Genomic DNA, 132,604 nt, shown 5'->3' with positions numbered 1-132,604 from the left:
TAATTATAGAGAAGGCATCAGAAAATTTCCAACATAAGAAATATTCCGCCTGCCTAAACTCTCTTGTAATGTTTTCTATTAACAAAGTTTGAATAAAATCATGTAAGTTGTTTTAATAGTTTTTCTATTTAATCTTCTCTCATATTTCATCAACCCTTTAAGATCCTTCTATTAAAATGCTGGACATTTTGAGCTAATGGTACCCATGTTTGCTTTTGTTGATTAATTTTCAAATCGAACACATGCCTCCTTCTCCTCCATATTTTTTTTAGTCATATATCTGAAATTGGGAAAGCTATTAACTGAAGAATGGTATGGGGGCTTTTCTATGGAAAATTCGCATGATTGAGAGCCCTATGAACGGTGTAGAGTTTTGGATTGTGAACACTGGTATTCAACCTCCATTGATGGAGGTTAAGCTTGAAGAATGGTTGGGTGAGGAAGATAAAGTCAAAGTACTTTTGTAATTATTTGGTCAAAAGCCACGTGTCATCAATTCATTGGATACCTTGTAATGTATTTTGGTCTTCTCTTTTTAAAAAAAAAATTGCGGATGCATATAATGATGTGGCAATTTAAAATGAGTTGGCGCAAATTAATTGGTCATTTAATCCATGTCAAAAGCAAGTGCAATTCACGAGCTAGAGCTGATGCAAAAAAGTGTCAAAATAACACACTTTGTAGCTGGTTTGGATGCTTAAAATGAACGATGTCCACTTGAGGTGCTAAAGTGAAAGATGGTGCCAAGTTGAGGGGCCTGGCGATGTATTCTGCCTTCTTAGAAACAGTGCAAATTTGTTCTCTAAAATATTTAATGAAAATGTGAGGTACATGCATAGTTCTCTAAAATATTTCATGAATATGTGAATTACTAGACAAAATAAAAAGATTCCTAGTGCTTAAATATATGCAATGCAAGATATACTGAAATTTGCAATTGTTAAATTAAGCTTCAGTTCTGTTATCACTACATTTCACACACTTTCACGATTTCAAAGCATGCTTCATTTAAATCCCTCATAGAATTAAATCCACTTAGGGTGTGTTTGGTATGAAGGAAAACATTTTTCAAAAAATGTTTTCCAGTTTTCTTATGTTTGGTAGGCTTATATGTTTAGGAAAATGTTTTCCAAACCAACTTATTTTCTTTAAATCTAAGGAAAATGACTTCCCTTCTAAAAATAAGGAAAACATTTTCCAAAACTCTCTTTAAACCTCACTTTAAAGTTGAAATGTTCATATAATTCTCAAAATCATCTACTCGCCCCCAATACCCTATCACCCCTACCCCTACCCCTACCCCCACCCCACCCCCAAAATTCAATTGTTTTAAAAAGTATTTCAAAAATTTTTCTTAATCCACCACCCCTACCAACCCCTTTCCAAAAACAATATATACATTTTATTAAAAAATTCAAACTTTTCTCTTACCCTACACCCCCCCCCCCCCCCCCCCCCCCCCCCCCCCCCCCCTCCCCCCCCCCCCCCCCCCCCCCCCCCCCCCAACAACATAAATTATTAAACTTTTCAATTTTCTTCCCCCTCACTCCCCTACCCTGACCCCCAGCTCCTACTAACCCCCTTACCAATTTTTAAATTTTTTTTTAACAAAAAAATTCAAAACTTTTTCTCACCCCACCCCTACTACCTATTCTGACACCCTCACCCACCCATCTACCAACCCCCTTCCCAAAAAAGGATTTAATTTTTTTAATTTATTTTTTAAAAAGGATTCTAAAATGTATTTTTACACTTTAGCTAAACACTAAAAGGTATTTTTTGAAAAATATTTTTTCATTCACCAACCAAATATTAGAAAATATTTTCCGGAAAATATTTTCCATCCACTAATCAAACATAAGAAAACAAGTAAGAACTCAACTTGTTTTCCAAGGAAAACATTTTCTAGGAAAATATTCCTTCATACCAAACACACCCTTAATTCTATTTAATTATCTTAGTGAAGATAAAGAAAAATAGAACAAGACTTTTGTGAAAAATTATGTTGGACTCTCTGGGTATACAATAGTATGTCCATTATCCTTTAATCAAACACACCTATAAAATTTATGTACCAAAATATAAATACTTATTCTAAGAAATGCTATAATTAGATAGGTATTATCCGAATATCCATAGTTCTTATACTTTTTAACTCAAATATCAAATTCTAGAAATACTTTCCAAATGACATTTCACAATTGCACGTCAGTTATACATACTTAAATAATATTTATATAATCTTTTTAAGTTTTATACTTATCTAAAATCGATACTTCCTCTGTCCCAATTTAAGTTTATATGTTTGACTGGGCACGGAATTTAAGAAATAAAAGGAGATTGAATCTTGTGGTAGTAAATTAAAAATGTGTATTGCCCTTAGATCTTGTGGTCTTAAACTTGCCATATAAAACGTTGGCATAGGAAAACTTACTAAATATAAAAAGAGTCACTCTTTTTGGGATTGACCAAAAAGGAAAGTAAGACAAATTGGGATAGAGGGAGTATATGACAAGAAGGGAAGAGAAAATTTGATGGCAATACATCACATTAAGAATTATGTGATTGCGACATCAGTTACCATAATAAATCAAATCAACCAAGAGGTGAAAATGGCAAAGAGAAAATACCCCTTCTCATATAATAGAGGATTGTCATATATTCCTTCACAAGGGTCAAGATGCATCCATCTGCACTATTTGGCCCAGTCACTTCGTGTTCTGGATCATTGCAACAAATTTATTGAGCAAGCCCTGAGAAAAGATATTACCTTCCCAGAGAGGGTGAAAAGCACTCTGTCCAGACATGATCAGTGAAGTCCAAAATCTGGAAAGTGAAACAACAGGACGAGAAATAAGCCAAACATTAATCTATAAAACAGCTGATTTCCTCCCAAAATGTTGGAGGCCTACTACATATGTCAAATCCAATAGCAATACAAGCCCCTGAACATATTCATGATTAAGTCAACAAACTTGACAATTTGGACGGCAGTCAAAGGTAGAGGTTCCTTAAAGTTGTGTTCACCATCAGAAGTTAATTTTTAGCACATAGATTTTTACCTTAGTAAACACAACAAAGAAAGCACCATAAGGGAAGACATGCCGATGTGGCCATGGAAGATTGTTTCTTTCTAAAAGCAACATAATACAGTGATGCCTAATAGACATAAGCTTGCAGAGAAACCTGAGAAGGATACAAAACTTGGCACAAAATAATTCAGACTGAATTATTTAGCAATTAAGTCTGAACCAAATTGCACTGATTTTCAGGTAAGTGAACATCTTCAACGTTTCAGGTTAGGCCATTGACCAGGGTAGTCACTCCTTGCACTCTTCTACTACATTTCTAAGGGAGTTTGTTACACATTTTATTTGTTTATCATTCACGTTCGTAAAATTGATTGCATCTTTCCTATCGATCATCTGCTTCTAATTTGGATTTCTGAACAGAAAAAAAGGGAAAGATCAGATTCAGCCAGACCCATATAAAGAACAGATAGCACTCCAACCTCATTCTCGACTTACTATCTCTTTTGCAAAACTTCTCACACCAGTTCAAAAAGGTTAAAAACAAAAAATTCCAGGCATTTATTTTCTGAAGACCAATACTCAATGGGTGGAAAGAGCTATGGGGTACTCTAAGGCGCTTCAAACAAATATTCAGCCATACGTGAATACTTCTTTGACTTATAGAAGTTGGTCTTCTGGTCGATCAATTTAAAATAGCATTTTCTTGCTGCAGCCTGCAGGTTCTTCAATGTTTTTATTTTCATATATGTCAATTTCCTAATTTATCATATGTACAAGGAGAAATTCATCAGTCACTAGAGCTTCCAGCGAAGAATAATTACAAAGGATTTATGAAAATTGAATCCACCATACAGTGCAATAGAGCGAAATGGCAATCACCTATCAAGGTTGGCATCAAAATATGTTTTCTTGGAGAAAAAACTTACCAAGCGAGAATCATAACCAAAAGCCCTACAATAGTGTGTGAAGCAGTTGGCCCACTCCCCGCACCGCCCCTTTCTCGTCTCTAGAAGCTGCAGAAATGTCAGTCAGAAATTGTGAATGAAATCTTCCAGTGGCAGATGTATCCAATACCTTTAATGGATCGTTGTATCTTGGGAAACGGGTGATATTTGAACACGAATTGCACCTGTGGACATTAGAGATAAATGTTATAAGACAACTGTGCTATATTTCCTGTAGAAAGAGATAGAGAGAAGAAGGAAGCTCATATGCTTTCAGAGAAGATTTCATAGCTTAAAGGATGTCAGAAATTGAAAAGCAGCTCCAACATATCCCCCACATGTGAAAAATGATGGGGTGATCGAAAAGACAAAAACTAAAGCCGAGCTAGTAATGCTTCTTCACTTACAATTGACAACCCAAATGATGTCTCCACTGAACGAAACTCACATCCGACAACTGGTTAAAAAAATTGCAAGACACATGCTATTTGTGGACTTCTTGGTATAATTTTGGGTGCCCTAAGAGAGAGAATTTTTTCTTTCCTTATAGCACACTGGTGTGCATTACCAAAATATAGAATAGGCAATGATTCTTAAATTTACCCCTCCAGTTGTGTAGAGCCAGCAATGGCCTCGAAATTTCAACTGAGAAAAAACCAGCATAGAACTCTGAGAAACTATACTATATCACAGGAAATACACTTTGAGCAATAACTTTTCAAAAGAGCATGCTGTCAGTAGAGGTTGATAAGGATTCCTGGAAGAAACTCACTGGCATTAATGTAGAAGATTGTTACAGAAGTATACTTTTCTGTTTAGAGCCACCAATTAGTTCTTAGAAACCAGGAAAATTGATGGATAATCTCCGTTAGAACCTATCTAACACCACATAGAATGTAGAAGGTAACTATCTTTTTGAAACATACCAATAAAGTTCAACTCGAGAAGCACCATAAAGTGTTTCAGAAGGATTTGCAACCCCCATGCCCTGATTTCTGGTTTCATTACCACAACTATCACAAGGAGGAGCATTTACCCACCTACAATGGCAGCAAAAAAAGAAAATGAGAATATTGTCATTAAGAGAGTAATCACTGGGCCACTAAGGCCCAACATATCCTACGATGAATGTCATTGAAATGCGGATACTAAAATCGATGTACAATCATACAGTTTGGATAAGATTACTGCATCCAACAAAGGGTGCAAATAACACAGGCATAGGATACAATGAGAGGTGGTCTGAGATGGTTTGACAAGATCCTACATAAATCTCCATATGCTGGATGCAGTACCACGACAATTTGAGGTTATAAAAGGGGGGTAACCCAAAATCACATGGAATAAAGTGGTCTAGAAAAGATTTACAAGATCTTTGAATCAATACAAACTTAACTAGGTAGATCATAATACCTGCAAAGGGTCCATAAAGGTGACACTAACTAATTGCAAGTTAGGTTTGGGTGTTGTTACGCTTAAATTAGTACAATTTGTCGGGCTTAGAGACTTTTATGCCTATGTAAAGATAAGATCTTGATTTACAAAGAACCGAATTTGTCCTAAAATCCTGTATTTAGTGTTGGGATGAAATTGTCTTGATAGAGAGAATGGATATAGAGAATCCATATAGTTGACACCAACTAGTTTGGGATTGACACTTAATTGAATGGTTGATTCTTATTTAAAACGACCCCATTAGTTACAAACATATGTATCAAAAGCCATCTTAATAAAAGCAGTTCATTAGTTAGGCAGGGAGAAAGAGAGAAGACTACTATAGAAATTTAAGGTAAGTTATGTGACGCAGAAACTGTGACTTTCAAGAAAACAGCCGGGCTTAATTAGCTGATTTCTCTAGAAGCAATGTTGGCAAGGAAAGAAATAGTCTCTCAAACCAAGATTTTTATTGGAAACCGAGGAATCCACGCTTTTACCTGGAAGGAAGTTTGAAACCGTGACTAGTGCCTAACCCACACATTGTGTGTTGCGCTCTTACCATTAAACGCAAGCTCTAGGGGCCATCAAGTGAAATATTTACGGTCAAGAGTCTACAGACAATAGTCAAGACTCAAGTTATTTGGGTGAAGTAGGTCAAAAACAGCCCGTCAGCAAGGAGATATGATGGCACTGGCTGCCTATGTTACTCGGACTCTTCAAAAATGTCAACGCGTGCATGTCGGATCCTCCAAATATAATGTATTTTTGAAGGATCCGACACGGGTGCGGCAACATTTTTGGAGAGTCGGATCAAATTAGCTGGCTGCAGCCATGAATAAGGTTATGGTCCTCGGCCAGCTACATACTCAAGCAACAAAGTGAAGATATTATTAAAAATATATATTTAAATGATTTCCCTCTAAAACAACTACGAACATCTTAGATGAGGTGAATTGGTGGTCATTTAGTTTCACACCGAATTGTGAAGTCAAGGTCACAGTAAAAGGTTCATCATAGACTTTGTCTATGGAAGAAAAAAAAAAAAAAAAGAGACCAAAAACCACATGCAAATCAGATGTGTTGAAAGAACACTTCGCCTAAAACATAAGATTTAGATGATTTAGGGTCTCATAATGTACGAACCCTTATTAGTTCCAGCACTGCATTTTCAGCATTTTAGATACACATAACGATGTCATTGCATTGGAGTAGAATGAAGTGAGAATTTAATTAGTCCCTTAGTGGTGAAAATTTGAATTAGCAGCAAAGGCAAGAAATTACCGAAATGACTGCTTAAACCAGAATAGCAGCTGTAATAGGAAAGCATTATCTTGTTCAACTTTTGTTGGTTTGTAGTTTCCTTCCTAAGCATATACAGTACAGATGTCAGAAATGCTGGTTGATGTCAACCCACAAATTCTCATATTCAGACCAAAACTAAGCTCCCAATCGCAGCCCTTGCTTACAAGCTGCGCCAAGTAAAAAGTGTAGAACATTTAGTGTTGATTTAAGATTTGTAAAAATGTAGCTTGTTCTGGTTGCTAATGCTACTAGATATTTTTTCTTAATTCAATTTTAATAAATCTAATATATTCAGTAAAGCTATATATGGTGTGACGCCCCTAATAACACATTCACACTGATTTCACAATCATCTTCTTATCAATAGCAAAATTTAGATGCAAAGAAATATTTCCTGCCAATGTTGACTCAATTTTTTTGGGGGGGAAGGAAAGTAAGAACATAATCTCAATAATCTTCAGCGGACAGGACAAGAGAAAGGAAGCCAAAATATAAAAGATACACATGCAACAGTTCATCAAAGTTTATCAAAGATAATAGATCAAGTAACATTGGTTTCTCACAAATTTTATCTCTTAAACACCAGAAGAGATAGTAATATCTATGTTTCCACTCTTGAAAAGGTTTTATGAACTGAGAGAAAGAAAAGGAAGTAAATTTTATTCCATGATGAATAAATTCTCAACATCTCAATCTGTTTCCAAAAAACCTCATTCTAGACTTGTTCAAGGTTAAATATTATATTTGTTGCACACAGTTACCAATCTGTGCACAATAAATAAACAGGAATATGATAGTACTAACTCTTCCCAAAGAAATCAAGGCTTTCTCCTCAAGCTTGTCCACAGGCACCGTCTTCCGAGCCATCTCTTGCCGATGCGGATCTTCATACTACAAATGAGGAAAGATACTTATTATCTATCAACAGAAATATTCTCATTCATTCCACCTTCTATTGCATTTTATCTTTTCAAACTATAAAGTCAATGATGAAGTACTCAATCCATCTCATGAACATTATTAAGAGAAAGTGATATTAAGGATATGGCATAATTTACATACTTAACTCATATTGGGAGAAAACAATTACCTAATTGATTAGAGGATTTTATGCGCACAGTTGGTATTGTAAAAGGAAATCAAGAAGCATACAAAAGTTGAATCAAAAAAGAAACTTGAATTCTTGAAACATCGAAGAACTGCTGATTGTATTTAATATGTATGGTATATCCAAACTTTTAAAAAATAATTTATGAAATACGTCATATTATGTTGGCTTTTGAAGTAGAATACCTAAAGAACATCTCTTACTCCATCTAAAGGGGGAGAAACAACTGTGGAACACAAGTTAAGATGGACCAAAAGAACAGAAACGACAAGATATACCATTTGAACTTGATTAACATATGGCCGTATCCGCTGCTCAACTTGCTCCTTGTTTTCACTAGAAACAAAATGCTGCATCATAAGAGCTTCTTCTTCTGCCTAGATGCACAATCACATAACAATAAGCAAGTGTTATCACCATAAAATGATAATAACAAGTTAGATCTCGTAGTGTAATGGTAAAGCAAATGCAAAAGGAAAGGATTTCTTTAAACTCCAACTAAATTAGTCTAAAATCAAAAAAAAGGAAGAGTCGATTTTACCATTTCCACCCACAAAAGCTCCTAATTTCCATTGATAAGCATGTTAGTTAAATATCACTATAGAAAATAAAATTAACCTAATTTAAGGAAAAAAGAATGTAAATTCTTTAGCTTTCTTTTATTCCTAGCCTTAAATTAAGTTAGTTTTTGTTTACTATATTCCAAAAAGTCTCATCTTGATAATTAAAACAGAACTCCATACTTCGTTTAATTAATTGTTTTATACTGCTCACTGTGAAGTTCTCCAAAAATTGGGATTTGCATTGTAATTTGATAAACCAAAGGATTCAAGACAGTAAGATTTACAACATACCCAGTGTGATCCCAACCGGAAGTCCAAATCTTAGTTGTTGCAAGGAAATTACTTCAAACTTTTTTAAGCTCAGTTGATTATAGCTCACACTTTTACGTCTCTTTTGCTTTCGTCGAGCGTCCCACTACCATCATCACTTACATTTTTGTTATATTTATTCAAAGTGAAAAACACAGTTCAACACAACTTCTATTGCAATTACATTGGCAGTTCAAGAAAAACATCCGACATAAAATAACACAAATGTTTCGCAACTTAAACCATAATTCAATGCAGAACCTGAAGCAGGCGAGCAAACTCTTCATCTGACATTGCCAATATTTCTGACTTCCCTTTCTCCTCAACTGCTATTGCCTCTTCAACTCCATCAATTGATACCAACCGAAGCTTGTCCGATATTGAAGCGAGATCAGACTCGTCGGATACAATTTGATCATCTCTTCCCAATATCTTATCATCAATTGGATTTTCAACAAATAAAATGCTCAAATTCACAATCATTTCATTTTAAGAAAAATCAAATACTCAAATTCAAGTCATGTGGATATATTCACCTCACTGCACCTCTTCAATTCAATTTTGTATCAAGTTCATCAAAAAACCGACTTGAGATCATAATTTATAACGGCACAATACAATCTTATCATCTCTCCTCTAAATATTCTCACATTTCAATTTTTTATAAATAACAAAAATTGAACTTTGATATTCACAGGCAATACGTACTTCTCTTTGAAATTTAATTAATAAAAAGCTCATTTTCCATAATTGACTTGAGATTAGCGTTATCAATAGGATCTGATTGTTGTTCCTCCCAATATCTTCTCATCAATTCAATTTTAACAAATCAAATGCTCAAATTCACAATCACTTCATTTTCAACAAATCAAAATACTCAAATTTGAAGATGATATGGACACATTCATCTCACTGCACCTCTTCAATTCAATCTTTTTAATAAAGTTTATCAGAAAAAAAAAAAAATTAGGACTGGAGATCAGAATGGTACAGTAGAATCTTATCATCTCTCCTCTGAATATCTTCATAGTTCCATTTTTTTAATAACAAAATTCGAATTTGAGCACCCAAGGGTGTCGCCTAGTGGTCAATGAAGTGACTGAGAACCATGAGGTCACGGGTTCAAACAAAAAACACTAAGTGATTTCGTCTCATCTGTCCTAGCCTTGGTGGACAGAGTTACCTGTCAGCAGCAGCAGCTGGTGGGAGGTGGCTGGTATCCTCTAGAATTAGTCAAGGTCCCGGACACCACGGTGATCAAAAGAAATAAAAATTCACTCTTGATATTCACAGGCATTACATGCTTCTCTCTGACGTAAAAGTCAATTTATATAAAGAATTGATCCACAATTGACTGGACGATTAGAATTATCAACAAGATCTTATCGTTGCTTCTCCCAAATATCTTGTCATCATTTTAAATTTTAGCAAATCAAACACTTAAACATACACATAACATAACAAGAGATCACGATCGGCACCTTCCAATATCTTCGTCGAAGTCCAATTTACATAAAATCAAGGTTAAAATCCACAAGCAAATGCCAAATATCTTGTCCTCATCATTTTCAGTATCAGCAAATCAAACACTTAAATACAATTGTATGAGAATTATTATACCTTTTGTTGATCGGGAGGAACGGAAGTGAGAGAGAAGAGCTGGTACTTGAGAACTTCGAAGCCATCGTCAGTATCGTAGTCTACGTCGAACGTGGAGGAGTTGTGGCTCACGGCGAATTTTCGAGCCACCATTTTGGGGAATTTGCTTTCTTCCCTGCTTTTCGAATTTCGGTGAGGCTGATGAATAATTAATTAGTAAAATTTAATTTGTGGAGTGCCCCAACTCCAGTCGCCCATGTGTAATGTGCTATCAAAAAATCATGTAACTAACTTCTTTTACTTCATCTTAATTTTACTTTTTGATGCTCGACTTTGACGCACACACCTTAAATACTAATCACTCTGTTCAAATGACTTCCACACACATATTTTTATAAAAATAAATTAAATAAAAAAATTTAATATAGTGGATAAATATTATTTAAAAAAAATAGTAGTAAATAATAAAATAATTTTAGTATACCATCTTTTGAAAATAATAAATTACTATTTAGTCAATAGTTAAAATTATGCAAGAGGACATGAATTAGCTACGAGAGAATTTATATATATTATTTTATGAAAAAATTAGTTAGGCAATGTTTAATTACTCATGTATTAGTAATGTAAGTTTTTGAGTGTCAAGTCAAACCACATATTAATTTTATATATATAGTTCTAATCAACTATCAAATATGATACTACTTATACTTCATCTCATGCATGAATAATGTTTTCCTTGTACGGCTAACAAATGATTTCTTAATATTTGAAAAATGTATTAAATGATAATAGTATTTAATATCAAGTGTAAAATAGAATAAATAAATAAATAAATTATTTATTAATTTTTCAAACTGGACATCTATTTTTAGTATATTGAATAAATAAAGATGATTAAAAAAAATAATGTCTTATTTCGTCTTAAAAATCAAATGTTTATTCTAAGTTGGGGAAAGGGGGTAAATATACACTCAATTTTGTGATTTGGAGGAAATATATCTTTTGTTAAAATAAATAGTATATATATTCCTATTTTATAGTAATAGTGCATAGTTTTCCTTTTCGTTAACAAATTTGTATTTATTGAATTAAGAAATAGTCCTCAAAATTGATTTTTTTTCAATTCAAAAAGTACTATGTGACTTTAAAAAATTACTTCAAACTTTTAATTTTGATATCCATTTACTTCTAATTGTCAAACTTAATTAGGTTAAATTAATTACTATATTGTAGTATATCTATGTGTTAGTGGCAAAAGTTATGCTGAATGAATATCGGCTTACTCTAAATTATACTGTATAATTTAATCCTACTGATGATTGATGTATTTAATTTGTAGCCCGTTATAAATTTAGTTTTAATTTTATATTTTTTTCCAAGTGATCTCAAAATAACATTTCAAATTGTAAATGATTCAACTGACTCATTAGAGAAATCTGCTATTCTAGTATTATTTGTTTATCATATACTTTATTATAATATTGTTCAACAATTGTGTTCTTGGCTAATCGAATGAATCATACTACATAGTATTTAGTGGCAGATGCAGTAATTTGAGACATGCTCTTCAGCAATATGGAAAAGGTCCAAAATATTTTTAAGCAATTAATATATTCCCTTAGATGAAAAAATTAAAATACATTTCTAGACAACTAAAAATATACAAATATACTCCTGCCTGGCTTCAATTGTTAATGTAAGAGGCATATCTGAGATGGAAAATAATGATAAATGTATATTTAAGTTGACATGGGTAAAATAAACTACTCAAAGTCAAAAATCTTGTTTTTTTTTTTTTTTTTCAGACAATACTCCGAATGCAAAAAAGAGTTTTGCTTGTAGCAATCTAAACTTTACTGAGGGCCAATCGTTTGGAAAAAATACCACGCCTAGCGGTTTGGAAAGGCAAATTCGTCTCATTAGCTGGAAAGGCTACACTTATAGAGTCTACCCTTAATAGCCTTCCAAATCACATCATGCAACTTATTAAATTTCTCACCTATGTCGTCAAAGAACTCCAACGCCATGAGCGTAATTTTCTTTGGGGCTTTACACCAGCCCGCAGGAAGGTACACCTTCTCAAGTGATCAGAGGTTACAAAACCCAAGGATGAAGGCGGGTTAGGAGTTTAAGACAGTCTCTAAAAATAAGACATTGCAAGCATTTTCAGCTTGGCGATGCTTTTATTCAAACAACACAGAAAAAATGCTAAGCAACGTTTTAAAGCACTGAGAGTCTAGGTCAAGAGTGGACAATATCACTAGTGGACTGAGTTAAGGTGTTTCTTGGCCTTTATGGATATTGGGTATATAAGTAAGCAAACCTTACTCCTTAGTGACGTGTGCGGGTCTAGACCCAAAGCGAACAATATCATTAGTGGGTTCGGAATGACCCCTTCACAATGGTTTCACAGGTTCATTAAGCTTAAAGTTCCCGCTATTCCCGATACATTAGGACTTATTCCTTCAACGGTTTTCCTATATTTTTGTCTTTGGACTATTTGGCTTGCGCGTAACAAGTCCATTTTTGACGTAATTGCTTTCATGCCTTCTTTAGATCATATCTCTCACCTTGTAGCTGAATTTGGGTTTTTCACAGGATCCACAGAAACCGAAAAATGCACTCTCCCTATATACATTAAGTGGAAGCCCCCTGACCAGGCCAATATCACGCTAAACACAGATTGCACAACCCACACTTTGCTGCCCGATCACTATGCTTTAGGAGGTGTCTTTAGAAATAGCTCAGGTGATTAGCTCCTAGGTTTTCAAGGGACATACTTTTGCAAGGAAACCTTAGAAGGGGAAGCCCATGCTTTAATATTAGGTCTCCAGTTAGCGTATCAATATATCCGCTTGCCACTAGAAATTAGTACCGACTCACAACAGCTAGCAAACTTATTAATGAACGAAACATGCTCCAACTTGAATGTCATCTCTGACTGCAGGTACCTCCTCCGCGGGCTGGGTATTTCTAAGGTGCGTCATGTCTACAGAGAGCAGAAAAAGTTAGCAGATGTAATAGCTAGGAATGTTGATGGTTTAAATAATAGTCTCTTCTATTGTACTGTTTTGGAAACCTCCACCATCACTTTCAGTGATTTTGTGTGCGGACAAGAATGGAGTTTCCAACTGTTAGGAGGGTGACGCAGCCCCTCTCTCACCCATATTATATTAGTTCTGGTAGAGATGCTCAGGTTGTACAACATGTAGTGGTACAACCATAATTTCTATCTTTGTAATCTTTGTAATATAAATAAAAGCCGTTTCTAACAAAAAAAAAAAAAAAAAAAAAAAACAGAAGTTGATATAGTGGCATATACTACAACACAAATTACACATTTTTAGGAGTATATTTGAACCTTTTTTCCATTTGATACTACAAGACACAAGCTAAAATGTTACTCTTTTGTACTTCTTTTCATTAAATTCAATTGTTTTAGTTCCTTTGCAACGCTCTTTCTGTTTATTTTCCTGTGTTGATGGTACTCGCTTGTTTGGTGGGATACGAATAACAATCTTGAAATAAAATACAAATTATTTTGTTTCGTATTTAATAACGGATATTAATTAGTGTCGTGAATTATTTTATATTAAAATGAAAAAATTAGTTATTCATTATCTATCCCATTTCCGTGACCAAACGACCCAAAAACATGGTCACCCGTAAACATCATTGGTTCCCTGCACATAAATATAATAAACTCTTACTGCATAAACAAGAAAACTTCCCAGTCTTTACTACATGTACTAAAAACAAACAAGAAGATATTTGTCTCGATAACCATCAACAACAAAAAAAAAATGTATACCGAAATGATCAAAGCAAATCAACGACAAAACCAAAGTGAAAAAAGAACATAGTCCAAAAAAGAGAAAAAAGAAACATTCAACTTTGTATAATAATACCAACTAAAGTTCCAATTTCTTTTTGTTTTGCCCGTCCCATATTTTGTCCAATTTCTCTCGTCCCCTACCTATAAAAGAGAAGGGGAAAAATAAGTGTCCCTTCAGAAAACAAGAAAATGGCTAAGTATAAGCGGCCAGACACCAACAGGAGCTTAGAGAGCTTGTTGGATTTGGACAAATCTGCACAGTTGAGTAAGATTAATGGTATTAATTTGGCGAAGCAGCCAACGCGCAAGCTAATTCCAGGACATGGTCTAGAGTTCAATAATCTGTCTTATAGTGTCACAAAAAAAGTAAAGAAAGATGGTGTTTGGATCAATAGAGAAGTTTATCTTCTTAATGATATATCAGGACAAGCCTTACGAGGCGAAATCATGGCCATCATGGGGCCTAGTGGTGCTGGAAAATCAACTTTTCTTGATGCCATTGCTGGACGAATTGCGCGTGGTAGTCTTGAAGGAACTGTTAGAATTGATGGCAAACCAGTTAAGTCTCTCTGTTGACCATGTGAAGTTTTTTATTTGAGAGATTTTAGAAGATTATGGTAATTCCTTCTGAGTATGTACTAAAGGCTAGCTATGATGTGCAGGTGACAACAAGTTACATGAAGATGATCTCCTCTTATGTAATGCAAGATGATCAGCTCTTTCCTATGTTGACAGTTTACGAGACGTTTATGTTTGCAGCTGAGGTCAGGCTACCACCATCAATATCGAGAGCAGAGAAGAAAAAAAGGGTTCATGAACTTCTAGAGCAATTAGGTTTAACGGTATGTCAAGACTCGCTATCAACAGAAGGATTGTGAACCGTTTACTTATCGTTATTTTTAGGTAATTTGATAGTGCAAAGTTTATGTGCCTATACAGAGTGCAACACACACGTACATAGGAGATGAAGGAAGAAGAGGAGTGTCAGGGGGAGAACGTCGGAGAGTCTCAATTGGGATTGACATAATCCATAAGCCATCTCTGCTGTTTCTCGACGAACCTACATCTGGTCTTGATTCTACAAGTGCTTTTAGTGTTGTTGAAAAAGTGAAAGACATAGCTAAAAGTGGTAGCATAGTACTCATGACCATCCACCAGCCTTCTTTCAGAATCCAAATGCTCCTCGATAGCATCACAGTCCTTGCAAGGTACTGTTTAGTTCTGTCCCTCCTTAATCGACATGTCTTAAACATTAAACTTCTCATATACCCTTAATGGGATATTGTTGTAACCATAGAAATGATGCAAACAACCAACCATACAAAATGAAACATGGATAGTATTTGAGATGAGTTGGTGCACAAAGTTGTAGCTGATTTTGTAAGACATGCATATTTGGTAAATTTTGATGTAAAGTAGTGTTGCACTATGAATAATGCAGGGGAAGACTTGTATATTTGGGAAGTCCAACAGGTGTAGCAGCTTTCCTTGCTGGTTTTGCAAGACCAGTTCCAGATGGTGAAAACAGCTTAGAGTACCTCTTAGATGTGATCAAAGAGTATGATGAATCAACTGTGGGACTTGATCCCCTTGTCTTGTATCAAAGGGATGGCATTAAACCTGATCAAGCAGCTAAAACCCCTCTCCGAAAACCACCAAAAACACCAAGAGCTCCTCGAACTCCGTATGCAAAGTCACCCTGGACCAAACATATTAGCCTCCGCAGCTCTCATTTTTCCTCTGGAAACATGAATTCCCAGAGAGATCCTAAAGATCAGTCCGAATCTAATGTTAATAGTTTTGGTTATTATGATGAGGATGATGATGAGGATTTTGATAACTCGTTGGAACGGAAGGTTCCTCAAACGCCCATGAGTATGCAGAGCGGGATTCATCCACGTTTGGCTTCACATTTCTACAAAGATTTCTCCGTTTGGCTATACAATGGTGTTAAAGGGACTCCTCGCATTCCGCCAACATGGAACTCTGGAATAAAAACATCAATTTCTGGTTTAAAATCAAACATATCTTCAGGTCAACTCCCAATGTCTCAACAAACACCTTCACGTGTTATAACTCCAGTAGCATCAGCAATTTTCACCCCGGGACGAGAAGGAATAGAGTACTCATCATATAATCCATCGTATGAAGAAGTATTTGAAGTCGAAGAGGTGCTGGATGAGCCAATTCACAGGCACAAATTCGCGAATCCATGGCTTAGAGAAGTTGCAGTCCTCTGTTGGCGTACTACATTGAACGTAATTCGCACCCCTGAACTCTTCCTCTCTCGTGAAATCGTCTTAACCGTCATGGGACTAGTCCTGTCTTCCTTCTTCCGAAAGCTAAATCATTACGACTTCAAAACAATCAACCACCTCCTCAACTTCTACATCTTCACAATCTGCCTAGTCTTTTTCTCCTCGAACGATGCTGTTCCAACTTTCATTCAAGAACGATTCATCTTCATTCGCGAGACATCTCACAACGCTTATAGAGCATCTTCTTATGTCATTTCTTCCCTTATTGTATACCTCCCCTTCTTCGCGATCCAAGGCTTCACATTCGCAGCCATAACTCAATACATACTTCGCATAAACAGCAGCATTCTTAGCTTCTGGCTGATCCTGTATTCCTCACTCATTACTAGCAACGCTTACGTGATGCTGGTCAGTGCACTTGTACCAAGTTACATCACGGGGTACGCGATCGTCATAGCAACCACGGCTCTATTCTTCCTAACATGTGGATTCTTCTTAAAGAGGACTCAAATTCCTCTTGTTTGGAGATGGCTACATTACATATCAGCAATTAAATATCCATTTGAAGCATTGTTGATTAATGAATTTAAAGGCACAAGACATTGTTATGATGGCGACCTTGCTGATCTTTCACCTGGTCCTTTAGGAGATGTGAAGATTAGTCAATTGCATAAGGATGCTGTTGCTAGAGGTGATGTTTCACAAAATTGCACATTGGTTGGTGAAGATGTTTTGTTTTCTATGGACATTACAAAGGAGAATATATGGTTGGATATTGTTATTTTGTTGGCTTGGGGAGTTCTTTATCGTCTTTTCTTCTATGTAGTTCTTAGATTTTACTCGAAGAATGAAAGGAAATGATGTATGTCCTTGATTAAAAGTTTGTATTATAAATATTTTTTTCACCTTCAATTCCAAAGTTTTGTATGGATTGATTCATTGCTAAAGGGTGTAATAGTCACGACAATTCCATTTTGGGTATAAACGATGCAATCAACAAGTTATGTTACTCCATCCTTTTCATCTTAATTGAAAGCAATTTAACTTAGATTCATCTATTTTACGCTTATTGTCATGTCAGACAAATAGATTAAAACAATGGGAATACTTTTTAAAAAGGATTTGTTTCTTGGAAACAACTATACACAACTATATATTAATACAAATTACAACTTGTATTAAACTAGGAGAACAAACTATTTCCTATCCTTGGGATTACTAGTTAATTATCAGGTTCTATGTTTTTGATATTTTTGCATACTGCCTTGTATCTTAAGCCGGGAGTCTATTGGAAACAGTCTCTCTACCTCTTTAGGGGTAGTGGTATGGACGACGTACACTCTATCCTCCCTAAACCCCACTTTGTGAAAATATACTGGGTTGTTGTTGTTGTTGAGATTACTAGTTAAGCTCCCCAAACCCCACTTTGTAGAAATATACTGGGTTGTTGTTGTTGTTGAGATTACTAGTTAAGCTGGGACGTAGTCAATGTGATGAATGATGAAAAACCTTCATGCACAAAATATTGGATCGAAGTTGGGTAAAGTACTCCCTTTCTTCTCTTTTAATTGTCATGTTTGTTTTTCAAGAGTTAATTTGACTAATTTTCAAAACTAAATTAGATTAGATTGATTTAATATTTTAAAATTAAATTTTATATATTCAAAAATTATATGAAAAATAATATAAATTATAATTTTTCTTTTTTTAAATAATTAAAAAGTATATCTTAAAATATTGAACAAATATATATGATTTTGACTCTAATTGTGAGCAATGTTCTACTTAAGCATAATATAATCTTTAGAGCATATTTTCAATCGTATTTAAATACTTTCTCTGTTTCGTTTTAGTTGGCCATCTTTCTAAAAATATTTGTTTCAAGTTAGTTGTCCGAGATCAAGAGTATTTATTATGTTCTTCCAATACTACCCTGAATATTAAATGACTAAACAAAGTGTATTTACTCAAATTTATATTTTCAAAACATAATTAATAAAACTAATTTGATAAAATAAACCTCAAATGTGAAATTCATTAGATTTAAGTGTGAAATCCGTTTCCGACAAATGGTGCTATTTACTCTTTCAAACTATTTTGATCCATCTTAAGTGAACTCATATCACCCTATTTGTCAGTACCCTAAGCTTGAAATATTCTACACCACATTATAGTAGGCAACTGTATATACTACTAAATATTGTCAATGTGCATGTATAACTTAAATCAAAATTCTTGCTTCTTCACTATCTTGAACGACAAATATATTTACGGTAAACACTTAGACGTTTATACCAAGTCAACAAATACATGACATATCTCTAAATCATAGTACTAACTAATTAATATAAAGGTATTCCTTAGTTTAAGGAAATAGGATTGCATGGAATATGCAGTTATATATCTAGCTCATGATTGATTTGAGGGAAGAGCGCATATCACGTAATAAACAACTACAGATTCATTAGAAAGCGTGGAATAAGCATCTGGAAATTGCATGGAACTTTCTTCTTTCCCTAGGTTATTTTTATATTTATATGTATATGCATCTACATCTAATTTCACATACTAAATGCAAGTTACAAAAAATCAATAGTTAATAGCAGTAAAAAAGAAACAGAAAGCACAACTGTTTTTTTTTTTTGAAAAGAAATCCCTAATGGATAAACACACGTCCAAGTACAGTAATACCATAACGTTATTAAACAATGGAAGGGACAGTTCCCAGGGAAGACCTCATAAGAGGTTGCAGTTGTTTTTCAGAGTAGTATATTTTTTGACTTCCATCGGTAGAAACAGCAATGGAAGGGACAGTTCCCATGGAAAACCTCATAAGAGGTTGCAATTGGTTTTTAGAGCAGTATATTTTTTGACTTCCATCGGTCGAAACACACTAGTCCTTTCCCGTTGGTTGCATGATCCGTCCTATGTTATCGAAATTGGAAGCATCCATGATCATAATGATGAGAAACGTCAACCGTTTCATGGCATCGACAAAGAAGCACTGGCCAAGTTGGTTAGAGAGAAAGACTTGAATAGCCTTCTGATACACTTTGGAGGAGTGCAACGAGTCGTAGAAATTCTTGAATCAGACCAGGAAGCAGGTTTAACAGTAATGCATGATGAGAAGGAACTAACACAAAGAAAGGAAACTTTCGGTACCAACATTTACGACAGGCCAAAAACCAAGAGTTTCTTGAGTTTTATGGCTGAATCTTTCAAAGACACCGCCATTATCATCCTTCTGGTATGTTCTGTTTTGTCCCTTGGCTTTGGGATTAAACGGTACGGTCCAAAGGAAGGGTGGTATGCTGGCGGAAGTATCATCGTTGCAGTTGCTCTTGTCCTTGCAGTCTCTTCTATCTGTAACTTCAAAAAAAGCAGACAGGTTCTCAAGCTTTCGGAAGAGAGCAAGGATATAAAAGTGACAGTAGTAAGAGACGAACGTAGACAGGAAGTATCCATCTTTGATATTGTTGTGGGTGATATTGTTTATCTCAAAATTGGCGATAAGATCCCAGCAGATGGACTCTTCTTGGATGGCCTCTCGTTGCAAGTAGATGAGTCCAGCATGACAGGTAAATAGAGACAGGCCTAGTGTGTGTTAGGCTATGCTGCTCGAACTCTTCAAAAATGTCATGGGGGAACGTATACTTCAAAAGTAATACATTTTTGAAGGATCCAAAACTGGTACGACAACGTTTTTGGAAAGTCCGATCAACTTAATTAGGTGTTTGGTACGAAGAAAATTTTTTTCCTAGAAAATACTTTTTGGGAAAATAAGTAGTTTTCTTATTTATTTTGTGGTGTCTCCTTGGTAAAAAGAAATAGTCCCAAGAGCAAGACCAGACACCCGACTCGGGAACCGACCCCGACAACCAACCCCGACCCGCGACCCAGGACCTGACACCTACTCTCGACCCGGGACCAATCACGACACTCGACCTCGACTCCCAACCCAGGACCTGACCCCGACACCTGACCCCAACCCAACTCCTGACCCGAGTCCTAACACAGGACCCGAACCCGAACTAATTATCGACGAGGGACCCGATCCCGATCCCGACTACCAACCTAGACACCCGACCCGAGACCCTACCCTGACTCAACATAACTAATGTAACCACAACAACTAATACCAACATTATATTACTAATGTACGCAATACTAATACATCATAATTCATATTTAGCTACCAGTGTCCCTTGATGTATATTTTGGATCTACTTATGCAGGTGAAAGTGACAACGTTCAAATTAACGAGACACAAAACCCATTTTTGGTCTGCGGAACAAAGGTGATGGATGGATATGGACATATGCTTGTTACATCGGTAGGTAAAAACAATGCATGGGGTCAGATAATGTGCACAATAACAGATGACAAGAACAATGAGCAAACGCCACTGATGCATCGGTTTAATAAGCTTACCAAATGGATCGGGGACGCTGGTCTGTTAGTGGCTTTTCTTGTTCTAGTCACCTTAATGATCAGTTACTTCATGGGACATACTGAAAATGACAACGGACAGAAGGAGTTCATAGGTAGCAAAACCAAAGCAGATGATATAATGAATTCCTTGGTTGATATAATCGCAGCAGCAGTAACTGTCATGGTGGTTGCAATACCAGAAGGTTTGCCATTGGCTGTCACTCTAAGAAAAATGATGCTGGATCGTGCAATGGTCCGCAAGCTATCTGCCTGTGAGACTATGGGCTCAGCAACCACAATCTGCACAGACAAAACTGGCATTCTCACCTTAAATCAGATGCAGGTACGTAACTTTAGGCGATTGCAGCCGTGTTTAATGAGTTCAACTGAACCAACTAGTTTCCCCATGGAGCAAAAATATATGAAAAATTAGTAACTTCCAACAAATATTAAATTCTAAACTCGAATTTTAAAATTGCAATAAATTTAACTGTATGAACTTAAGTGTTGAACTCATCAAATTTAAATTTTGAATTCATCTTTGAAGGTAACCGAATTTCTGTTGGGAACAGAAATGATTACGATGACATCACAAATAGCACCTGAAGTTCTTGAATTGCTACAAGAGGCTGCTGGCTTGAATACTACTGGTGATGTTTATACAACACCTTTTGGTCCTCCAGAGATCTGTGGATGCCCAACTGAGAAAGCAATTCTATCATGGGCCATGACCAGTTTACTAGGGAACTCTAATAGAATAAAGCAAGAGTATCGAATCCTCGATGTCAAAGTTTTCAATTCACAAAAGAAGAGAAGTGGGGTACTGGTAACAAAAAATAGTACCGGAAAATTTCATACACATTGGAAAGGTGCTGCTGAGATGATTCTAGCTATGTGCTCCAGCTATTACGTCAAAAGTGGAAAAATTGCACCTATAAATCAAGAAGAAAGAAAAGAACTTGAACTGAAAATTAAATATATGGCAAGCAAGAGCTTGCGATGTATTGCATTTGCTTACAAAGAAAGCAATGCAAAAACTCAAAATCTTGAAGAAACTGAACTAACCTTGCTGGGTCTGGTGGGTCTAAAGGACCCATGTAGGCCAGGTGTTAAAGAGGCAGTAGAATCTTGCAGGGATGCTGGTGTTGGCATCAAAATGATTACTGGAGACAATGTGTTTACAGCCAAATCAATAGCTTTTGAATGTGGAATACTCCAACCAGGTGAAGACTTGAACATTGCAGTTATTGAAGGACCAGCATTCAGGAATTATTCAAAAGAAGAGAGAATGAAGATTGTCGAAAAAATAAGAGTGATGGCAAGGTCTTCACCGTTTGACAAGCTATTGTTGGTGAAATGTTTGAAGCAGAAGGGCCATGTTGTAGCAGTAACAGGCGATGGAACAAATGATGCTCCAGCACTAAAAGCAGCAGATGTTGGACTTTCCATGGGTATCCATGGAACAGAAGTGGCAAAGGAGAGCTCCGATGTAGTTATCTTGGACGACAGTTTCAAAACCGTGGTCACAGTGTTGAAGTGGGGTAGGTACTTGTATCATAACATTCAAAAGTTTCTTCAGTTTCAACTCACAGTAAATGTTGCTGCCATTGTTTTCAACTTTGTTGCTGCTGCTGCATCCGGAGAAGTCCCTCTGACAGCTGTCCAGCTTCTGTGGGTGAATCTTACAATGAATACTCTTGGGGCCTTAGCTTTGGCAACTGAGCCACCCAGTAATGATCTAATGAACAAGAAACCAATTGGACTAACTGAACCTCTGTTAACTCGGTCGATGTGGAGGGATCTCCTTGCTCAAGCCTTCTATCAGATAACACTGCTATTGATCCTGGAGTTCAAAGGAGGTGCCATATTTCATGTGGATAACAAGGTAAAAGACACCTTGATGTTCAATACTTTCGTCCTCTGTCAAGTCTTCAACGAGTTCAACGCAAGGAATTTGGATAAGAAGAACATATTCCATGGAATACTTAAGAACAGACTGTTTGTTGGGATAGTGGGATTGACAATACTACTGCAGGTACTTATGGCTGACTTCCTGAGGGGATTTGCTAATACTGAAAGGCTTAACTTGATACAGTGGGCTGCATGCATAGGGGTTTCATCATTGTCATGGCCTATCGGTTGGATTACAAAGTGCATTCCCGTATTCAACAAATAAAAATTTCGACCATTAAAGCTGCAGCAAAAGACACTAGAATATTCAAGTAGTTAATATGAGATATATACAACACAAACACATCATTTTTTCAAATGTGGCAGTACAAAAAAGGAATTAGGAATCATATGGCAATGGATTTAAAAGGGAAAAAGAGAAACAATAAGCTGCTCAAGCCTGCATTTGCGATAGCGTACAGCATTGATCCATCCATCAGTTGTTTATATTCAAAGACTCTGAGTACTCTCCAAATGGTATGAAAGTGCTCTCTATGGCTAGGTTGCACTATATACTCTGCTGCTAGCCAGTGTAAAACTTCTCTGACGTCATTAGCCTGAAGTGTGTGTAAATAAAGTCTGGCTCTTCTGAGGAGAAAGAAGAGATTCAACTATTTACTATTCGGTTGAACTACATATTTAAGATTGATATCTTGATATTTTCATATTATATATGTGCGTTTTAGCTTCGGACTAACTAGTAAAGTTGATGTTAGGTCGCCTATTCATAGTAAAGTTGATGTTAGGTCACCTATTCAAGGTAGGACTGAGTACAATAAATCACTGTGTGGTTCGATCGGCCCTTCCCCGGACCCTGCACATAGCAGGAGCTTTAATATACCAGACTCCCTTTGTATGTGCAATTTGAATTTTAACTTAGATATTGGATCCTAAGTTAGATTTGACAATTTTCAATTGCAAATTCGTATATTGAAAGTGCGAAAATTTTATAGAAAAGATGTGAAATCATCGGGAATTTGCAAGTCGTGGCTATCTTAAGGTGATTTACAGAATATGTATATTGAACAAGTTATAACAGCTCTTTCCATAAACTTAATAAAATAATCTTGTTTCGAATTTACTAGTTGATAGAGTACGCCACCAACTAGTTTACTTATTTTAGCTTACCTGTAAGTAAATGAGTCAAGGATTGGAAAACACTTGGCTCAAAAAGCTGGTGTGTGATCCCAAGTCTTCAAGTTCCTCGACTTGAAGACAATAATCTTAATTCAATTTATAGTTCACTTTAACTAAAATTACAACTAAGACACCTTAAGTCAATTTTTTTTTTTTTTCAATCACTAGCCCAAAATATAATACCCAAGTCGTCAACAAAAATCAAAATTGTAGCAGTTGCCCTACCAAAGCTAGTACAAGTATAAATTGAACAATAAGATCAACCTAAACAAAGTTCCGGCAATGAAAAGAAATGTAGATAGGAAATTGATGTAGTCCATCACATTGTAGCAGAAGTACACAGCTCGTAAACGTCAAATTGCACAACATCAACCTACAACAAAGTTGATTAGTCCACCAATGCAAAATCTCTTTTCCAAGCATAGACGACCCTTTATCCTTCCAAATAGTCATCCCATGCATCTAAGAGGTTGACATTCACGAATGAGGTTTCAACAGTAATATATTGGGATGATTTCAAGGACGCATGTAGAGAGCCTGATGAGTCTGAGAAGTCTCTCTTAACTGCAATGTTTGATTATCTTGGTAAAACAAGAATGCCATGGTATGACGATCGTCGATATGTGGCCAATCTTGTTGTGCTTGAAGACCTGTTGGATTGAAACCATTTTTATTTTCTGACGATAATCATATCATCATTGTTGAGTGGCATACCACTGGCCTCGTCTGAGTGATAACAGACCACCATAGAAATTCAAGATAGCAACATCCGTAAAGCCCATTATTCATAAGTTCAAATTCCACGCTGCTAAGATGTCGGCAGATAAAAAAAGACAAATCTTCTTCAAAACCATCATCCATCTTTGGGCAGGCATTTCCATGTTTTGGAGTCCAGATGATAATATTCACCCAGACGTGTCCAATCGGTGTCCTGGTCACACTCGTAGAGGTTGGGTGGAAGCTTCCGGCTACCAACAACACAGATCATCTTCCTACCAAGGGCAAACACAAGCGGTTCGTCCCAGCGAAGATTCCAGAGAACCAGAACTAGTTGTAACCAACTATGAACTTGCATTTCTTCTTTGGATTAACCTTCAATCCTTCGATGGCGTAGATGCATTCATCAATAACGGTCCACCCTGAAGATTCAAATTGGCTAATCGGAACAAGTAAGCAATCTAAATCAATACGGTAATATTCATGTAACACACTCCTGAAATAGATCACTGCGCCGATTTTCTTTTCCGTTGCAAATTGGCCCAAGGGTTTCGTTGCCGTGTTGTGTTGTGTTGTGTTGACACACAAGAGAGAGACGAGAAACAAATTTATACATGTCGCTGCCAAAATTACATCCTTTTTATTTATAAATAAATAACTTGTACGGTACCCGCGAATTGTATACATAACTTAATAACTTAAGACCCATTTGAATTGACTTATTTTAAGTGCTTTTAAATTTTAAAATAATTTTTAAGCACTTTAAAGTCTTTGTGCAAAATTAAAAAGTGCTTATAAAAATTTATTTTTAAGCTAAAAAAATAAAAATAATTAGATAACAATAAAATAAGTACACAAGTTTTAAGTCCGTCTAAACATCAACTTAGACTCTGTCTTTTATAATCTATATGAGCTTCTTTTATCTTTAAGTTTACATTTTTTTTGCTTATGTTCTAATTATATGTAACCTAAATATATGAAAACATATTCTTTTTAAAAGTCATGCTCTATTCATTCTCAATATATGTTAGTACCTTGTAATCAAAATATTGAGAATAGTTTTTTTTTTCAGACATGCCTAACAAACCATAGCAAATACAGAAGTAATAAATTATAATTGATACTACTTCAAATGTCACCTTTAAATTGTCATCAATTAGTTTCCGACACAATATTTAAAAGAAATAAAGAAAAAATTACCTAAACATGATATAAAGAATCATTAACAAAATAATTTTTTAAGAGAAAGCATAGAAGGCAGAATGTGTTGATGGTGTTGACAAATAGAAATTCATATTTTCTAATAATGAATTGGATCAAAAAGACACAATACAATATATCGTCACAGGTATCTGCTATCCAAAAGTTATAGTTCACACTTACTCATAGTTGTATAAGGAACAACAAATATTTCGTGTTAAGAGTTTTCCTCCTAAGAAGGAAAATTTAGATATACACCTTCTCACCAAGTCACTACAATGTTTGTGAGCTAGTGAATTGAGATCATTATCAACTTCCTTCACATATGATATGTATCCAAATCCAAATCTACTTTTCTTGTCAAGGTCTCTTTAGAAGGAGGGATCATGCCATTATCAACCGTGAAATCCTATAAAATGAAAATAGGAAGTTTGTGAAAATGAATAGTGCGCTCTTTATATGTGCCCAAGCATTGTGGTGATGAGATTTTTCGTAAAGACAAATAAAATAATAATTGAAGAAATTAACTTAAAACATTTAAAAGAGTGGGTCGAAATAAATTACCATGAAAATTGGCAAACAACAATATCAATATGCTATAAGATATGAAATTAAAACAACAGACATTTAATGTACCTTTGAATGGAGAAATATAATTGCATTATAATATCCTCATCATTGCTATCTATATAAACATCAGCAACCGCCTCAACATTGAAGAAATTAACTACCACTTTAAACATGACTATTCTATCAAGAATAGTATTCATCTCCATGAATACGCACAATTATTATCTCTGACAATTCAAGCTTATACTTTAGCATTAGAAAGTACTTATAATAAAAAAAGATCATTGAAAAAATAACATAGTGTACTTGATATTTTGATCAAATAACACATCTAATATCTTCAAATAATTGGAGTATCTTATTATTCTCGTGCGAAGGAAGTAAATTTTCTTTCATAGTGCTATTGCAATTTTTATCCAATGTCCATGTAAGATGCTTGAATTGAATTTGCTTCTACAAAATCAAGTATTTGCCAAAAGTATTGAATAACAATTCAGAAACCCTCAAATACTACATGACTTATTATATTACAAACATCTGCTAGTATTTCTAGGTGAAGATAAGGGTCAATGGAGGATTAAAAAATTTTACTATCTATTTTACATGCTATCTAATTGAAAAATAATGTGAAAATCGATAGTGTGAAAGTTTAGAGAGATTATTCATCATGAAATTAGGAGAGAAGTGCAAAACAATACTACACGAAAGTAATATTTCAGGAGAACATCTAATTAAAATTTTGGGATTTAAGCCTTTCACTCGAATTAATAACTTTCTTGAGAAGCTCTATAATAAGTCGAGGCATATATACCTAAAATGAATGCACTATTATACTTATTATTTAAAGTTAGCACATGAGTTCAAAATATGTTGACAATGGTTAGAGAAAACAAACAAAAAAGGGAAAAGAAATATAACAACAATTACCACAAAACAAAATAGAGATCCGACATTTTTCAGGCAAAGATGTGTAATAAGATCGATGCCTTCAAAAGACAGTAAGATATCATTGAAACTTAATGAAAGAAATATTTCTTGCACCAAGAGCACAATGTATAAGATTGATTCTGTTGAAAGATTATTAGAATGAGAGATGTTTCATACATCTACCAAGGTGACTGGATAAAACTATAACAAAGTTGTCATAGCATATGCTATTACGATGGGAACATTCACCAATCGAGCCAAAATTCACATGGCATTCTCAACATTACAATATTAAGTTATCCACATATCAATACACTTTGACACTATGAAGCAGATATAAACATTAACTTAAAACTACTGTAACTTCATTATATCTCATCAAAGGATACATTGTTATTTCAAAAAAGGACATTTTCAAATAAAATCTTTATCCTCTTTGAAAGTAAAATGTTTTTAGATTTCACCACAAATGGATAGTATCTATGAAAGCCAACATATTAACGTGATTAATGAACAAAGATCCATTCTTATTTCTTACGGATTTTCTAAGCAAATACATAATAAAATATGTCTTTGGATGAGACAATGCTCAGAAAAGCACTACAAATGTGACATTTTTTATGTGTCACTACATAAAAAAATATTGACTTCTATTTTCACTAATTTTTTGAGAGTTTGATATCCATTGGAATTAATCATAACATACTCAGATATTAATATTGCTAAAATCTCTTCACAGATGCATGTATACTGCTGCTATGTTGATGAACCCTCTAATATAAGACCAAATGCAATTGTTCTATAATATTTCTTTCAGGGGAATTTGAAAAATATATATTTTTTAATATTGAAAAAAATTCTTCACAGATGCATGTTTACTACTGCTATGAGGCTAGCTACAATATATACTACATGATAATAATACCCACAACAACCATTATCCGACATGCACATCTTAGTATTGAGATGTGTAATCAAGATGCCTTAATCTTAATGAAAACAAATGAGATCTAACTTCCACATATGATTATTGAATGGTAAAAAATCCACCGAGTATTTTGAACACGACAGATAACGCACAAAATTGGATGAAACTTTTTTTTGTTTGTTGTACCAATCTACCATATTGATATGGATATACTAAAAGTCAATTCAAGTTTCAATCACAAGTGAAATAAATATGAAAAGGAAGAGCAAAGAACCTAATATCTATATATTTGAAAAAAGTTAAATTTTGTGCGTACAACCACAAATAGGGTCATCTTCTTATGCAATCTGTCATCAGCATCGTTGATTCTTCATTGTGGTCATTACTTGTACAACTATCATTCCATTAGTATAAGGCAAGCAATATAAAAATATATGGTAAGTCGATATGACCATCACTTGGCCATCAATGATTCCAATAATCTGCAATTATCAAAGAAAATTTATTGCTTTTCAAAGTGATTTTTCCTACAAAAAGAGAGAGCTAAAGAAAAAAAAAAGTGTAAGGGATATTAGATTCCAAAATTTTGTAAGTAATAAACGTTGTAGTTCATGATTGTTTGAATCCAAATCATAGGTGCTACAGTTTTGGCAGTGACTTGGTGAATGACTGGCGGTTAGCCCATCCATGAGAAAGAAGGCAACAGATTAGATGAGAATCTTTCATGCTATTAGACAGGGGAAAGGGTAGAGTTGTTTATCAATATCTTTTGGAGTTGTTGGAATCTGCAGTTAAAACTACAATGAGCAATTTCGAAATTGAGATAGGAGTTTTTTCTTTTTCTTTTTTTCTCCTAGAGTTTATATGACTTTTGAAGTCCGCAGTTAAGGCTTATCATTTTTCATTTATCCTTTTAATAATAATCCTTTTAATAATAATGGGGTAAATTAAAATCAAGGAATAAAATGTTCAAAAATTTATTGTAGCGACGGTTTTTTCTGTCCTAATGGAATTGAAAATTCTATTTGCTAATTTAAATAAGACACTTGGATTTACAGTTGTTGTATAATAACTAACAACTAAACTAACTGATTTATAGTGCTAAGATGCCAAATGGTTTATTAATAGGATGCCACTTGGCTTAATATGGAGGCTTTACCCTCTCCTATTAATATATATAGATAAATTACTTTTTTTATTTTTACTGGATTTTTTTTCTATAGTTTTAGGGTCGTTTGGTAGAATGTATAAGAACAATGCATAATATCGTGTATTAGTTATGTATATATTATTTCTTACAGGCTTAAGTCATCACCAGACACCTAAATTTGCCCCGACCTCAACTACTAAAATTGATACCTATCAGGCACAAAATGTCTCTCCTTGGGCGTGTGAATCGGAGAAATATTTTACTTTTTTTAAATTAAAAAACTTATAGTTAAATTATTTTATTAATATAATTTTTAATTACTATAACTTATTAATTTAACCCCCCCCCCCCCCCCCCCCCCCGCGAGTCTTCACAACACCCCACCCCACCTCCGCCCTAGTTCATTGTCTTCAACCCCCCACCTCCATAGCTATGAAACTGAGATTCAGTTCATTGGAAACCAAACAAACCCTCAAAATTGAAGTATTATCTTCTTCTTGTACACTTCAACAACTCAAACTTCTCATATCTCAAGCCTTTTTTCCATCTTCATCATCATCAACAACAACAGCTTCTATTCATCTTTCACTTAATAGAAAAGATAAAGTTTATCAAAATTTTGAAGAAGAAGAAGATACGCTTCAATCTATTGGTATTTCATCAGGTGATCTAGTATACTTTACTCGTAATCCCAATTTTCACTTAATAGAAAAGATGAAAAGGTGAAAAATTTGGAACCCTAAATTGTTCAAAAAGTGGATAAAATGGACAATAAAATTGTTCAAGAAGTTGAATTGGTGTTGGTTGCAGTGGAATTTATCATCTCCATCTACTTCTCCATTGAAGAAAATCTACTGTTTTTCTTTCACGTTCACGGTGTGTGTGTGTGTGTTTTCCCCGTATGTGTGTATTCCATGGTGTGTAAGTGTGTGCGTTATTGTGTAGATGAAGAAAAATGGAGATGATGATGTGGGTTGAGAAAATTAGGTGGAAGGTGACAAAAAAGTCTATAAATTAAAAATTGTGACAACTTTGACCAGCTAAGGTCAAAAATTTATTTAAATTGTGATTAAGTTAATTGGATGTAAAGTGTAGTTTTTAAAAACTTTTTAATTTTTCGTAAGTCCTCCAACTCTAACTTTCAAATTTTAGAATTTCCCCTTTTTTTCTGATCTTTCAATCTTTTTTTTTTCTCTCTCCAAATTTTTTTCTCCCCATCTTCTTCTTCTTCTTCTTCTTCTTCTTCTTCTTCTTCTCTCTCTAGATTTTCCTCTTCTTTCATCTTCTATTCTTTTTTTCTTCACTTCTTCTTTTTCTTTCTCTTTTTATTTCGTTCTTCTTCCTTTTTAAATTTTGTTGGGCTATCTTTTTAAAAAAAATTGAAAAGTTTGAAAAGAAAATTTTTTATTTCTTTTAAAAGTGATGAAGAAATAATTCAGCAACTATGAGAGTTGTTTCATCAACTATGGTAATTGCTGCAAGAACTACAATTAGTTGTAGTGTTATAATAATTATCGAAGTTGCTGCAGCAACTTCGACACTTACTTAATTTCTGAAAAAAATCTAATTGGAGGAGGAGCTCACAAAAAATTGATATTTATGGTAAAAATGGAGGTGTTGGTGTTGGTGTTGGTGGTGACGTCGAATGAGAAAATGACATTTGTTGTGGTGTTGATAACGTTGGTGGTGGAGGAGAAAGAAGAAAAATAGGCGATAATTATGTAGAGGGAGGAAATAATGGTGAATCTGAAAAGTGTGACAATGGTAGTGATGGTGATAATGGAGGAAGAGGAGGTGGCGGCGGCAGCAAGAAATAGAGTGTGAAGGAAGAGTGGGGCTGATAGTGTAGGGATCTTTGTGTAAATATGGTGTAGAAATCTTTGTGCAAATAATAAAACTTGAGAGTTTTAAAATTAGTGTCAGTAACACTAATCTTAAAATTATCATCTCTACTCAATATTTAAGACTTGTGTCACTCTTTTTTAGTTTTGAAACATTTTTGTCACCCTTAATTCTGGAGAGTAAATTGGGGGGAGTCTGTATATGTGGAGAAGAAGGGTTCAGCGTTTAAAAAAAAATGTTTAATCCACGTGAAAAATACTTAATGGACTAATTATCCATGTAAGCGCGCTTAGTAACACGCGCTGATAATGTGATAAAATATGAGAAAAAAAGGCCCGATTGGATCAAAATTTGGGTGGGTTAGGGGCCTGATAGGTACAGGCCTTAATTTAGGGGTCTAAGTGAATTTTTAGGACAAATTTAAGTGTTGGCGATGACTTAAGCCTTTCTTATACATTGTTTGGTTTGGTGTATTAAAAATAATATATCTTTTATAATTTTTATAAAAAAAGTATTTGTTTACAAAAATATATACCCTTCTTTGACTTTGTACGCTTTTCTTGCAACAAAACTCTTTTACTATCTCAAACATAATTAGTATTGTTGAACTAATATATAGAGATTTAGGATTAATTGTAAGACGTTAGTCTTTACGCATGAAATGTTACGCCGACGGATTAACATAGTTGAAAAAATATATAATACACAATTTTAAATTAAGAAATAGTCTCAAGAAGTTTTTTTTAATCTTTTTAAAGACCCTCGAAACAAAGCAAAAATATGATGCGGTTATTTAAATCAACTATTTATTGTTGTAAATTAAAATGGTAGGAAAATAAATTGTGAAATGTTTTGAGAAAATTCAATGTCGAAAATTAAAATGGCGGGAAAAGAAATTTTGAAATATTTTGAGAGAAAAATTGAGGGATATTACGATCATTTAACAAGTTAATGCATGTGTTAAAAGTCTTTGTATTACTAACACGTAGGAAATGGAGTGTATTACTAATACACACTTCAATACATAATAGAGTGTTTAACTAATGCTTGCATTAGTTATATTTAGGCAAAAAGACGTACCAAACAGGGTACTAGTAGTACACATTAACTAATGCATGCATTCTATTTTCCAATACACTCTACCAAACGACTCCTTAATTTCTTCTTATAAAAAATTTCAACTTTGCATTTATTGACTCGAGATTGATTTCCCAAGTCAATTTGTCAGTTGTTTTTTCTTTGTAAATGTGTTTGAGTGACTGTGTAGATCACTCCTCTATTTAACCACAACTCTCCAAAGGGACGAGACTTCTTTCTTCGGTGAAACTCCCAACTAACTTTCCAGAGTTGCTAGAATACCTTGTTCAAGTACAACTCCTTCTCTATTCAAGTGTTGTATTCAAGCTCAACTTGATCATCTTCACAACTTTGTCTTCAGGGCGGACCTACGTTGTATTTTGGGATGCTTCGATACCCACTAAACTCGACGCGAAATAGGTATAATTACAAAGAAAATATATGAAAATAGGTATAAAATATATAAAAGCACCCATTATAACAAAAAGTTGATTGGGTGCATTGTCATTTGGGTTGATTTTAAGGTGCTTCATTGGATGGAAAAAGGTCCTAGGTTCAAACCTCATTGAAGCGATTTTCTTTTTTAAATTTTTTAAGCACTCACTATCATTAAATTCTGGATCTTCCACTGTTTATCTTCATGTACCGACTTGATTATGTACATTGATGGACCAGCTTGATCAACATGTTTCATTCACTTTCAAAACTTGATTAATCCTAACACTAATACTAATTAATAACCCAAATTGTGTTGCATCACCAAAATTAAATCATAGAATTAGGAGTATATAAAGTTAAGACAAAGAAAAATTAAACCAACAAATCCAATCAAAGAATGGATCCCATGGATTAGTCAATTGAATCACTTCTGAGATATCAACTAACGATCATCAAATCAATATATACATATATATATATATATATATATATAAGAGATCAATAGTGAATCCTATGTGGCATGTCTTACAGGCCTCTAATGTCATTTATCTATTTTATGTTTGTTTTTTTGAATTATTCTCCTATTTTTAGCTTAACAAATTATTTAAAATTAATAAAAATCATCCACTAATGTCTATATATATATGAGATCAATAGTCAATCCTATGTGGCATGTCTTACAGGCCTCTAATGTCATTTATCTATTTTGTGGTTTTTTTGAATTATTTTCTCCTATTTTTAGCTTAACAAATTATTTAAAATTAATAAAAATCATCCATTAATGTCTATATTATTAGAAATTAAATACAATGTGTTTAATATACAACATGATTATTGTCTAATGCTATTAAACTCTTCCACTTTCTCACCTTATTTATCACACTTTTTATTATTTAATTTATCTATTCTTCCTCTTGAAAAAAAATAATTCATCCCACTTCCCAGATTTAAAAATACTTTTATGACAATCTCTCTCTCTCTCTCTCTCTCTATATATATATATATATATTTATATATATATATATATATATATATTCTTAATTTTTTGAGCTTTTTCTTATTCTTTTTAATTTATATAATATGTTAAAAACCCAAAAATCATCTAAAAGTTGAAACTCCCATTTTAACTAAATTTTTAAGAGAATTAAACATGACAATTATGGCTTACTATTATTATTATTATCCATTCTACTCTATCTTCTCATGCCCTTTGTTATTCAAAATATAAGTTCTATAAATTTAAACATTTGAATAAGCATTTCTCAGTGCACTTTTCAGAATTAAGCATTGGGTCAATATTGGTTGTAATTTTCTTCTAATATTATTTTTTTGTTTACAGATTTATGCTTCTTCATCACTCTAAAAGCAATTATCAAGGTAAACAAATATACTTTATTTTTCTTGTGTGTGTTAGTAGCTGAAAGTTTGTAAGAATGCATCATAAAATTTTAAATACATATTTTTTTATCGTTTAAAATTTTTTTGCTGATGATATTTTATAAACTGAAGAAAAATATTCATATAGATCAAATACTAATTATGAATATTAGACCCTTCTTCTAATTTTCAATGTTTGATTCTAATAGCCAATTTAATTTTTATTTGTAGAATTAAACTTGATTCTTGAGGAATATTAATTTATCATAAATTTCGTGAATAATGTTTCTATTCACCTTTTCTATTAATTTGTTCTTTATACATGTTCTGTTTACTTTCTTATGTTAATTTGCTCTTTATGATGGATAATTAAGGCATATTCTATTGTTTCTGCGGTTTGAATTCAAGGAGTAACTCTTTCATTATTATTATTTTTGAAAGAAAAGCTACTAAATTCAAATGTTAATTTATTATAAAAATGCATTTACCATTTTTATTGTTATGTTTTCGGTGCTTATTATATTTTTATTTTTCTAATGATTAAGTTCGTAAACTTATGCCCCACTAGACATGCATAAGTTCAACTACTTAGGATTAAAATTAAAGGTCAATCCATTTTAATGATTAATTAAAATTATTTTTCCTTATCAACTTCTACATCCCTGACTCCTCATAAACTGAAAGCTAAATTTGTTTGCTAGAAAAATGAAAGGTTCCCTCTTCAATTTAGAAAACATACGTAGTACGATGGCGTTGTCGTTGAACTATTCATCAATTTATAAAATGTGAATTGACACAATCAAAGATTGTGGTGGGATGGTAGGGTTCGATCTATAGGATTAAGTTACCTTTGATAAGAAACGGAGCGTTTCATTCTTAAATGAAATTCGTCTGTGTGAATCTTGATATCGCCGATATCAATCCTAATTAATTGACTCAAAATAGATATTCCAGCTATAATTTTATTATACTAAAAGAAGACTTGACTTAACATTTGGACTGGTACGTGACGATACATGTTAGCATCGTACTATATGCATCAGCTTACATTTTCTCAAAGTGACGTTTTAATGGTGGAAATTGGAATTAAGAAAGGGACATATTTTTTTTCCATATGACTGAATATGTCAAACAATAAGGCAAATTTTCATTTCTTGAAGTGTGTACGTTGGTTTATTAGAAATAAAATCAAACAAACAATCAATTCAAAATTTAAAGTTTATATATTTTTACATCAACCTCAAGTTAGAATGATAATACTCCCTTCGTTTTAAAAAAATGATCAATTTTCCTTTCTAATCCGTTTAAAAAATAATGACTCCTTTTCCTTTTTAGCAATACTTTAATTTCAACTTTCCACATGACATGTTTAGGACCACAAGATTAAAGGGTATTTTGATACATTTGACACAACTTTAATTTCAAAAGTCTTTTTTATTTTCTTAAATTTTACGTCAAGTCAAAATAGCTCAGGGAGTAATAATTTAACTCATAGTTAAATACTTCCATCCAAAGTTTGGTACTATTTATGCAAGAAAAGGACATATACTTTTCTTAAGATAATGATAATAACGTCTAACCAAAGAAGAAGACGTTTCTCCGAAGACCTAAAGTAGCTAGAGGCAAAGACTCTATTTGTATTATTCTAAAAAACAAGTCAAGACTTTTCGCAATGGAATTTAACAAATGAGTAAATGCACAAAGTCAGCAAAACAGTATTTTATAAATCAAAAAATAAATTAAATTCGTTATTACAGCGAATACCAGCGATTTATTTTTTTTCACTTTTTCCCGAAATATTATTCACTATTCAGGCCCATTTAACCATGGATAATTTTCACTTTTTCGAAATATTATTCCGGAGCTATTTGGACATAGAACTATGACAGTTTTCCGAAATTCAACTTCAACTAATATTCACATTCAAACGCAACTCGATTTCCAACTATCGTTTTCAGCTCAAAAACAACTGTACTACTACTTTTCAAAATTTCACAATTCTTTACGTCCAAAATACCGAAAGAAGCGACTTCTTTTATGTAGTTTTTCTGCGAAATCTACGTTAACATTTTTCTCGTATCCCCGCAACAATTAAAGGTAGGAATATTATTTATTTATTGAACCAACAAACTTCGATTCTAGTTTTACGTTAAAGTTGTAGAAAAGCTAGCTACTACTCCATATCACAAACACGAGAATAATACCTACAAAGTTTCCCAGAAAAAAAATATTTAAATAAAGGGATAATACTCACAAAAATATCTTAACTTTGATTGGATTTTCAGTTAAGTATACTGAACTTTGCGGGTCTCCTATTATCCCTAGACTTTTTAAAGTGAATTTAATTCCCCCGAAACTCTATACCCAGATTCGACGCTGGCGCGTGTAATACACACGCCAAATCTCGTTTTTACATGTGTATTACACGCGCCACTTCATATAATGAAGAAGGTTAAAAAATCCTAAAATTTTACTTAATCATCAATCACAATCAAAACAAGAAAATGCAGAAGTAGAAAAATTGCACATATTTTTCTAGTAAAATTTAATCAAATAACTACTTAAATAAAATTGTAGATTTTCTTTTTATAAATAAGATAAAATTCTAATTGAGTTAGAAGTGTTAAATATTATGATTTCTCACCTAAATAAAATATATTTTTTTCCATGCATTTGTTTTTTTCAAAAATATATATATTTTGATTCCTAAAATTCTTTCCTTAAAATGTTGAGTAGGAATCTTTGTCCTTTCCATGCGTTTTTTTTAACTATCAATTTGATGCTTAATTTTTTTTTCTTTTTATGGATAGTTTCTTTCTTTCCATGCCTATGTTTTCTTTTAAAATAAAAAATATTTTGATTCCTGAAATTCTTTCCTTAAAAAGTTGAGTAGGAATCTTTTTTCTTTTTCCATTCGTTTCATTTTAGTATCAATTTGGTTCTTAATTTTTTTTCCTTTTTATGGATAGTTTTTTTCCTTAAAATTTGCATAAGATTCCTAATAAAAAATTTGGCACATTAGATTAATTCCTTCTAGGTATGAAATTCTTTCCCTTATTTTCTGTATTTTAAATATTTAAATAATAATTTAACGATAATTATTTTAAAAAAAAAAGTGAAAAAATAATTTACACCCGAAATGTAAGTCGTGTATAATTGGTAAACTGCATCGCAGAAGGATACATTTACGTGAGTTTCCCTAAAACTTTTATGCATTGACGATGTAAATAACACTTGTATAATGGAGTTATTTATTAAGCAATTACCATTAATACTTAAGAAGAACCCCAGTAACGATAATTGAGAAGAAATACTTACCCCCACACACTCAATGCTTACATCAAACCGATAAATACATAATAATATACATCTTAACTTATACTCTTATTATAAAACCATATTAATTACTATACACGCAGGTTGAGGCACATGTTTTCGGAAAAAAAGAAAAATGATGCTTTCTGTAGTGAAGAGCAAGCAGTGAATATTGCATGGAATATGTGAATGAATTTCTTCCTGTTTTACTTATCCTTATCTTTGGCATTGATGTTAGGAATAACACGCATATATCACCTAATAAAGTACTTGTAAATTCCTGGAAATTGCATGGAAATTTCTTTTGCTAGGTTATGTATCTATCTACAAATACAAAAGCACACTGCCTGCCAGTAGTAGACAGTTCAAAATATTTACCAGCAGTAACAATTAACTATATTGTTTTTGTGCAAAAAAAATTCTAATAATGGCTATGCACCCATCCAAACACAGTGATAGCATCATGTTTTTAAGCAATGAAAAGGACAGTCCCTTGGGAAAACCTCACAAAAGGTTGCAGTTGGTGTTTAGAGCCATATGTTTTGTGAGTTTCTTGACAAAGAAAAGGATTGACAGAAACACATTAGTCTTTTCCCGGTTGTTGCGTGATCCATCCTATGTCATCAACATTGAAAGCATCAATGATCATGAGAAACAACTTTTTCATGGCATCAACAAAGAAGCACTTGCCAAGTTGGTCAGAGAGAAAGACTTCAATGGACTACTCCAATTTGGAGGAGTGAGACGAGTCGGAGAAATTCTTGGATCACATCTTAAAGCAGGTATAACAATGCACGAGAATGAACTAAGACAAAGAAAGGATACTTTTGGTTCCAATATTTATGACAAGCCACCAGCCAAGAGTTTCCTGAGTTTCGTCGTTGAAGCTTTCAAAGACACCACCATTATCGTCCTTCTTGTGTGCGCTGTTTTATCCCTTGGCTTTGGGATTAAACAACACGGGCCAAAGGAAGGGTGGTATGATGGCGGAAGTATCATCGTTGCAGTTGTTCTTGTCCTTGCAGTCTCTTCTATCAGTAACTTCAAACAAAGCAGACAGTTTCTGAAGCTTTCGGATGAGAGCAAGGATATAAAAGTAGAAGTAATGAGAGACGGACGTAGACAGGAAGTATCTATCTATGATATTGTTGTGGGTGATGTTGTCTGTCTCAAAATCGGCGATCAGATCCCAGCAGATGGACTCTTCTTGGATGGCCATTCGCTGCAAGTAGACGAGTCCTGCATGACAGGTGAATATAGGCAGACCTAGTCTAGGGAATGAATATAATTGAAAATGTCACTCTCAGTATAAACAATAGATATTAATGTAAAAAAAAAAAAAAAGTAAGATAAATATTAAGTATTGAACCTATATAATAAAGAACACAGAAGGCGCATACGGCACATTAGTAATGCTATTATGGGTTATGCTGAGGTTATTTCTTATGCAGAGTTTGATTTGGTCTATTAAAAATAATGTGTTGCATAATTTCCAAAAACAAATTATTTGTTTACAAAAATATCCACCACAAATACGGTGGAAAGGACTTGGAAAAGGTTTTGAGGGTCAATTGCATCTTTAAACATGCTAATGCATATTAGAACCCTTTGCGTTGCTAATAACATGATTTTCCATGTATATATTATAGTTATACATAGGTTGAGTAATCGTACCAAACAAGGTATTAGTAATACATAAAGCTAATGTGTGCATTATTTTAACTAATGCACTCTACCAAAGGACCCCCTAAATGTATATTTTGGATTTACTTCTGCAGGTGAAAGTGACCATGTTCAAATTAACGAGACACAAAACCCCTTTTTGGTGGGTGGAACAAAGGTAATGGACGGATATGGACACATGCTTGTCACGTCGGTAGGTATAAACAATGCATGGGGTCAGATAATGTGCACAATAACAGATGACAAGAATGAGCAAACGCCACTACAGCATCGGTTAAATAAGCTTACCAAATATATCGGGAACGTAGGTCTGTTAGTGGCTTTTCTTGTTCTAGTCACCTTAATGATCCGTTACTTCACGGGACATACTGAAAATGACAATGGACAGAAGGAGTTCATAGGTAGCAAAACCAAAGCAGATGATATAATGAATTCCTTGATTCGTATAATTGCAGCAGCAGTAACCATCATAGTGGTTGCAATCCCAGAAGGTTTGCCATTGGCCGTCACCCTAACATTGGCATACTCTATGAGAAGAATGATGCTCGATCATGCGATGGTCCGCAAGCTATCTGCCTGTGAGACTATGGGCTCAGCAACCACAATCTGCACAGACAAAACTGGCACTCTCACCTTAAACCAGATGCAGGTACGTAACTTGAGGTGAATGCACCCTTGTTTAATTGGTTCAATGAACCCGCTAGTTTCACTACGAAGCATAAATATATGTTGAAAATTAGTAAACTTTCAACAAATATTAAATTCTAAACTAATAATTTGAAATTGCAAGGAATTTAACAGTAAGAACATGAACATAGAACTCATTACATTTAAATTATGAATTCATCTTTGCAGGTAACTGAGTTTTTGTTAGGTACAGAAATAATTATGATGACATCACAAATAGCACCTGAAGTTCTTGAATTGCTACAAGAGGCTGCTGGCTTGAATACTACTGGTGATGTTTACACAACACCTTCTGGTCCTCCAGAGATCTGTGGAAGCCCAACTGAGAAAGCAATTCTATCATGGGCCATGACCAGTTTACTAGTGAACTTTAATGAAATAAAGCAAGAGTATCAAATCCTTCATGTTGAAGTTTTCAATTCACAAAAGAAGAGAAGTGGGGTACTGGTAACAAAAACTAGTACGGGAAAAGTTCACACACATTGGAAAGGTGCTGCTGAGATGATTCTAGCTATGTGCTCCACTTATTACGTCAAAAGTGGATTAGTTGCACCTATAGATCATGAAGAAAGAGAAGAACTTGAATTGAAAATTAAATATATGGCAAGCAAGAGCTTGCGATGTATTGCATTTGCTTACAAAGAAAGCAATGCAGAAAGTCAAATTCTTGAAGAATCTAAACTAACCTTACTGGGTCTGGTGGGTCTAAAGGACCCATGTAGGCCAGGTGTAAAAGAAGCAGTAGAATCTTGCAGGGCTGCTGGTGTTAGCATCAAAATGATTACTGGGGACAATGTGTTTACAGCCAAATCAATAGCTTTTGAATGTGGAATACTCCAACCAGGTGAAGACTTGAACATTGCAGTTATTGAAGGACCAGCATTCAGGAATTATTCGAAAGAAGAAAGAATGGAGGTAGTCGAAAAAATACGAGTGATGGCAAGGTCTTCACCGTTTGACAAGCTTTTGATGGTGGAATGTTTGAAGCAGAAAGGTCATGTTGTAGCAGTAACAGGCGATGGAACAAATGATGCTCCAGCACTAAAAGCAGCAGATATTGGACTTTCCATGGGGATCCAAGGCACAGAAGTCGCAAAGGAGAGCTCCGATATAATTATCTTGGACGACAATTTCAATACAGTGGTTACAGTCTTGAAGTGGGGTAGGTGTGTGTTTAATAACATTCAAAAGTTTATCCAGTTTCAACTCACAGTAAATGTTGCTGCCCTTGTTATCAACTTTGTTGCTGCTGCTTCATCTGGAGAAGTCCCTCTGACAGCAGTCCAACTTCTGTGGGTGAATCTCATAATGGATACTCTGGGGGCCTTAGCGTTGGCAACTGAGCGACCCAGTAGTGATCTAATGAGCAAGAAACCAGTTGGACGAACTGAACCTCTGATAACTGGTGTGATGTGGAGGAACCTCATTGCTCAAGCGTTGTATCAGGTAACTGTACTATTAATCCTGCAGTTCAAAGGAAGTGCCATCTTTCATGTGAATAAGAAGGTAAAAGACACCTTGATCTTCAATACTTTCGTCCTCTGTCAAATCTTCAACGAGTTCAATGCAAGGAATTTGGAGAAGAAAAACATATTCCGTGGGATATTGAAGAACAGACTGTTTATTGGGATAGTGGGAGTGACACTACTTCTCCAGGTAATTATGGTTGAATTCCTGAGGAGATTTGCTAATACTGAAAGGCTGAACTGGATGCAATGGGCTGCATGCATAGGGATTTCGTCATTGTCATGGCCTATCGGTTGGATTATAAAGTGCATTCCAATATCCAACAAATGAAAATTTCAACCACTAAAGGTGGACCATAAAGACGCAAGAACATTCAAGTAGATGCTTTTTTTTTCTTGTTTCTAGTTCAATCTTCACATTGCAATAAGTTAAATAGCCTGCCCTCTTTTTAGCTTTTTAATTTAAGCTTTTCTTTCATTTCTAATTTTACTTCGTTGCGACTCAAATTTATCCACATAACGAGTTTCGGTAAAAGTTAAAAAGACAGAAACTGTTGGTAAACTTTCCAAATCTTCTCTCAAAAATAAGACTAATGATAACAGCAATTATTAGTCCAATTAACAAATGGCTCTAGGGTCTACAATGTAAACTTTCCTAGGCTGACAACAGATATACCATGGATATAATATACTAGGACCCAGAAAACTCTTGCAACCCAAAAGTTGACAAGAGTTCCTCAAAGTCAAAAACAACAAAGATATGCTAATGCTTGTGAAGCATTGATTTTCCGCAGGAGACTTTAGCTTAAAAATGAGATATCACAGTAGTTGCTTCCTTAACTTTATGTATGAAAATTAAAAGCAGCGAAAGGCAGTCAGCAACCAAAGAAATCCTAGAAATGGAAAGAAAGTTCCATTGGATTTCGGAAGATATATTAATAAATCATTAAGGAAGTTTGCAGTGATATATGAAAATGTAACAGATTGAATTATAGGTATCCTATGGCATAGTGTTGTCATCATCCTTCTTTATTTTATTTTTTACTTTAGATTTTTTTTTTTAAGGAGGATGACTCATGAGATGGAGGTGCTACGAGGATACTATGAGATAAAATACCAATGCACACGATTTTGGACAAGTGGAGTCAGCGTACTATCACAACTCAGCTTGTAAGTGGGTTTGGGTGGACTGTTCTATTACTAATTGTCTCAAATTGATGTTTTTATTTTATTTTTCAAGCGGTGCCAGCTTATAACATACACACAGGTACACAAAGAGACATTATTTTTAAAAAAAAAGCTATTTGCATATATACTTATTTAGTTATTTGTGATTTTTTTCGACTAAGCGTTGTTGCATGATACCTCTAGTAGAAGCTAGTGTGTCTTTGCATGGTCTATCAAGTGAAAAAATGAGTTCTATAAAATGGTTATGATATCAGCGATGCCATCTAAAAATAAATGTCAGACCTCTAAGGCCCAACATATTCACAATACAAATCAAATAAAATGCAAATGTTAAGATGGAAGTGTAAACCTAAGAAGTTGAACAATAATAAGAAAATCATCATATCTGCCCAAAGGTATTTGTAGCACACGTGGATGGTTAAAGATAAAGAGAAAATGGCCTAAGATGATTGTGTCACATCAGACATATACTTCTTGTTGGGTGTATACTATGATGATAGAAGTTGCTAAAACAAGACAAGGTAGACTAGAATTCGCACAGAGTAAAACTTCTTGACCAACAATTTATAGAAAGCCACTTCTTTCTCATATATCCCTTTTCGCACAATCGAATGAGGAGCCAGAGGAGGAATGGAAAAGGAGGACGGTGAAAGTGATGGGTGCCATTTCAACCTTGCACACACTGAATCCAGTAAGGGAGTTTTCTTTCTATCCACTAAATCTCAATGTTATTCCCACGTGCACAGTGTAACTGGGCATTCAACTTAATACATTTTTTGATAGCCGGACACTAAACTTATACATATATGTTATATTTATTACCCTCTTGCAAATGGAAACTTTAAGAAGTACCAACAAAGCCATAGAAACACCTTTCTTTTTACTACTTTCATCACAAATTATAAGACATGGTTTCATTTTTGAAGTCTTAAAGTGTTTGACACTATTTCATTTAGTTACAACTTTCAACAAATCAACAACAACCCAGTATATTCCCACAAAGTGGGGTCTGAGGAGGGTAGAGTATACACAGTCCATACCACTACCCCTAAAGAGGTAGAGATGCTGTTTCCGATAGACTCCCGGCTCAAGATACAAGGCAGTATACAAATCAACAAATCAAAATTTAAAATTCGATGTGCTCATTTTCTTTGTTAAACTAAGTTTTCAAGCATTACTTTTTACATTTTCCACCACTATCACTAATATAATAAAAATGAGTGAAATACTTTTTTTGTGATAACCGTGGTATCCAGGACAGCTGATGCGCACCTTGACTAATTCTACGGGATACCTGCTAACCCACACAAGCAACGGCCATCACATAACTCTGTCTATCAAGTATGATAGATGAAGAAAAATGTGTTTGTCTCTGTTGGGATTTGAACCTGAGATATCATGATCTCAACCCAGCTCATTGACCACTATGTCACACTCTTATGATTTTTAAATTAATAATCTATACATATCAATGATTTTTTAAGAAAAATACCAACTTTGAACTAAAGCTACTAGGATCGGCCGAACCCGTAGCCAACACTCACCCTCCACCCTTAAATTTTTGGCTACACCACATAGAGAAAGGCTTCATAATCCATATATATAATTTCAAATCAGTACATGCAAACTGCGAATAGTTCCAGTATTACCTTTTTTTATGAGCAAAATTGGTATAAAAAGAGGAACGTTAGTAGCTTTGGAGTTCATGTCAAGGGGTTCAAGGAGAAACTTTGGCTATTAAGCCTCTTCAAGTTTCCAATTAGCAAAATGACCTAATGAGAAAATTAGTCTATTAAGCCTCTTCAAGTTTCCAATTAGCAAAATGGCCTACTTCTATTTTCTCATTGGTCGGATTGATAATCGATGTGTCCATATATAGGTCAGACGGTAGAACTGATAATCGATCTCAGAAGACTTGAAAAGAGCATTTAACAAAAGATCACGGGTTCAAGTCGTGGAATGCAAGGTATAGTCGAGTACAATAGATCCTTGCACTTCCCTGAACCCCACACATCGCGAGAGCTTCAGTAGCATGTAATTTGATTTTATGTTATTTGCGACTATAAGGGGGAAATCACAAGGAAAACAGACCATGTAATTCTATCTTATTCTTTTGCCAACTTCAGTAGCCCTAGATTAGAAAATGTTCAGTTTCCTATAAAATTACATTCACATAAAAGAAATGGCAGAGTATACTACAGCTACAACCAGTGGCGGATCTACATAGGGTCCAGGGGTTCATCCGACCCCCTTCGTCGGAAAATTATACTATTTTTACATGATGAAAAAAAATTGATGTATAAACAGTAGAGGTTGAACCCCTTCGACTAGTCCGTATATGTATTGTTGAACCCTCACTGAAAATCCTGGCTACTACAGTCAAAATACTAGTACATAGGAAGTAAAAAACTATGTTGAATAAGTGGTTGGCAAGAATTTGAAACAGCAGTCAAAATACTAGTACATAGGAAGAAAAAAACTACTATGTTGAATAAGTGATTGGCCAGAATTTTGTACCTGGGGTTTCAAAATGGGACAATAACATAATATATGACCCCATGATGCTTGCTCCAAGGATTGTGGGGACAAAGGAATAGAAAAATGTTTGAATAGGGTTTCTTTGATAAAAGAGGGGGAACCTTGTTTGTACGGAGTGTACTTTGATTGAGATTTAACAATGGAGTACTGTCGGTGGTTTAATTGCAGAAATCTCCATTTCTCCCCACTACTATGTACGAAGGACTACCAAGTCATATCTGTTTTATCCACAAAAATATACTACTCCTACTACTTATTTTCTATGGACTATAAACTATTGTATTTGTATGTGTTTATATTCTAGATGTTTTATTTATTATTGTCATTCGAATTAAAATTAAAATTAAAAAAATTGTAAGCAAAAGAATTTAAAATATAAATAGTGAGAACTCAATAAATTATATCTAGTATGTTATATAATATTTTACTCACTTAGTATTAAATTGCTAAGATAAAATTTCTAATCATAAATATAAAAACTGCACCCATTATGAAATATTCACACACTTGTTGCAGCTACTCGAAGTCGATTGCACAACATTATCCAAATTTAAAACAATAATATATTTAAGTGAATTTAAATACTATTAATTTTTTATATATAACTTTTTGATATTGCTCAACTTATTAAATTTGCTTATAAATTTGGTTGAAGATGATGTTAATTAAGATAATTTAATCAACGAATTTAAATGTGCTTGATGATGTGTTGTGATGAAAATGTTATAAATCACCGTAGAATTATGTATTTTATGTAATAATATGTTAGAAAATTAAAGGGATTGTGATATCTATTAATTCAAATATAGTTTGAAAAAAAAATTTAATAAAAAAATCGATAAAAATGCAGGGCTAATCAACCCCACCCCGTAATCATTAGGAAAAATTTCATAAGTAGTAAATTTAAACTCATAATTAGGAGTTTTATAGCAACTGTTTCATAATTACTTGAAATAACAACTTGTATTTTGTATTTTATAAAAGTGTTGTTCCTAAAATACATATACAACAACATTTACGGGCCCTGGTTTACTCAACTCAGTTTAGTTAAATAAAGAATAATTATCTCATGTATTTAAAGTAGTAGATTTCTTTCCCATAAATTACTCTTATTTGAATTAACAAATTTACTCAATTCAGTTTAGTTAAATAAGAAATAATTATCTCGTGTATTTAAAGCAGTGAATTTCTTTTTCATAAATTGCTCTTATTTAAATTAATAGATTTTTTTTTTCAAATCAAACTCAAATGCGAAGATTATTAGATGTTTGAAATTTCAAAATATCACTATCTTATATCCGTAACTTTTTTTCTTGTTAGTTTTTTCATCTTTTTTATTTAAGCGTTTTATTTTTTTATTTTTAATTTTTGTTTTTTTTTTCATTTTTTCTTACCACTTTATTTTCTCTCTTTTACTTCTCTTCTTTTTTTTCTTTTTCGTTTTTTTCCTTTTTTCTTTTTTTTCTTATATTTTTTACTCTTCTCATATTTTTTTTTTATTTCTTCTCCTTTTTTTCTTTTATTTCTTTATTTTTTTTGCTTTTATTTTTACGTTTTTATTTCTAATTTCTATTTCTCTTTCCTCTTCTTTTTTCCTTTTTCACTTCTTTTTTTTTCAGATTTTTATTTTTCGTTTTTGCCTTTTTCTAATTTTTTTTTATTTTTTACTCTTATATCTTTATCTTTTATTTTTAAAAGACAAATATCTATGTCACATATACATATCTAAAAAATATACAACATTAATACACATACAAATCTGCATATGTATTTACGATAAAAAGACATACATATATATCTGCATATGTATTTACAGAAATATATAGCTAACTCACATGTATATATAAATATATAGGACACAAAATCTCTATAACAAAAAGGACAACTATATACATATACATATAGGTAATAACACGAAATACATAGTATGCATATGTTTTCTTTTACATAATACATATATATCTGCATACACATATCTTAAATAGTAACAAAAACAATTATATACATATACATATAGTTAATCAACAAAACACAGAATATATATATATATATATATATATATATATATAGAGAGAGAGAGAGAGATATACAAATGAAAACCCATAAGTTAATATCAACTTTATCTTCTTCCGAATCATATTCAGAAGAGTATTCAATATCAGGATTTGAAATTTTGCTTGATTATTCGATTTTTTTCTTCTTCAGATATTTGTATTTTTGAGAATTTTGGAGATGAAGTTTTTAAAAATTCTTTTTGTTTCATAATTTTGGCCATCTTATCTGAATCATTACGATGGTTCGACCTCACACATTAGAGCGGACCTCCATAATCATACAATAAAAAAATTCTCAAAAACAAAAAAAATAATAATAATAAAACGACAAGAACAATGGAGAACAAAAAAATATAAAAATATAAAATATATAGAATATATGAAAGAAATAACATGCAATAATTGTAAATTGATACTTGCCTTATTTTATGGAGCACAATATCTATTTACAATGTGAGAAAAAATATGAGAAAAAGGTAAAAAAGTGGGAATGAAAATCTGTAAAATATGTGTTATTTAAAAAAAAAAAAAAAGAGATAAAGTAAGATAGGAAAGAGATAAAGTATTGGAGTGAAAATAGGAGAAAAAAAGGGTAAAAAATTGGAATGAAAATCTTCAAAATATGCGCTATTTGAAAAATAAATAAATAAAAGGTAAAGTAAGATAGGAAAGAGGTAAAGTGTTGGAGTCAAAGTGGGAGGAGTTACAAAGAAACAAGGGTGTGTGCAGTGTCCCACCAAAATAATGTTACGTTTATTATAAACTGTAATTTTGACAAAGTATTACTATTTATTGTAATTATAGTTTTAAGTATGTTACTTTCTGTAATTTTTTCTAATCATTTTAGGGTTGGATTGGGCCATACATTTTAAGGTCCTATAAAATCAAGGGTCGGCCCATCCTAACCCATCAAATTCTTTAGCCCATGAAACTTGGGTTGGGTTGAACCAACCCATCTTGATAGCTCTAATTAGGGATGTTTATCGGTTGGATAATTATGTTTAGCGGTTCAACTTATTGATTATCGGTTTTTAAATATACTAATCCGCTAGCCACCCAATAAGATAACAGTTGGTTCGGTATCGGATAAGCAATTAATGGACAATTATCGGATGGTATAACGGATAAATTTAAGAGAGAATGAAATATCGAGTGATTATTGATAGTTCCTCCGTTTCTTCACCGATTAAGTTGTTTGTATACTATGATTGATCTATTTATCAATCTTTTAGACTTCTTGAGTTTTGTTCGTGTAGTTATTTAATAAGTTAAAACATCGAATCAAATAAATTTTTTCTGCTAGACCTAAAATGTATGTAGATATATTTTTTAATTACTGGATTGACAAAAAAATTTAAATTTTAATATTATTTAAATTTTTATATTTTATATCAAACTTTGAGAAGGACACATTTGGGTTGTTTCATTTTTATTGTAGTCCTTTGTGTTGTCAAGAATAATTTATGTTTTAGTTTAATAATTAATTTTAGATTTTCTTTACAGTTTAGGGAATCTGACTGCACTTTATGGTTAGATGTCACAAGAAATGACATGTTATTTTTTAATGGCTTATAATTATAATAATTTTTAATGGGTTAACGGTTTATCCGATAAGAAAATTGAGTAATTCGTCTCCGCACCAATAAGCCATTAATTATAAAATTTTGATTCGTTCTCCAACCATTAATTCGATAACCCATTAACAATTAGCCAACAAACTAATTTTGCGATTGGGTTAACGGTTACGGTTCGATTTTGAACAACCCTAACTCTAATCTCTAACCACGTCTTTATATTTATCTAAAAAAATAATATTTTTATCCTCTATTTTCTTTTAAAAAAATTAATTTTATATGAAAAATATTAAAAATGGATAAAATAATATTTTACAAATATTTTTTCATTTTTCTTTCCCTCTGGTCTTTTTTGACAACCTTCACTTCAGTACAATGAGATGGTCGAAAATTCTTAACTAGATTCTTCAGAAATTTGTGCATCCCCAAAATCTTATTAAAAATATTTTTCTAATGAACTTTAATGAGATGGCCGAAAAAATCTAATGAAATATTTTTAGGAATCGTAATTAGATGACTAGAAAAAAATGCAAATAGTCAGAAAATGAAGATGATGGAAAACTATTACAACAATCATCGACTTACTACATTAATTTCACAACTTTATCCCCTGGGTGCTTCAACGTTACAATTTAAATTTTACTGAAATATAGATTCGAACAGATACTATCTTTGTCGGAGGAGATTCAATAACAATACTGCATCATTGCATCAACGACGAAAATGTCGAAGCAACTCCAAAAAGGTGTAAACACGATCAGATCTGAGATATACAGTGGTGACCATCATTTTTCTAGCGAAATCCGTCATTTTGAAATAATTGAAATAGTTTTTTTATTTAAGATTTTTGTATATAAATATGGGCCAAATTTAATTGCGTTATTAACTTTTTGTAATTACTTTCTTTGTTTTGTTGTTGCTACCTAGAGAAAGATTTTCTAATGATAAATTATAAAATTGGGATAGAATGAATGGCGTGGTCGAGAAGAACTAGGTTGGGGTGGGAGAAAGGAGTTTTTTTGTTAATTAATATATTTATTTTAACCATTTTTAATTAAAAGAGTTCATTTTTTTGCACTTAAAACACTTGAAATTACTCATTTGCTCTACCTCAATCATTGAGTTGTCACATAGGCATGACTAACGGTTAGAGGATTTTAAAATTTGTGTTTTGATGAATTGAGGAGTTCAGATGACGAAAGGCTAAGTAGAGATATTTACTTTATAAATTTAAACAAATACAAGGGTCCAGTAGACCATTTCGTTAAGTATAAATAATGAAGTTGTGAAATGGCTAAACTATGCCCAAACTCCCTTTTTGAGTTTCTTCTTTCTAATTAAAAAAAAATATTGTAAAATTCCTTTTAAAAGAGTTAGATTGCTCTATACTCCATCCGTTTCATAATAAATAAATTGTTGAATTTTGACACACAGATTAAGAAAAAGATATTAAAGATATAAATTTAACACAACTTTCTATTTTTACCCAAAAAAAAAGTTGATCTTGTAATACCTTTTCAAAAGTTAATTGATTGTCAAATCATAAGGGTAAATTTGAAAAAAAATTTAATTATTTACTTATTTTGAAACACCCATAAATACCCCTAATAATTCACCAACAATTCATTTATTTCAAAACGGAGGAAGTATTTTGCTAGCATCTGCTTTTATATTTGGTTTGAAAAAGTAGAATACAAACCCTCTATCTCTTCTTTCTGACGTACTCTACATTTGATTTGAATAATATATGATTGAAAAAAAAAAAATCTATCTAAAAAAAAGCATTATCCCTTTATTCCATTTGTGGTCATCCTTGTTTTAACTATTGTGTTTTTTTTTTACCTTGGCTCCTGATCTAACTATGGTTAATTTTCAATTCGTACTTTATTGTTTCTCCTTCTTATTTTACATCTTCGGTTGTGTTTTCCTGTGATTTATGAGTTGAAGTTTGATTCATGGATTTCGCTTCTATAAATTCTTTGTATAACTTTTATGGTGATAAGTTTGACTGATTTTCATTTCCCCTTCAATTTAATTCTTACATATTTAGTTTTGTGTGGTTGAAAAGTGAAGTGTTTGATGGAAGTACTAAGCAAACTTCGACTTGGTTAATACAAAAATCAAATGAACAAAAGCTAATCTTATGGTCTAATTCTTATTCGACTTGAAACCAAATATGTCCAGAAAAGGAATTGGGGATCACTGAGATTGAACCGATTACAACCCAACCATTTGTTAGAGTTTTTGAGCTGATTTTTTTTTTTAAAAATTGAGTTTTAGTTTTATATTGAAGAAAAATAAAAGTAGTACCATGATTATTTTTATTTTTTCTTAAAAGAAAAATGTAAAATTTTTTCACAAAACTCTTTCGTGTAGTAAAAGTTTTGAAACTCTATAAATAGAATATTCCTTCTCATACAACAAAATAATAGTATTCACAGTGTAGTTATTAAAGAGAATATATTTTTTTGATATTAATTTTTAATATGCAGGTGTTTGAGCAAACCATATTCATAATATATCTTTTTAGTTCATTTTTGGTTCTTTACATATCAAAATGCCTGCGAATACGCATATAATCAACATCCACATATATTCTTTTACACCTACTTCAACGTATTTGCCTTCTCTTATTCTTTTTGAACATGATGATTTTAATGCATTCCATATTTATTTATTAGCTACTACATCTGAAGTTAATAATTCACCGACACTTCTGTTAAAGCGAAAAGTACGCTTCAGTCTTTCTGCGTCTTCGAACAGGTGACTATAAGAACCATATTTTTCTTGTTACGATCCATCCTTGCGGTGGGGTTCTTTCCCAAACACCGCACATAGCAGTAGCTTTAATGCATCGAACTTTCCTTTTTTGTTTTTTTAATGTAATTAGCCTTTATAAAGGGTGATGTAAGTCTTCAGATTAGTAACTACTTAGCTACATATAGTAACTAACTATAGGAAGTTAGATATCTTATCTCATAGATGCTAGTTACTATTTTACCCTTACTACAACTACACATATTAACACTCCCCTCAATGTAAAAATAATATCTTACACACCTAACTACACATATTAACACTCCCCTCAATGTAAAAATAATATCTTACACACCTAATAAGGACACAAGACTTTCATGTTGCATCCTCCATAGGTTTTACCCTTCTCATACCTCACTTTATAGGACGACACATGATGTATTGTTATTGTTATTGATAGATATATAAATCTTAGGTATACTGTGGACAATTTCCTTGCATTACATTACTCTTGGTAAAATCAAATCCAAGAATATAGATGGTACCATCATTTCAAAATTACAACTTCATCTAAAAAAATTACAGTTCAGATAAGCATGTAGTTGAATAAACTAGCAGTAAATTTGCTTCATTGATTTGCTGCTCTGTGCTCATCACTTAGTATTTCTTTATCATTTCTTAAATTTTCATGGATACAAAAGGAATCTCCATCTTTATTTTGTTGTACACAGATGTCTGTCTGCATTTGAAAAAGCTTTCCATCATATCATTAACAAAACAACAAGCATTAGTATTCTGAAGAATAATGCAAAATATCAGCTGAGAAAAGACAAATGAACTTACTGATATAGTAAACTCCTCTCTCGAAAACAGGTTACTACTCCCAATATATATATTATATTACAACGTCTAATTGTAATTACATTCTGACTTTCTCCTCATAATAGCTTCCGCTATTTTCCGACCCCAAATTTGCAACTCTTGTTCGTTTTTATGTTTAGTGTGTAAGCGCTTAATGATTCTGAATCGTGCAGTCACAGGTTAGAGAAGATCTTGAATTTCCCCCTCTCGTGTCTTGGATTTCTTTTATATTCCGGAGATATTGAAGGAGAGTGTTGGAGTTGGTACTTCAAATAAACCCCCTCAGCCCCTACTTGTGCAACCTACTACACCCAGTTCAATTGGTCTTGCATCAGAATCATAATTGATGGCACAACTCAAGCGGTACAATTGAGCAACAAGTAATAAAGATCATCTTTTACATATTGCAAGCAAGATAATAGATTCGACTTATATTGTTCAATCCATCTTCGAAATTTGCACATAGCCCAAGGGTAACAAGTAATATGATAGCAAAAGGATAAATGTTATGACTTTGACATCTATAAAAGAAAATTCAATTGTTCTTATATGTTTTTTTTTCCCATTTTAGACAACCATCAATGATACTTTCTAATGCTTAAAATAACCAATATTTGCCTTGACACTACTATTTCGCAAAGACATTGTACAAATCAAACTTGTTGTAAAAATTCACTTAGACATCTAAACTAAGACCTGTTCCTATCATACCCCTAGACCCCCCTGCATTTTGTTCCAATTGGGCCTTTTTTGCCCTATCAGCAAAAAGCTCAAAGTGTGTGTTGCACACACGCGATGACGTGGCAAAATGAGCTAATTGGAAGCTGACACGTAGTATTGTGGGTCCAATAATTATTAAAAATTAATTATATATATTTTTTAAAAGTATATACAAATGACATTGAGGAAATTATTAAAAAATAATTCTAAAATTATTTAAAAAATAAAATATTAATTATTAAAAAAATTATAAAACTTTTTAAAAAATGGCATTGAGGATATAAATTATGAAAAAATAATTATGAAATTATTTGAAAAATAAAAATAAAAAATAGATTATTTTTTAAAAAATGAAATAAATTATTAAAAAATAAAAAAACAATTATTAAAAAAATTATATAACTTTTTAAAAAATGAAAATAAAAAATGGCATTGAGGATCCAAATTATTAAAAAATAATTATAGAATTATTTAAGAAAATAAAATAAAGCCTAATTATAAAAAATAAATTATAAAATTATTTAAAAAATAAAAAACTTATTTTTAAAAAGAAATTATAAAATTTTTAAAAAAATAAAAATAAAACTCTCCCACCTACCCTCAGCCCCAGCGTATTGTTTCACTAAAAAAAATAAAAATTGGGACCCCAAATGCTTTTTGTTTTATTAAAAGTATAAATAACATAAATATCAACCTTTTAAAAGTAATTATACTCTCTTTCACTTTTTAATTATTTTATTCTCTCTCTATTAATATACATAACATAGCCCAAATATACATAGCATTCTATGTATATGTGGAATTTTTGTAATATGTTTAGAGAGTTGAGATTTTTTTGTAATATTGAAAACATAAGTTGTGTATTTGTGTAATTTTTTGTTATTAAAAAGGGTCTTTAGTGTTTAAAAAAAATAAAATTTGTTATTAAAAAAATTTTGGGGACCTCAAATACCAATTGACAACTTTTTATTTATAAATTAATAAAAAAAAATGCTCCTCATGGAACTGCACGGGCAGTGTCACATAGGCAAAAAAGGCCCAATTGGAACAAAATGTGAGTGGTTTAGGGACATGATAGGAACAAGCCTTAGTTTAGATGTCTAAGTGAATTTTAACAAGAAATTTGAGTGTCTATCGATGCCTTTTGTCAAGAAAAACTTCTAATTGCATGAAGATTTTACACATTTGACAATAACGTTTCAATACCAATTCGTTGGGCCCGTGCATCTCCACTAGTAAAAGAATATATTTGAGTAAGTGAAAGAAATAATTAGCCTTTGAAATTTCAACGAGTTACAGTCACGAGTTAATGTAGAGTTTATGGCCCAGTGGAAATAAATAACAGCACTTATGTATTGAGTCCCCTACACTGCACACAATTATTGCGCTTGTTATTAAAAAAATGAACATTGTTCTAGATAGGTTAGATTTCTTTCTTCTATTCGGCATAATACAAATGTAGTAGGAGTAATGAAATAATAATAATATAAGAAGAATAAAACAACAACAATTTGCTGAGTTCACAGTAGACGATTCAATTTTGTGTTACTTTATTCTAACGTATAGAAAAGAAGGCGTGGCTTTGTCTCATCCCAAATCCGAATGTTGCCAGCGTAGCTTCCCGTTGGACTCATCTTTAAAGTGTGACGCTTGGAAACTTGCAAGATCCGTAGCCTGCGTAAATACAACGACAAAAGTTATTATTGCTGATCCATCTATAAAAATGACAGATAGATAGTTAGTATTAAATTATACAGCAATTAATTTGCTATAAACGAGAATTCTTCTACTACGGAAGTACTCCAACGGCAATGTCTCTATTCTCTATGTAGGGTAAGGCATTTTCTATTCCAATTAACATTACTATACGTGAGATAAAGGCGTTCGGACAACATCTACATAAAAATCATTAATTTTCGATCGATCGAAGGGGTTCAGACAGACGAAACGGGAGCTCCGCCTCTTTGAGAGGGTTTATAACTAGGACCAGTTGAGGAATGATGAGTACTTACTTGGATTTCTTTTGGTGGGAATGGCAAGCCCATTGAAGTAACAAGTTCCTCCAGATGACTTAAACTGAGCCCAATAAGAACTGAATGCGTAATTGGCATGTAAGACTAAAGAATTCGGTTTGTAGCATTTCCCACCGGGTCGGATCTCATCACAGGTCCGATTACCCTGCCCGCACGCAAATGTCAATGCTCCAACCAACTCCTTTGCATTTGCTTTTCTCCCAACAACACACCAAATTTTCCCCTTGTACGGCTCATTGTTCCTCGGCCTCGGCAACGGCTTGTAATCAGATTCTGGGGTCTTTCCGGACAAGTCTATCCCGTATACATTGGTTCCGTTCGGGTACAATAACCCGAAATGCCTCTCCGTACCCGGACCCGGTTTCTGATTCTCGTTATACAAAGCAAATAATAATGTCGGCACAACAACTCCTGGTTTTGCTGGCGTTCCAACAGGTGGCTTAGCCGTAAATTTCTTGACCACATTGCGGTTGTACGTTGCTGCATTGTAGATGTTTGCTCCGATTTGGTCCACGCCCCCGGCATTGGGCCAACCCGTTTCTGCAATAAACAAAGGTACATCCGGGTACCCAACTCTCTTCATAGCAAAATACACTGCATCAATCATTTGATCCAATAAATTTGTATAAGTTAAACCCGAACCTTGATCCGTAACAGTAATGTTCTTGGACTCTAACAAGGCATAGTCGAGGTCAATTACTGTGGGTTGAGCTGCCCAGGCAAAATAAGGATAAACATCAAAGAAAAAGAAAGATTTGGTTCGATTCAAAAATTTTAACAAGGGTTTCATGACTTTTTCCGAAACGTCAGACCTAAAGGTACCATTAGAAGGTGGGAAAGAGGATTCAAGCACGTCAATGGCTAATGGGGTGCCGACTTTGATTTTCCCAAGACCAAATTTTTTGACAGAGTATCTAATTTTGCGAATGGCAGGTACAAGGTTGAACCAAGTGGTGTTGGGTGGGTTACTGAGGATTTCGTTTCCAACAAGGAGGTAACGGATCATGGTTTGTGGATAAAAAGGCACGACATTGGTTTTGACCCATTGGTCGGCTAAGGTTTGATTCGTAGAGATGTTGTTAATGAGCTCATTTGGGACCATGACTGAAACTTGAAGGTCGGTGCCTTCAAGAGCTTTAAGTATTTCTGGATTTGCGTCATAGATCTTGACTCTTTTGGCTTTGAGACCTTTGATTAAGTCAACTGATTTTGTTGGTACAGGGAGGTTGTTCCCAAGTTGTCCGTAGCATATTCCAACCTGATATGAGATTTCTGCACCTGAAATTTACAACAACAAGTAGTAGAACAGAGTGAGTGAGCTACTGTAAGTAAGAGTTAAATATTTAGATAGAACTAAGATTAATAATTGATTGAAACTTACTAGAGAAACAAGCAAAGGCAACGAAAGATAGTAAAAGCAAAGTGGATAATAAATAACAACCCATCTTCATTAAAAAGTGATGATGTGTTTTGATGCAAAACGTGTTTATATATAGAGGGGTAAGTGAGTGAGACTCAAGTGGAGAAGAGAAAGGCTAGTGTGTATATTTTTATTTTGGAGTTGCTATAAATGAACTTCCTCTTTACCTTTTGGTAATAAAGACCTTTTGGTAATAAAGAAAAGTTAAAAAGGAGATTTATAGGAGATGCTCTCTACTAAAGAAGAAGAATCAATTCCTTCTGATAATGCCAATGAGAGAAATACTAAGCATTGTTTCACCATGAAAATTACTTTTAATTCTAAAGTTGGAGTTGAATATGAAGTTGGAGTTGAGTTATGTTAGATCATGTTTTTTGGATTTTTTTTTTTAGATTTTTGAAAAAAAATAAAATTTAAATATAATTTTATACCCTCAACTTTTAAAAATTATCAAAATCACCCAACTACTAATTTACTTACTAACATATAATCAAATGTTGAGAAAATAATTTATATGTCTTCAATTGATAAAATAATTAACAACAAACTAAATTATTATGATTGTTATTCGTCTAAAATTTGAATAAAAATATCACAAGCACGGGCTAAATAAGTTTATCTAACCATATTTGATTGAGTAGAGAAAAAAAAAATACTTTGATAAATATTATTGATAGATATAAATATATTTTATACATTCTTAAATTTGTTGATGAAAATTCTCAATTATTTTCACTTGAATTAATTATTTTATTGAATTTGGTCTTTATAAAAAAAAACTACGGAATTTAGTTAATAAGAGAGGTTTGTGTAAAAAATTAAAGATTAGCGTTATATGTAATAATAACAAAATTGTTTTTCAAATTTTCATGGCTAAACACCATAATTTTCGACTCTGAAAATTTTTTTCAAAAAAAAGAGAAAAATATCCATGGCCAAACGGGCCCTAAGCATTGAGCTCGACCGTGCCAAATATTATTCACTTTTTCTTAATAAGTGAGCGTTTGACCATGAAAATTAAAATTTTTGAAATTAGAGTTGGAGTTGAGGTTGAAGTTGTGTTTAAGGTTGTTTTTGAATTTTCGTGAGAAAAGAAAGATGGAAAAAAATGAAAACAATTTTTTCTTGTTTTTCACTTTTTCAAATACAACTCCAAATTGTATTTGAAATTCTCATGGCCAAACATCAACCTGAAGTTTTGTCCAAAAAAGTAAAAAATAATTCATGGCCAAATGGGCCCTAAAAGTCACTCACTCTCATCTTTTTCATTTGACTTTTTTTTTTAGAGTCAAAAGATATAAATTTTGATTAACATTTTAAGATATACTTTTTAATCAAATTGATTTTTTTTTTTGTAATTTATAGTACTTTTCATATAGTTTTTAAATATCTAAATTTTAATTTTCAAAAATTAAATTAATTTAATCAAATTTAACTTTAAAATTTAATTAAATTGATTTACGAAAAATAAAAAAAATCAACTAAAAATGAATGGAATATAGAATTAAAGTTGAAGATAAAAGGTGAAATGGTCTATTGAACCTTTGTATTCGTGCAAGTTTGTAAAATGAATGCCTATGTAAATTCACGCTCTAAAAAAATTATATATTATATCCACATCAAATAAATTAATATCATGTCATAAATATCTTGATTAATTAATTTTTAAAACTATTAATTAATATTATTAAGTAAAAAATAAAATAATAAATTAAAATATATTTTTAAAATAAAATTCATTTCCACCATTATTTTTTAAAATTAAAAGAGAAAGCGAAACATAATGTCCGACCCACATGAACATAAAACATGATGTCTGACCCACATGAACATACTTGAGGTCCGAAACCACATGAACATCTCGGTCGGAGGTATTGGTGAGAAGGTCACCTCACTTTCTGATGAACAATTTTGAGGAAGCGCAGGAAAATGAGTGTGTGACCTACTTTTTGGACCCAAAAGCTATTGAAAAATGACTGCAAGATCTTTTTTGAATGACCTACTTGATTGCATATCATAGATTTTAGGTTAGCTTTTAAAATTTTGTTTTTTTAAAATATTACATTTTGAATTAGATTATAAAAATTGATCTTAAAAAGAAATTGAAGTTCTAAACACAAAAGTTCATTATCGCTCAAATCATTTTTTGAGAAAAAATTCATCTCCAAAAACACCTTCAAAATCTATTGCCTAAAGCTCTCCCTCCATCTCAATTACGAAACACTTTTTTAAAAATCTTATTTTAAAAATATCACTTATTCATAATTAGAAATAACTTAACTTTAAAATGTTCCTTTCACTATGAATGAAATGATTTTTAACAAGAGAAATTTTCATAGAAGTGTTATTTGAAGCATACTATTATCAAACGTAGCAAGACTTTTGTAATACCCCGAACTTCTAAACTAAGATCCTAATCATTCTTAAATACATATAGATCTGAATTCAATGATTTCTAACTGTACATAGGTGGTAAGACAAGTTTTTGTAATGACCCTTCAGATCATTTTTTGTATTTCTACTTATTTTCGTCATTAGAGCTTTCTTATAGCTATCCCAAATCATTTATGATTTGCTGGGACTGACAGCTCGATCACCGGGTAGTTCATTTGTTTTTTCGAGCTAATTTTCTGTTTTGAACCTCGCTTATTCAAATTGACCACTGGGCGAAAACTCCGGTCAAACGACCTTGTAAAGGACCCATGAAATAGCAAGTTGAGCCGGAGAGCATCCATGCTTCTTGGCTATTCCTTCCATACGAAAATATATAGATTTGTTCTTTTCAAAGTTCTCTCCAATAAACCTCGGGTGTATAGTCTGATAGAAAATAGACGAATCCAGATTCAATAGCAAGAAAAATGGATTTAGAACAAAAAAATATTAATAATAATGAAACATCGAAAGAATCTATAAGTAAAAATAAACAACGGTTTGTTTCTTACCAAAAAACAGTTAGCGGGCAAGCTTTCAAGAATGGCTTTGCCAGCAAAAAGCGCACGTCCAACAGCGCTATATGGAACAATCCCAATTCCAAGATGGATAAGCACACTATGCATTAACCTTCTGTTTGGAAATATTCTAAGCAATTTTCTCAGCAGATCAAATGCATCTAGTTGTGGCCACTCTAATAGTTACAGTAGTCACCTTTTCAGCTAGTGTCACATTACTTTATTAGAGCTAGCGGAATTGATATCTCTTGGCCATGTGAAACCAGTTGCGAAGGTGATTGTCACTAATAGAATGGCTACAACTAGATGTATTTGAGTTGCCTTCGTGAATCCTCTTGCCTGCTGCTTGTAAACTAGGAGAGTAAGGTAAAAATTGAGACTCCATATACTGTGGAACACTTGACCTTACCTATGTGAAAATGCAGCAGATAAAAAGGGTCTGTCGGCAGGAAAGAGTACTTTGATTGAGATTTAACAATGGAGTGCTGTCGGTGGTTTAATTGCAGAAATATACTTATTATACATATAAATAATGACTGCATACTGACTATTCCCTTCGTTCCACAATAAATAAATTATTGGAGCATTTTTAATGATCAAAATAAGTGAATGGTTCACAATTTAAGATGTTGAAATTTTTTTTCAAATTTATCCTTCATTAAATGTGCATTGAATGTGATGTATTATTATTAAAGTTTTGAAATTCGAAAAGAGTAAAAATAAAAAAACATGATAAATTTATGTTTTTATCTTTTTTTCTTTAACATGTATGTCAAAATCCAACAATTCACTTCATGTGGACCGGAGGTAGTACATAATATGCCCAAATCCCCTTTTTTTAGTTTTTCCTTTTTAATAATTGCACTTTTTTTTCCATAAAATATATTGTAAAACTCTTTTTAAAGAGTTAGGGATGCGATTATACCAGCATTGACGCACCAAATTCCATCAGAACTTCAAAGTTAAGTGTGCTTGGGCGAGAGTAGTTCTAGGATGGGTGACCCCCTGGAAAGTCCTCGTATTGCATCCCTCTTTTTATTGGAAACAACCTGGCTACTTTTACGGAGGTAGTGGTATGGATTACATACATCTTACCTTTTCAGACCCCACTGTGTGGGAATACACTAAATTTATTATTGTTTTGTTTTTAAAGAGTTAGATTGCTCAATGTCTTGCTAGAGCATCTCATTTTTATACCTGATTTGAAGGAGTTGGATATTAATTCTCTATCTCTCATTTCTGATGTACTCGTATTTAATTTGAATAATATATGATTGGAAAAAAAAAAATCCGTCTAAAAAAATCATTTTTCCTTTTTTTCATCCCTATTTTTTATATCTATAATCTAATATATTTATAAAACCATAGGGAACAGCCAACGAGTTGGGGTCGTTTGGTAGAGTGTATTGGAAAACTAATGCATGCATTAATTTAATGTGTATTACTAATACCTTGTTTGGTATACTTTTACACCCTATATATAACTAATGCTTGCATTAGTTATACACTTTATTGTGTATTAAGGTATGTATTACTAATGCCTCAAAAACCATGGTATTAACAATGTAATGGATCCAATAATGCATTAACATGATTAAAAACACTATTACCCCAAAAAAAAAATTCGCATCTTTTCCAACATATACATGGAGGATATTTTTGTAAAAAAAAAATTTTTTTTTAAGAAATTATTTAATTCATGTTATTTTTAATACGTCAAACCAAATACTATATAAGAAAAATACAAGCATAACTAATGCAAGCATTGCTAAACATACGCATTACTAATACAAACATTACTAACACACCATATTTTGCATTATTATTATACACTCAACCAAACGACCCTGAAGTATATTATGCCTATGCTTTCACCCATTTTTAGTTTTTATTGGCCAACTATTATAATGACATTTTCCCTCGTCTTTTCTTTATTTTACCAAATAATTTATTTAAGACCTCAATCACATGACTCTTGGAACCACAGTACACCATGAAGAGCAGATGGGATTAAGACACATAACCCAATGTCACACTATAGTGATCCAGTAGCACTTAGCACAAAGCCACAAATTAACACTCGAGAACAATTTTGGGGCCACTGTTTGGTTACTCGTATAATAACTCTAATTGAAAAACAACATGGAGTAGCTAGTATGAGATAAAACACAAGCAGACAGATCCTTTATTCAAATTGTGGCAGTACAAAAAGAGAGAAATGATCATATGACAATGTATTTAAGAGGGAAACAAGAGAAGCAACAAGCTCAAGCCTGTACTTGGAATAGCGCACAATTGATTATCATTTGGTTGTTGTTGGTGTAATGGAAAACTTATATGATGTCTTATAAAGAGCCTCGCCAATTCTCCGCCCTGCCACTTCACCGATGGGCACTGCATCAGATAGTTCTTTTACCTCTTCTTCCGTGAGCTTTACTCTCACTGAACCTATGTTATCATGAAGATTTTTTATCTTTGTTGTACCTATAATAAGAGAGAAGAGGCTAATTCAGTATTCACAACACCATGTCTTTAAGAGATCAAAGCACAATCTGTAAAGTCTGATTTCTTGATGCCCTCCGTTTCATGAGGCAGAAATGCATGTTTAAACTGGAAATGGTACACTAAGATCATCTTTGTATTAGTGCAACTATGAGAAGAATTGCTAACCAGGAAGAGGTACAATATCATTCCCTTGGTGAAGAACCCATGAAATAGCAAGTTGAGCCGGAGAGCATCCATGCTTCTTGGCTATTCCTTCCATACGAAAATATATAGATTTGTTCTTTTCAAAGTTCTCTCCAATAAACCTAGGGTGTGTAGTCTGATAGAGAAGAAACGGATCCAGATTCAAGAGCAGGAAAAATGGATTTAGAACAAAAAAATATTAATAATAATGAAACATCGAAAGAATCTATAAGTAAAAATAAACAACGTTTGTTTCTTACCAAAAAACTGTTAGCGGGCAAGCTTTCAAGAACGGCTTTTCCAGCAAAAAGCCCACGTCCAACAGGGCTATATGGAACAATCCCAATCCCAAGCTCCCTAGTGTATAAAGATGGATGAGAGTATTGAAAAGTAAAGTGAAAGTTTCTCCGCGCACTATGCATTAACTCTCTGTTTAGTGATTCATAATTCTAATTGGGAGGAGGAAATATATTTTGTACGAAAGGAAAACAAGAAAAATGCTTAATAAATATCGAGCGGTAACGTGCCTTTTTCAGTTAGATAGTACTCCAAACTATAATAACTAAGTCCAAATGTGTGTCCTTGGCTTTGATTTCAAGGTTCGCTTCTTCTTTTTCAAAATGTGTAATGAAGTGTAGAGAAACCTGCAAACTGGAATTATGTCATCTTCGATGTCACGGGTCCATAGAGAATACTCCTGTTGTACAGCAGTGATAGGATGAACTGCATGTGCTCTCCTTATTGTCTCCGGGTGAGCTTCAGACAGGCCAATATACTTTATTTTGCCTTCTTCAACTAATTTCTTAACTTCTCGCATCTGTAATACACCTCACCAAATCTTCAATTCTGTATATTCTATTATCGAATCTATGACTGAGTTAGCAATTCTAGCAACAAGTGTGTAGAAACTTCTCTTTTTCATATGCAATCAGTCAGTGCTTAAAATACTGAAAAGCAAAACAAATTCAGTAGCCTGACAGGACATTTTCTGATGAAGCATGAAAAAAATGGCAACACTCTCTTCTTTAGCTGAAGTTGAATGGCTAAAAAGTAAGGAAAAGGATTGCAATAAGATAATTTTAAACTAAACTCTAGTGACGATGAGGAGATTTCAAGTACTTACACCATTCATGCATCTTCACCCACCACCCTTCTCTCTTTTCCGTATGAACGATCATGCAACATGATGGTTATACACATGAATTTCTATTATTGATGCATAAACAAGTTTATTATATCTTATATATGTTCACTGTTTTATCATGTTGAGATGATTCGAGAATCATCAAGTTTGAAAAATAAAGATCATCTTGTGATCCGCTTTCTTTGTTTTGTTTATACAACATTCCATGGAAAGTGTAATGAATGTTTCTTCTAAGAAAAATGCATCTACTGATGATCATGATTTGTGCGAAACCAAGAGTCTGCAATTACCTTCCCCACCAAGGATTCATTCCCATGATCCATGCCATAAATGTCTGATGTGTCAAAAAATGTGACTCCCTTACTAAAAGCCTCCTTGATTATTGCAATGCCTTCCTCCTCAGAAACAGGAGCATTATAGACTCCAGTGAGCCCCATAGAGCCGAAACCTAATTTAGAGACCTAGAAACAAAGGCTCAACATGCTGTGAATGACAATTACATCAAAATAATACAAACACTACCTTATGTAATAAACAATTTTACAAAAGGAAGTAACAGCTGAAAAGCAAATTACTGCATCCATTTTGGAAAGGGTAGAGCGCCCTTCTTCGCTCAGAGTAAAATGTATCTATTAAATTCACAAGATAAAGTCCATAAAAATTAGCTTCTGCTCTATATTGTAAATGATGGAGATTTCATCAAAACAATAAATCTAGCAGCAGATTAGTGATCCAGAAGGATTCCACGGGTTTAGAATCCATGGTTTTCAGCTAAAACCATAAATATTCTACATAAACATAAAGACAATATACTGATATACATGCATACAAGAAGTAAAGATGAATGTTCAATGTGTATTTGAACTCATGCTCTTGTCTCAACTCATATCCATGGTGTCAAAATCGTGGAGAATACACTGGCAAGTGTAGATCTAATGTATAACTTATGGGTTCACCAAATCCAATCACTTTGGCTCGAACCCTTTATATGTGTTAAAAACACTCTAAATAAATACAAATCGGTGTATAACTTATAAGCTAATCCAAACCCAACAGCTGTGGCTCGAACCTTGTATTTTAAAAACCTACTTTATACATACAAAATAATGGGTTTTGAATCCAGTGGATCACATGGACTGTGGTAGAACCCAGAACTCGAAACCACAATGCTCAAATCTTGGATTCACCTCCGATGGGTAAAAAATTTATGTATATATGTAACTTGTCGAATCCCCTTTTATATTAAGAAAATCCCCTTGTTAGAATCTCTGGCTCCACACTAACGAGTACCAATTGAGGTAGCAAATGTTAGTGCCTAGAGCTCAGAGTACAGAGATGCTATAGGAAAAAAGAGTGTCATTTCATCCAAAAATAGATATTCATACCAACAACAAAAATATGACAGTGTAATCCTACAGATCATACCCCTACTCAAAGGTAGAGAGGTTGTCTCTGGTGGAAAAAACAACATAAGAACCAAACGATAGTAACAAAAACAATCAACAGTAAAAAGAACAGTACCACAAACAAAATAAAACATAGTCAAAGTACAAAAAAACAACAAATAATAACAAAAATCAAAGGACAAAAAAACGAAAAGAGCAATCCTGCAACTGCTAGTATGGGCGAATAACGCACTCCTACCTACTAATCTTCTGCCTTAATACTTGTCCTCCACAACCTAACTTATGATATTCGCATTACAAAAATAAAGTACTTGTCGTATCCTTCAGAAATGCCATAAATTAGAAGTGACAGATGCGATAAACTGTCCAAAGAAAGAATGTATGATATAGGTTGAAGTTTTACCTCAAGTCCTTGGCTTCCCAGCTTTACTCTAGGCATCTCAACTGCGTCTGCCATTGCTCAACTGGAGAAAAAAAAAAAGGAAGATAGAGTAAATTTGTACTGATTCTATGGACATAATTAGGTAAGCATGGATTACTTGCGTCAACCATTACGCTAATCCTGCTATCATTTTCTGAAGTTCTTAGGACCCGTTTGGATAGCTATGTTTGAAGTTGAAAGTAGAATTGCAAATTGTATTTTGACATAGTATTTTCAAATACTCATATTTTAGGCGATGAATTTTTTTTTATAAAGTGAGACAAAAAATTGACTCTAAATAAGTGAAAATGTTTTGTGAAAACATATTTTGAAATATTTTTTTGATTTTCATTGCTAAATAAGTATTTCGGAATAAAGTGAAAATAAAATTCAAAATATTATGCATAATATTGATGGTCAAACGTTTACTTAGAAGTTTTCTGTCTTTGATCCGTATGAAATTTAAATTAAATTTTGAATTTATTTTGGCTGAACAATTAATTTGAACATCTCAAATCAAATAAGTTCATATTAAACAAATTCATGACATGTATTTAGTAGTAGGGCATTTCATAGTAAAATTACTTTTTTACTACAAATAAAATAACTAACTTTACAACATACTCTCTCTTCGTTTTTACTTATCACTTATTTCTAAAACATAATTTCATTTTTATCGCTTTAGACATATCAACATAAATCAATTATTTTTTCGCATCATTTTTCAATATCTAAACTAAACAATTAATAGGGGCAGTGTGTAAAATAAACATATCAATTATTCTTTTCGTTAATGGACGTTCCAAGTCGTGACAAGTAAAACTAAATTAAGGTAGTAGTTTCTTTGAATAATCGATGACCATTCGAACGACGACTCCCAACTGTAGACAAGTAAAAAAGAATTGAGGAAGTAAAAATTTCTCTAACGATTTTTATGTGTGTTTTCATGCATATTCTTTGTGGATCATTTTACTTAAACTAGTCAGTCTATTTAACGATTTTTACCTGTGTTTTAACGCATATTCTTTGTGGGTAATTTATTTTATATATTTCCTACTTATAGTTAGACAATACGCACATAATATCTGTAGTCATAAATGTAAAAGTAATTTCACTGGTACTTGTTAAATTTTTAAAACACTGAAAATGGTTGCTGAGTACGCTCGTTTTCCGTTCGAACGGTAAATGAAGGTATCTCTTTTTGTAATTAAAAAAAAAAAAGAATAAAAAGGTTATAGGAAGCTAACTAAAATGGACATAATACAGTAAAAAAGTAACCATTTACGTCAAGAAAGGAATAGGAGGAAAAAAAGACAAAAAGAGAAGGAAATTAAGATAATATTGTAGCAGGTAAATTTGACATCGTCATTAACCAAAAAAGAAAAAAGACATCGTCAAAATTCAAGATTCACTTGTATTATTAGACAGCAGGGTTCATCAATATTTGTTGAATTATACGTAGTGAAACACTCTCAAGAGCAGGCAGGCCAACTAGCTGCCCAAGCCGGCAATGACATTCTTTCTTGGAGAAAAGACACAAACACACATATATTGTTCCAATTAGACAGTCACTATCTCTATCATATTCTAAATCCTTATTGCAAATGGCAGTTAATTAAGAAAAATATACTACTACCAGTTTTTAAACACTACCTGAGTATAACTTTAGATTGTCCTGCTTATTGATGCTTTGTCATAATAATAATTACGTCTCAATCCCGAGCAAATTGATGTCATATTATATGAATTCTCAAAACTCAACCTTTGTTTTGCTCCCCTCAAAACTTTAAATCAAGTAACCTTTCATATTGACAATCGAATCACGTATATCTTGCATAGGAGACGGAGTCAGTAATGGAACTTCCCTCAAATCTATCACCAGATGAGGCAAGTCCGGAATGGATGAACAAAGGTGACAACGCGTGGCAGCTCACGGCTGCCACTCTAGTCGGGCTCCAGTGTGTGCCCGGCTTAGTCATCCTCTATGGTGGCATGGTAAAGAAGAAATGGGCAATTAATTCAGCATTCATGGCACTCTATGCCTTTGCTTCCGTTCTCATATGTTGGGTTGGATGGGGCTACCGAATGTCATTCGGTGACAAGCTTGTGGCCTTCTGGGGAAAACCATCCGTCGCCTTGGACGAGAAGTACCTTCTTAGACCAGCATTTTTGGGATACTTCCCCACGGCAACAATGGTTTTCTTTCAGTTCGTTTTTGCAGCCATTACGCCAATATTGATCGCTGGGGCACTTCTTGGGAGGATGAATTTTATAGCATGGATGTTGTTCGTGCCTCTGTGGCATACTTTTTCATACACGATTGGGGCGTTTAGTATTTGGTGCCCAGATGGTTGGCTGTCCAAGCTAGGAGTGATTGATTTTGCAGGAGGCTTTGTTATACATCTCTCTTCTGGTGTTGCTGGCTTCACTGCGGCTTATTGGGTAAATTGCTTATCAAAAGACCATCTTCCCCCTATATAGCCATTAATCCCACAAAATAAATGAAAAAGCAAACTTCCGTAACATGTCAAAGTACACCAATCGCTTAAGAAAATTGCTACCGGTATATAAAACTTAAATCCATAGTAGAATTCAACTTATATAAACTGACAGCGTAAGATAATATATCCATAAAACGTTGTATTAGTAACTGGAAAAAAGAATGCAAGAGCTACCGACCTACCACAACAAACTACAGATAGAGTAGACGTTCTTTACAGTGTCAGGGTTATATAAGTTGAATCGTACTATAAAACTATCATTAAACTGGAATACTACTCTTTCAACTCTCTCTAGATTACTCAGAATCTTACTGTGTGTTGATCTTCAATATTAATGTTAAAACAGGTAGGTCCCAGGCAGGACAAAGACAGAGAAAGGTTTCCACCAAACAACATTCTCATGATGTTGGCAGGCGCTGGCCTTTTATGGATGGGTTGGACTGGGTTCAATGGAGGAGCACCTTATACCGCCAGCACTGATGCCTCCTTAGCCATCTTGAATACGCATGTCTGCACTGCCACCAGCCTCCTTACTTGGTTGGTCTTAGATATTGCTGTCTTTGGCAAACCCTCTGTAATTGGAGCTGTTAATGGCATGATCACCGGCCTTGTTTGCATCACCCCTGGTGCAGGTACGTCCTCATTTGTGCACTGACAGCGTATAATTTTTTTTATAACTCTTCGTAGCAAGTCTAATATGCTAACCTAGAGTAACAAATTGTATGTGCTAAACTAACCAGTAGATTCACCAACTACAGGAGTTGTTCAAAGTTGGGCGGCCATCCTGATGGGCTTAATTTCAGGAAGCGTACCATGGTACACAATGACAATCCTTCACAAGAAGGTCAAGCTTTTAAGGCACGTCGACGACACCTTTGCTGTCTTCCATACCCATGCCCTAGCGGGAATTTTAGGTGGTATCCTCACTGGATTTTTCGCTGTGCCAAAGCTCTGTCGGCTATTTTACCTCGTATCTGAATGGGAAAGGTACATCGGCCTAGCCTATGGTTTGCAGACAGGCCGGACCTCAGCTGGGTTACGGCAAATGGGAGCTCAACTAGCTGGTATCGGATTCATAGTATGTCTAAATATTGTCACGACCAGCTCGGTCTGTTTGTTCATCAAGTTGATTGTGCCTCTTAGGTTGGAAGAAGGGGTGTTGCAAATTGGAGATGACGCTATCCATGGAGAGGAAGCATATGTATTATGGGATGATGAAGAGAAATATGAGAATACCCAGGTTAATTCTGCATATGATGCTGATGAGTATCCATCAGTTGTTTCTAAGACTCTTAGTGAATTCCAAATGGTATGAAAGTGTTCTCTATGACTAGGTTGCACTATACTTTGCAGCAAGCTTGTGCAAAACTTTTATGACTTCATTAGCCAAAACATGTTTGTAAAGAAAGTCTGGCTTGCGGAGAGTAAAGATCAGACTCAACTAGTTATTATTTTCTAGAACATGTTTTTTTCTTCCAAAATATTGCCCGGACCAAATTAGTCTTCATACTTCGGGAGTACGCAATAAACAAGAGAAATTGAGACATCAATGGAGAAATTGTCCACAACCGTAACATTGTAGTCGCTATTGATCAATCATTTAGAAAAACAAAATATGAAGTACGAATACATTCCTTAAATATAACAAGTTCGAACAAACAAATTGTCCAATTAAAGAGATATGGGAACTTTCACCAATCATTCACATCTCATTATTGTAAACTACTAAAAGAGTTCCCTTGATCTCAAGTAATGGCAACGGGCAATTAATTCCACACCTTTATCAACTACAATTTTCACCATGTAAGGGAGTGTTAACAGCCATCATAAAAATAGGAAATACAAAGACATAAGCATAAAAAGAAGAAAACAGATTTACTTGCGCTTCTTGGATTTTACAGGGGGCTGCTCGGGAATTTCACCATCATCTTCTGAAGAAAATTCTTCTGGTTCATCAGGGACCTCATTTGGAACATTATGCTTGGTGATATAGTCCTTCAATACAGTCATGCTTTGCTCTTTCATAGATATCAACTGCTCAGATAAAATCCCTTTACATACCTCAACAGAGTGTGTTTCTGATCCAAGGCGAAATGTTGCTTTAACTTGAGGAGGGGATACTGCATCTTGCATTTGAGCATCCATCGTCATATCCAATGGTCCTGCATCGTTTCAGTCCTCGCCTCAATCCAGATTTTAGTGTCACCAATAAAAAATATATATAACAGATTATTGTGTGTGATATGAAAGTTAACCTTCAAGTGTACATCCAATAGAACACTCAACGAAGATAGATATTCAGGCATGTGGACATATTGCAAGCGCTGAATCAATCTACATGGGGCATTCTTTTTAATCAAACAAGTAGCATATAAAGATATGCAAAACTGAAAACACACCACAAAAATCATTAAAATGAATAGTACGTATTTCAGACTCTTCATGTCACTGATGCCAAATCCTTCTCCACTCTTTCAGACATCTGCTAATCCACAAGGATGGTGGTGTTACATCACAAATGAAGGAAGACCAAAGGCCAGAATATATTCCTCCATATGAAGGAAACTTGTTTCTGAAGAGACCTAAAGAAGAGGAGCTTGGTAGGTTGAAGGTCCCAGACAAGATGACACGTAACTCAATGGAATAAGAGCTTCTTTTTTTTTTCTTTTTTCACTTTTTGGTTCTGTAAACTAAAGGAACAAGAACCATTTCCCAGTATCTAAAAGTACAAAATCATTTCCCCTTTTTTGTACCTTTTAAAATAGGCAAGGCTCGTTCTCAACACAAGTCATAATCACAGGGAACTCCAGAGTGTCTATGATTACACCAACCTACATACTGAACAGAATTTCTTCAGACATGCATATCGGGATTTACTTTTTTGATATACAAGATTTGCATCTCCCCATATCAAAACACATCCTAAAGTCCTAAACAGTTTAACGAGAAACCCGAAATGTAAGTACTGGAAAATAGTGTTCTTTCCAGTCTCTGCACAATTAATAGGCAATGCACATTCTGCATAAGAAAAATAGCCTAGGAAACTGTTTCCAGTTTCACTGTGGCTCAAGCCTCAATGCTTCAAACAGAATCTGGATATTGGAAGGATCCAACATAAAGTACTATTAAATACAAATCCATATGAAGTAGCGGATAAGGGTAGTAGGCTAGTGTGAGTGTGGGGGTTGTAGCAAGCAGTCTGGAGAGATCTTGTGTAGCCGGGTTAGTGTGTTCATAGGGGTTTTTGGTTTGTGAGTGTATGTTGCTACTAGGTGGGTGTCCTATTCCCTATTTCTTAGTTCCTTTTTTCTTATTTCGTGTTGCCCTTATTTCTCGTATTTCGTGATTTCTATTTTATTATTTCTTACTCCTTATTTCCGTTATGTCATCCATCCCCTTGTTTATTATTTTTTATCTTGAGCCGGGGGTCTATCGGAAACAGCCTCTCTACTTCTTCGGAAATAGCGGTATGGACTGCGTACATCTTACCCTCCCTAGACCCCACTTTTGTGGCAATACACTGGGTTTGTTGTTTTTGTTGTTGTATATGAAGTCTGCTTTTTCATTTTATATCATATATGCAGTCAAACGTGTTAGTAATTTCTATTTAATGGACTCACATATTTGTATATTAATACATAGATATAGATATGCTATCATTAAAGGAGACAATTTTATGATCTAAAGGAATTAAAATATTTGGGCCTAAAATGTAAGTATATATTAGTATGGGGTTTATTTTAGATAAGTTCAAACCCATTGATCTTTTCTTTTGCCTGATGGAGACTTATCAAGAAGGTATTTGTTCAACCTGAAAAGGCACTTAAACGATTTTATAAGGATGTGGCCCGTAAGTCAGATTTTATGTTTCTTCTCTTTTCTCTCCATGTCAGGAAAAAAAATCAACAAAGAGCAGTATCCAAACTTAGAAGATTCTGAATTCCTTCAATCAATTCTTGCAATGGAACAAGGTTTGTGTTCCTACTATTCTTCTAGATTCATATCTCTGTCTAATGATTTACTTGCGTTCTTGGGTGAATTGTTTAAAGTTTTCCCACAGAGTGGTGCAACTACTTGGCAAAGGCTTAAGACCGAAATTTCACTACAGCACCAAGAGACACTTATTCTCCAACTAATACATTCTTTCCAATTACTTCTAGAACAGCGTGGGCATTCTCTAAACTACTTGGGAATTAGGATCTTCCTCTGGATATAAAATCAAAGAGTTTGTGATGCTTGTAGCATACCTTTATGCTAGTTTCCCTTCATTATTAACCATTTCATCTCATTAGACCACAATTGCAAACCAGAAACTCACCAAATGGAACTAAAACTTCGGTGTTCCCTATAGTAGTGTCACTTCACAAGAATCCTATTTACCTATCTGCATAAAAAACCAACATTTGCTATATTCCACCCTTCAAGATGGGACAGAATATATCTCTGACACAACTTCAAACCATAATTATGTATCGAGGTCATACGAATTATGAACACACGGACAAGTATGTAACCAGGTATGAATATAATTACGTACCCACCACCCAGTAATTTATCTTTTTCTCGATAACCGTGGTTCGCGGACCTTGACTAATTCCACGGGATACCTGACACCTCCCACCAACAACAGCGATCAGGTAATTTTGTCCATGAAAGCTAAAAAGGATGAGAAGAAATTAACAAGTGTTTTTTTGTCCCTGTTGGGAATTGAACGTGAGACGTGCTCAACCCACGTCATCAGCCGCTAGGCCACACGCTTATGGTGCTACCCACCACGCAGTATTCTTATTTATCATTTGTGTATTTCGAAGGAATAGCAAGAAGCATCCATACTTGAGTCATTTATTAGTAATTTGGACTAAAATCAAATTCTACTCCCTCCATTCCAAAATACTTGCCATGTTTTGGGTTTCTCAACAGTCAATCTACATGAACTATTCGGGCCAACATTTTAAACATGAATCTTTTTACAATACTAATATGAGAAGAATTACTATTTATAGTCCTTCTCCATATAGTATTCAAATATCTAAATTCAATTTAGCGAATACGGAGTTAGTCTAATTTAATTTATCTCTATAGGACTGAGGAAGCAATTTGTGCATACAGATTGGAGGAAACGTTACCTGATTGAGCGGAGCGTTGGCAGAGGAGAATGATATGCGGTTCGGCGAGCAGCGAGTTGAGTACTTGAGTTGGGGTTTTTGATCAAATTACTAAGATGTCCTTCTTTGTATGACAAATAAAATGAGCAAATTGCATCGTACACCCAAATACGGATGAATTTAGATATTTGAACCTAAATAAGAATAATATTTTTTACTTTTTAATATATTAAAAGTACCATTTTGATCTTCTATACCTCAAATATATTTTTAAACTTTCTATACTCATTTTATCTCTCAAATTTTATTTTTTATTTTTTTATTTTTTCTTTACTTTTATTATTCTACTTTTTTTCGCTTTTTTATTTTGCCCTTTAAATTTATTAATCTGTTTTTTATTATTTTTAGTTTTTATTTTTTTCTTTAACTTTATTTTCAGATTTTAATTTATTTATTTCAACTTCTATTTTTTTTCTCAACCATTATTTATTTCTTCATTTTTTTCCTTTTTTAATTAATTTGTCTTTAACCTTTATTTAGAGTTTTTCTTATTTCCTTTTTTTTTCCCCAGATTTTTCTCAGATATTGATTTTCATTGTTATCTTTTTTCCTCATTTCTCAAATACTTTTTCTCTTGTTGCTCTTTCTCTTCAGCCGATTTCACTCAAATCTTCAAGCTCCATTAACAGAAAAAAATGGATGTTGCTTCTGATGAAGGAATAAAGCGTCTCTCAGTGGATGTTGATTCCGATTCTTCGAGACTTTTACCTTCAAACTTAATTGGCATCAATGTTGATGTAAATTTTTACTAAATTCAGTTTATCACTAACATGTGTTTTACATCAATGTCTGAGTAATTCTCTGTCAGTCTATCCCACCCTATTTGGTAAAATCTCGCAGGAGATTAGCAACTGCAAGTTTTTTCTTCAACTATGAATATAGTACCATTTCAGTTTAGTTTGTTTAATTTCATCATTGCTTTGAACTAGAATTTTGAAAAGTCTAATATTTGTTACAGGGATCTATCTGAGAACCTTTTACAAGGAGAAATACCGCAAAATCTGTACAACTTGTCAAACCTTGTATATCTTGACTTACATCATAACCAATTGAATGGCAGTATTCCATCAACCATTGAAAATTTGTCTAACTTGCATTTTTTAAATTTTTTGCAAAATACATTGTCTGGATAAATCCCTGTTGCCCTTGGGGATTTGCAGAATTTAACTCATTTTAATTTATCTTACAACTTTCTATTTGGTGCTATTCCCTCAATTGAGAGCATCCAAAAGTTTGGACCCTTAACATTTTTTCATAATACTGATCTGTGTGGTGATCCTTTAGAAGTTCCATGTTCTGCCGATGGCACTACTTTTGCAAAAAGAATATAAAAATTGAGTGCCTCGGCTATTGTTGCTATTGTCGCTGCTGCAGTAATCCTTTCAGACATTTTTTTGATAACCATCATCAATATGAAGGATCGACGGAGAAGGAGAAAAGAAGATGAAGCATTCGTTATAGAGAGCACGTCACTGGCTTCAACAGATTCAAATGTCATTATAGGAAAGTTGGTTCTTTTCAGCAAAACCCTGCCTTCAAAATATTAGGACTAGGAGGCTGGCATAAAAGCCTTGCTAGAAAAGGAGTCTTTGATTGGTGGTGGCACAATTGGATCAGTTTACAGAACTTCCTTTGAAGGTGGTGTATCAACAACAGTTAAAAAACATATTGAAACCTGTGTTGAGCAAAAGAATATTAGTAACAATTTACATTTGATGTTTATAATTAGAGTACAACAATTTTCTAAACTAAGTCTTCCCCACGAGGAAAAAGTTGCATATATGTTAATAATCTAATCAGTGCAATTAAAGAATAAACTTTTACCTCTTAGGCAAAAGTTTTCAACTTCAACAGTATAGCATTTATACAATAATTTTTTAAACTAAGTCTTGTCCATGAGGCAAGAGTTTCATCTATGTTAATAATCTAATCAGTGCAAATAAAGGATATATTTTTGCCTCTTGGGCAAAAGTTTTCAATTTCAACAATTTTTTAAACTAAGTTTTGCCCATGAGAAAAGATTTGCATATATGTTAATAATCTAATCAGTGCAATTAAAGAATAAACTTTTGCCTCTTGAGCAAAAGTTTTCAATTTCAACAGTATAGCATTTGTATAAACTGAGTCTTGCCCATGAGGCAAGAGTTGCATATATGTTAATAATCTAAGGAGTGCAATTAAAGAATAACCTTTTGTATTTTGGGCAAAAAATTTCAATTTCAATAGTATAGCATTTTTATAAACTAAGTCTTGCCCATGAGGCAAGAGTTGCATATATGTTAATAATCTAATCAGTGCAATTAAAGAATAAACTTTTGCTCTTTGGGCAAAAGTTTTCAATTTCAACAGTATAGCATTTGTACAATAATTTTCTAAACTAAGTTCTGCCCATGAGGCAAGAGTTGCATATATGTTAATAATCTAATCAATGCAATTAAAGAATAAACTTCTACCTCTTGGGCAAAAGTTTTCAATTTCAACAGTATAACATTTGTACCTGTTCTCATCGTCCCTTCTTATATTTGTGTACATGCCTAGGTTGTTTTCTTTCATCATGTGAAGATACGGTGGCAACCTGTTGTGGTTCTCTTCCCCGGTTCCTCTTATTACCGTAGAGGCATGCTGTATCGCTCGCCATCATTTGTTGTAGGATATAATTATTTTGTATTTCCTTCTCATTTTATCTAACCATGAAGTTTGGTGTGATTACATTACTAGAGTCGCGCACAAGCTCTAGTATGTAGTAACATATGACCTTTGATGTTGCATTCTTGTGGTCGGGCGTTATGAAATCAATCGAGCAACTGTGAGCCTTTTCATATGTAGTAACCTAAAAGAGCAAAGAATAAACAATCTTCGAGGCATGAAACCGCCACACGCAGTTGTCGTCCAAACATCGCAGTGAATATCTTGTTGTGCTTGATTTGATAACCTTAAATTGGAGGTTGTGTGTAATTGCAATATTTGACATGCACATCATCATATTTTGTTTGTCAATGAAGATCGACTTGACATTTACCTCATTCAAAGAGGCATTGTGTCTCAAGAGAGTAGTCTCGACATCAAGTATCCTCTTCTTTTTTTGTCGTACCCTCTTAATCTTGGATGGCTGCCCCATTTCTTCAGCTATTGCAGCCTCTAATATTGGTTTAATAACTTGTAACTCGTTATTTCTATCAATAATTTTAATTGATTGTCCCATATTGTATTGCTCAATACTCATTTCATTTTCATCCATTTCAAGCACAACTCTTGTGAAAAATGAAACAATAAAAGATTAGTAATAATTTAATTTAGAATGTATATCTTCAACAAGTAAAATCATTAAAGAGTAAGTCATAGTCAACTATTGCCCATAGGACATAACTGTCAAAGTCTTGCCTCTAGGGCAAGAGTTATAGGTCAACTGTCAAATCATTACAGACTATGACCGTATCAACTCTTGCCCATGGGGCATAACTGTCTCAGTCTTGCCTCTGGGGCGAGAGTTATAGGTCATCTGTTAAATCAATACAGACTAAGACAGTGTCAACTCTTGCCCATGGGACATAACTTGAAATGTATGGCAAAATCTAATGATGCTAAAATCGCACTTGAAACTACTGAATAACACACACTATAGGGGTGATTCTGAGAGGGTTGTTTACTTCAGGGATAGGTTGCAAGTGATACAACATAGTTTATCAACTCAATACTCTGATAGTATGGCCTTGAAAGAGAATGATGTACTGACTATTATTGAGAAGTGGAGTAATATTGAAGAGAGCATGTTACAATAAAAATTCAGGGCTCTGTGTATAAGCTAGGTGATTCAAACCCCATGTATTTTAGTACAGTTGTGAAAGAAAAAAATAACAAGAATCTTATTTAGGGCCCGTTTGGCCATAGAAATTTTTTACTTTTTTTCGGAAATGTTTTTCACTTTTTTCACTTTTCGAAAATGGTGGTGTTTGGTCATGAAAATTCAAAAAATTATTTCGGAGTTGGATTTCAAAAAGTGAAAACAACTTTTTGTTGTTTTTACAAGTTTTCACTTTCATTTCCAACTTTCATTATTATTACATATAATCCCAATCTTTAATTTTTTACACAAACCCTTCTTATAACTACAACCAACCACCAATAAAAAAATTATTATTTGTTTTCTATGGTACAACATTATTCTTAATTGTTACAGATATTCTAATCTCTTTTTCTTCTTTTAACCGAAATTTACTAACGTGAAGTAAAAAATAATAAATGGAAATCTATGGCGAAAATATATCAACTTTTGTTTTGAATGAACTATATTATAGAAATATAAGGCCTAGTACATTATATTATTTAAAAATGAGAAATTTAATATTTTTTCTTGTCATTCTAATTTTATGTGTATGTCATATAATGGTTATTATAATTTGAGAAAATGGCCAAAAGCCCCCCCCCAACCTTTACCTTAAATCTCAACTACACACTTGTACTTTGCGGAAATTCGTTGGTGAACTCGCCAGTTGAAAACACAGAAACACCATTTTTTGTAAACTGCTCCAATCATTTTTGGTGAACTACTCCAACCATTTTTTTAATGAAAAAAGTGGTTGGTTTTCTTGTTGGTTTCGACGAATGAATATCCTTTCTTTATTTCTTTTTCCTGAAAATGAACCAATCGGAATTCGCTTGTGAACTCGCCGGAAAATTGACTGAGATCTTTCGATCGTCGGTCATCATATTATCTTTTATTTTATTTCTTTTGGTAATAATTGTTGCAAGTATTGATTGTTGTGTTGAATGTTGATTTTCATTTTGAATTTGAAACAAAAATGAAATTGGTAGAGACAAAAATGGTAATTGAGAAATTAATGGTGAGAAGATGAAATTGGTAGAAGTATTGAAAATGTGATGTAGATTCCGACATAAATAGAGATGAGGAAGATAAAGAGATTGGCCATGATAGCCATTGAAGAGTTTTTGAAACTTTTTATGATAGAGAGTATTTTGAGGATGGTGATGAAGAAAAAAAAATTATATATATATATATATATATATTTATATTAAAAAGAAATGTAAAAAATACCTTTTTAAATATTTTCGGATTACTCACTCTCTCAGAGAGAGTGAGATACACTCTCTTTGTCACATAAGCCTTTATGGGTGTAAATATTTCACTTTAAAAATGTTCAAGGGGGTCATAGGACCCCTGCAAAGTATAGGTGTGTAGTTGGAATTTGGGGTAAAGGTTGGGGGTCTTTTGGCTATTTTCTCTTATGATTTGAATAAATTATTAAAAAGTGGTCAATAAAGTTGCATATCAAACATAACGTAACGATCCATATTTACGATATAATAATATTCAAGGAAAATCAATATCATCAATAAAGAAAAAGCAAAAAAAATAGTATTAATCTATTCAGAAATAATTCATCCGTAATTTTTAAAAAGATCAAATTCAATAAAATAATTAATTCAAGTGAAAGTAATTAAAGAATTTTCATCAACAAATTTTAAGAATATATAAAATATATTTATATCCATCAATCATATTTATCAAAATATATTTTCTCTATTCAATTGATTATGGTTAGATAAACTTATTTAGCTCGTGCTTGTGATATTTTCATTCAAATTTTAGAAGAATAACAATCATAATAATTAGTTTGTTGTTAATTATTTTATCAATTGAAAACATATAAATTATTGCTCAAATATTTGATTGTATGTTAGTAGGTAAATTAGTAGTTGAGTGATTTTGATAATTTTTAAAAGTTGTGGGCATAAAATCATATTTAAAAAAGATTTTTCAAAAGTCTAAAAAAAAATTTCAAAAAAACATGGTCAAACACAACTCCAACTCCAACTTTATCTTCAACTCCAACTCCAACTCCGGAAAAAAGTAGTTTTTATGGCCAAACGACTACTTAGTTTTTAAACTAAGAATCTTATTATTTTAGTATTTGTTTTGTCTTTCAGGTTTTTGGTTAATGCTTTGTTGAATATATTTTTTGCCTCACCGGATACAACCAGAAAATTTTCTTTTGGCTTGTAAAATCTTGTAGATAACCATGGCTACCCCAAACGGGATCATTTATTATTCTACCAAATCACTTCAACACCTAAAGGTTCACGTCCATGGTCAAGGGACTGAATATCGCAAACATAATGGATATTCTAATATGCCAAGACTGAAGTTTTCTAATAAGGGGTTCTGGAAGGTGTGTAGAAAAGTAAGTAACCATGTCATCTTCAGGGGATCTCCTGTGTTGTGTCACTCAACAGAAACACGCGATACTGAGACAAAAGAAGTTGCCAGAAACACTGGTGATTATTCCAACATATCTAGGTAAGCATGGTACAACAATAAATGGTCAATGAATATAAATATGATGTGTGTTCAACAATGAAGGTTTTTTTTAATACTGAAAAGTTGTATAATAGTAACCTTGTTACCTAAAGTGCCAAATCCCACTACCATTAGAGAGTTTAAACCCATTGTCTGTTGTTCTATGTTATACAAGCTAATAGCTAAGGTGCTCTCTCTTAGAATCAACAAGTTAGTGATTCTTTAATCTCTAAAACATAGGTCGGATTCATCCGAGATGGAAAAGACAGTCTTTCCCTCCAAGACCAAACCCTCGTAACTACTCAAACATAATTATAATGGCAATAACAAACTCCCCACAAACTGTTCGACACAATTCCTCATCATCTTCTAATGCTAATTATATCACTAGTTTGAAATACTTGGAACTAATTTCTTGTACCACCTTGACTTTATACATTTGGCCCTCCCAAAATATATTGCGATCAATGTTAACTCCCATATTAATGGCCTTTCTCTCCAAGAACTCCCATATTAATGGCCTTTCTCTCCAAGACCACCACCCCCACAACTACTCAAACACAATTATAACCGTAATAACAAACTACCTACAACCTATTCGACGGATTCCTCAATGGTAAATATGTTACTACATATGTTACTACAACAACAGCATATCCCAAGTTCAGCTTACGTTCACCTCCCCAAAAATCAAATCAATATGTTAATTATATAACAAGCTAAAATTACCACAATGCATCAATAAGCTAAACTTACCACCACAATGAATTTTGATGATGAAATTCATACCTGAAGAAACCTTACGGCTAAATTCAATTCTGCAAATGTTTGAAAGTCGATTCTTGAATTTGAAAGAAAGTGATTTAACAGCTATATTTTGGAGGTCGATTTCGAAATTTGGAAGAAAGAGAGGAAGAAAGAGATTTAACCGAGAATATTTGGAGGTCGATTCTGGAGGCTATTTTTGTCCAAAAGAATATGACTTAACAAGTAAAGGCTATTTTAACAAAGTCTTTTTATTTGGGGCTAAAAATTTGAAAGTCACCCTAATTTGGGTCTATATTTGAGAATTACCCGATTAAAATAAGTTTGTATTTGGATGTCAAATCATGAATTTAAATTATGATTTTGCATTAGCATTGAACATGCAATTAAATTTTCAGATTCTCCAAAAATATAATTTTGTAAGAAAGGACTTGTTTTAATTTTTGAGAAATATATCATGTAAAAGAATTAGAGAAAATAGCCTGTTGCCCCCCCCCCTCCCCCCGAACTATAGTCGAAAAAGTTGTGACATACCTCAACTCCAGGGGGATCCTATTACCCCCCTGAACTAAATAAAAGTGTATTATTTACACCCTTGTATGCCTACGTGGCGCTTTCGTATCACAATGCGTGTATGAAAACGCTGATGACGCGTGAAGATATTTTTTAGATCTCCTTATCCAATAAACACTCGTCATTTGTCCAAAATGAATTACAAAAAAAAACTTTATTGAAACCCTTATTCCTCCATTGTTCATCCTCCATTGAAGAAAAAGAGAGTAGAAGCTCAACGGCTCTTTCATCCTCTACAAATTCTTCTTCGAAATTTCATTATTCTTCAAATTTCTCTTTGATTTGGGAAGACAAAGATAATTTTTGTGTAAATTTCTTATGTTTAATCCATGTAATTTCGTTATTAAAGTTTTGATTTTCGGTTTGTTAATGTAAATTCGATTTCTCCATTTATGATTAATCCAAAATTTGAAGTTTTTCAGCACCATTAATGAAGTTTTTCATCTCCATTAATGAAATTTTCATTTTTTTTTCTAAAATTTTATGATTAGAAATGAGGAAATACGAGTTGAATAAGTTGTGTATGGATGAAACTGATCCAATGATCAATGCTGAAGTGCGATGTAAATATGATATTTTATTGCAAATGCAGACGTATTGGTCAGATCACAATCCCGGTAGAAAATTTTGGGCGTGTCCTCATTATTAGTTTTGTGTTGATTCTTGATTAATTTGTTAATATTGATGTTGGTGTAAAGATTTATTTTTATGTTCTTAATTTTCAGGCTACGAATTGTTATTATTTTAGTCTGCATATTTTCAAAGTCTCAACATCAAGACAAGTCGTTAAAAAATGAAGAATGAAGTAGAAGAGAATGTGATGGGTAATTTAAAAGGGAATGGCAAGTGCGATTTGGAAGACTAGAGAATGGAGATCGAAAAAAGGAAGAAAAGAGCATGTAACTTTACTAGAAAATTGCTTTGTTGTATGATTATATGTATAGGTGTTGTTGTTGTTAGGTTTGTTATGCAATTTGGTAACATGAAGAACAGTCTAATTAAGTTGCCGTAGTATGTATTTGAGACTCATTTTGTGTAGAAATAGAATTGCAATTTGCTATGCTAAGCTACCGAAGTATGTAATAGATCATTATTTTGTTGTAATCTGACTTTAATTTGATCTTATTTTGGTATTGTTATACTTTTTTATTTATGATAAAGAGGATAGTGTATTATTGTGTAAATAACCAAAAAGAAGCAACAAAACAAAACTTGCAATTTGGAAGAAAAGCAAAATTAACATTGCATTCAAGCAAGAGACTGAATATTAATACATTTACATAAGACATTCACGAGTGACACCAAAATATTGTCTTTGTAGGACAATAACAACTTAAAAAATCCAAAACATTGTCTTTGTGGGCCCAAAATAGTGGCTTTATTGTTTCATACAAGAAAAGTAGCTAAGTGACTCCAAATTAGTAATCAACAGACGACTATAGTTTCCAGGGGTCTCGGAGTTGTGAAGAGGGTGAGGTATGCATGGTTTCATTGTTTGAATGCCTTGAATGATCTCTTATTTATTGGAGTCTTCTTGTTGAGGTTGCTTGCTTGCCTTTCCACTTCAGTCCACTTAAAGGTTTGAAGCCAATATCTCCAGATACTACTGCTGATTTCATTACTTGCTTAGGTCCAGTGAACACTATTCTCCTACTTGGCAGCCCAGGCTATAAAAAAAAGGTTGTTTAAGTTCAACACATTATAAGAAAAGAACACAAGCACTGTAAATATTTTCACTTACATTAATGGTTATGAAGTCATTTTCAGTTTGAAACACACCCATTCCAGTCATTCTTGGTCTTTTATATTGACTTGTGTTTCCAACCACTTTTCCCCTTCCTCTAGCAGCAATAGTTGTCTCTCTTGATGTAAAATTTGAAGCATCATGTGTTGTACTACCTTGAGAACAGGTAAACCAACTTTCAAGTGGATAACTACTTCCTCTACCCCTTTCTCTGCCACTTCTAGTTCTTGATGACACTCCAACATTGTGTGGAGGGATTTTTGGTGTTGTAGATGGTTTAGCATGTGTTTCTCTTCCTCTATAGTTTGGTGGTGTTGCAAAATCAGTACCAACAAATGGAACTGATTCAGTATGTGTTGCTCTTCCTCTATAGTTTGGTGGTGTTGCAAAATCAAAACCAACAGATGGAACTGGTTTAGCATGTGTTGCTCTTCCTCTAGAGTTTGATGGTGTTGCAAAATCAGCACCAACAGATGAAATTGGTTCAACATTTTTTGATCTTCCTCTAGAGTTTGATGGTGTTGCAAAATCAGTACCAACGGATGAAACCGGTGCTTTTCTAGGTCTCCATCTCCCTCTTTTTTCAGCAGGTTCTTCATCGGTATTTTTTTGCTTCTAACAAACAAAGGATAAGGATATGTATTAGATGGTTAGCTTTTTTTTAGAAAGGTAATATAAATGTATTAGATGGTTATAAACATAGTAAAGTAAATAGTAATAAATAAATTACCTTTGGTCTACCCCTTCCTTTTTTTGAGCATGATGATTTTGCAGAACTTGCTGCCTTTGGAGTAGCAACATCACCACCACTTCTCTTCATAGGACAACCTCTTTTGTGTGACCCTTTACATGGCATTCACTACATGCCATATTAACTCCAGTTTTATGCAATTTCCCAGAATTCTTGCTTTCACCAGATTCCTTTGTTCTCTTCTTTTTTGGCCTGCCTGACAGTTTCTCTATCTTTGGTGGAGCAACAAATAGGTTTGTAGATAAAGGCCACAGTGGCATGTTACTAATTGGTTGCATGAAATATGAGTAAGTAGACTTGTATCTCTCTTTAGAGTATCATAGATCAATGAAATCTAGTGGGTCATATTGCTTATGCAACATTGTAGCTAAGGCAGGCTGACATGGTATCCCTTCAACATCCAAGATCTACAACTACACTTGCTTTTTGATAAACAAACAATGTGTTGTTTATATCCCTTCATAACTTCATAACATGTTACTCCATTGAACTCTATGGTACAATTCATTGACTTATCAATATTTTCCCCTAATAATACTCTTTATCTCTTCAAGCATACTAATAATACTCTTATGCCTTGCTGCTAAAATCCATGAATTAAAACTCTCACAGAGGTTGTTATCTATAGAATCACACTTGACTTGACAATTAAAATAAACCTTGCACTAATACTCTTTATTATAGTAAAGTAGATCAGTAACAATGTTCTTACCAAGTTTAGACAATTCATTCAGATTTTTCCTGAATTCAACTTCAAAAGTGCTTCTAGCACACTTTAAAAATGTCATCTTCCTTTGAAGACTCCTCCAATCCTTTGACCAATTTGCAAGGATATGCCTAGCACACCTTATTTGCTCACAACCTGGTAACAACTCCTTAACAGCCAAATCAAGTTCTTAAAAACGTGAATGTTATTAGTAAAAGCAAAAGCATACATAAATAGATTTTTTTCCAAAATGAAATATAAATTGCAATAAAAAAAGAGTTAACAAAAGAATACCTTTTGCATGTCTGACATAATAGTGAAACCACTTTCATCTCCTAATCCCAGGACATCTTGCAGGAGAGAAAACAACAAGCTTCATGAATTTTTGTTCTCTTTTGGTACTACAGCCCAAGCAAGTGGAAGCATTTGGTTGTTTCCATCCTTAGCTACAACAACCAGCAACTGACCCCAACATACTCCCTTTAAGAAACAACTATCAACACCTATGAATTTTCTACATGACCTGAATGTCATCTTAATTACTTCAAAGCAGATGTAGAATGCCTCAAATAGTAGCCTACCAAGCTTATTAGCTTCACCAAGTTTAACCACACAAGTACTCCCTGGATTGGACTTTAACAATTCATCCTTGTAGTTAAGAATTCTGCCATACTCTAGAATGTGATCACCTATAATCTCATTCAAAATTCTAACTCTTACTCTCCTAGTTATTGTCTTGCCTACATGCAGCTTAAATTTCTTTCTAATTAATTGTTGTAATTTGAAAATTTTGATGTTAGGTTGCTCAACTACATCCTCTCTCATAGCCTTGGCCAAGAATCTTGTATTGCATAAGTAATTTCTGGTGGCCCTATCGCAATTATGTACTGGAATATAAGTTTTAATAACAAAGTTATTGGACTTTGGATCAAGATTTGCATACAATAACCACTTACAGTTTTTCTTGCTGCATCTCACCCTAACTCTATTTGTCTCATTTACATACTTTTTCAATTTGAACCCTTTTCTGAATTGTATACTTAGTCACTTCCTCTTTAAACTCCTTCACACTTGCAAAAGACATACCCAGTTGCCACACAACAATATCACTATCAGGGTTATGCTTTACACTATCAGTCACAACTTTTTTTCTTTTTCTACTTCTAGACAGGTTCAATCTCATGTTATCTCCTTCTTCAAGACAACTAGAATCTATATCAGTTTCATAGTTGTCCGGATCAGAACTACCATAATATGGTTCATCACCTACTAACCTTCCTTCTAAATTATTTCTCACTAGGGCAGTCTCATCAAATCCCAGATCTGGTCCAGCTTGACTACAAGGGACTTCATGATTGTCTATAGGAACTCTCTCCATTCTTTTCTTCCTCAAGAAAGCCCTTTGCTCAGCCCTCAGTTGTTTTATCTCCCCATGGACATCAATTCCATAGTCATCATCTTCAAGAAAATTTATTGCTTTTTCATTTTCAGATTTTGTACTATCATCACTAGATTCATCAGATCCTTTTACAAAATAGTCACTATCATCAGAATCTGATGAATCAATGTGATGATTTACTAAATCTGAAGGATCAACAGTATTTGGAGCAATTGGATTCGATGTGGAAGTAATGTTTGAGGCAGTATTTAAAGCTGTGCCAAACATATTTTTTTAAATAAGGCTCACCTACTTCCTTACCCCTATTTCTTCTATACCAACACTATTTTCAATGGTCCCCACATCTTTATAAAAAGCATCACAAGATTCCTCCTCAGCCATGTGAACAAATACATCCAAAAACAACACCATTTTACAAAGTCTTGCATATTGTTAATAGAATAACATCATTGTCTTTGTCATCTAAAATGCAACTATTGGGTGGCCTTATACTAAATTTGCAATTAGGGCTATACCCAAGTTCTCTAATATAATCCTTCATCTCAAAATAAGAAACATTATCCACATCAACATTAAAATATTCATTCATTAAACCACCCACATAACTTGCATCTTCACCATCATACAATAAGGTCCCACCATGATAGAATCTTAAAGTTATATATGTAAACTCACTCATACCTATATGCAAAGAATAGTACTATTAAAATCAGAATAGTTCATTGTTAATATTATTAGAACCAAAACAGTACAAACAAGTAAATTATTAATGTTCATTTTCATTCATTCAACAAAAGAAATTGACAAGTTCAACAAAAAGTGATACTTTTTGGGTTGTCTAAAACTTAGAGAAGTTTTAAACTCTCCATCTATGTGTTTGTCTAATAAAGAGACAAAGACACATCATCTAACAACTATGTCATATTCTGTCCATATTCTTATACTTTTTTCTTTCTCTTATGGACAATTTAAAAAGAAATAAAACAACCACAAAAGGTCCATCTTTTATCACTATAAACGTACATCCTATGTTACTTTACAAAAAACACAAAAGGTCTTTTTAACACAAAAGATCCAACTTTATGACTATGTATAGAATGTATCAAGAAATAACATCAGTAGTGCATAAATTCATATTGTAACAGACCAACAATCACAAAAAGTAGATACTGAAAAACTATCTAGGTCATGCATGTACCAAAATTAGCATGTCTAGGTCATGCAAGTACCAAAATCAAACCAACAATCAACACTGATAACAAAAATTCGACCTCAATTTCACATAGTGGCAAAATTAGACAAAAAAATAAATCTATAAAAACTCGACCATAAATCGATATTGTAAGACAAATTCTAACTAGATATGCTTCATAACAAAATCAGAACACAAATATTACCACAATCATAACACATTAACAAAAGAGCATCATACGTTACATTTTTATTGAAAAAATCCAAAGTCAAAATTTAATCCTAACAAAATATACCACAATCTAACTAAAATACGAACTCAAAACAGATTAAAAGTCACAAATAACTAACCTTTATGTTTAGATATTGAAGATTAAGGATGAATTTTTTTTTTTTTGAAGAAATCGCAGCTGATCCAAACGTAAAAAGTGATTTAGGATGAATTTGGGTGAAAATTACCACCATCAGTCGACTAACATTTGGCCAAAAGATCACTTAGAATCAACATTTGTTAAAGTTTTTGAATTTGGAAAGTGAAAATCTTCTCCATAATGTTAAAAGTTTTGGTAAAGTAATGTTTATGTTTGCTTATCGTTTTAGGAAATGGGAAAGTGAAGAGTCCAACTCAGTGGACTATGGGTCCCACCGAAATAATTACGTGAGTATTACATGCCCAAGCTTTTGGCTGAAAATATCTGCCACGTAGGCTGTCAAGGGTGTAAATAATACACTTTTATTTAGTTCGGGGGGTAATAGGACCCCCCTGAAGTTGAGGTGTGTCACAGCTTTTCGACTATAGTTCAGGGAGTAACAAGCTATTTTCTCAAAGAATTATATTAAATAATAATTAGTTATTAGTATTATTGACACGTGATTCTTTATGAAAAACATTGTATTTAGAAGGTTGTAATCATGAATATTTTTTTATAAAGTGAACATGAAGATATCTTATTTATCATTGTAGCGCTTTAAGATATTTCTATATGTTGATAATGAATTATGGTTTGTTTTATTTAGTACTTTTTCCGTTTAAAAAAGAATGACATATTTTTTTTAGTCTGTTTAAAAAAGAATGATTCCTTTTTTCTTTTAACAATTTTTTAATCTTAACTTTCCACATGACATATTTAATACCACAAGATTGGAGGGCATTTTAGTATATTTGACTAAGACCACAACATTCAAAGATCTTTTTTTATTTTCTTTAGCTCCGTGTTAAATCAAATTGGGTCATTTTTTTAAAATGGAGGGAGTAACATTGAATGAGAAGTGGCAAAATATTGATAGTTTTAACACATTGTGCTTTTTTTTAATGTCTACTGCAAAATATTAAACTTAAGAAATTTAAATTTATTCAAATAAAACTTCAACTTGTTTGTGTGAATCAAATTCCATATCATAATTTGCAAATCATAATGTCTAAACAAGCTTAAAATATTTTGTATAAGGTCGGGAGGTTATTTTCAATAGAGCCTTAATACGTAAAAAAACAACATGACAAAATATTATGAAGAAAACAATATCTACAATAAAATAATTTTACTTATAAGCTTAAAAGTCATATGTTGGATAAGTTGGGTTGACCAACTTATGACTTTTAATTGACTCGAATTTATAAGCACTTGATTTCTATGCATTTTGGTAAAAGGTATTAGAGGAGATAATAGATGTATCAATTTCATTGTTATTAATCTCAAATTATGATATTAACAATACAATTTTTTTTAATACATGTATTAATATGATACACAATTGTCCTTGAAAGTATACAAAACTAAAGATTATGGAGGATAATTTTGCTAGCAAAACAATTTCTTTTCAAAATCATGTAATGCTTGTTATTTTTAATATATCAACATAAAAGTGAATAAAAAATAATATCATCATCATTATTCTAAACATAACTATATTTATATTACTAATCTCAAAATTATTAAACATATTTTGCCAATTATACTTTAATGTTTACTAGTAAATACTAAATAAAAAAAAATTCTTATACATTAATTTATCAGTTACTATAAACTAGTAAAATTATTCACGCTTCACGCGATTATAAAAAGTATTTTTTAACAATCTCTTTAATAAATTTAGATAAGAATGGAGATAAATTTTTATATGCACATTCAAAACTTAATTATGTATGTTGATGAAATTAAAAATATAAATATTTTTATTAAAAAAATAGAGCTTGGAGAAACTTCATTTTCATGAACGAAAAAAAGAAATATATTTTTTAAAGACATTTTTACTTTTGATTATATGAAAACTACATAGAAAAGTATATGAAAAGCTATTGTAATTAGCATGATATCGGATGACAAGAGAAAGAGGTCTCCTTAAAGATTTAAATTGATTGTCAAACGTGGCTTTAACTCTTGCATGTATTTAGTGAGGTTTTTAAAGTAATTTATTAAATAAGTTATGAATAAAAACTTGAAAAAATATTTCAAAAAATGAAAAAAAAGCCTAAAAAAATGAGATAAAAAATAGGACTGGAGGTCATAGAGAGGTGTCACATCACCTCTTTTATGACAAAAAAATAGTCAAGTTGAAGTTTACTGAATAAAATCTATTTATTTATATATATACAGAGATTAAAGATTGCATTAAATTTTTCAAATGAACACCACATTCAATATATATTAAATTCACAAAAATAAAGTGGAGAAGTAGAGAAAAGAGAATTAAGAGGAATTAGAAAAATAATATTTGAAATGATTTCATTACACATATCAAAATATTTTGTTATTAGTAAAAAAACCTCTCATGTTTGGATTTGTATTTAAATTTTACCTTTTATGTATACATTTTTTAAAATTATTTGTTTCATGTTGAAAAGTTTCTTTCACATTAATTAGATTTTAATTTAAAAGCACTTATATAATTATCCATGATGCAACGTGCATTAATCTTGAGTTAAGATTGTCAACGTAGATTCAACTATTCGTTATAATTTATTTAGTTTTATGATCTTTTGTAAGCAATTTTTATTTTTGTACATCATATTCTTACACATAATTAAGAGATTTGAAAATAAATATATTTTCTTCTCTTTATTTTCTAAGTGACTGAGAAATTTTAATTCCTCTATATGGTTATACAACAACAACAACAACAACAAACCCAGTGTATTCCCACTTAGTGGGGTCTGGGGGGGGTAAGATGTACGCAGTCCATACCTCTACCTCTGATGAAGTAGAAAGGCTGTTTCCGAAAGACCCCCGGCTCAAGTCACGAGATATCACACAAACACATAGTACAGCACAGAAGCAGATGACATAACATAGATACGGCAGCCATAAGGAATATAAAACAGAGTAAAGCAGGAATGCAGGAATATAAAGCAGAGGAAAGCACACAGATTCGTAATAAACATGGAACACGGACCACGGAACATTGAATACGGAATCATAACAGGAATACACCCCCACCAATTACTTCCCTACACTAGCGACCCGAACTGGCCCTAATCCTCTGCCGTAATTCGCATCTTCCAGACCTTCCTATCTAGGGTCATGTCCTCGGTGAGCTGTAACTGTTCCATGTCCCGCCTAATCACCTCACCCCAGTACTTCTTCGGTCTACCCCTACCCCGTCTAAAACCATCCAACGCTAGCCTCTCACACCTACGGACCGGGGCATCCATGCCCCTCCTCTTCACGTGTCCGAACCATCTCAATCGTGCTTCCCGCATCTTACACTCCACTGAAGTCACACCAACCTTCTCCCGGATAGTCTCATTCCGAGCTCTATCCCCTCGGGTCAGTCCACACATCCAGCGCAACATCCGCATTTCTGCCACCTTCATTCTTTGGATGTGGGAGTTCTTAACTGGCCAACACTCCGCTCCATACAGCAAGGCCGGACGGACTAATCGATTTAGTTCTAGGATTATAGATAATGATTTATATTTTTATTCAAGCTATATAGTGATGAGTTTCAAAATTTTCATCTCCATATTAGTTTTACCTATTATTGAAATTGACAAACAAATAAAAATTTAAGCTGATAATTATATACTCGAGCTTGCATTGTGAAAGTGTTTAAAAGTTAATTTGGCTTAGAAGCACTTCAATAATTTAAAACTAATTTTATAATATTAAAAAAATGTAACGGAAAGATTTCTCAAGCATTGCCTGATATAAATCTTTCATTTACATTGTAAGACATGTATTTATAGTATGATGCCATTGTGGTTATAAACAAATTAAGAAACTTAAAGTAAATAAATCAAAACAACGTGAAAAGTAAAAGGGCATTAAAAACTATGAAGACATCCACAATATTCAAGTTTGAAGCAAACATCATAAAGAACAACAACGATCAAATATGCTAACGTATCGACCATGTCGAATGTCTCTTTTTCAACAAATTCATACTCTTTTTGAAGATACGCAAAAAAATTTTATTTATTTTTTGGTAAAAAATATATGAAAGTTTAAAGAATGAAAATTCTAAACAATACATAATGAAAGAAGTTGCCTTAACCTTGATGATGGAGGAAAAAAAATACTCATAATACCTCTATTTATATGACAAAAATATGGAATATCAAAGGATATCATGAATATTACTTAATATAATTTAGGATTTATGATCATCAAAAGTTACGGAAGTAATAGAAATAAAGACCATTAAGTTTGTATATTAAAGAATATGAATAAATGAAATAGTAATTGATATATTCATTTTAATTGTTAAATAAATTAATTGACTCATGAAAAGAATAGAGGAAAAAAAATATCAAAAAAAGGAGAAAAAAGATAAATAAAAATGGAGGTCATAGAGAGGTGTCACATCACCTTATCTATGTTCTTCCTTTATTATTACTAGTTTAATCGCACGTGTTTCACACGTATAGCTTTTGATTATTTAAAATTAGACGATTTTGTCTATTGCGTAAATTTTTAATAAAGTGAAAAAAGTTCAAATCACTTCTTAAAAATCCTTCACACATTAATCTAATAATGTACATATATATTTACCACCAGAAATTTCAAGTGGTCAATGGATCGTCACTTTTGCATTTTTCATGTAGCACATCTTTTCCTTGTTGCTAGAGGCTAAGAGAGACACATCTATTTGAACCATATTTGTAGTACGATTATTTTTTTCTATATTTTAAATCTTTTCTTATTTTTTAAGTTAAATCTTTAGAAAATCTTTGATTACTTAAAACTTTTAAAAATTTGCTATTTTCTTATATCTTTCTTATTCTAAAGCTTTCATATTTATTTCTAGATTTCTCAAATCTTCTTAAAATCAACTTTAGTTGATTTAGAATTCTAAAACTAATGAAAAAAGTATTAATTGTCATTACCTTCGATGACTTCTAATAAGAAAAGATTTTATTATAAATATTTAATTAATTTTTCAACTCTTAAATATTAGAAAAATAGTGAAAAAATGATTTTGTTTAAAACAGAAACTCTTAATGAAGGGTAAAAAGTTCAAACAATATTTCTAAAAGCACACTTTTAATATAGTATGGATTAGAGATTAGAGATTAGAGATTAGAAATAAGCATGGTTAAGTACAGAATTGTCAGTGAATAAGAAAGAATCTCAACATAATCAATCACATATAACTAATCATAACATTACTAATTTTAGCATTACTAATACATCATATTTAGTATTATCCTAATATATATATATATATATATATATATATATATATATATATATACACACTTCTAATGTCTTCTCCAGCAAGGTTAAGATTTAAATAGATAATTACATAGAATGATATGTCCTGATATCAAAGAAAACTTGTGAATGTTGTAAATCTCCAATTTTATTTTATACCTGAACTTAGACTCTCGTGCGTATTCTTTTTTACATAAATAATATTTGATATCCAATTAAACTTTATTGTTATATATTTGAAAAAGAAAGTGTAGTTCTTCTCCTAGAGAGTACATGAAAATCTAAATATTTTAAGCTTTTAATATACATAGTAATTGTAACTTTTTCTTCTGAAAGCAACTTATTCAAATATTTGAAGTTATAAAGCCAATGAAATTAAAAATAGTGATTTTATAATACCATCAGTTAGCATCGGATTAACTTGTCCAAACACATTAAGAAGATTAAAATATATGATTGATCATTTTTTCTTCTCTAGTGTTAAATATTTTCTTCATATACAAATAATTTAATATACTAACATATAGATGTAATTTTGGATAGAAATTAAGTAAATCTTTATTTGTTAGGATTCGACTCGGCTGATTAAACTTAAGTAACAAATAAACAAAATTATATATTAAATATATTAAAGACAAAATATTTCTGAGATAGTGGTATGGACCGCATACACTTACCCTCCCCATATCCCATTTGGTGGGAATATACTGAGTATTTTGTTGTTGTATATTGAAGACAAAACATTAACGAAAACCTTAATTAAATTGTCTATTCTTACTTTTTCTCCTTGCATAAGCAATTTTTATGTTATTGTTTTTGACTCTGTAGTAGCCTTGACCTAGAATCTAATTAAATTCTATCAATTTTAAATAATAATTTATTGTTGTGAATTTTAAGAATATATTAAAATTTTAAAAAATTACCTCAAATTACAAGAAAATTTGTTCCCCAAGAATCTCCTACCAGATTTCTTTTGGTGGTCTATTCAAGTTCAGACCATTTTATAATTTTGATTTGATTAGGATATATTTTTGAAAAACACAGAATCTACTCCTCGTCCCATGAACATTGAATCTCCTCCCAATCACCTAACCACCATGACCTCTTCATAGGTTTTTACTTTACAATCAGAATTTAATTGGCATAGACGAGATAAAAGATATAAGTTGACATCAGTGGCCTCAAACACCAACAACAACTATCAGTTTCACCTTCTTATACATGTAAAAGCTAACTATAGCTGAATAAATGCTGAATAATGGACCTAAAAAGAATCATTCCTGCTAACCTCAGATACTATTGCAACTTAAAATTCATAGACAAATCAAAATAAATCTACAAATTTATGCTATCATAATAAATCTCGAATTAGTCTTTGAACATATACATGATTCAACTTAAGAGACAACATATAGTAATGAATCCAAAATTACAATAAAATAATATGATTAAACCTAACATTTTCACAAGATTCCTCAAAGCCCAACCAAACATTCATCAACTATCCTATAAACCACAACAAAAAATACGATAATTGAGGTATCAACTTGTATTAAGCAAAAAAACAACAGCTAGTAATAAAATAAAGACTACAATAATCTAGATATTAGAACAATTAATCAAACACATATGAAATAATTGTTTTTGCAGCCAATAGAACCACAAAATTGAAGTCCAAACCAAGGCTTATCCATATATATATACCAACAAATTAAATTACAAACATAACTACACCAAATTTAAGTGGTGAAAGAAAGAAAAAAATAAGCCACGCATTAATCAAGTTAAGTAATAATGTAAAAATCAAATTGAAATATCTAATAAAAAATAAAGCAAATCCGTAATTAAAAATCAAAGAATTGAATCTATAATAAATATGAAGAATGTAATCACCTAAAATTTGTAACAGATGCATGATATAATTGGGTCTTCTATTTTTCTTTTCTTAAATATTAAAAAAATAAATCTTCATTGTCAAACTTTATTCGGGAGATTTTTTTTCTTTTAAACAAAGTTTCTTACCTTTTTCAAGTAAAATTTATTTTTCTTTAAAAGAACGTTTGTTACCTTTTTTAACTAGAATTTTATTTTCCTCTTTTTTAATTTAAGTAGTGAAATAGACTTTCCTTTCAGCCTTGTCTTTTCCTTGTTATTTTCTCTTACCATATTTTAGGACTCTTTAATTTTAAATATTATAAATATAATAAATTAATAACTTGAGTAAAATACTAAAAAGATGATTTTGTCTAAAGGATAGACTTTTAATGAGGGTAAAAAGTTCAAATCTGTTATGAAACAATAAAGAACGAGAAGAAGAGTAGAGAGAATTTACTTCTCTTGATGGATGGGAGATCATAAGATTGTGAATACAATGAACAAAACCTCTCTATTTATAGGAGAAATTTACTCCTAGTCTGAGTAAAAGACAGATGCTTTAAATCCTAATAGATATCAAAGTAGATCTTGATAGGCATTCACTATAATGTAAATACATTTAGAACACTCCCCCTTAAATATCTAGATAGCTAATGTGCCTCGTTAAAACCTTACTAGAAAAAACCCAGTAGGAAAAAAAATCTAGTGAAGAAAAGAGAGTACGCATTTCTAACAATATGCATATCAGCTGCCTCATTAAAAACCTTACAAGGAAAACCCAGTGGGACAAAATCTCGTAAGGTAAAAAGAGTACAGTGCGTATTAACTCCCCCTAATGAGAACATCCTTGAACCTTTGCATCTCGATCTTGTGCAATATCTTCTTGAAAGTTGCAATTGGAGAAGATTTGGTGAATAAATCAGTCACATTGTCGGTTGAACGAATCTGTTGCACGTTAATATCATCATTCTTTTGTAGCTCATGTATGTATAAAAGCTTTGGCAAAATGTGCTTCATTCTATCTCCATTTATGAATCCTCCCTTAAGATGTGCTATGTATGCTGAATTATCTCTGTATAAAATTGTGGGTAGATTGTCATAGTTCACACCACATTTTTCTCGAATGAGATGTATCATGGACCTCAACCATACATATTCTCGGCTTGCTTCATGAATAGCTATTATTTTAACATGATTCGATGAAGTGACTACGATAGACTGCTTTGTATATCTCCAAGATATGACAGTACCACCATATATGAACACATAGACTATTTGAGATCGAGCTTTATGCGGTGTATCGTGGACCTCAACCACACACATTGTCGGTTTGCTTCATGAATAGCTATAATCTTGCATAGTTCAATGAGATGGCTATGATAGACTGCTTTGTATATCTCCAAGATATGACAGTATCCCCATATGTGAACATATTGCATGTTTGAGACCGAGATTTATGCGAGTTAGATGAGTACCCAACATCAGCATGACCAGTGAGATCGGTACTACAATCTTTAGAATAAAATAAGCTCATGTATCCTATTCCATTTCGATATCTCCTAGTAGGAGTAGAAATATACTTTGCTAACGTATTAACCGAAAAGACTATAGGCCTTGTAGTATTTGCAAGGTAAATGAGTGCATTAATTGCACTAAGATATGGTACTTCATAACCAATCCAATTCGATACATTTTGAATTTCAGCAAATAATCTATTGCTTTAAAAACTCTTCGAGAGTTCCAATGATTTTCAAGCTATAAACTTATACAATATAAGGATTATAAATAAGTCTCCCATAAACTTTTATATGCTTCAAGCATTTTGAATCTTTAAAGTTTTTCACATAAGTTTTGTCAAGTGACAATATTCAACATTTCATGAGTGACATTTCAAATATCTGGACTGCAAATCAAATAAGTTTTATACTTACCAAGATGCATCATTTCATGTCACTTGATAAATGTTTCTACGTCAGCATACTTAAATAAACGTAGAATTCAGATCCTCGTAATGTTTTACAACATTGCACCAATATCGTATCAAAGATATCATTAATGATATATCATTTTATATCGGTTCATAATGCGACATAACATTTTGAGATCTCATCACTTCATTATTTTCAGGTACCTGAACCTCTCATAAGGTTTCATAAAGTGTTATGTCATAGGCTCTTCAAGAGTACACTGCCTTCTTATTATGATTATTTGCTCCTTGTTTTATTTGGAACCGATTAGTCTACCGTGCTTCATGCATGCATAGACTTTGTCCTTCAAGGGTACAAAATAAGAGCACTTGTAACTTAAATATGAGATGTTTTGCCATTTACTTGAATTATCTTATGAATGAGAATCTTATGATAATTCCTAACATATTTCATAGCTGCTTATAATCTCCCCTTATGTTAGGAAAACTAACATTCATCCTCATCTTCTTTGAAGAATCCATCTTTGTGCATCATGGTATATTCATTAATCGTATACTGCACATCAAAACTATTAGATGAAATAGTTGGTTCATGACCTTGAACCAATTGAAGGGGAAGAAATAATCATAATCTATTGGTCTAATGCATACAAGTGTTATTGTATGCAACATATCATATTTCAGACCAACACATGAAGCTTTGTTCTCATTGGCAATGGTTTAGCTATTTATGAAAGGCATTCAATGCTAAACCATCATCATCAAGATGAATTATCTTGATTACACAATCTGAAAGTTATGCTTTTAACTTAAATTTATTGAGTAAGCAACTTTATGAGTGTCAAACGTAGGTTGACAATGAATATACATGTGCTCATCTTATTGATGCATCTTTTCAACATATCACATGATAGGTGAACGGACCCATATTCACCTTTTATACTTTTCAGATTTTAAGGGATCCAATCCCAAAATTAGTTGGTCCAACCAACGTATCATGAGAATAAATAACATTAAAGTTTATGTAGAATTTTCGAATTCTTCAATATATGTTTAATACTTAATATGCACATCTTTAAGATGTCGCAATCGTTCATGTCAACTTATGAACTTTTATGCTAGTAAACTCCAACTTTACCATGACATGTACTTTTTTCTTTAATAAATTTCAGATTTACTATTACATGAATAAATTTCAGATTTACTACTTTAAAAGTAGATTTCGAAATAACTCTTCTCAGTTATTCTGCCTCATTCGGAGGTGAGTTGTGATATCATCACAATCAAGTGCACGTTTGCATTAATAAGCTTCTCATTCCCCAGGAATGAAATATAATCATGCCTTAAGCGTATCAAATTATGATAGCTACTACAAAAGCAAATTGAGGCATACATATGATTTATTGCTACCACATTCAATTCACGGAATAGAGCATATCAATGGGATATATTTCATGACTTTTCGTCAAATATCCATTATTTTGCCTTAGGCATCATAAATTATCAATACATGCATTGAGATCCAATCTCAACGTCTTATCCATATAAAGACGTCTTAGGCATAAATTGATGGGACTTGAACCCAACATATTATCATCCTTTTGATAATATTATTTTTGAGGAATAAATTTAAAACATAAATGGTTCCAAACCAATTATTTTTCCTCAAATCCAACAATAATTATATTATTAGTAGCAAAAGATAAACAACATAAGAAATTACAATCCTTGAAATCCTTAATATTTATAATCTCACCTTGTTTGACAGAGTCTCGTTAATATTTATAATCTCACCTTGTTTGACAGAGTCTCGTGCTGATAACGTGTTATGAAACAATAAAGTCTCGTGCTGATAACGTGTTATGAAACAATAAAGAAGGAGAAGAAGAGTAGAGAGAATTTTCTTCTTTTGATGGATGAGAGATCATAAGATTGTGAATACAATGAACAAAATCCCTCTATTTATAGGGGAAATTTACTTCTAGTCTGAGTAAAAGATAAATGCTTCAAATCCTAATACATATCAAAGTAGATTTTAATAGACATTCACTATAATGTAAATATATTTATAATAAAATTATTTTTTTCAGATTTTTACACTTTTAATATATTATAGATATAGATATATTGTTTGATTTAGGCAAACACCCTCCTATTTTATGGTGATAAAGTAATCCAATAATGGAAAAATATCTAATTATAACTATGATCAGGGGAGACGTACGCAGAAAAACTGTTGAAACAAAAAGCAAAGAAAACCGTGCACAAGTCAGAAGAATTAAAAGGAAAATTTTCCTCCATTTGCAAAGGTACTTTACGTTACTACGCGTTTTCATTTCGTTTACTCTTCTTCAATACTCTCTCTTTCATCAAAACCAAAATGTCGGACGGAGGATTAACGGTTTTGGACGGAACACAGCTGAAAGCCGTCAACTTATCGTTACCGTCACCGCCCGAAAGCTCTGTCACCGGAGCTGAGCTTCTCGATTTCGCAGAATCTAAAATCTCAGAGTCACTATTCGGATTCTCATTGCCGGATGCTCTCAAGTCCGCCGCTCTCAAACGCATCGGCGTCTCCGATGACGTGGAATTCCGCCGTGAACGGCTCGATCGTGAAAATGCCTCGTCTGTGGTACGGAATTACGTCGATGCCATTGCGAATGAGCTTCAAGGTGAGTGTGTTGACTTGTTCAGAAATAGTCATATATTCTACTAGGGTCGAATTATTGACAATTGATTAAAAGATCAAAATACTGGAGAGAAGAATTAGATATGTATTTTATTTATAAGAATTTTAGGTCATTTTCACTCTAGTCGGAGAAAATAAGAATCTTTAGCAAAAATTATCCTCAACTTCACTGATAAGAAATCACATTAGCTCTGTTTGTGTAATTTAAGTTTTATTGTCAAAGGAGAAGCAATATGTCCGATTTAGTCTAAAAGACCCTAAATTAGTCAAAACTGACTAAATTTTGCAATGTAGCATCTATAATATTTTTTTAATCTTCAAATGGTGATATTGCATTAATTTTGTTAGCTCACTTTAGAAGCAGGTGAGGATTTTGAATTGTCATTCCTGTATTATTGGCCGCAGTGCTCTATGTTTTTGTTCTACTCTGTGTTTTTTACATATGTCAAAATTTGTATTTTTCATTGGAAGTAGAAACGCCTGCATTACTTGTGCCGAGGGCCTTTCGGAAACAGCCTCTCCACCTTTACACGGCAGGCTAAGGTCTTCGTAAACACCAACCTTCCCGGACTCCATTTACGGGATTACACTGGGTATGTTGTTGTTGTTGATTGAAAGTAGAAATGCTAATAAAATGGGTCTATTTGTTTTGCGAACTCCAAAGTAGTGTCTCATTGTTCCATTTTCTTTTCACGTAAGCTTCCCTTACTTTAAAGAGCCAAGAAATTAAAATTTTGGTACTCTTTTCTATTTGATGCTGATACTGTTTCATTTTTCTTTTATTTTGTTTAGTGTATTTTCTTCTTGCTAATGAAAAGAGTGCACCTTTTTATTTGTGCTTAGTAGCATGGGATCAATGTATGCTTCGTAGTAGTGCCTCTTGCCTACCAGTATAATTGTTGTATTTCATTGCTCAGGGGTACAAGTCAAGGTGAAGTGGACATAGATTAGTACATTTGTCTCTGTGGTGAACTAAAGCTACTCCGTACGAAAAATAGAGTAATTGAATTTGTGAACAGTGTTATCAAAGGCACGCTTAAAGAGCGCTGAAGCCCTAAAGCGAGGCTCAAAATGAGTTGAGCACTTCGCTTCGCTTAATGTTGTCATCAATGTTCAAAGGCATACTTTTCCTTGCCAATGAACCTCCTATGAAGAGTCAACACTAAACATTTGATATTTCACTTTATCGTAATTTTTTTTTTTCTATTTCTTTGTTAATATATATATATATATATATATATATATATATATATATATATATATATATATATATGTCATTCATGCTTGCAATTGTTAATCTTGGACGAAACACATATATTTGTATTTTTTTCTTCCTTTGCGCCTTTATTCATTGAAGCCCGTGCTTTATTCGCGTTTTTCCCTTAAAGCCCCAATGGACCTTAGAGCTTCTTTGCACTTTTTTCTTTTGATAAACTGTTTGTGAAACATTTTTTGGCAATCTTAATAGTGAATTTGTGACTAGAAAGTGAAGTATGACGATCTTTGGTTCCACATCAGTAGCTAGTTTCGAGTATGATGGATAAGGAATCTGACAAGAAATGTATTTATGTGATTACACGGAATTGAAACTCAAGTATCATTTTAAAGAGCACAATAATATGAAATTGAAGAGGAGATATAATTGGGTTTGGTTGACCAATTAGATGATCAGATTTTCTTAGATATGAAAATTTTAGGTGATACTAGCAGTTGGATAGCTCTTGCTAAATCATCCTTCATGCTTTATTTTTCGATGAAGTAAGATTTTGTATAGCTGCCATCAAGGAGACACAAAGTTACAAAAGAGATGTTAGCTCCAAAAACAATAGGCCTTAAAGCACAGGGAGCTAAGCAAAAGCAAAAGAGAGCTCTTAAGCCAAACTCACAGAGCCAATGAAATCTACAAAAGAAACTACATCATTTACATGAACATCCTTCGTGCATGTTTTCTGAGGAATGGTTGTGGTGAGGGGCATGGACATTTTGCGTTTTCTCAACTTTGTACTCCCCAAGACCAATGCAAACTATGATTAATTTGCTTATTCTTGTAAGACTTCGGGTTACTCTACTATTCAGTCTTTTGCCTTATTCAGAGTTGCTGCAATATGAAGTCTTACTCTACTCACCAAACCTCGGCCTTAGCAGAGAGTCCTTTTTTGCCTTGTTCAACTCCTTGTTATTTAACGGGGAAAGAAATAATCCTGTATATTGGTATCCAAATGTAAGATGGAGAGAATCTCAAGTTTTATGGAGCTCCTAGGTCAGTATTGGAATGATATGGGCTTTAACAGAGGATTCATGTAATCAACTCCTGCTAGTTTGAGATTAAGATGTAGTTGATTGGTATTTTGCTATTGATGTGTAGTACAAGATGCCTTAGATTTCACTCTTTGATATTCCAAATCTTACTTAAGACAGATTGCTCAGATGTCTTATGTACATAGTTCTAAAAGATTGATTTTGGTGCATCCCAAATTCCAAAAGATGCGCTAAGAATCTAAGACTACCTAAACTTCTAAATGTACTGGAATATAACTTTTCAATTATAAGTTGCACTTTAGAAAGCTGCTTCCTATGGAAATTTTAAGTCAACTGTTAAAAGAACCTAAGTTGTTCTCTTTAAACTAAACATTGCAATTTCTTAATTTTTTTTGGGGGGGGGGGATGAAGTTGAATAAATATGGCAATCTCAGAAAAATGATGAGTCTTGAATGGCCTTGCAATTTATGGAAAATAAACATGCTCAAATGTGGAAGTGGAGTATGTGGAATGTAAGTTTAATGACGTGAGGCGGGAGAATGAGGTAGTAGTGAGGCTAGAAGCACAGGAGGTAGGGAAGAGGGATAAGTTCAAGTATCTCGGGTCCGTGATCCAGAGTAACGGTGAGATTGACGAGGATGTCTCGCACCGTATTGGGGCGGGATGGATGAAGTGGAAACTCGCATCGGGGGTGCTGTGTGATAAGAAGGTGCCGCCCAAGCTTAAAGGCAAATTCTATAGGGTGGTAGTCCATCCGGCCTTGCTGTATGGAGCGGAGTGTTGGCCAGTTAAGAACTCCCACATCCAAAGAATGAAGGTGGCAGAAATGCGGATGTTGCGCTGGATGTGTGGACTGACCCGAGGGGATAGAGCTCGGAATGAGACTATCCGGGAGAAGGTTGGTGTGACTTCAGTGGAGTGTAAGATGCGGGAAGCACGATTGAGATGGTTCGGACACGTGAAGAGGAGGGGCATGGATGCCCCGATCCGTAGGTGTGAGAGGCTAGCGTTGGATGGTTTTAGACGGGGTAGAGGTAGACCGAAGAAGTACTGGGGTGAGGTGATTAGGCGGGACATGGAACAGTTATAGCTCACCGAGGACATGACCCTAGATAGGAAGGTCTGGAAGATGCGAATTACGGCAGAGGATTAGGGCCAGTTCGGGTCGCTAGTGTAGGGAATTAATTGGTGGGGGTGTATTCCTGCTATGATTCCGTATTCAGTGTTTCGTGTTCCGTGTTCCATGTTTATTACGAATCTGTGTGCTTTCCTCTGCTTTATATTCCTGCATTCCTGCTTTACTCTGTTTTATATTCCCTATGGGTGCCGTATCTATGTTATGTCATCTTCTTCTGTGCTGTACTATGTGTTTGTGTGATATCTCGTGACTTGAGCCGGGGGTCTTTCGGAAACAGCCTTTCTACTTCATCAGAGGTAGAGGTATGGACTGCGTACATCTTACCCCCCCCCAGACCCCACTAAGTGGGAATACACTGGGTTTGTTGTTGTTGAAACATGCTCAAATGTAGACTATATGAACTTCATGCTTTTTGAAATTGACTATGTATGTTATTGGTGTCTTTTTGTATGCTTCAACACTGGGCTGTATATTTAAGTGCTATACTTGTCTTTATGTTCATTCGACCAGTGATCCAATTTAATTAGATGAAATGAAAAACATACTGATTTCTTATATGCACGCTCAGATGATCCTATAGTCATTGCAATTTTGGATGGGAAAACTCTTCAAGTGTTTTTGGAAGATGAAGATGACTTTGCCATGTTGGCTGAGAATCTTTTCACAGATTTAGACACAGAAGATAGAGGAAAGATCAAAAGAAATCAAATTTGGGATTCTCTCTCTCACATGGGTGTTGAAATGGGAATTCCTCCTCTTTCAGGTTTGCTCTCCTCCTCCCCAATAAAGAGCATCAAAACACCGTTCATTCTCTAGCATTGCTGAATATTATTAAAGGTTTTCAAATGACTTCATCAAAAAATTAAATGTGCTCAACTAATGAAGCTTTAGTCAAAAAACCTTTTTAGTATTTATCTTCATTTGGCATATATGTTTCAGCATATGCAAAATTCTGCAAATATTATTTCTTAGGAGAAAATGCCGCAGAACCCTCAACATATTGCTTTTGACATTTTGCCCCTCAACTTTTTATTTATATGGAAACTGATGGCTTCTCACTAGTCACTGCTGCTCTCTTATATATCACCCATCACCATAACTGTTACGCGTAGCAGCTTCATGTTCAATACAAGACACCCTTCATTCTGCCGTTGTCCTGTGCACAGAATTCAAGCCTAATCATATAATCCTCTCTTTGGATCTTGCAGTTTCATCTGATTTCAAAATTCTGTTAAGGATACAGGTACCAGGCTTGGAGCTACAATTTAAATGTAAGGGGGTGTTTGGATTGGCTTTTAAAAAGTAGCTTATGAGCTAAAAGTCAAAAGTTATAAGCTGGTATCACCCTACTTTTGGCTTTGGGCTTATTTTAACACTTTTTAGACCTAAAATGAGTGCTTAAAAGCAATTTCCAACTTTTCCAAACACCACCAAAACTAAGAAAGTGCTTAAAAGCCAAAAGCACCTAAAAATAAGTCAATCCAAACACCCACTAAATCATATATCTATCTCCACAGTAGAGATAATTCCATATAATGTAATCGTATATGTATTTTCTTCCTATAATGTATAATTTTACCTTGACGTTTCATAGTGTTTATTGCACTTCACTAAAGATTCAAAGACTTTTAACTGACAAGCATGTGAGCTATATGAGCTGAATAAGAATCTTTCATCTAGATCAGTTTTTTTCTCCTCAGTGTTTGGTTTAAGAATCTAAAATCATGATATTGTTAGTTTTTCTGAAAACTAACAACTGTTTCATAGTCTTTTGAACTATTCCTTTTTGTTCCATCTTATATGTCATTATTCCCTTTTTAGTCTGATCCTAAAAGATTGGAATCCTAGTTTTGGCAGCGGAATACTGTGTAGCTCTATCAAATTTTATTATTATCTTTTTAAAAAAAATCAAACTTTATTGACAGCATATTTCTATGCTGAATTCTAGCTTTTATGTTGAGCAGAGTTTCCTGTACTAAGTGACATTTTAAAGAAGCATGGAGCTGAAGGAGAGGATGAATTGGGGCAAGCCCAATTCGCCCATTTGCTTCAACCTGTGCTTCAGGAGCTGGCTGATGTTCTTGCTGAGAAGCCTGTGGTTGTGTTGCAGAAAATCAAGATCAATAATGGTTCCAAATTAAGAAAGGTAACTACTCGTCTCTTTTTCTTTTTACCTCAATATATGTTGAAGTAAGAACAGCTGCATTCATTGTGATCCATGCACATTTTGTTAACATGGCACTTCATATCCTCTTTATGTCTTCCTGATCAGCATTATTAATGTTCAAATAGCTTCGTGAGTAAGATGAAGGTAAAGTAATTGACTTACCTTTGGTAAATTTAAACTTGTGGAGTAATTTTTCTTTTGAACAAGGTAAATTTGTATTCATCTGCATTAAGGATATGCTGGAGATCTCCAAAAACTGTGATAGTTTTTGCTACTTACAAGGATCCTCAGAAATCCACTAGTTTTACATCTTCATCTATACATGACTGTTTACACCAAAAATACAAGGAAGCAATAAAACTATCTTTAGCCTTCTGAATGCTATTAATTCTGTCTTCAAAGCATCTCCCATTTCTCTCCGGCGATATTGTCCACCACAAGCAAGGGGGAATTATGCTCCACCACTTCCTTTGACTCTTGGTATCCCCTCTCCTCGTCCAACAGCTTAACAAATCTGCTGTGTGTTCAGGCATTAACCACTTCATTCTTGCTTTGTTAAAGACCAGAGACTATAGTTGTGCAGTGAACTTACAGTGGAGAAACAGTGGTTGTTTGTCTCTTTTTTCACAGCACAAAAAACATCTGGAAGCTATGTGAAACTTCCTTTTTTGGAGCACCTCATGAGTAAGACAAGCTCTCCTAACAACCAGCCAAGAGAAATATTTAACTTTTGTTTGTGCCAAACTCCTCCATACTTGTTTCCGAGGCCCTGGTCTGAACTGTGTCATACCTTCTGCTTCCTTTTTGCAACATCTTCTTACTGAGAACTGTCCATCACTTTCATGCTTCCAGATGATCTTATCCGATTCTGTACTACTGAAGCCCTCTAACAGCTTAATCAATTCCACAAAGCTACTCACTTCCCAGTTATTTAAATGTCTTAATGTGATATCCCACCCTTGAAGAGACCAACTTTCAGCTAGTGTAATGGAAGGGCTAGAACATATGCTGAATAAATCAGGGTATGTGTGCCTCAGGGTCTCTTGACCAATCCATAGATCTTCCCAAAACAGAATTTTGGTGCCATTGCCTACCCTGTAGGCTTATATTCTCGCAAGGCTTATGCCAGAAATTTCTGATAGATCTACAAACAGATGTCCCATGTGTGGTAGTGACAGTATTAGTCATCCAGTGATCTATCTGACCATGCTCACAACCACTTCCTTCTATAGAGCCTCGTGTTCCCCATTAAATCTCCATAGCCATTTCATTAATAAGGATCTGTTGTGCCTTCTGAGGTCCCTGATACCAAGACCCCCCTGGAGCTTATCCATCTGAACCTCTTCTCAGTCCACCAAATGATAGCCTTTACCCTCCTTCTTGCTGTTATCCCACAAGATGTCTCTCCTTAGTTTGTCAAGCCCATAAGCCACTTTGACAGGAAGTAGAAAGAGGGACATGACATAAGTTGGGCAGGAGTCCAACACACTGTTGATCAGAGTAACCTTGCCACCTAGTGATAAGTACTGGGCCTTCCAACTTGCTAATCTCTTTTCAGTCTTCTATACTATGCCATCCCAGATTCTTAGTTCCTTGCCTCTGTTTCCCAGGGGCATTCTCAAGTATCTTGTTGGCAGATTATCAGCTCTACAACCCAATATGTTAGCCAAAACCTGAATCTGATTAACAGTTTTTATGGGAAAAATTCTGCTTTTCCCCCAGCTGACCTTCCGTCCTGAAACTGCTTCAAAAACAATCAAGACGACCGTGACAAAACTATTCTGATCAGCCTTTGCCTCACAAAAGATCGTCATCAGCGTACAGTAGTTGACAGACTTCCATCTCTTCACCTGTTCTATCACTAACTCTCAACCCCTTGACCCAGTTATTGCTAGTTGCTTTCGTGATCATGTCGATACAAGGTTTGTGTTTTCCAACAGCTAGATATCTCTATATGAAAAATAAAAGTCAAACATAGACAAAAAGATATGTACAAGAGAGGTAACAATAGTTCCTTTGAGCTAAGCTAGATTTCTCAGCAGTTAGGTTGAATAGTGGGCATTACCAGTGCGGACTTTCCATAATCCCAGTGGATATTTCTTCTCCCTGTTTCTTCTAATCTGTTCAACTGGTCATGATATGCAGATTTTGGCCGATGAAAAGCAACTTAGTGAGACAGTAGAGAAGTTAATGCAGGAAGAGAAAGACAGTCTAAGTACAAAAGATGTCATTCGGCATTATCTTGAGAAAAATGGAGCATCATTGGGCTTGCCACCTCTGAAGAATGATGAAGTGGTGATTCTTCTATATGATGTTGTATTAGGTGAAACAGAAAATGGAAACACTGATGCAAAGACATCTGAGAAGGACGAATTCTTGGGTTCTCTGAAGGAGATTCTTGAGAAGTTTGCTGCTCAACTTGAAGTTAACCCAACATTTCATGATCTTGAGAATTGAAGGTACATTGATGCGCCATCAAATACACCCTCTCAATATAAGTTATTTCAGAAAAGGTCACAAACTCATCCCATGAAATTTATCTTAGATTTTGACACATAATATTATATTAAATTTCTTCTATTTAATGTGTTCCTATATAATTTCAAAGGATGGAGCAAGTTTCTGGAGTCCATATATTGATTAACTGTCAATATAATTATCAAAACTACCTTTTTGGTGGAGAATGAAAAAGAGTTTTTCATGACTCGAACACCATACGAGGAGTCGACAATAAGACCACCACATTGGAGAAAAATGTTCTTAACCAATTTGTTCACGTGATAAATTGCAATGTTCCAACTTAGACGTAGCGCATGGAACATCTGCTTCAATAAAGATCCCTAAGGCTTTCTATTTTCACCTACCTGTACCGACACACTCCAAAAAGATTATTTTTTTTCTTTTAGTTATATGATATTAGCTCAACTAATTTATTTATTTGAAATCACTTTTTTCTATGATTTCTTTACTTTCAAACTCTAATCAAAGGCTGTGTCTTAAAAATAATCTCGTCTATCTTATCACTAGGGCAAATTAATTAAGGGTGACAAAAATTTTTCAAAATTAAATAAGAGCGACACAAGTCTTAAATATTGAGTAGAGGTGATAATTTTAAGACTAGTGTTAATAAAGATTTTTATCTCATATTTACACAAAGATTCCTACACCATCATCACCACTCTTCCCCCACCGTTTTTGTTGCCGCCCGCCGTCGCCACCTCCTCTTCCTCAACTATCACTATCACTGCCATTGCCACATCTTCTAGATTCACCATTATTTCCTTCCTCTACATAACTATCGTCTATTTTTCTTCTTTCTCCTCTACCACCGTCGCTATCAACACCACATTTGTTATCTTCTCATTTGGCGTCACCACCAGCATCACCACCTCCATTTTTACCATAAATATCACTTTTTCGTGGGCTCCTTCTCCAATCAGATCTTTTTTCAAAAATTAAGTATCAAAGTTGTTGCAGCAACTTCGATAATTGTTGTAATACAACAATTAATAGTAGTTGTTGCAGCAACTACCGTAGTTGTTGAAACAACTCTCATAGTTGCTGAATTTGCTAAATTATTTCTTCATTTATTTTTAAAAGAAATTAAAAAAAAAATTTCAAAACTTTTTAATTTTTTTTTTTTTTTTAAATAATCCATGAAAATTAAAAAAAAAGGAACGAAATGAAAAGAGAAAGAAAAAGAAGAAGAGAAGATGGAAGAATAGGAAAATCTAGAAAGACAGAAAAAAATAAGAAGAAGATGGGAGAAAGAACAAGAAGAAGAAAGATTGAAAGATAAGAAAAGAGGGGAACCTAAAATTTGAAATTTGGAGTTGGGGGACTTTTTAAAAAGTTAAAAAATTTTCAAAAATTACACTTTACACCTTAATTAACTTAATCACAATTTAAATAAAACTTTAATCAAAATTATCATCATTTTTAATTTAAAGATTTTTTTATGGCGTCCCACTTAATTTTCTCTTATCACTTCACGTGGGATCTCCAAAAGATAATTTCAATCCTCATGTCACGTTTTGTCACTTTTGATAATCTTCCCTAAGGAAAAAGTGATGAGCAAATCTGAAAAATATGACCCACACGTGATAAGATAGTACTCCCTTCCTCCGTTTTATAATAAATGAATTATTAAATTTTGACATAAAAATTAAGAAAAAAACATTAAAAACATAAATTTAACACAACTTTCTATTTTTATCTCAAAAAAAAGAAAAAGTTGACCTTGTAATACCTTTTTAAAAGTTAATTGGTTGTCAAATCATAAAGGTAAATTTGAAAAAAAATTCAATGATTCACTTATTTTGAAACACCAATAAATATCCAACAATTCACTTATTCTGAAACGGAGAGAGTCTCGTACTTGGCATATGTTTTAGGATCTCAATAATTGGCAGCTGGGACCCATTTTGCCATGTGCAACTTGTGTTTGTTGTTTATTCGTTCTTTTTGGGTATCTACCCAAGTCATTTTTTCACACTGGTTGCAAATAATTGTGTTTGAAGTTACAAAATCAGTGTGTGTTTGTCAAATTTAGATTAAAAATTTCAACTTTACCATGGAAAAAAGTTGTAGTTGAAGAGTGGTTTGAACTGCAACAATTGAGTGATTGTTGGAAAAGACTTTGCTTTGGGTTGCAAGAATTGCAATCGGAGTTGAATTTGAGATACTGTTTCAGTGGAATTTGGAGCTAAATTAAATATTATCAGGATAGATCGTGATTTTATATTGTTGGAAACCACCTATTATCTTCTATTCACTGTGATATATCTTAGGTCCTACATAATATTACATGCATTCACTTTTACAAAATGGCAATATTCCGGAGGAGTTATGGGTTCATCTGAGTTCAAAAATTTTAGCTCAGACCCACCCAGCTATATATTAAATTGAATGTATTGTGGTAATTTCAAACTCAGAGATACCGCGTAATGATCAATGAGATGAGTCATGAGGTCTCATTAGCGGAGGCAAAAACATCAGATGATTTCCTTTATGGACAAAGTGTAAAGCAGTAAATACTAGATAGTACCATATAAAATTAGTCGTGGTACATTATTAAAAAGATTTGAATATCAAATCTACAATATTCGTATCCTGGATCTGCCTCAGAATATTACCAATGTATAAGGTTCCTCACAATTAAATTTGTCCATTCTTCTTGTAGATATTTTTTTTGCCTCATTCTTTTCACACACATGGACCAACCACAGAGAATATCCAACCAAAAAAGTAAATTCATGTGGCTGCTTCTATTGGTAGGTATTAAATCATCCCTTCAGCCACTTCACTTGTTCTACTTGATGAATCATTTGGCTATTGAGACACTGAAAAAGTGAATTAGAAAAATAGGACTAGTTTGAAAAAGTGCATGAATTGTGACCTGTGGAAAATTATGATCCATATATGATACTACTATACAAGGACCCCTCAAGAAATAAGGAACGTTATCATGTAATAATTGTGATAACCAAGACAAATCTGTAGCTCCCTTTCTATGTTGCAACTTGGAACATGATCAAGATAACAAAAAAATTAATAATTTTGCGTTTATTACTTTCAAAAATTAAATAGAGTTACTTAAAGTTCCTTTACGGAAGGTTTTTGGATTGTGGTAACTGCATTACTCATATTGGGGGTCAATTGGTTGTGGTCCCATTACAAATTCTTTCGACAATTACTTGACTTGACATGAAATTTAAAAATGAGTTAAAACAAGTCAAAAACACATGTGGTTCTAAACAATTTTTAGTAAGGATAAAATAAAGGATTTAAAGTTAAATTATTATTCCGTAAACATAGAAAAGTGAGTTCTTTTTGGGACTGCTTGAGAAAAATATCATGCATAAATTGGGATAGAGGGAGCAGTAGTAATTTCAAAACTTCTGTCCAGGCAGCAACAGTATCCTAAGCAAATTATCAGTGTCCTTGCTATACTTCTAACAAGAAATTTGCATTGAAATATCACATATATCTGATAACCTTATCCAGGTTAAAGTTTTGATTACATGACCAACAGCATAACAGCAAGATCCTGAACTAGGTAAAAAGAGAGGGAGGATCCACTGCCAGTTATTCAATTCTCATATAGATCTTCTCGAACAACTGATAAATATAGCCGACGCATTAAACTATACCCTCAACAAGGCTGAGGGGGTTTAGATTACATCGACATGTTCAAATCCAAGAAAAGCCAACAATTATCAGAATGTAACACGTTCTTCTACGATGCCATATGACATAATGTAGCAAATACTATAGCAGGGATTGGCTTCCAATTGAAACGGTAACAGAAGGGATGGACTTATTCCTTGCCATCAGCAGCACGAAGGGAACCAAGCTCAACTGGAGCTTGGGTGCCTACCACCTTGGAGGATCCATAGGTTGCTGTGTCAACTCCTTGAGATTTCTCTTTCTCGATCTGCTCCTTGATCCAGAAGTAAGTAATTCTCAGACCATCCTGTATTAGGAGAGTGACCATTAGTTTATACATGGCACAGTACATTGTTTTTCCGAATGCAAATGATAACGTCACTTCAGATGGAGTAAATCTGGAAGGATTTCATCATATCATCAGTAAAGAGCTTAAAGGTACCTTCAATTTCATTGTCGGAGCCCAACCAAGCTTCTCTTTTATCAGCATATTGTCTGAGTTGCGACCACGGACACCTTCTGGGCCAGGAATGTGGTGGACGGGAAGCTTCTTGTCCTCAAAGCTGAGAACCATCTCAGCCATCTCATTCATACTGACCATCTCATCACTTCCAATGTTCACTGGCTCCCGGAAGTCAGATTTTGTCAATCTAAATAAAGAGTAAAACATAAACGTCACTTGAATTCCGGACTTGAAAGAGGAAATAAATAAAACAAGCTATTTAGACAAACCAAAACTGATTCAGCTATAATAGACTAGCAAAATTTATTATATTTCCTCCAAAGTAGAAAGTATGATCCCCTTGACAAATTCGATCTTATCAGCAAACACGTTCGAAAAGAGACAAGTTCACTATAAGGGGGTCGCCTCTCACAATTGAATCCAGTCAAAGCATATACAATCTCAAATCATGACTTCTCTAATAATACAGAGTAAGTGGCTATTTATGGTTACTAATTCTTGATAGATCGCTTTAATTGCATAAAGAAATGAAGATTTGTCTGTGCTCACCTGAGAACTCCTTCAACACACTCATCAATGAAGGTGAATGAACGTGTTTGAAGTCCGTCTCCCCACATTTCAAACTTATCAGTTGCGGTTTGGGCTTTTCTACAAAAAGCGGCAGGGGCTTTTTCCCTTCCACCTGAGATGCACAAAACGTTAAGAAAATGACTTGCGTAATCCATATAAAGACAGAATATGAATTTGTTTGGTCAGCAGCGACTTTCAATAATTACCTTTCCAAGTTCCAAAAGGTCCATAGATATTATGGAACCTTCCAATGCGACATTCAATTCCAAAATCCTTGTTATAATGTTTGCACAATTCTTCAGTGGCAAGCTTCTCCAAGCCGTAAGCATCTTGAGGCTAGAACCCATGCCGAGGAAAAGTTAGAAACCGTTACTATTTACAAAAATGGCAGCATAAAGAAAAATCTATTTTTAGGAAACAAACCTCTGCAGGCCAAGCATCAGCTTCTTTCAGGCTGACATTTGTTTCAAGTTGTTTGAACTCGGGATAAATGCAAGCGCTAGATGCATAGAAGAACCTGAATAATAATACCATGGTAAGACACCAAATGAATGTATGGAACTAAATTAACAAATATATACATATGGCAATGCAGCACGAACAAATTACACCGGAATTACTAAAATTAGAAGACAAAAAACACCAAACAAAGATACAGACCTTTTGATACCGTTAATCCTAGCAGCTTCCATCATGTTGAAACTGATCATAGTGTTGTTATAGAAAATAACTGAGTGGTTGGACTGAATGAAACCCATGCCACCCATATCAGCAGCGAGGTTGAAGACGTGGTCAACTCCTTTTGTTACCTTCAAGCAATTAGCCATAACCCTAAGATCCACAAGATGAAACTCATGACAGAACATATCCTCCGTCATGTGCTCATTCTTCTTCCAATCGGAAGCAATTATGTAGTGGCCCTCGCTCTTCAAACGACGAGCAATATGGGAAGCGATAAATCCTCCAGCCCCAGTAATGGAAATACGGAGCTTCTCAGATGGCCAGTAAGGCTCCCTCTCAAGATTCTCATAAGTGTAAGAACCATAGTCAATACCAGAGCTTCCCATTCTGAGAAAAACTACAATCAAGTTAAATGATGTTTCACTAGAAAAAAAAACACTAACTAGTTAATTAACTCACTAGGAGCAGGCTATATTCACAATTGTTAACATTCTAATGTTGAATTATCAACCATGTGTTTCTTCTCAATTCTATGCACCAACAAATTTGAGTATAAAAAGAGGAACTTACGGACTACAGTGACATAAACAGAAACACCCATGGGTGAAGCCACGTAGGGGTGAGGGGGTTCATCCAAAAATTACATTGTTTATACATGGTTAAAATTATCTTTTTACATATATACAGAAGGTGTTAAACCCCTTCACTTCTTCATGTGTTTACTTTTTCATATCTTAAACCACTCAGTGAAAATCCTGATTCCGCCACTGACACACACAACCTTTACTCCATATAACAAGACTTGATTAAGCAAAAAAAAGAGATCTTTCACAAGTGAGAGCATTAAAACAACTGATAATATTTCTGTACTTTGCAAACTACAGTACTTAATAAGTTCCAAGACATTCAAAAATACATATTCATAAGAGAACTAAGAACAATTAATACTCAATTAACATTCCTTATCTCTTTTTTTTTTTTTTATTCATTTCATAGTGGCAACAAAAATATGAATGAACATTTCTTCACCATAACATCCCACAAAATAAAAGGTGAGATTTGACTCCTCACCAACACCTTCCCACCCCACACCAAAAGAGAAACAAATATACAAAAAGTGGTCAAACAAATACTAATTCAAAGCTCAAAAGATTGAAATTTTTTTCAAGAAACACAAACCCCACATACAAAAAAGCATCAAAATTTACAAATCAAAAGGCAGTTTCAAGATTTACAAACAAAAAAAAATAGAGCAAAACACAAAGGAGGGAGGGAGAGTTTATTAAGCCTTTGTTTACCTGTAAAAGTTTGAAGGAGGAAAAGAGGGAGGCAATGGGCAGAGTTGAATGGTTGAGAGAAACAATTGTGATTACAAGAATTTGGCTATAAATCTCTATATATAGACAAGGAGAACGTGCAGTGATGTCAGTAGACACAAACCATACCACTAGTTTATTTATTTTTCCCCACCCAATTCACAAAAGACCACATTAAGATAGCCTTTTTTTATTATCTTTTTAAAGACAAAAAAAAGAAAAAATTAATAACGTGCACCGGATGAGATTGTTCCTGATAAATCAAACATTTCATATTTGAGTAATGGATATGAAAAAAATTATTATAGAAAGTGTTGCCTTGAATGGGTTGTATTTAGCGCCAATCTAAATTTGGCAAGCTCTGATAACGAGATAAGAAACAAAGAAAAAAAAAAAAAAAAATTCTATGAGAGGGTAGTTGGTATGGAGGAAAATATTTTTCGAGAACTGTTTAAATTTATTTATATTATACTAATAAATTTTTTTGAGAAATATTTTCTCAAGAAAAATAAATTAGTTAAAAATAAAAATATTAATAGCTTTCACTAATGAAAATAAGTTCCATAAGTTATATTTGTAATCGTTTTTTCTCTACGCTCTAATACCCCTACCACACCCACCTATTACATGCACATATTTTTTAAATAATATTGCATTTTTATTTACCAATTATGAAAAAATAAAAAATAAATTACTATAAGAAACTATTTTCATTTTAAATCAAATGATGAATTAAGATTTAAAGAAAAAGGATAATAAGAATTAATTTCACTTATATAATGTGCAAAATTATATCAATTATCACTAAATTGTATAAACCTTTTTGGCAAATATTATATCTATTTTTATCAACAAATGAGAGGATGATAATATGACACAATAATAATGAGAATGACAACATATGAGAATCCGAAATATCTCTATCAAATTATTAATAATCAAGCAGCCACCTTTGGGAGGAAATTGGTTGTATTATTTACACTTTGTTTTTTCTGTGATTTTCTTTAATTTCTCCATTTAATGACTTTAAAATTGAAATATAAAAAGAGACACTTCAACTTAATTTGATTATACTAGTAGCTTATTACTTCTTTTTTCTTCAATTAACGTGACATTATTTTTTAAATACATTAAAAACAGAATGATCTGTTTTTCTTATTTTAATACAGTTTAATAAAGTACGTTTTGTATTCTTAATGCAGAGGCGGACCTAAGTATATTTTCGGGGTGCTCCGGCACCTAATATATTCGATACGGAATAGGTATAATTACATAAAAAATATTCAAAAATAGGTATAAAACATATAAAAGCACCCACAAAAACAAAAGTTGGTTGGGTGCATCCTCCATTGAAGGGACGTCCCAGGTTCAAACCTTGTTGAGGTGATTTTTTATTTTTTTCAGCTTTTTAATTTTTTAACCACTCACAATCCTTAATTCCTGGGTCTGTCACAGTCTTAATGACATAATTTTATAGTCACGAAAATAATATAGCAAGTTTTAAATTTTTTCTTTTTATTTTGAACCTTATAAGTCAAAAAATAATTAACGGTAATAGCTTATTGCCGATAAATATGTTTTTTTAGAGGCATTTATCAGTGACAATTACATCTTAGCTCTCTTTGTAAATGTCCCTAAAACCCGTAGCGTCATCGAATCTAATAGCAATGCCAGTAATAATTTTAGCCATCTTTATTAAAATGCATATTTATTATCGTTAAAAGTGGTTGTTGTTGCAGACACTTGAGACGATGAAAGCTGACCAAATTATAAATTTACCTCTATATAACATATGCATTTATATATATATATATATATATATATATATATATTGAGCTAGTATTACCAAGAGGTCCAGTGATATAGCAAGGTTCATTTCAACTTTAAGTAGCATTTTCATGTTTAAATCTCAAGAATAAAAAAAAGAAAAGAAAAAAGAAATGGTACAAAACGCTAGGTGTTTTTCGATCAATTCTAAATTAATTTATTTACTAAATCTTCGAATGGTGGATGCTTAATGAAAAAAAAAATGTTAAACATACATAATATGTTGTCTATAATGGAGTATATATTATTATATATATTTAGAAAATGGAAAGAGCGCATGATAAAGGCTCCGTTTGGATAAACTGAAAAAAGTGGCCTTTACAAAATTCTTTAAAAGTATTTTTGAAAGTGCTGAGTTTATTTTAAAAATAAGTAGTTATGAATTTGGATAAGAGTGTTGAAACTGAAAAAAAATTGTTGATGTGTTTGGTAAACAAGTGTTGTTAAGCACTTTTTTGGTCAAAATGTCTGAAATACCCTTAAAATTTTTAATAATATGTAGAGTTGATTATTATTAATTTTTATTTCTAAAATGATTCAAATTAAAATTAATATATATATTTTTAATCCAGTTTCTATATATATATAATAGAAAGTTTATTTTTCTTGGTTAAAAGAGTTTATTTTTCAATGGATGTGGAAAGTTTAGTTACTTAATAATAATTTATTTATTATTAATAGAAAAAAATTATAATTTGACTAATTTACCTTGCTTTTAAGATATAAAGATTTAAATTTTCAGAAAAAAAAATCCTAAATCCAAAATTTAATCTTAAAGTTTTAAACATTGAAAATAAAACTCGAAACCCCAACCAAAAAATTCCACAAAATCTAGATTTCGATTTTTCTCAAAGTTGCTCGTTAGGGTGCATTAGAAAAAATAATATATACATTTAATTTTGAATATTATTTGTTACTCTCTCTATTTTAAATTAGGGCTACAAAAGGATGATTTTGAAATAAGTGAAAATTATAAGGAATATAAAAGTTATTTACTTTATCAACTTTCAATGAATTATAAGCTGAAAAAAAATAAGTAGAAAATAAATAACTTCTTGCTTTTGACTTAACAAAAGCCAAAATTAACTTTTTTTTTAAACAAAAAACAAAAAATAACTTATAAATCATTTTGATAAAATTATAAGCTTACTCAAACACCTAGAAAGTTGTAAAAATATATACAGAGCTCACGTATATATCATATGACTGTTCAATTATGTTGTCGTATCCCAAGGCAAAAAGACGTTCAAACAACATTTTATGTTTGCCAATATATCTACCAAGACAATTTCAAAAATATACAAATCAAAATTATTTTATTTTAATTAATAGCAGTGGTATAGCCACAGCTATCAAAAATTTCAATTGATTTGGACGTCAGTTGCTCCTTTTCCATAAAACACTTTTACAATAACAAAATATTGGGAGGGTATAAAATTAAAATACTTTAATACATCGCAAGTTTAGAATATGCATGCATGTATCAAACGTAATAATTCAGCGTGCTTGACCTGACCTGCTGATGCATGCAACATATGGATTATTAGTTGAATATCACCAGCTTATTTTTTTCTAACTTAGAATATTTTTGGTTGGTCGAAAAATTTCTATAAATATTTTTTTAAAAAGGATTTTCTTGACCAGGTGATGCATGCAGCATGTGAAGTGGTTGAATCTCACCAACTTATACTTTCTTCTACTTAGGATATTTTTGGTTGGTCGAAAAGTTTTTTAAAAAAATGACTTTCTTGATGAGGATAGAGAATATGTTGACCAGCTGATGCATGCAACATATGGATTGGTTGAATTTCACCTATTCTCTCTTCTAACTTAGGTGTTTTTGGTATTAATTTTTTATATATATATATTTGATTGGTTAAAAAGTTTCTATAAATAATTAAAGAAATGACTGCGCTGATGATGAGAATAGAGAATACAAGTTTCATAAGAGGTTTTATATACGTTACACCCCCACAATCGCTACTAGTTATTAATATGCACCTGGACTAAATCTCTCCAGGAGGTTAACCTCGAGGAAGAAGAGAGCTAAGTTCAGGGTATACCCGAGAAGAATAGCTAAGTTGAAAAAATAAGAGAGAAGAAGAATTGTACTATGATTTTTCTGAATAGCTGTTAATCATTACACATGAGTATTTATAGCTAATCATTGATTGATAACCGCCTAGCTAACTCTTAGACTCTGCTACAGTAATTCTGTTACAACAGTAAAAACAGACTTTGCTACAGTACTTACAAAACTAACTAACTTTTGAATCCCAACTGTTTTGACTCTTCTTATCCTGCTACACTTGTATCAATATCCCTCCGTGAAGAGCATCCTTGTCCTCAAGGATGGAAATCAGGTAACCTAGTGTGTAGCTCTGAAACAAACTCCCAAGTTGCTTGAGCTGCATCAAGATCAGTCCATTTGACTAGGACTTGATCTACTGCCTTGTTGCCGCGCTTGACCATCCTCCTATCTAGAACTGACTAAGGCGCAGGACAAAAGGGACTAGATAAGTGCAAAACAGGTGGATGGTTGAAGCTCATGGGAACTTCATAACACTTCTTGAGCTGAGAAACATGGAAAGTAGGATGAATAAGAACATCCTTAGGCAACAACAACCTGTATGCAACAGCTCCAATCCTAGCCTCCACCATAAAAGGTCCGTAATACTTGGTTGCAAGCTTATTGAATGGTCTAGTAGCTACTGTAACTTGCCTATAAGGTTGAAGTTTTAAGTACACCCAATCACCCACTAAAAATGATTGGTCAGTTTTGTGTTTATCAGCAATGTCTTTCATCATTTGTTGAGCTCTAGCCATGTGAAATTTCAGCAAATGATGGATTGTCTAGCTTGTAGTGACCTATCAACCATCTCAGAGGCATTCTCACCAACCAAGTAAGGCAAATGGATAGGAGGTTTTTGACCATACAACACCTCATAAGGGGTGCACTTGATGGTGGAATGGTAAGTGGTATTGTACCACCATTCAGCCAAGGGTATATATGTAGTCCATTCCTTAGGTTTGTTTGAGCAAAAACATCTTAAGTAAGTCTTTAGAGTCCTGTTGAGCATCTCAGTTTGACCATCAGTCTGAGGATGGTAAGTTGTGGATTTTTGCAATTGAACACCTTAAAGTGTAAAAAGTTCTTGCCAAAAAGAGCTTAAGAACACAGGATCTCTATCATTTGTCATAACCACTGGCATACCAAGAAGCTTAAAAACATGGTCCAAATAGCATTGGGCTACTGATTGAGTAGTATAAGGATGGTGCAAGCACAAGAAATGACCATACTTGCTCAATTTATCAACCACAACTAATATGACATCCTTCCCATTTGATTTAGGAAGACCTTCAATGAAATCTAAACAAACATCGGTCCACACACCTTCAGGAATAGGAAGAGGTTGCAAATAACCTGGATAAGCTGTTGCATCATACTTGTTTCTTTGGCATATGTCACATTGTTGTACAAAAGATCTAACATCCTGCAAAAGAGATTTCCAATAGAATAGTAAGCATCCCTCCCTGAGTGTCCTCCTTGAGGAGTGTTATGCCATAATTCCATGATCTTCATTTTTAATTGTGGATCATCACCCACCACTAATCTACCTTTCCATCTCAGTTGTTCATGACACCAAGTATAGTGCTTAAAAGGTTGAACCTGCAATCTTGTAATAATTTCCTGCAACTTAGGATCTTGTATCCAACTATCTTTAATTTTATCATATAGAACATCATGTGGAGACAAAATGGATATGGCCAAGAGTTCATCATCTTCTAGATAAGGCATCAGTTGAAACACCTTCAACATTTATGTAATGGCCTAAGTATTCTACCTTATTCACCCCAAATGCACACTTGAACATCTTTGCATACAACTGATATTGCTTCATCAATTCAAATACAGTCTTAGCATGTGCAACATGATCATTCAAAGTCTTAATATAGATGAGTATGTCATCAAAGAATACAAGAACTGATTTTCTCAGTAGAGGTTTAAAAACAGCATTTATCAGCCCTTGAAAGGAAGAGGGTGCCTTAGTTAAGCCAAAAAGCATTACTAAAAACTCACAGTGACCTCCATAAGTCTTAAAAGCAGTTTTATACGTATCATTCTTGTCCATTCTCAACTGATGATACCCTGCCCTTAAGTCTATTTTGGAAAACAACATAGCACATCCTAATTCATCAAGAAAGTCTTCAATCATAGGTATAGGAAACTTATCTTTGATAGTCAACTAATTCAAGCTTCTATAATCCACATGAAGCCTCTATATACCATCTTTTTTTCCCTACTAACACCACCGGAGAAGAATAAGGGCTAGTACTATTTTGTATTACCCCTTGTTCCATCATTTCTTGCATAAGTTTCTCAATGATATCTTTCTTGAAAGCTGGATATCTATAAGGTCTTTTACTGACTGGATTAGCAGACTCAATCAATGGAATTATGTAGTCAAACACACCTCTGTGTGGAGATAGTGTGCCAGGTATTTCAAACAAACAAGAGTACTCCTTAACTGGAGAATCTAAGGTAGGATTTATACCAAATGAAGTAGCTTGGATATTGTAACAACTAGTGTCAAATGTTGTACTATCCACCAGCGATAACATAAACAATTGAGAAGCTTGTGCTTCTTGTTTAATAATTTCTTTTGCCTTAACAGACTTAAGTTTATCACTAGCTCCTCTCAACACATGTTTCTTGCCTTTATAAACAAATTCAATTGTTCTGTTCTTAAAATCAAATAGTATCCTTCCCAATGTGCTTAACCATTGAACTCCCAACACAATATCCACATTCCCTAAAGGTAATAACAGAAAGTCTAAAGAGAAGGTGGTACCTTGTAGTAACCACTGCAGATTTTTACACACAACAACAGTCTGCAATTTTCTACCATATGCAATGCTGATAGATTGTTCCACTATAGGATCAGTCTGACAACCCAACCTTGTGGCTATAGATTGATCAACGAAATTATGTCTACTCCCAGTGTCAATTAACACCTGTAAGGGATTTTTCTCATGATATCCTATGACTCTAATAGTTTGATAACCAGAAACACCAGTAAAAGCCTAAAGTGATATAGTCATACAGTCTTCAGGTTCATTCAGCAATTGATGCACTACATCACCATCACTTATCTATGCAATATCTTCATCTTTCAATACCTCTACCATATATAGTTTCTTCTTACTTCTACAGTTATGTCCGTGTACATAAGGTTCATCACAGAAAAAACAAAGGCCCTTTGCCCTTTTCTCATTTATTTCAGCAGCAGAAAGTTTTCTACCTGGGAATTCACTAACAATATTTTGATGTACCATCTGACTAGTCACCTGGTGATTCCCAACATTCTTCTTAACTACAGGTGTGTTAGTAGAGGGTTTTGGTTGAAAGGGAGTTTTAGGGGTAGGTAATAAGCCTGGCATCTTGAAACCCCAAGATTGAACTTGAGCTTCAAAAATCTCTTCTTGCAATATAGTGATTTTGTAGGCTTGATGAAGTGTTCTTGGAGTCTGAATCCTAATAGCTTTGTTAAGTTCGGGTTTCAACCCCCCTAAGTAACAACTCAGGGCATTTTCATCAGACAAATTTACCCCACATAACAACCTGTCGAACTCAGCTTGATAATCCTTCACACTACCAGTCTGTTGTAAATTCTTAATAGCTTCCATTGGATCTTCAAAACTATCACCAAATCTATCATTAAGGGTCAGTACATACTCAAACCAAGAAGGATCTTTCGCAACAGTTCTAGCTCTCATATATAACCTATGCCAAGCTATAGCATCCCCATCTAGATGAATTGAAGCTACTCTAAACATTTGATCAGGTGGAACCTCGTCCATGGCAAAAAATTGGTCCACCTTATACAACCAGGTTCGCAAATCATAGCCAGAGAATCGAGGGAATTCAAGCTTAGAACAACGAATAAGAAATTTGCCACTAGAATTCTGAAATTCTCTGTTTTGTTAGGAACAACCTGGCCCTCTTGGTTCATCACCACCTACTGAAGACTCAACCCTGCCTTCATTTACATCTCTTTCCTTTTGATTCCAAATCCCCAAAGCTTGTTTAATCTCCATTAATTCCTTATCTGTACGCGTATTTCGATCATTCATGCTTAACATTCCATCCATCAATTTCTGCAATTGATCTTGGATCTGTGACAATTTCCCATCGACCTCTTCTGTTGATTTATCCACATTTTTGTCACGCACAACCATGATTATTCAGCCGAGAATCACGAGCTTTGATATCAATTGATTTGTTATCATATTTCAAATGGAATCATTTTATTTTTAGTTAGGAATAAAGAATAATATTAATTAAGTACGGTTGGTACTATATCAGAATTAGAGTCCTCTCATGATCAAAGATTCAAGGCGTGCAAAAAGTAGAAATTTTATATATTAAGAAAAAGACCATTACATAATTTGAACCAAAAAGAAAAGAGGAAAGAAGCTACCAGGAAGCTTCAAAGAAAATTCTTACATAAGATGACAATTGGTCTCAATATATTAAAAGGCTAGGAAATTTCACATATATATATATATATATATATATATATTTCAATTAATCATAGTTAATAATGTATGTTCTTGCGTCATTTAATTACGTGATAAGTTGATATGATTTGACATCACATCAAATGCAAATAAATTTTGTTATCTCAAAAAAACCTTTGCTAGTATATAACCACACATAAAAACACCTTAAATGTTATTATATTTGTCCTTTTAGTTTGGTGGGTTGTTCTTTGTTCTTTGACTATTTAAAGCAGTTTAGACGCCATCAAAGGATGTGTGTGGTGCAACGAATGCGATTGTTTCTCTCTTAATCAAACGTCTCAGCTTTCAGGGCATGGGAGGGCGTCCCTCAAATAGATCCTACACGGCTTAAATCCTAATTAATCAGGCTCTAATGAAGATACGAACCCCGAATGGAAAAAGAAAAAAACAATTCAGGCTGTTAGGGTTTTTGTCCTGATTTTCTTACTATATTTAAGTTTTATTTTTTCTTAGAAGGAAAATAAAATTACCATAATTACTTTTACTTTTCTTGAAATAAAAAATATAATTCTTTTCCATATTTGGCTAACCTCTTTTTGGAGGAAAGGTTTTGGAACTCTATAAATATAACACCCCCTTCTCATACCATAACACAATAGCATCCACAATATAGTCATTTAAGAATCTTTGTTTAGGGGGAGATTTCTCTCAATAGGTTTAATATTTTTTTTAATATTAGATTTTATATGTAGGCCAATTGGCCAAAGCATATAATAATATTATATTTTTTAGTATTATTTTCTTTGTACGATAATTTGCAACTAATAGCTTCCGCATGATACCCTCTCAATTTCGAACCCAACACAGGCTACCTCAAAAAATTATCTTTAACTTGTAGTGGTGTAAGTTGGGCTGACAAATACAATAGCCCTAAATGTTTAGTTGGTTGTTCAAATGTCCCAAACTAGACGTTAATTAGGCGTGTAATCTTTAAGAATCGAACTGCCAACTTTTTTTTTTTTAATACTACCTGCACAAATAGTCTCTCTGCAATTATTTATGTTTTTTTATGGCACTCCTATAAAATATGAAGGTATAAAATAAGCATCAACACAACTAACTACAAGTGAAAGAAAGCTATATTTGCAGGAATGATCACTAGCATGCAAATCAACTAGGTTATTTGAACGCTAGTAACATGACGTGGAATAATACCTTAATATCAATGCATCTGAATTTGGAATGTCAAATTATATTTATATAGATATTAATACATTCATATCACCTACAAGCTAAACCAGCCTACTGTTTCTATAGATATACTTACTTTTAAATGAAAGAGACGGAAGAGTTTGAATGTTCCAAGTTTTATGGTTCCGAGAGAAAAACACAGCTTGTCAAAAACGGTAACTTGAGCAATTCATAGCTTCATATGAGGATAGCATAATTCTACTGCCATTCATCTTACTTATAGAGACCTTTTTAACATAATAGAAAATGAAAATTGAGGTACTAATATTTGACTGCATTTATTCATGATCGAGTACTATTTTCACGTTGTATTGATACGATATTTACAAACTTAACTTGTTCGTTGCGTCTCAAACCCGGGTCTCTCGATGATACCTAGGTGAATGTTGAGCTTAAAGCTATTTAACGTTCAAATACAGGGAAATGTAACAGAGATATTGAAGGACGTTAAAGTGAAAATACAGAAGCTAAGTATTGACAATTACAGGGGAAAAACGAAACTAGCAAAATAGCAAAAGGGATGTCAATGCATGTTAGTATCATCCAAGAAAGCATTGTCATACAAAGAATGGGCATTTTTCCTGCCACAGATGGATAATAACAGTATAATTTTATCAACATATTAACAGTGATTACTGCTCTCCCCGGCCTTGGGTTCCACAGGAACTCACTTCTCCACGGATGCGCTTCTGCAGATGCTCCAAGCTAGCCACCCGTTGCATCGAAGATGTTCTACCCATCTTATTCCCCCCAACTGATGATGTCACAGGATTCTGCTGTACATTTCCTATTGGAGGAACATCAACCATACCATTTTGGATTCTAGGATCATGGGTTGGCATATGATTGTTTGGCGGTTGTTGGTAGTAGTGATGTTTCGGATCATTTGACACGGGTACAGCAGCGTCTGCTGATGTGTCTGAAGGACTACCAGAAAAGGATGGCATTGCCATTGAGGTTACATCAGACATGGCTTGGAATAAGGGCTGTAGCCCAGTAACTCTTTTAACAGTTTCTTCTGCCATCTTCACCTGCACGACAAACAGCACATGAAGGAAGAGCTTTTTATATGTGTTTCTTGACAGCAGATCATTTTCAACGATACGAGACACAGATTATAAAATGAGATACCAATAATGATCGAAATCCTCTCTCCCCTGTTAAGATCTACAAAACTATCAATGTACAATACAATGCTCCTTAATTAGGGAAAAAAGGATGAAAGAATTTATCATCATGACAACTCCATTCTTTGGATCTGAAACTTGCCTCAATCAGCAAAGGTATCCTCAAGTAGGTGGTAGAAGAACAAGATAATCATGTTGCTATAGTTTCAACCAAAAAATATGTATATTTGTCTTTGTTGGCAGAGCCTGATAAACACTAGAAGCATGAAATGAAAACCAAAAAAGATAGCAAATGGAACATGGAATTGCCACCTCATTACATGGGAATATCCATCAACACCCCCCCCCCCCCCCCCCCGCTCCCCCACCCCCCCAAAAAACAAAAAAAACTTTTTTCTCTTTTGGTTACAGGAAAAAATCATCATTGTGACTCGACCAAAACAATTGATGAACAAAGCAGGTAATCTTGTTGTACTTTTCTCCAAAACAAATTACTGGACCTAGTTTCTTAACCACAACTAGTTTAAGTAGACTTGCCTTCGCTCTCAATGTCTCAACATCTGCTTTTAAGACTCGATTATCAACAGCTGATTCATTGTATTTCTGGCTTATGTCAGTCAGACGTTTCAGCAGGGAGGAGTTTTCTACTCTCAGCTGAGAAACCTACCAAAAAAAAAGTTTCATAAGACAATAGTCTTTGCACCGACATTAACTTAGACACGACTTAAGAAACATACCTGTGTCTCAAGTTCTGTAAGATGGGCCTGCTTTCTTCTCCTGGAACGTCTGGCTGATTCTCTATTTGAAAGCATTCTGATAAACAAAAGGAGTTGATATTATTAGGACTTTGGTCAGGTAAACTGCACTGCCAGATAAATTAATAATAAGCTTCGCAGTTTGAATGTCTACCTATTACATTACCACTGGGACATGATTCAAGTAGGAAAAAGTATCTAAACAGAAAAAATTGGACCATCTTATACCGGTGAATAATTGCACCTAATATTCCGCATGTAATGGACAAGCAGCTTTACATAATGACACCTTCCATTTGAAGTGTAGTCTCTTTCCTTCCAAGGCAAAGAGACAACTGGTTCAATGGAGGCAACAGTATGTGGTAACATGGCACTCCCTTCTCTGAGACGGGAAATGGCAGTCCTCTTTGCCAGCCAAGAGTGTCCATAAAGTATCTTGTATGGTCCTTTCATTATAAGCCTCGTACTTTAAGTCTGTTAATTACTTAAATAAGGGCGCATGCATCTTTAGTGTAGAAAAGGGATTTAATATGCAAAACAATGAAGGCTACACTTTATACCACACAGATGCGGATCCAGAATTTTGCATAAGTGAATTCATCCAAAGACTAAGACAGACCTCTCCAGCAGTCAACACTAAAGGACTGTACCAACCACAACAAACAAGTTTTTCCCATTTCTCTATTTGGTTCATACACAACCTGTAAACAAGTCACTTTGGTCTCATGTTCTTAATATTTTTAAACGGTTAGGAAACACATGTGCTTTATTTCATTCTGAGTGTTAATCATACCTGTTGCCTTCTAAGAGGGAGAGAGAGGAGAAAGAATGAAAAAGACAGGGATTCTTTTAATTGGCCAAGTTTGTTTCTAGAAAAAAAAAGAAGCGTGTATGCATACACGTCATGTGTGAGTGAGTGATATAGTTATTACATTCACAAAGCATCAATAATTATGCAACTTGCAAGTGTTCTTGAATAACAATTAGAATGACACTTTGTGAATGACAAGTGTTTCTAGTACAACACTTTAGTCACAAACAGTTATGCCTCAGTAGCATTCAAACAGAACTTATTAGTTATTACATTCACAAAGCATCAATAATTATGCAACTTGCAAGTGTTCTTGAATAACATGCATGAATCAAAATTGATTGTGTATAATCAAGGGCATTTACTTTGCACAAACCGTTGGCCACAATCATTTATATCAGATGTAAGAATTGAAATCAACAGCATCTAGTTCATCAGAAACTCATAAACAATTAGAATGACATGTCGATACCCAAGATATTAGTAGATCTTCTGACCCTCTCTCTTTCTCAAGATTTGTCAGCAATTTAAGTAATACTAGTATACTACTGGAACAAAACTATAAGACATATTACCTCCTTACACGTTTCACATCAGCTGGATCCGTTCCTTGAGTTGTTTCTGCTTCACCTTCGGCTTCATCATCATCGGATTGATCTCTAGATGAACCACTGGTTGTTGACTTCACCTGCACCCCAGGTTTCTTCTGCACTGGGGGCAAAGAGGGTATTCCAACCGGTCCACCAGAATCCTTATCTTGAATGTTTGTCAATTCCTGACCAGATCCTGCAGAGCAAAAGGAATTAAAGAGTAAAGAATAAATGCTTGAAACTAATTTCCATGATACACCATACAGTAACATGCACCAAGTCTATGCCTGTCATTTTTTTTATTTTTTTCTTTGCCTGTCATCAAATGGATGTCTACATACATTTACCCTTCAGTTGCATATTACGGGCTTCTTTACTGATGCAGATGGTTACATTGTCAAGTAAAGAACTGAACCATAAATTTACATCAGTAATTAAGCAAATGGAGAAATATTACATCAACAACAACAACAACAAACCCGGTGTATTCCCACAAAGTGGGGTCTGGAGAAATATTACATCAAGGAGATAGAAAAATGACTGGAGTGATGATTAAAGATGAAGAATCAGCAGACAACAATTTGTAGTTAATTTCTGTCATTGACACACGTAGACTAATTCCTATGCACGAGGATCCTAGTGAAGCATGATTGGACACGCGTAGACTAATTCCTATGCACGAGGATCCTAGTGAAGCATGATTGGAGCTTCAAGCACAAATTATTCCACCAAATACCCCCAGTGTATTAGGCTCTAATTAGAGGCACGAGTGGATCCATTTAGTGACTTTTTTTGTCTTGAACTAATGAGAAAACTGTCATTCTATTCCGGTCAGGAAAGAAAATTAATGTTTTTTTTAAAAGTAGAGAGGGACTGTTTTATTAAGACTGTAACATTTTTTAATTGAAGAGACCTTCTTTTGCTCCTGCCAGCAGAATAAACCCAAACGACTTCTCTTCTTCTCTTAAAATATTTTTAGTTCGGACTTGAGTGAACTGTAAAGCTTTTTCTTCAAATCAAATTTCATGGCAATGTTATTCACAAAACAATTTGTACATAAGCTAGCCTAACTAATTCTCTCCTACTAAGGGTGGAAAGTCAAAATTTTCATTAATAAACAGCAAACTGGTACCCAAAGTAAGTACATGTTGAGTACAAGACTCGAGTTTGTCTAACCATAACAAAGTATTCTCTTACACCGAAAATATAAGTACAACAAAATTAAAATAGATAAATTCTACAACATTCTCACTCTGTTAAAGCGAACTAGTTTCGCAAATGCAGACAAATGTATCAGAAAGCCTATATAGGACATGGTCAGCACCCCAAGGTTACACCCTAGTGGTCAATGAAGTAGGTTGGGAACCTAAGGTTTTAGGTTCAATCCCAGCAACAACAGCAACAACAACATACCTGGTGTATTCCCACAAAGTGAGGTGTGGGGAAGGACGAAGGTAAAGTGTACACAGTCCATACCACTACCTCAGATGAAGTAGAGAGGTTGTTTTCGATAGACCCCCGGCTAAGACAGATATCAATAAATTATATGGGGTATAAATCAGCCCTATTAATAACGCAATATGAAATAAAAAAGTTATGTTGATGGTGATGGTACATGATAAAGGTATTGGTGGCTTTTCTTTCTTTGAAGTGATCCGCGCATCGCGCGGGTACGTATACTAGTAACAATAATAACAAACGGAAAACATAAAAATAAATAACAAAATGGGATATAACATAAAAATAAATAACAAAATGGGATATAACATACTGCTAGATAATTAAAAAAAAAATAAGACACCGACATAGTAATACTATAAACTATTTATTCGAGATCACAAACATCATCGAACACTATGAATAAGAAACTACAAGAAACGACAGGCACAAATACAAACAAAGCACTCCTCCATACAATTACAAACGCACTCCTACCCACTAACTCTCTACCCTAATTTGCGTCCTCCACACCCCTATCCAGGATCATATCCTCTGTGAGTTGTAGTCGCTCCATGTCATGCCTAATCACCTCTCTCTAACATTTCTTAGGTCTACCTCTATCACACCTAAAACCATCCATAGCCACCTCTCACACCTCCGTACTGGAGCATCTTTGCAACTCCTCATCACATATTCGAACCATTGCAACCTCACTTCCCGCATCGTGTCTTCCACCGAAGTCACTCTCACCTTCACTCGAATAACCTCAATTCTAACCATACCTCTCCTGGAGAGTGCACACATCAGTCTCAATATTCTCATCTCTGCCACCTTCAACTTTTAGATGTGGGAGTTCTTAACTGACCAACACTCCGCTCCATACAATATAGTCGATCGGATTGCCACGTTGTAGACCTTACCTTTAAGCTTAGGAGACACCTTCTTATCACATAAGACTCCAAAAGCGAGCTCCACTTCAACCACCCTGCACCAATATGGTGCGTGACATCCTCGACAATCTCTCCATTCCCCTAAATCATATACCCAAGATACTTGAAACTATTCCTCTTTCGAATCACCTGAGAATCCAGCTCCACTACCACATCAGCTTCATGTGTTGAATCACTGAACTTACATTTCAAGTACTCCGTCTTAGTCCTGCTCATTCTAAACCCTTTAGACTCCAAGGTCTATCGCCAAACCTCCAACTTATCATTAACTCCTCCCGGGTCTCGTCAATTAGTACAACATCGTTCGCAAATAACATACACCAAGGCACCCCTTGCATACGTCGCATCAAAACATCCATCACCAAGGCAAATAAAAACGGGCTAAGAGTCGATCTTAGTGCAACCCTGTCAAAACAGGAAAGGGCTCTGAATCTCCTCGTACTATCCTCGCACGAGTCTTTGCTCCGTCGTACATGTCCTGAATCGATTTAGTGTATGTTACAGGCACACCTCTAGCCTCCAAGCACCTTCACAGAATCTCTCTGGGGACTTTATCGTACGCCTTCACGAGATCGATGAACACTATGTGCAAGTCCTTCCTCCTTTCCCTAAACTACTCCACTAATCTCCTCACAGGGCTAATGGCCTCGGTAGTCGAGCGACCTGACATAAAACCGAACTGATTCTCGAAAATAGTCACGATCCTCCTCAACCTCAACTCTACCACCCTTTTTCAAACCTTCATTGTATAACTCAGCAACTTGATAGAGTTACCCGATATCTGTTACTGGTGGAGGTGGCAGGTATCCGTGGATTTAGTCGAGGTGTGCGAAAGCTGGCCCGGACACCACAGTTATTAAAAAAAAAAGGCATGGTCAAAGTATTTCCAGTGGAGCTTTTCCCTTTTTCCCTCTAAGTAAGCTACTGGCATCCTTTGACAGATGTGATCATTTCTAATATTATCCAATTTTGCAATATTTCATTTTAAATAAAATTAAAATTATCAAGGAAAAAAGCTATATCAGCTTAAACTCATCAATTCACCTTTTATCCCGACAAAATCTCTCATCATCTAGGATAAGGTACTCACCAACCTCGTTCACTTTGATTGAGATTTATTTCAGAATCATAAGGTTTTAACAAACTGAAACATATGGGGTTTACAAGGAGAAGTTGCAAATCAGATCAGTATCAAAATTGTGGCTTCAAGTAGAGGTTTTTCATGGATTGTATGCCAATATTAATGTTTACTTTTATTTGTATATCATATTATTTTCTTTATGAAAAGTAGTAGTAATATAAATGACAATTATTTTTCGAGATCTAGGGACTACCAAGATGAGGTACAACCGTACAAGTACAACCATGACGTAGTGCGGCTAAGGGTCCACTTGTTTGGTTTAAATCTGCAGATTCCTTTAAAGATTGTTCATTGTTACGTCAAGGGAATGTTAGCTTTCCAGAAACTAATGGCAAAGTGACACGGGCATGGAATCAATTGATATACAGACAAAACTTGCCTCGTCCAGGAATCACTTAAGTTCATTCAAATGTTCACATAACCTTACGATTGCCAGTCATCAGCATCCTAAACCAATACGAAAAAGAAAAAAGCACAGACCTTCACAAATTACAGCTCAAACCACTACCCTCATAGATAAATCTCATAACTTTCTACAGCAACATAAATCTACATAAAGCACGGGTCATTATAACACCGAAATCAAAAACATCAAACATAATCACTAGCAAAAGAAGATGACATCAGCAAGCCACAAGCAAATCTAATTATATGTCAACAATACAAGAGAAAAAGCCAAATTAACCTCAAAATTTATCAACACTTACCTTTAATGCCGATGTGAGATACTGATTGTGATGCACCAGCAGTCTCTGATCCTTTATCAGGTGCCGTAGAACTTGAATTCTGAGGCTTTAGATTCTTCGCCTATGAAATTTCCGGTATAAAATTCCATTAGCTAAATACAGTATCAATTATTTAAGCACGGAACTTTTCAAAGCTAATTAAAAACAATTAAAACAAAAAAATAATTGAAAAAAAATTTACGCGACTCAAAGCGACTGCAGCGCAAGCCAAATCAAGGCGATTTTTGAGGAAAGCTTGATACTCTTCAGAATCAACAGGAATATTCTGCGGAGGTCCAGATACAAACGACGTCGCCGGCTTCAAATTCAACGCCGTACTGGAATTGCGATGAGCAGCAGAAGATAGACTCTCATCCTTGATCTCGACGACGTCGTTTTGATGCGACGATGATGATGAAGACGCCATTGTAGGTGGCTGAGGAGGAGAAGCGGCGGTGGCTTCTTGTAAGAAGCGCTGGAAAGCCCATTCGGAGGAGCTCCGATTCATCATCTTAGAGTAGGAGTTGGCGGCGGCGGAGGAAGGTGAATCAACGCCTAACTCCGCCGTCGACGGCGGCGTAGACCAAAAATGGTCGCCAATGTCATCGTCCACTGAAAATACCCTATCCATATTTTTCTCTTTCTATCTCCGAAAATAATAAACAGCAGAGACTTTTTAGGAGTATTTGATTTGATAATTATTTAATACTTAGGAAGAAAAGAAAGAAGACAACCGGAGGTTTGATTTTATAACATTGTGGGGGTATGTATGGATTATTATCATGGTGGGAAAATATGATTCTCATGAGTTTTGTTACTTATTTACCCTTTTCTTTAAAGTATTTTCTATTTTTTGAGGGCTGATCCACTTTTTATATTGGATAAAAATATTACTACTAGAATTGAGTTATTACATGATCTTATCCCAAGCAGAAATGAGATGGATTCATTCTAAAATTAATTTAATTTTACAAGAGTAAATATTTTTTATTCCTGATACAAAACAAATCTCACAGTTTAAGTTATATACTCATAACAATAAAAAAAATTACATTATCTTGTCAACCAATATATTTATATATATATATATATATATATACTTTAAAAATGAAATTAATAATGTTAAATAAGACAAGTTATCTGATATAATAGGTAAAGATAATCTAATGATATACAATCATAAATAAGAGTAAGGATATGGTGAGATGAGTTTCATTATGAGTCTTACTTTTGAGCTTGATAAAAAAAAATCATGTTAAGAAGTATTAAGTTTGATATATCAAATAAAAAAAATAATATTGAGATAAAATTTGATATTAACTTTATCTCATATTTGAAATAAGATATTAATTAATTGTGTGACTATATTATCTCGCTAATTATACTAAAATAGTTAGATTATTATTATTAAGATGGAGTAAAATAGTCTCTCGTACTTATTTTGTTCGTGTACTTACGACCCCTTATCCTATGTAAATTCAAACACTTTTGATTGGTCAACTTTGATTACTAAAGTAGTAGAATACATGCAATAGTTTATCAAATAAATAAAAGAATACATGCAATAATTCAACTAAGTATAGATCATGTGACCTTTACATAAGAACTAAGTATCATTTATCCATGGTTATATATATCAAAATATTTTTCTTAATTAACTAAAATAAACAAATAGATTTGGTGTAAAATAGTGCAATTTAAAGAAGTTTGCTTCATCACATTTTACTACTCAATGCATTCAGATAACCTATATATGATATAGTGTTCAATGATAATGATGAATTTAGCAGATAGAAAAATAAACCTATTAATTTAATTTGACAATATTGCAGATATTACTCATCAAAATCACTATACTTTGTATTAAATGCATTTATAATCCCATTAATTCGATTTTTTCTTCTTCTTCTTTTGTCCTTTGGTATGTTTAAGAGTTAAAGAGGCATTTTTGAGTTTTGTAGGAAAAAAAGTAGGTGGTCCACTTTCCAAGTACAAATAATAATGAAATAACATTGAAGCTTTTCGCCCTCCACAAAAAAAATAAATTCCAAATATTATTTTGAAAATGAAAAGGTAGCCTTTAGTATGAGTACCTTATTAAGGATAATAATAATAATACTTTAACAAAAAATGAAGAAATACAATGTCTTTTTTTTTTTTCATTCGGTGTCCGATATCTGCATTGGAGTCCGACTAATTCGAATTCGCACTGGGTAGGGCCCCATTCGAGGATAGCGCTCCCAACAGAGTTTTCTCCATGCCCAAAGTCGAACTCTCGACCTCTGGTTAAGAGTGAAGCAACCTCATCCGTTTCACCACGAAGAAATACAATGTCATCCTAGTAGTATTAGGATTAAAGCATACATAGTCAAAGTAATAATGTCCATTAAATCCCTCATTTCATTTACGT

At 33.5% G+C, this 132,604-nt stretch overlaps 10 protein-coding genes, 1 long non-coding RNA gene and 1 other non-coding gene across 19 annotated transcripts in view; 5 read left to right on the top strand and 7 right to left on the bottom strand.

The window, feature by feature from the left end:
* LOC107839429 (peptide-N(4)-(N-acetyl-beta-glucosaminyl)asparagine amidase) overlaps nt 1–10,600 on the bottom strand; it is a 20,464-nt gene extending 9,864 nt beyond the window's left edge. For 2 of the 3 annotated variants that reach the window (XM_016682906.2, XM_016682908.2), the window contains exons 1-10: nt 10,316–10,600; nt 8,957–9,127; nt 8,102–8,200; nt 7,520–7,606; nt 6,695–6,777; nt 4,903–5,016; nt 4,107–4,161; nt 3,959–4,045; nt 2,771–2,826; nt 2,631–2,690 (exon numbers count right to left, since the gene is read on the bottom strand). In XM_016682906.2, coding sequence (XP_016538392.2) covers nt 2,631–2,690; nt 2,771–2,826; nt 3,959–4,045; nt 4,107–4,161; nt 4,903–5,016; nt 6,695–6,777; nt 7,520–7,606; nt 8,102–8,200; nt 8,957–9,127; nt 10,316–10,447 — 944 coding nt within the window. In that variant the 5' untranslated portion in view covers nt 10,448–10,600. The remainder of the gene's footprint in view (nt 1–2,630; nt 2,691–2,770; nt 2,827–3,958; nt 4,046–4,106; nt 4,162–4,902; nt 5,017–6,694; nt 6,778–7,519; nt 7,607–8,101; nt 8,201–8,956; nt 9,128–10,315) is intronic. The other variant, XM_016682907.2, reaches the window with a different exon arrangement.
* Nucleotides 10,601–14,260: 3,660 nt separating this feature from the next.
* LOC107879777 (ABC transporter G family member STR) lies at nt 14,261–17,251 on the top strand. Its single transcript, XM_016726730.2, has 4 exons — nt 14,261–14,690; nt 14,795–14,974; nt 15,072–15,340; nt 15,574–17,251. The coding sequence occupies exons 1-4, from the start codon at nt 14,322–14,324 to the stop codon at nt 17,249–17,251; spliced, it is 2,496 nt and encodes an 831-aa protein (XP_016582216.2). The 5' UTR covers nt 14,261–14,321.
* A 1,572-nt stretch (nt 17,252–18,823) lies between these two features.
* On the top strand, nt 18,824–23,723 carry LOC107879281 (putative calcium-transporting ATPase 13, plasma membrane-type). Its single transcript, XM_047394575.1, has 3 exons — nt 18,824–19,968; nt 20,626–21,164; nt 21,369–23,723. Exons 1-3 carry the CDS (start codon nt 19,050–19,052, stop codon nt 22,995–22,997), a joined length of 3,087 nt encoding a protein of 1,028 aa, XP_047250531.1. The 5' UTR covers nt 18,824–19,049; the 3' UTR covers nt 22,998–23,723.
* A 13,978-nt stretch (nt 23,724–37,701) lies between these two features.
* LOC124886423 lies at nt 37,702–45,260 on the bottom strand. 5 transcript variants are annotated; one of them, XR_007043574.1, is made up of 5 exons: nt 44,991–45,260; nt 40,506–41,539; nt 40,301–40,372; nt 40,043–40,141; nt 37,702–39,841 (listed from the first exon to the last, which is right to left on the bottom strand). It is a non-coding gene; the product is annotated as an uncharacterized LOC124886423 (long non-coding RNA). The 5 variants fall into 5 exon arrangements; XR_007043577.1 differs by having other exon boundaries at nt 40,043–40,127; XR_007043573.1 differs by having other exon boundaries at nt 40,043–40,372.
* A 9,111-nt stretch (nt 45,261–54,371) lies between these two features.
* LOC107839427 (probable glucan endo-1,3-beta-glucosidase A6) lies at nt 54,372–56,602 on the bottom strand. The gene is made up of 3 exons (XM_016682903.2): nt 56,392–56,602; nt 54,990–56,288; nt 54,372–54,651 (listed from the first exon to the last, which is right to left on the bottom strand). Exons 1-3 carry the CDS (start codon nt 56,459–56,461, stop codon nt 54,614–54,616), a joined length of 1,407 nt encoding a protein of 468 aa, XP_016538389.1. The 5' UTR covers nt 56,462–56,602; the 3' UTR covers nt 54,372–54,613.
* Nucleotides 56,603–60,289: 3,687 nt separating this feature from the next.
* On the top strand, nt 60,290–60,408 carry LOC124886925. Its single transcript, XR_007044323.1, has one exon. It is a non-coding gene; the product is annotated as a 5S ribosomal RNA (ribosomal RNA).
* A 1,127-nt stretch (nt 60,409–61,535) lies between these two features.
* On the bottom strand, nt 61,536–65,233 carry LOC107839425 (perakine reductase). The gene is made up of 7 exons (XM_016682900.2): nt 65,156–65,233; nt 65,020–65,080; nt 63,501–63,671; nt 62,711–62,883; nt 62,327–62,423; nt 62,049–62,202; nt 61,536–61,862 (listed from the first exon to the last, which is right to left on the bottom strand). Exons 2-7 carry the CDS (start codon nt 65,071–65,073, stop codon nt 61,681–61,683), a joined length of 831 nt encoding a protein of 276 aa, XP_016538386.1. The 5' UTR covers nt 65,074–65,080; nt 65,156–65,233; the 3' UTR covers nt 61,536–61,680.
* A 1,195-nt stretch (nt 65,234–66,428) lies between these two features.
* LOC107839426 lies at nt 66,429–72,823 on the bottom strand. Of its 2 annotated transcripts, none has more exons than XM_016682901.2 (3): nt 72,665–72,823; nt 69,418–69,700; nt 66,429–67,510 (listed from the first exon to the last, which is right to left on the bottom strand). In XM_016682901.2, exons 2-3 carry the CDS (start codon nt 69,687–69,689, stop codon nt 67,492–67,494), a joined length of 291 nt encoding a protein of 96 aa, XP_016538387.2. In that variant the 5' UTR covers nt 69,690–69,700; nt 72,665–72,823; the 3' UTR covers nt 66,429–67,491. The 2 variants fall into 2 exon arrangements, with proteins under 2 accessions (XP_016538387.2, XP_016538388.2); XM_016682902.2 differs by lacking the exon at nt 66,429–67,510 and adding an exon at nt 69,155–69,325.
* On the top strand, nt 66,892–68,853 carry LOC107839424 (ammonium transporter 2 member 4). The gene is made up of 3 exons (XM_016682898.2): nt 66,892–67,479; nt 67,885–68,170; nt 68,297–68,853. The coding sequence occupies exons 1-3, from the start codon at nt 66,892–66,894 to the stop codon at nt 68,851–68,853; spliced, it is 1,431 nt and encodes a 476-aa protein (XP_016538384.1).
* Nucleotides 72,824–97,828: 25,005 nt separating the features above from the next.
* On the top strand, nt 97,829–106,486 carry LOC107839423. Its single transcript, XM_016682897.2, has 4 exons — nt 97,829–98,273; nt 102,256–102,450; nt 103,652–103,833; nt 106,000–106,486. The coding sequence occupies exons 1-4, from the start codon at nt 97,982–97,984 to the stop codon at nt 106,309–106,311; spliced, it is 981 nt and encodes a 326-aa protein (XP_016538383.1). The 5' UTR covers nt 97,829–97,981; the 3' UTR covers nt 106,312–106,486.
* Nucleotides 106,487–109,803: 3,317 nt separating this feature from the next.
* LOC107839422 (GDP-mannose 3,5-epimerase 1) lies at nt 109,804–113,428 on the bottom strand. The gene is made up of 7 exons (XM_016682896.2): nt 113,035–113,428; nt 111,716–112,123; nt 111,479–111,572; nt 111,262–111,391; nt 111,035–111,167; nt 110,465–110,672; nt 109,804–110,329 (listed from the first exon to the last, which is right to left on the bottom strand). The coding sequence occupies exons 2-7, from the start codon at nt 112,120–112,122 to the stop codon at nt 110,174–110,176; spliced, it is 1,128 nt and encodes a 375-aa protein (XP_016538382.1). The 5' UTR covers nt 112,123; nt 113,035–113,428; the 3' UTR covers nt 109,804–110,173.
* Nucleotides 113,429–123,092: 9,664 nt separating this feature from the next.
* On the bottom strand, nt 123,093–131,034 carry LOC107839420 (light-inducible protein CPRF2). The gene is made up of 6 exons (XM_016682895.2): nt 130,397–131,034; nt 130,177–130,276; nt 125,924–126,134; nt 124,520–124,595; nt 124,320–124,445; nt 123,093–123,686 (listed from the first exon to the last, which is right to left on the bottom strand). Exons 1-6 carry the CDS (start codon nt 130,823–130,825, stop codon nt 123,288–123,290), a joined length of 1,341 nt encoding a protein of 446 aa, XP_016538381.2. The 5' UTR covers nt 130,826–131,034; the 3' UTR covers nt 123,093–123,287.
* Between the last annotated feature and the right edge of the window lie 1,570 nt (nt 131,035–132,604).

Source organism: Capsicum annuum, chromosome 8, assembly GCF_002878395.1.
Source record: "Capsicum annuum cultivar UCD-10X-F1 chromosome 8, UCD10Xv1.1, whole genome shotgun sequence".
Lineage (NCBI taxonomy): Eukaryota > Viridiplantae > Streptophyta > Magnoliopsida > Solanales > Solanaceae > Capsicum > Capsicum annuum.
The sequence above is the reverse complement of the archived record's forward strand: the minus strand, read 5'-3'. Positions and strand labels throughout refer to the sequence as shown.

Coding starts and splice junctions, on each gene's coding strand:
- LOC107879777 (XM_016726730.2), top strand. CDS start 14,322: ATGGCTAAGTATAAGCGGCCAGACACCAACAGGAGCTTAGAGAGCTTG. Junction 14,975..15,071: donor TAGAGCAATTAGGTTTAACG/GTATGTCAAGAC, acceptor GTGCCTATACAG/AGTGCAACACACACGTACAT. Junction 15,341..15,573: donor AGCATCACAGTCCTTGCAAG/GTACTGTTTAGT, acceptor TGAATAATGCAG/GGGAAGACTTGTATATTTGG.
- LOC107879281 (XM_047394575.1), top strand. CDS start 19,050: ATGGATAAACACACGTCCAAGTACAGTAATACCATAACGTTATTAAAC. Junction 19,969..20,625: donor AGATGAGTCCAGCATGACAG/GTAAATAGAGAC, acceptor CTACTTATGCAG/GTGAAAGTGACAACGTTCAA. Junction 21,165..21,368: donor TCACCTTAAATCAGATGCAG/GTACGTAACTTT, acceptor TCATCTTTGAAG/GTAACCGAATTTCTGTTGGG.
- LOC107839427 (XM_016682903.2), bottom strand. CDS start 56,461: ATGAAGATGGGTTGTTATTTATTATCCACTTTGCTTTTACTATCTTTC. Junction 56,289..56,391: donor TGCCTTTGCTTGTTTCTCTA/GTAAGTTTCAAT, acceptor TGTAAATTTCAG/GTGCAGAAATCTCATATCAG. Junction 54,652..54,989: donor TCCCACCAAAAGAAATCCAA/GTAAGTACTCAT, acceptor GTATTTACGCAG/GCTACGGATCTTGCAAGTTT.
- LOC107839425 (XM_016682900.2), bottom strand. CDS start 65,073: ATGGCAGACGCAGTTGAGATGCCTAGAGTAAAGCTGGGAAGCCAAGGA. Junction 63,672..65,019: donor TGGGAAGCCAAGGACTTGAG/GTAAAACTTCAA, acceptor CTTTGTTTCTAG/GTCTCTAAATTAGGTTTCGG. Junction 62,203..62,326: donor TGCCCGCTAACAGTTTTTTG/GTAAGAAACAAA, acceptor CTTCTCTATCAG/ACTACACACCCTAGGTTTAT.
- LOC107839424 (XM_016682898.2), top strand. CDS start 66,892: ATGGAACTTCCCTCAAATCTATCACCAGATGAGGCAAGTCCGGAATGG. Junction 67,480..67,884: donor GCTTCACTGCGGCTTATTGG/GTAAATTGCTTA, acceptor ATGTTAAAACAG/GTAGGTCCCAGGCAGGACAA. Junction 68,171..68,296: donor TTGCATCACCCCTGGTGCAG/GTACGTCCTCAT, acceptor CACCAACTACAG/GAGTTGTTCAAAGTTGGGCG.
- LOC107839426 (XM_016682901.2), bottom strand. CDS start 69,689: ATGACGATGGATGCTCAAATGCAAGATGCAGTATCCCCTCCTCAAGTT.
- LOC107839423 (XM_016682897.2), top strand. CDS start 97,982: ATGTCGGACGGAGGATTAACGGTTTTGGACGGAACACAGCTGAAAGCC. Junction 98,274..102,255: donor CATTGCGAATGAGCTTCAAG/GTGAGTGTGTTG, acceptor ATGCACGCTCAG/ATGATCCTATAGTCATTGCA. Junction 103,834..105,999: donor ATGGTTCCAAATTAAGAAAG/GTAACTACTCGT, acceptor CATGATATGCAG/ATTTTGGCCGATGAAAAGCA.
- LOC107839422 (XM_016682896.2), bottom strand. CDS start 112,122: ATGGGAAGCTCTGGTATTGACTATGGTTCTTACACTTATGAGAATCTT. Junction 111,573..111,715: donor AGGATTAACGGTATCAAAAG/GTCTGTATCTTT, acceptor ATTATTATTCAG/GTTCTTCTATGCATCTAGCG. Junction 111,168..111,261: donor ACCTTTTGGAACTTGGAAAG/GTAATTATTGAA, acceptor TGTGCATCTCAG/GTGGAAGGGAAAAAGCCCCT.
- LOC107839420 (XM_016682895.2), bottom strand. CDS start 130,825: ATGGATAGGGTATTTTCAGTGGACGATGACATTGGCGACCATTTTTGG. Junction 124,596..125,923: donor GATGTGAAACGTGTAAGGAG/GTAATATGTCTT, acceptor TTTGTTTATCAG/AATGCTTTCAAATAGAGAAT. Junction 124,446..124,519: donor TTACAGAACTTGAGACACAG/GTATGTTTCTTA, acceptor TTTTTTTGGTAG/GTTTCTCAGCTGAGAGTAGA.